General features: G+C 35.7%; 1 long non-coding RNA gene across 2 annotated transcripts; it reads right to left on the bottom strand.

Moving 5' to 3' along the window:
* Positions 1-47140: 47140 nt before the first annotated feature.
* LOC141584424 (uncharacterized) lies at positions 47141-97345 on the bottom strand. Of its 2 annotated transcripts, none has more exons than XR_012517482.1 (3): positions 97230-97345; positions 68504-68655; positions 47141-48042 (listed from the first exon to the last, which is right to left on the bottom strand). It is a non-coding gene; the product is annotated as an uncharacterized LOC141584424 (long non-coding RNA). The 2 variants fall into 2 exon arrangements; XR_012517483.1 differs by lacking the exon at positions 97230-97345 and adding an exon at positions 76370-76545.
* Positions 97346-144179: the final 46834 nt, after the last annotated feature.

Here is a 144179-nt window from a genome sequence, read left to right as displayed (position 1 = left end):
CACCCACAAGATATGTTATTTTCTAAAATGCAAATACAACCCTAAGCTGGAACGTCGAAAATAATACAAATGCACCCCCAAGCTCTATTATTTTCAATAATACAAATACAACCCTTAGCTATATCACAGAAAATAATACAAATCCACCCCCAATGTGTGTTATTTTCAAAAATAGAAATAAAAACCTTAGCTTTGACTCGGAAAATAATACAAAAACACCCCCAAGCTGTGTTATTTTCAAAAATACAAATACAACCCTTAGCTGTATCTCGGAATTTAATACAAATACACCTCGAAGATGTGTTATTTTCAAAAATAGAAATACAACCCTTAGCTGTATCTTGGAAAATAATACAGATACACCCCCAAGCTCTGTTATTTTCCAAAATGAATATACAAGCCACAGCTGTATCTCGGAAAATAATACAAATACACCACCAAGCTGTGTTATTTTCAAAAATATAAATACAGCCCTTAGCTGTATCTTGGAAAATAATACAAATACACTTCCAAGCTGTGTTATTTTCAAAAATACAAATACAACCCATAGTTCTATCATGGAAAATACTACAAATACACCCACAAGCTGTGTTATTTCCAAACATACAAATACAAACCTGAGCTGTATCTCGGAAAATAATACAAATACACCCCTAAGCTGTGTTATTTTCAAAAATACAAATACAACCCATAGAAAAATCTCGGAAAATAATAAAATTCACCCACAAGCTGTGTTATTTTCAAAAATACAAATACAACCCTTAGCTGTATCTCGGAAAATAATACAAATACACCCCCAAGCTGTGTTATTTTCAAAAATACAAATACAACCCTTGGCTTTATTTCAGCAAATAATACAAATACACCCTCAAGCTGTGTTATTTTCCAAAATACCAATACAACCCTGAGCTGTATCGCGGAAAATAATACAAATACACCCCCAAGCTGTGTTATTTTCAAAAATACAAATACTACCCTTAGCTTTATTTCAGAAAATAATACAAATACACCTTCAAGCTGTGTTATTTTCTAAAATACCAATACAACCCTGAGCTGTATACCGGAAAATAATACAAATACACCCCCAAGCTCTGTTATTTTCAAAAATACAAATAAAACCCATAGCTGTATCTTGGAAAATAATACAAACACAACGCGAAGCTCTGTTATTTTCAAAAATACAAATACAATCCTTAGCTGTATCTCGGATAGTAATAGAAATACACCCCGAAGCTGTGTTATTTTCAAAAATACAAATACAACCAATAGATGTGTCTCGGAAAATAATACAAATACACCCCCAAGCTGTGTTATTTTCAAAAATACAAATAAAACCCTGAGCTGTATCTCGGATAATAATAGAAATACACCCCCAAGCTGTGTTATTTTCAAAAATACAAATACAACCCTTAGCTTTATTTCAGAAAATAATACAAATACACCCTGAAGCTGTGCTATTTTCTAAAATACCAAAACAACACTGAGCTGTATCGCGGAAAGTATTACAAATACACACCCAAGCTGTGTTATTTTCAAAAATACAAATACAATCCTCAGCTGTATCTCGGAAAATAATACAAATACACCCACAAGCTGTGTTATTTTCAAAAATACAATTACAATCCTTAGCTGTATCTCGGAAAATAATACAAATACAACCCCAATCTGTGTTATTTTCAAAAATACAAATACAATCCTGAGCTGTAACTCGGAAAATAATGCAAATACATCCCCAAGCTGGGTTATTTTCAAAAATACAAATACAACACTGAGCTGTATCTCAGAAAATAACACAAAATACCTCCAAGCTGTGTTATTTTTAAAAATACAAATACAACCCTTAGCTGTATCTCGGAAAATAATACAAATTCACCCCCAAGCTGTGTTATTTTCAAAAATACAAATACAACCCTTAGCTGTATCTCGGAAAATAATACAAATACAGCCCCAAGCTGTGTTATTTTCAATAATAGAAATACAACCCTTAGCTGTATCTCGGAAAATAATACAAATACACACCCAAGCTGTGTTATTTTCAAAAATAGAAATACAAACCTTAGCTGTATCTCGGAAAATAATACAAAAACACCCCCAAGCTGTGTTATTTTCAAAAATCCAAACACAACCCTTAGCTGTATCTCGGAAAATAATACAAATACACCCCCAAGATGTGTTATTCTCAAAAATACAAATAAAGCCCTTAGCTGTATCTTGGAAAATAATACAAATACACCCCCAAAATCGTTTATTTTAAAAAATTCAAATACCACCCTTAACTGTATCTTGGAAAATAATACAGATACACCCACAAGCTCTGTTATTTTCAAAAATACAAATAAAACCCACAGCTGTATCTCGTAAAATAATACAAATACACCACCTAGCTGTGTTATTTTCAAAAATACAAATAGAGCCCTTAGCTGTTTCTTGGAAAATAATACAAATACACCCCCAAACTCTTTTATTTTCAAAAATTCAAATACAACCCTTAGCAGTATCTCGGAAAATAATAAAAATACAACCCCAAGCTGTGTTATTTTCCAAAATACAAATAAAACCCTTAGCTGTATCTCGGAAAATAATACAAATACACCCCCAAGCTGTGTTATTTACCAAAATACAAATACAACCCTAAGCTGTATCTCAGAAAATAAAAAAAATACACCCCCAAGCTGGGTTATTTTCCAAAATACAAATACAACCCTGAGCTGTATCTTGAAATATTACAAATACACCCCCAAGGTGTGTTATTTTCAAAAATACAAATAGAACTATGAGCTGTATCTTGGAAAATAATACAAATACACCCCCAAGCTGTGTTATTTTCAAAAATACAAATACAACCCACAGCTGTATCTCGGAAAATAATACAAATACACCACAAATCTGTGTTATTTTCAAAAATACAAATACAACCCATAGCTGTATCTCGGAAAATCATAGAAGTACACCCCCAAATTGCGTAATTTTCAAATACAACCCTTAGCTGTGCCTCCGAAAATAATACAAATAAACCCACAACCTGTGTTATTTTCAAAAATAAAATACAACCCATAGCAGTATCTCAAAAAATAATACAAATACACCCCAAAGCTGTGTTATTTCCAAAAATACAAATACAACCGTTAGCTGTATCTCGGAAAATAATACAATTACACCCCCAAGCTGTGTTATTTTCAAAAATACAAATAAAATCCTTTGCTGTATCTCGGAAAATGATACAAATACACCAACAATCTGTGTTATTTTCAAAAATACAAATACAACCCTGAGCTGTGACTCGGAAAATAATACAAAAACACCCCCAAGCTGTGTTATTTTCAAAAATACAAATACAACCCTTAGCTGTATCTCGGAAAATAATACAAATTCACCCTGAAGCTGTGTTATTTTCAAAAATACAAAAACAACACTTAGCTCTATCTCGGAAAATAATACAAATACACCCCCAAACTCTGTTATTTTCAATAATACAAATACAACCCTTAGCTGTATCTCGGAAAATAATACAAATACACTCCCTATCTGTGTTATTTTCAAAAATAGAAATACAACCCTTAGCTGTATCTCAGAAAATAATAAAAATACACCCCAAGCTGTGTTATTTTCCAAAATACAAATACAACCCTGAGCTGTATCTCGAAAACAATACAAATACACCCCCAAGGTGTGTTATTTTCAAAAATACAAATACAACCCTGAGCTGTATCTCGGAAAATAATACAAATACACCCCCAAGCTGTGTTATTTTCAAAAATACAAATACAACCCATAGCAGAATCTCGGAAAATAATACAAATACACGCCAAAGCTGTGCTATTTTCAAAAATACAAATACAACCCTTAGCTGTATCTCGGAAAATAATAAAAATACAACCCTAAGCTGTGTTATTTTCCAAAATACAAATAAAACCCTTAGCTGTATCTCGGAAAATAATACAAATACACCCCCAAGCTGTGTTATTTACCAAAATACAAATACAACCCTAAGCTGTATCTCAGAAAATAAAAAAAATACACCCCCAAGCTGTGTTATTTTCAAAAATTCAAATACAATCCTTTGCTGTATCTCGGAAAATGATACAATTACACCCCCAATCTGTGTTATTTTCAAAAATACAAATACAACCCTGAGCTGTAACTCGGAAAATAATACAAAAACACCCCCAAGCTGTGTTATTTTAAAAAATACATATACAACCCTTAGCTGTATCTCGGAAAATAATACAAATTCACCCTCAAGCTGTGTTATTTTCAAAAATACAAATACAACCCTTAGCTGTATCTCAGAAAATAATACAAATACACCCCCAAACTCTGTTATTTTCAATAATACAAATACAACCCTTAGCTGTATCTCGGAAAATAATACAAATACACCAGCAATCTGTGTTATTTTCAAAAATAGAAATACAGCCCTTAGCTGTTTCTTGGAAAATAATAGGAAAACTCCAACAAACTCGTTTATTTTCAAAAATTCAAATACAACCCTTAGCAGTATCTCGGAAAATAATAAAAATACACCCCCAAGCTGTGTTATTTTCAAAAATACAAATACAACCCTTAGCTGTATATCGGAAAATAATACAAATACACCCCCAATCTGTGTTATTTTCAAAAATAGAAATACAAACCTTAGCTGTATCTCGGAAAATAATAAAAATACACCCCAAGCTGTGTTATTTTCCAAAATACAAATACAACCCTGAGCTGTATCTCGAAAACAATACAAATACACCCCCAAGGTGTGTTATTTTCAAAAATACAAATACAACCCTGAGCTGTATCTCGGAAAATAATACAAATACACCCCCAAGATGTGTTATTTTCAAAAATACAAATACAACCCATAGCAGAATCTCGGAAAATAATACAAATACACGCCAAAGCTGTTCTATTTTCAAAAATACAAATACAACCCTTAGCTGTATCTCGGAAAATAATACATATACACCCCCAAGCTGTGTTATTTTCAAAAATACAAATACAACCCATGGCAGAATCTCGGAAAATAATAAAAATACACGCCCAAGCTGTGTTATTTTCAAAAATACAAATACAACCCATAGCTGTATCTCGGAAAATAATACAAGTACAACCCCAAGTTGCGTAATTTTCAAATACAACCCTTAGCTGTACCTCCGAAAATAATACAAATAAACTCACAACCTGTGTTATTTTCAAAAATAAAATACAACCCATAGCAGTATCTCAGAAAATAATACAAATACACCCCAAAGCTGTGTTTTTTTCAAAAATACAAATACAACCGTTAGCTGTATCTCGGAAAATAATACAAATACACCTCCAAGCTGTGTTATTTTCAGAAATACAAATACAATCCTTTGCTGTATCTTTTAAAATGATACAAATACACCCCAAAGCTGTGTTATTTTCAAAAATACAAATACAACCGTTAGCTGTATCTCGGAAAGTAATACAAATACAGACCAAGCTGTGTTATTTTCAAAAATACAAATACAATCCTTAGCTCTATCTCGGAAAATAAAACAAATACACCCCGAATCTGTGTTATTTTCAAAAATACAAATACAACCCTTAGCTGTATCTCGGAAAATAATACAAATTCACCCTCAAGCTGTGTTATTTTCAAAAATACAAATACAACCCTTAGCTGTATCTCGGAAAATAATACAAATACACCCCCAAGCTCTGTTATTTTCAATAATACAAATACAACCCTTAGTTGTATCTCGGAAAATAATACAAATACACCCCCAATCTGAGTTATTTTCAAAAATAGAAATACACACCTTAGCTGTATCTCGGAACATAATACAAAAACACCCCCAAGCTGTGTTATTTTCAAAAATACAAATACAACCCTTAGCTGTATCTCGTAAAATAATACAAATACACTCCCAAGATGTTTTATTTTCAAAAATTCAGATACAACCCTTGACTGTGTCTTGGAAAATAATACGGATACACCCACAACCTCTGTTATTTTGAAAAATACAAATAAAACCCACAGCTGTATCTCTGAAAATAATACAAATACTCCACAAAGCTGTGTTATTTTCAAAAATACAAATACAGCCCTTAGCTGTATCTTGCTAAATAATACAAATACACCCCCAAACTCGTTTATTTTCAAAAATTCAAATACAACCCATAGCTGTATATCGGGAAATAATAGAAATACACACCCAAGCTGTGTTATTTTCAAAAATACAAATACAAACCTGAGCGGTATCTCGAAAATAATACAAATACACCTCCAAGGTGTGTTATTTTCAAAAATACAAATACAACCCTGAGCTGTGTCTCGGAAAATAATACAAATACACCCACAAGCTCTGTTATTTTCAAAAATACAAATACAACCCATAGCAGTATCTCAGAAAATAATACAAATACACCCGAAAGCTGTGTTATTTTCAAAAATACAAATACAACCGTTAGCTGTGTCTCCGAAAATAATACAAATACACCCCCACACTGTGTTATTTTCAAAAATACAAATACAACTCTTAGCTGTATCTCGGAAAATAATACAAATACTCCCCCAAACTGTGTTATTTTCAAAAATACAAATACAACCCTGAGCTGAAACTCGGAAAATAATACAAAAACACCCCCAAGTTGTGTTATTTTCAAAAATACAAATACAACCCTTAGCTGTATCTCGGAAAATAATACAAATTCACCTTCAAGCTGTGTTATTTTCAAAAATACAAATTCAACCCTTAGCTGTATCTCGGAAAATAATACAAATACACCCCCAAACTCTGTTATTTTCAATAATACAAATACAACCCTTAGCTGTATCTCGGAAAATAATACAAATACACCCACAATGTGTGTTATTTTCAAAAATAGAAATAATCCTTAGCTGTATCTCGGAAAATAATACAAATACACCACCAAGCTGTGTTATTTTCAAAAATATAAATACAACCCTTAGCTGTATCTCGGATAATAATACAAATACACCCCCAAGATGTGTTATTTTCAAAAATACAAATAAAACCCTTCACTGTATCTTGGAAAATAATACGGATACACCCACAAGCTCTGTTATTTTCAAAAATACAAATAAAACCCACAGCTGTATCTCGTAAAATAATACAAATACACCACCAAGCTGTGTTATTTTCAAAAATAGAAATACAGCCCTTAGCTGTTTCTTGGAAAATAATAGGAAAACTCCACCAAACTCGTTTATTTTCAAAAATTCAAATACAACCCTTAGCAGTATCTCGGAAAATAATAAAAATACACCCCCAAGCTGTGTTATTTTCAAAAATACAAATACAACCCCTAGCTGTATCTCGGAAAATAATACAAATAAACCCCCTAGCTGTGTTATTTACCAAAATACCAATACAACCCTGAGCTGTATCTCAGAAAATAATACAAATACACCCCCAAGCTGTGTTATTTTTAAAAATACAAATAAAACCCATAGCTGTATCTTAGAAAATAATACAAATACACGCCCAAGCTGTGTTATTTTCAAAAATACAAATACAACCCTGAGCTGTATCTCGGATAATAATAGAAATACACCACGAAGCTGTGTTATTTTCAAAATACAAATACAACCCATAGCTGTATCTCTGAAAATAATATAAATACACGCCCAAGCTGTGTTATTTGCAAAAATACAAATAAAACCCTGACTGTATCTCGGAAAATAATACAAAAACACCCCCAAGCTGTGTTATATTCAAAAATACAAATACAACCCTGAGATGTAACTCGGAAAATAATACAAATACACCCCCAAGCTGTGTTATTTTCAAAAATACAAATACAACCCTGAGCTGTATCTCGGAAAATAATACAAAAACACCCCCAAGTTGTGTTATTTTCAAAAATACAAATACAACACTTAGCTGTATCTCGGAAAATAATAGAAATACACCCCCAACCTGTGTTATTTTCAAAAATAAAATCAACCCTTAGCTGTATCTCGGAAAATAAAACAAATACACCCCCAAGCTGTGTTATTTTCAAAAATACAAATACAACCCTTAGCTGTGTCTCAGAAAATAATACAAATACACCCCCAAGCTGTGTTATTTTCAAAAATACAAATAAAACCCACAGCTGTATCTCGTAAAATAATTCAAGTACACCACCAAGCTGTGTTATTTTCAAAAATACACATACAGTCGTTAGCTTTTTCTAGGAAAATAATACAAATACACCCCCAAACTCGTTTATTTTCAATAATTCAAATACAACCCTTAGCAGTATCTTGGAAAATAATAAAAATACACCCCCAAGCTGTGTTATTTTCCAAAATGCAAATATAACCCTTTGCTGTATCTAGGAAAATAATACGTATACACCCCCAAGCTGTGTTATTTTCAAAAATACAAATACAACCCTTAGCTGTATCTCGGAAAATAATACAAATTCACTCACAAGCTCTGTTATTTTGAAAAATACAAATAAAACCCATAGCTTTATCTCAGAAAATAATACAAATACACACCCAAGCTCTGTTATTTTCAAAAATAAAAATACAGCCTTAGCTTTATCTTGGAAAATAATACAAATACACCCCCAATCTGTGTTATTTTCAAAAATAGAAATAAAAACCTTAGCTGTATCTCGGAAAATAATACAAAAACACCCCCAAGCTGTGTTATTTTCAAAAATACAAATACAACCCTTAGAGGTATCTTAGAAAATAATAAAAATACAGCCCCAAGATGGGTTATTTTCAAAAATAAAAACACAACCCTTAACTGTATCTTGGAAAATAATACAGATACACCCACAAGCTCTGATATTTTCAAAAATACAAATAAAACCCACAGCTGTATCTCGTAAAATAATACAAATACACCACCAAGCTGTGTTATTTTCAAAAATACACATACAGCCGTTAGCTGTTTCTAGGAAAATAATACAAATACACCCCCAAACTCGTTTATTTTCAAAAATTCAAATACAACCCTTAATAGAATCTCGGAAAATAATAAAAATACACCCCCAAACTGTGTTATTTTCCAAAATCCAAATACAACCCTTAGCTGTATCTAGGAAAATAATACAAATACACCCCCAAGCTGTGTTATTTTCAAAAATAGAAATACACACCTTAGCTGTATCTCGGAAAATAATACAAAAACACCCCCAAGCTGTGTTATTTTCAAAAATACAAATACAACCCTTTGCTGTATCTAGGAAAATAATACGTATACAGGCCCAAGCTGTGTTATTTTCAAAAATACAAATACAACCCTTAGCTGTATCTCGGAAAATAATACAAATACACCTTTAAGCTGTGTTATTTTCAAAAATTAAAAAATAACCCTTAGCTGTATCTCGGAAAATAATACAAATACACCCCCAATCTGTGTTATTTTCAAAAATAGAAATACAAACCTTAGCTGTATCTCGGAAAATAATACAAAAACACCCCCAAGCTGTGTTATTTTCAAAAATACAAATACAACCCTTAGATGTATCTTGGAAAATAATAAAAATACACCCCCAAGATGGGTTATTTTCAAAAATTAAAATACAACCCTTAACTGTATCTTGGAAAATAATACAGATACACTCACAAGCTCTGATATTTTCAAAAATACAAATAAAACCCACAGCTGTATCTCGTAAAATAATACAAATACACCACCAAGCTGTGTTATTGTCAAAAATACACATAGAGCCGTTAGTTCTTTCCAGGAAAATAATACAAATACACCCCCAAACTCGTTTATTTTCAAAAATTCAAATACAACCCTCAGCTGTATCTCGGAAAATAATACAAATACACCCCCAAGCTGTGTTATTTTCTAAAATACAAACACAATCCTTAACTGTATCTCAGAAAATAATACAAATATACCCCGAAGCTGTGTTATTTTCAAAAATACATATACAACCCTGAGCTGTAACTTGGAAAATAATACAAATACACACCCAGGCTGTGTTATTTTCAAAAATACAAATACAACCCTGAGGTTTATCTCGGAAAATAATACAAAAACAGCCCCAAGCTATTTTTTTTTCAAAAATACAAATACAACCCTTAGCTGTATCTCGGAAAATAATACAAATACACCCAAAAGCTCTGTTATTTTCAATAATACAAATACAACCCTGAGCTGTATCTCGAATAATAATAGAAATACACCACGAAACTGTGTTATTTTCAAAATACAAATACAACCCATAGCTGTATCTCGGAAAATAATATAAATACACGCCCAAGCTGTGTTATTTTCAAAAATACAAATGCAACCCTTAACTGTATCTTGGAAAATAATACGGATATACCCACAAGCTCTGTTATTTTGAAAAATACAAACAAAACCCACAGCTGTATCTCTGAAAATAATACAAATACACCACCAAGCTGTGTTATTTTCAAAAAAAAATACAGCCCTTAGCTGTATCTTGGAAAATAATACAAATACACCCCCAAACACGTTTATTTTCAAAAATTCAAATATAACCCTTAGCTGTATATCAGAAAATAATAAAAATACATCCCAAGCTGTGTTATTTTCCAAAATACAAATACAACCCTGAGCTGTATCTCGAAAATAATACAAATACACCCCCAAGGTGTGTTATTTTCAAAAATACAAATACAACCATGAGCTGTATCTCGGAAAATAATAAAAATAAACCCCCAAGCTGTGTTATTTTCAAAAATAAAAATAAAACCCATAGCAGAATCTCGGAAAATAATACAAATACACGCCCAAGCTGTGTTATTTTCAAAAATACAAATAAAAACCATAGCTGTATCTCGGAAAATAATAGAAATACACCCCCAAGCTGTGTTATTTTCAAAAATACAAATACAAACCTTAGCTTTATCTCGGAAAATAATACAAATACACCCCAAAGCTCTGTTATTTTCAATAATACAAATACAACCATGAGCTGTATCTCGGAAGATAATACAAATACACCCCCAAGCTGTGTAATTTTCAAAAATACAAATACAACCCTGACCTGTATCTCGGAATATAATACAAATACACCCCCAAGCTGTGTTATTTTCAAAAATACATATACAACCCATAGCAGTATCTCGGAAAATAATACAAATACACCCCCAAACTCGTTTATTTTCAAAAATTCAAATAAAACCCTTAATAGTATCTCGGAAAATAATAAAAATACACCCCCAAACTGTGTTATTTTCCAAAATGCAAATACAACCCTTAGCTGTATCTAGGAAAATAATACAAATACACCCCCAAGCTGTGTTATTTTCAAAAATAGAAATACACACCTTAGCTGTATCTCGGAAAATAATACAAAAACACCCCCAAGCGGTGTTATTTTCAAAAATACAAATACAACCCTTTGCTGTATCTAGGAAAATAATACGTATACAGGCCCAAGCTGTGTTATTTTCAAAAATACAAATACAACCCTTAGCTGTATCTCGGAAAATAATACAAATACACCCCTAAGCTGTGTTATTTTCAAAAATTAAAAAATAACCCTTAGCTGTATCTCGGAAAATAATACAAATACACCCCCAATCTATGTTATTTTCAAAAATAGAAATACAAACTTTAGCTGTATCTCGGAAGATAATACAAAAACACCCCCAAGCTGTGTTATTTTCAAAAATACAAATACAACCCTTAGATGTATCTTGGAAAATAATAAAAATACACCCCCAAGATGGGTTATTTTCAAAAATTAAAATACAACCCTTAACTGTATCTTGGAAAATAATACAGATACACTCACAAGATCTGATATTTTCAAAAATACAAATAAAACCCACAGCTGTATCTCGTAAAATAATACAAATACACCACCAAGCTGTGTTATTTTCAAAAATACACATACAGCCGTTAGTTCTTTCTAGGAAAATAATACAAATACACCCCCAAACTCGTTTATTTTCAAAAATTCAAATACAACCCTCAGCTGTATCTCGGAAAATAATACAAATACACCCCCAAGCTGTGTTATTTTCTAAAATACAAACACAATCCTTAACTGTATCTCAGAAAATAATACAAATATACCCCGAAGCTGTGTTATTTTCAAAAATACATATACAACCCTGAGCTGTAACTTGGAAAATAATACAAATACACACCCAGGCTGTGTTATTTTCAAAAATACAAATACAACCCTGAGGTTTATCTCGGAAAATAATACAAAAACAGCCCCAAGCTATGTTTTTTTTCAAAAATACAAATACAACCCTTAGCTGTATCTCGGAAAATAATACAAATACACCCAAAAGCTCTGTTATTTTCAATAATACAAATACAACCCTGAGCTGTATCTCGAATAATAATAGAAATACACCACGAAACTGTGTTATTTTCAAAATACAAATACAACCCATAGCTGTATCTCGGAAAATAATATAAATACACGCCCAAGCTGTGTTATTTTCAAAAATACAAATGCAACCCTTAACTGTATCTTGGAAAATAATACGGATATACCCACAAGCTCTGTTATTTTGAAAAATACAAACAAAACCCACAGCTGTATCTCTGAAAATAATACAAATACACCACCAAGCTGTGTTATTTTCAAAAAAAAATACAGCCCTTAGCTGTATCTTGGAAAATAATACAAATACACCCCCAAAAACGTTTATTTTCAAAAATTCAAATATAACCCTTAGCTGTATATCAGAAAATAATAAAAATACATCCCAAGCTGTGTTATTTTCCAAAATACAAATACAACCCTGAGCTGTATCTCGAAAATAATACAAATACACCCCCAAGGTGTGTTATTTTCAAAAATACAAATACAACCATGAGCTGTATCTCGGAAAATAATAAAAATAAACCCCCAAGCTGTGTTATTTTCAAAAATAAAAATACAACCCATAGCAGAATCTCGGAAAATAATACAAATACACGCCCAAGCTGTGTTATTTTCAAAAATACAAATAAAAACCATAGCTGTATCTCGGAAAATAATAGAAATACACCCCCAAGCTGTGTTATTTTCAAAAATACAAATACAAACCTTAGCTTTATCTCGGAAAATAATACAAATACACCCCAAAGCTCTGTTATTTTCAATAATACAAATACAACCATGAGCTGTATCTCGGAAGATAATACAAATACACCCCCAAGCTGTGTAATTTTCAAAAATACAAATACAACCCTGACCTGTATCTCGGAATATAATACAAATACACCCCCAAGCTGTGTTATTTTCAAAAATACATATACAACCCATAGCAGTATCTCGGAAAATAATACAAATACACCCCCAAACTCGTTTATTTTCAAAAATTCAAATAAAACCCTTAATAGTATCTCGGAAAATAATAAAAATACACCCCCAAACTGTGTTATTTTCCAAAATGCAAATACAACCCTTAGCTGTATCTAGGAAAATAATACAAATACACCCCCAAGCTGTGTTATTTTCAAAAATAGAAATACACACCTTAGCTGTATCTCGGAAAATAATACAAAAACACCCCCAAGCGGTGTTATTTTCAAAAATACAAATACAACCCTTTGCTGTATCTAGGAAAATAATACGTATACAGGCCCAAGCTGTGTTATTTTCAAAAATACAAATACAACCCTTAGCTGTATCTCGGAAAATAATACAAATACACCCCTAAGCTGTGTTATTTTCAAAAATTAAAAAATAACCCTTAGCTGTATCTCGGAAAATAATACAAATACACCCCCAATCTGTGTTATTTTCAAAAATAGAAATACAAACTTTAGCTGTATCTCGGAAGATAATACAAAAACACCCCCAAGCTGTGTTATTTTCAAAAATACAAATACAACCCTTAGATGTATCTTGGAAAATAATGAAAATACACCCCCAAGATGGGTTATTTTCAAAAATTAAAATACAACCCTTAACTGTATCTTGGAAAATAATACAGATACACTCACAAGATCTGATATTTTCAAAAATACAAATAAAACCCACAGCTGTATCTCGTAAAATAATACAAATACACCACCAAGCTGTGTTATTTTCAAAAATACACATACAGCCGTTAGTTCTTTCTAGGAAAATAATACAAATACACCCCCAAACTCGTTTATTTTCAAAAATTCAAATACAACCCTCAGCTGTATCTCGGAAAATAATACAAATACACCCCCAAGCTGTGTTATTTTCTAAAATACAAACACAATCCTTAACTGTATCTCAGAAAATAATACAAATATACCCCGAAGCTGTGTTATTTTCAAAAATACATATACAACCCTGAGCTGTAACTTGGAAAATAATACAAATACACACCCAGGCTGTGTTATTTTCAAAAATACAAATACAACCCTGAGGTTTATCTCGGAAAATAATACAAAAACAGCCCCAAGCTATGTTTTTTTTCAAAAATACAAATACAACCCTTAGCTGTATCTCGGAAAATAATACAAATACACCCAAAAGCTCTGTTATTTTCAATAATACAAATACAACCCTGAGCTGTATCTCGAATAATAATAGAAATACACCACGAAACTGTGTTATTTTCAAAATACAAATACAACCCATAGCTGTATCTCGGAAAATAATATAAATACACGCCCAAGCTGTGTTATTTTCAAAAATACAAATGCAACCCTTAACTGTATCTTGGAAAATAATACGGATATACCCACAAGCTCTGTTATTTTGAAAAATACAAACAAAACCCACAGCTGTATCTCTGAAAATAATACAAATACACCACCAAGCTGTGTTATTTTCAAAAAAAAATACAGCCCTTAGCTGTATCTTGGAAAATAATACAAATACACCCCCAAACACGTTTATTTTCAAAAATTCAAATATAACCCTTAGCTGTATATCAGAAAATAATAAAAATACATCCCAAGCTGTGTTATTTTCCAAAATACAAATACAACCCTGAGCTGTATCTCGAAAATAATACAAATACACCCCCAAGGTGTGTTATTTTCAAAAATACAAATACAACCATGAGCTGTATCTCGGAAAATAATAAAAATAAACCCCCAAGCTGTGTTATTTTCAAAAATAAAAATAAAACCCATAGCAGAATCTCGGAAAATAATACAAATACACGCCCAAGCTGTGTTATTTTCAAAAATACAAATAAAAACCATAGCTGTATCTCGGAAAATAATAGAAATACACCCCCAAGCTGTGTTATTTTCAAAAATACAAATACAAACCTTAGCTTTATCTCGGAAAATAATACAAATACACCCCAAAGCTCTGTTATTTTCAATAATACAAATACAACCATGAGCTGTATCTCGGAAGATAATACAAATACACCCCCAAGCTGTGTAATTTTCAAAAATACAAATACAACCCTGACCTGTATCTCGGAATATAATACAAATACACCCCCAAGCTGTGTTATTTTCAAAAATACATATACAACCCATAGCAGTATCTCGGAAAATAATACAAATACACCCCCAAACTCGTTTATTTTCAAAAATTCAAATAAAACCCTTAATAGTATCTCGGAAAATAATAAAAATACACCCCCAAACTGTGTTATTTTCCAAAATGCAAATACAACCCTTAGCTGTATCTAGGAAAATAATACAAATACACCCCCAAGCTGTGTTATTTTCAAAAATAGAAATACACACCTTAGCTGTATCTCGGAAAATAATACAAAAACACCCCCAAGCGGTGTTATTTTCAAAAATACAAATACAACCCTTTGCTGTATCTAGGAAAATAATACGTATACAGGCCCAAGCTGTGTTATTTTCAAAAATACAAATACAACCCTTAGCTGTATCTCGGAAAATAATACAAATACACCCCTAAGCTGTGTTATTTTCAAAAATTAAAAAATAACCCTTAGCTGTATCTCGGAAAATAATACAAATACACCCCCAATCTGTGTTATTTTCAAAAATAGAAATACAAACTTTAGCTGTATCTCGGAAGATAATACAAAAACACCCCCAAGCTGTGTTATTTTCAAAAATACAAATACAACCCTTAGATGTATCTTGGAAAATAATAAAAATACACCCCCAAGATGGGTTATTTTCAAAAATTAAAATACAACCCTTAACTGTATCTTGGAAAATAATACAGATACACTCACAAGATCTGATATTTTCAAAAATACAAATAAAACCCACAGCTGTATCTCGTAAAATAATACAAATACACCACCAAGCTGTGTTATTTTCAAAAATACACATACAGCCGTTAGTTCTTTCTAGGAAAATAATACAAATACACCCCCAAACTCGTTTATTTTCAAAAATTCAAATACAACCCTCAGCTGTATCTCGGAAAATAATACAAATACACCCCCAAGCTGTGTTATTTTCTAAAATACAAACACAATCCTTAACTGTATCTCAGAAAATAATACAAATATACCCCGAAGCTGTGTTATTTTCAAAAATACATATACAACCCTGAGCTGTAACTTGGAAAATAATACAAATACACACCCAGGCTGTGTTATTTTCAAAAATACAAATACAACCCTGAGGTTTATCTCGGAAAATAATACAAAAACAGCCCCAAGCTATGTTTTTTTTCAAAAATACAAATACAACCCTTAGCTGTATCTCGGAAAATAATACAAATACACCCAAAAGCTCTGTTATTTTCAATAATACAAATACAACCCTGAGCTGTATCTCGAATAATAATAGAAATACACCACGAAACTGTGTTATTTTCAAAATACAAATACAACCCATAGCTGTATCTCGGAAAATAATATAAATACACGCCCAAGCTGTGTTATTTTCAAAAATACAAATGCAACCCTTAACTGTATCTTGGAAAATAATACGGATATACCCACAAGCTCTGTTATTTTGAAAAATACAAACAAAACCCACAGCTGTATCTCTGAAAATAATACAAATACACCACCAAGCTGTGTTATTTTCAAAAAAAAATACAGCCCTTAGCTGTATCTTGGAAAATAATACAAATACACCCCCAAAAACGTTTATTTTCAAAAATTCAAATATAACCCTTAGCTGTATATCAGAAAATAATAAAAATACATCCCAAGCTGTGTTATTTTCCAAAATACAAATACAACCCTGAGCTGTATCTCGAAAATAATACAAATACACCCCCAAGGTGTGTTATTTTCAAAAATACAAATACAACCATGAGCTGTATCTCGGAAAATAATAAAAATAAACCCCCAAGCTGTGTTATTTTCAAAAATAAAAATACAACCCATAGCAGAATCTCGGAAAATAATACAAATACACGCCCAAGCTGTGTTATTTTCAAAAATACAAATAAAAACCATAGCTGTATCTCGGAAAATAATAGAAATACACCCCCAAGCTGTGTTATTTTCAAAAATACAAATACAAACCTTAGCTTTATCTCGGAAAATAATACAAATACACCCCAAAGCTCTGTTATTTTCAATAATACAAATACAACCATGAGCTGTATCTCGGAAGATAATACAAATACACCCCCAAGCTGTGTAATTTTCAAAAATACAAATACAACCCTGACCTGTATCTCGGAATATAATACAAATACACCCCCAAGCTGTGTTATTTTCAAAAATACATATACAACCCATAGCAGTATCTCGGAAAATAATACAAATACACCCCAAAGCGGTGTTATTTTCAAAAATACAAATACAACAGTTAGCTGTATCTCGGAAAATAATACAAATACACCCCCAAGCTGTGTTATTTTCAAAAATACAAATACAATCCTTTGCTGTATCTCGGAAAATAATAAAAATACACCCCCAGTCTGTGTTATTTTCAAAAATACAAATACAAACATGAACTGTAACTCGGAAAATAACACAAAAACACCCCCAAGCTGTGTTATTTTCAAAAATACAAATACAACCCTTAGCTGTGTCTCGGAAAATAATACAAATACACCAACAATCTGTGTTATTTTCAAAAATACAAATACAGCCCTTAGCTGTATCTTGGAAAATAATACAAATACACCCCCAAACTCGTTTATTTTCAAAAATTCAAAAACAACCCTTAGCTGTATCTCGAAAAATAATAAAAATACACCCCCAAGTTGTGTTATTTTTCAAACTACAAATACAACCCTGAGCTGTATCTCGAAAATAATACAAATACACGCCCAAGCTGGGTTATTTTCAAAAATACAAATACAACCCATAGCTGTATCTCGGAAAATAATAGAAATACACACCCAAGCTGTGTTATTTTCAAAAATACAAATACAACCCTGAACTGTATCTCGGAAAATAATACAAATTCACCCCCAAGCTGTGTTACTTTCAAAAATACAAATACAACCCATAGCAGTATCTCGGAAACTAATACAAATACACCCCAAAGCTGTGTTATTATTTTCAAAAATAAAAATACAACCGTTAGCTGTATCTCGGAAAATAATAAAAATACACCCCCAAGCTGTGTTATTTTCAAAAATACAAATACAACCATGAACTGTAACTCGGAAAATAACACAAAAACACCCCCAAGCTGTGTTATTTTCAAAAATACAAATACAACCTTTAGCTGTATCTCGGAAAATAATACAAATTCACCCTCAATCTGTGTTATTTTCAAAAATAGAAATACACACCTTAGCTGTATCTCGGAAAATAATACAAAAACACCCCCAAGCTGTGTTATTTTCAAAAATACAAATACAACCCTTAGCTGTGTCTCGGAAAATAATACATATACACGCCCAAGCTGTGTTTTTTTCAAAAATAGAAATACAAACCTTAGCTGTATCTCAGAAAATAATACAAAAACACGCCCAAGCTATGTTATTTTCAAAAATACAAATACAACCCTTAGCTGTATCTCGGAAAATAATACAAATACACCCCCAAGACGTGTTATTTTCAAAAATACAAATACAACCCTTAACTGTATCTTGGAAAATAATACAAATACACCCTTAAACTCGTTTATTTTCAAAAATTCAAAAACAACCCTTAGCAGTATCTCAGAAAATAATAAAAATACACTCCCAAGCTGTGTTATTTTCCAAAATACAAATACAACCCTGAGCTGTATCTCGAAAATAATACAAATACACCCCCAAGGTGTGTTATTTTCAAAAATACAAATACAACCATGAGCTTTATCTCGTAAAATAATACAAATACTCCCAAAAGATGTGTTATTTTCAAAAATACATATACAACCCATAGCAGAATCTCGGAAAATAATACAAATACACCCCCAAGCTGTGTTATTTTCAAAAATACAAATACAACCCTTAGCTGTATCTCGGAAAATAATACACATACACCCCCAAGCTCTATTATTTTCAATAATACAAATACAACCCTTAGCTGTACTTCCGAAAATAATACAAATACACCCCCAACCTGTGTTATTTTCAAAAGTAAAATACAACCCTTAGCTGTATCTCGGAAAATAATACAAATACACCCCCATGCTGTGTTATTTTCAAAAATACAAATACAACCCTTAACTGTGTCTCGGAAAATAATATAAATACACACCCAGGCTGTGTTATTTTCAAAAATACAAATACAACCGTTAGTTGTATCTCAGAAAATAATAGAAATACACCCCCAACCTGTGTTATTTTCAAAAGTACAAATACAACCCATAGCTGTATCTTTGAAAATAATACAAATACACCCCCAAACTGTGTTATTTTCAAAAATACAAATACAATCCTTAGCTGTAACTCGGAAAATAATACAACTACACCCCCAAGCTGTGTTATTTTCAAAAATACAAATACAACCCTGAGTTGTAACTCGGAAAATAATACAAATACACCCCCAAGCTGTGTTATTTTCAAAAATACAAATACAACCGTGAGCTGTATCTCAGAAAATAATACAAAAACACACCCAAGCTGTGTTATTTTCAAAAATACTTATACAACCCTGAGCTGTACTCGCAAAATAATACAAATACACCCCCAAGCGCTGTTATTTTCAAAAATACAAATACAACCCTGAGGTGTATCTCGGAAAATAATACAAAAACAACCCCAAGCTGTGTTATTTTCAAAAATACAAATACAACCCTTAGCTGTATCTTGGAAAATAATACAAATACACACCGAAGCTCTGTTATTTTCAATAATACAAATACAACCCTGAGCTGTATCTCTATAAATAATACAAATACACCACCAAGCTGTGTTATTTTCAAAAATACAAATAAAACCCATAGCATTATCTCGGAAAATAATACAAATACACCCTAAAGCTGTGTTATTTTCAAAAATACAAATAAAACCCATAGCTGTATCTTGGAAAATAATACAAATACACCCCCAAGGTTGTTATTTTCAAAAATACAAATACAACACGGAGCTTTATCTCGGATAATAATAGAAATACACCCCCAAGCTGTGTTATTTTCAAAATCCAAATACAACCCATAGCTGTATCTCGGACAATAATACAAATACACCCCCAAGCTGTGTTATTTTCAAAAATACAAATACAACCCTTAGCTGTATCTCGGAAAATAATACGAAAACACCCCCAAGCTCTGTTATTTTCAAAAATACAAATACAACCCTTAGCTGTATCTCGGAAAATAATACAAATACACCCCCAAGATGTGTTATTTTCAAAAATACAAATACAACCCTTAGCTGTATCACGGAAAATAATACAAATACACCCCCAAGCTGTGTTATTTTCAAAAATACAAATACAACCCTTAGCTTTATTTCAGAAAATAATACAAATACACCCTGAAGCTGTGTTATTTTCTAAAATACCAAAACAACCCTGAGCTGTATCGCGGAAAGTAATACAAATACACACCCAAGCTGTGTTATTTTCAAAAATACAAATACAACCCTTAGCTGTATCTCGGAAAATAATACAAATACAGCCCCAAGCTGTGTTATTTTCAATAATAGAAATACAACCCTTAGCTGTATCTCGGAAAATAATACAAATACACACCCAAGCTGTGTTATTTTCAAAAATAGAAATACAAACCTTAGCTGTATCTCGGAAAATAATACAAAAACACCCCCAAGCTGTGTTATTTTCAAAAATCCAAATACAACCCTTAGCTGTATCTCGGAAAATAATACAAATACACCCCCAAGATGTGTTATTCTCAAAAATACAAATAAAGCCCTTAGCTGTATCTTGGAAAATAAAACAAATACAATCCCAAAATCGTTTATTTTAAAAAATTCAAATACCACCCTTAACTGTATCTTGGAAAATAATACAGATACACCCACAAGCTCTGTTATTTTCAAAAATACAAATAAAACCCACAGCTGTATCTCGTAAAATAATACAAATACACTACCTAGCTGTGTTATTTTCAAAAATACACATAGAGCCCTTAGCTGTTTCTTGGAAAATAATACAAATACACCCCCAAACTCTTTTATTTTCAAAAATTCAAATACAACCCTTAGCAGTATATCGGAAAATAATAAAAATACACCCCCAAGCTGTGTTATTTTCCAAAATACAAATACAACCGTTAGTTGTATCTCGGAAAATAATAGAAATACACCCCCAACCTGTGTTATTTTCAAAAGTACAAATACAACCCATAGCTGTATCTTCGAAAATAATACAAATACACCCACAAACTGTGTTATTTTCAAAAATACAAATACAATCCTTAGCTGTAACTCGGAAAATAATACAAATACACCCCCAAGCTGTGTTATTTTCAAAAATACAAATACAACCCTGAGTTGTAACTCGGAAAATAATACAAATACACCCCCAAGCTGTGTTATTTTCAAAAATACAAATACAACCGTGAGCTGTATCTCAGAAAATAATACAAAAACACACCCAAGCTGTGTTATTTTCAAAAATACTTATACAACCCTGAGCTGTACTCGCAAAATAATACAAATACACCCCCAAGCTCTGTTATTTTCAAAAATACAAATACATCCCTGAGGTGTATCTCGGAAAATAATACAAAAACAACCCCAAGCTGTGTTATTTTCAAAAATACAAATACAACCCTTAGCTGTATCTTGGAAACTAATACAAATACACACCGAAGCTCTGTTATTTTCAATAATACAAATACAACCCTGAGCTGTATCTCGGATAATAATAGAAATACACCCCCAAGCTGTGTTATTTTCAAAATCCAAATACAACCCATAGCTGTATCTCGGACAATAATACAAATACACCCCCAAGCTGTGTTATTTTCAAAAATACAAATACAACCCTTAGCTGTATCTCGGAAAATAATACGAAAAAACCCCCAAGCTCTGTTATTTTCAAAAATACAAATAAAACCCTTAGCTGTATCTCGGAAAATAATACAAATACACCCCCAAGATGTGTTATTTTCAAAAATACAAATACAACCCTTAGCTGTATCACGGAAAATAATACAAATACACCCCCAAGCTGTGTTATTTTCAAAAATACAAATACAACCCTTAGCTTTATTTCAGAAAATAATACAAATACACCCTGAAGCTGTGTTATTTTCTAAAATACCAAAACAACCCTGAGCTGTATCCCGGAAAGTAATACAAATACACACCCAATCTGTGTTATTTTCAAAAATACAAATACAACCCTTAGCTGTATCTCGGAAAATAATACAAATACAGCCCCAAGCTGTGTTATTTTCAATAATAGAAATACAACCCTTAGCTGTATCTCGGAAAATAATACAAATACACACCCAAGCTGTGTTATTTTCAAAAATAGAAATACAAACCTTAGCTGTATCTCGGAAAATAATACAAAGACACCCCCAAGCTGTGTTATTTTCAAAAATCCAAATACAACCCTTAGCTGTATCTCGGAAAATAATACAAATACACCCCCAAGATGTGTTATTCTCAAAAATACAAATAAAGCCCTTAGCTGTATCTTGGAAAATAATACAAATACAATCCCAAAATCGTTTATTTTAAAAAATTCAAATACCACCCTTAACTGTATCTTGGAAAATAATACAGATACACCCACAAGCTCTGTTATTTTCAAAAATACAAATAAAACCCACAGCTGTATCTCGTAAAATAATACAAATACACTACCTAGCTGTGTTATTTTCAAAAATACAAATAGAGCCCTTAGCTGTTTCTTGGAAAATAATACAAATACACCCCCAAACTCTTTTATTTTCAAAAATTCAAATACAACCCTTAGCAGTATCTCGGAAAATAATAAAAATACACCCCCAAGCTGTGTTATTTTCCAAAATACAAATACAACCCTTAGCTGTATCTCGGAAAATAATACAAATACACCCCCAAGCTGTGTTATTTACCAAAATACAAATACAACCCTAAGCTGTATCTCGGAAAATAAAAAAAAATACACCCCCAAGCTGTGTTATTTTCAAAAATTCAAATACAATCCTTTGCTGTATCTCGGAAAATGATACAATTACACAACCAATCTGTGTTATTTTCAAAAATACAAATACAACCCTGAGCTGTAACTTGGAAAATAATACAAAAACACCCCCAAGCTGTGTTATTTTAAAAAATACATATACAACCCTTAGCTGTATCTCGGAAAATAATACAAATTCACCCTCAAACTGTGTTATTTTCAAAAATACAAATACAACACTTAGCTGTATCTCAGAAAATAATACAAATACACCCCCAAACTCTGTTATTTTCAATAATACAAATACAACCCTTAGCTGTATCTCGGAAAATAATGCAAATACACCAGCAATCTGTGTTATTTTCAAAAATAGAAATACACACCTTAGCTGTATCTCGGAAAATAATACAAAAACTCCCCCAAGCTGTGTTATTTCCAAAAATACAAATACAACCCTTAGCTGTATCTCGGAAAATAATACAAATACACCCCCAAGATGTGTTATTTTCAAAAATACAAATACAACCCTTAACTGTATCTTGGAAAATAATACGGATACACCCACGAGCTCTGTTATTTTGAAAAATACAAATAAAACCCACAGCTGTATTTCTGAAAATAATACAAATACACCACCAAGCTGTGTTATTTTCAAAAATAAAAATACAGCCCTTAGCTGTATCTTGGAAAATAATACAAATACACCCCCAAACTCGTTTATTTTCAAAAATTCAAATACAACCCTTTGCTGTATCTCGGAAAATAATAAAAATACACCCCCAAGCTGGGTTATTTTCCAAAATACAAATACAACCCTGAGCTGTATCTCGAAATATTACAAATACACCCCCAAGGTGTGTTATTTTCAAAAATACAAATAGAACTATGAGCTGTATCTTGGAAAATAATACAAATACACCCCCAAGCTCTGTTATTTTCAAAAATACAAATACAACCCATAGCAGAATCTCGGAAAATATTACAAATACACGCCCAAGCTGTGTTATTTTCAAAAATACAAATACAACCCATAGCTGTATCTCGGAAAATCATAGAAGTACACCCCCAAATTGCGTAATTTTCAAATACAACCCTTAGCTGTGCCTCCGAAAATAATACAAATAAACCCACAACCTGTGTTATTTTCAAAAATAAAATACAACCCATAGCAGTATCTCAGAAAATAATACAAATACACCCCAAAGCTGTGTTATTTCCAAAAATACAAATACAACCGTTAGCTGTATCTCGGAAAATAATACAATTACACCCCCAAGCTGTGTTATTTTCAAAAATAAAAATACAATCCTTTGCTGTATCTCGGAAAATGATAAAAATACACCAACAATCGGTGTTATTTTCAAAAATACAAATACAACCCTGAGCTGTGACTCGGAAAATAATACAAAAACAACCCCAAGCTGTGTTATTTTCAAAAATACAAATACAACCCTTAGCTTTATCTCGGAAAATAATACAAATTCACCCTGAAGCTGTGTTATTTTCAAAAATACAAATACAACACTTAGCTCTATCTCGGAAAATAATACAAATACACCCCCAAACTCTGTTATTTTCAATAATACAAATACAACCCTTAGCTGTATCTCGGAAAATAATACAAATACACCCCCAATCTGTGTTATTTTCAAAAATAGAAATAAAAACCTTAGCTGTATCTCGGAAAATAATAAAAATACACCCCCAAGCTCTGTTATTTTCAATAATACAAATACAACACATAGCTGTATCTTAGAAAATAATACAAATACACGCCCAAGCTGTGTTATTTTCAAAAATACAAATACAACCCTTAGCTGTATCTCGCATAATAATAGAAATACACAACGAAGCTGTGTTATTTTCAAAATACAAATACAACCCATAGCTGTATCACAGAAAATAATATAAATACACGCCCAAGCTGTGTTATTTTCAAAAATACAAATACAATCCTGAGCTGTATCTCCGAAAATAATACAAAAACACCCCTAAGCTGTGTTATATTCAAAAATACAAATACAACCCTGAGATGTAACTCGGAAAATAATACAAATACACCCACAAGCTGTGTTATTTTCAAAAATACAAATACAACCCTGAGCTGTATCTCGGAAAATAATACAAGAACACCCCCAAGCTGTGTTATTTTCAAAAACACAAATACAACCCTTAGCTGTCTCTCGGAAAATAATACAAATTCACCCTCAAGCTGTGTTATTTTCAAAAATACAAATACAACCCTTAGCTGTATCTCGGAAAATAATACAAATACACCCCCAAGCTCTGTTATTTTCAGTAATACAAATACAACCCATAGCTGTGTCTCGGAAAATAATACAAATACACCCCAAATCTGTGTTATTTTCAAAAATACAAATACAACCGTTAGCTGTATTTCGGAAAATAATACAAATACACCCGAAGCTGTGTTATTTTCCAAAATACAAATACAACCCAGAGCTGTATCTCGAAAATAATACAAATACACCTCCAAGGTGTGTTATTTTCAAAAATACAAATACAACCATGAGCTGTATCTCGGAAAATAATACAAATACACACCCAAGCTGTGTTATTTTCAAAAATACAAATACAACCCATAGCAGAATCTCGGAAAATAATACAAATACACGCCCAAGCTGTGTTATTTTCAAAAATACAAATACAAACCCTAGCTGTATCTCGGAAAGTAATATAAATACACCTCCAAGCTGTGTTATTTTCAAAAATACAAATACAACCCTTTGCTGTATCTAGGAAAATAATACGTATACACCCCCAAGCTGTGTTATTTTCAAAAATACAAATACAACCTTTACTGTGTCTCGGAAAATAATACAAATACGCCCCCAAGCTGTGTTATTTTCAAAAATTCAAATATAACCCTTAGCTGTATCTCGGAAAATAATACATATACACCCCCAATCTGTGTTATTTTCAAAAATAGAAATACACACCTTAGCTGTATCTCGGAAAATAATACAAAAACACCCCCAAGATGTGTTATTTTCAAAAATACAAATACAACCCTTAGCTGTATCTCGGAAAATAATACAAATTCACCCACAATCTCAGTTATTTTGAAAAATACACATAAAACCCACAGCTGTATCTCTGAAAATAATACAAATACACCCCCAAGCTCTGTTATTTTCAAAAATAAAAATACAGCCCTTAGCTTTGTCTTGGAAAATAATACAAATACACCCACAATCTGTGTTATTTTCAAAAATAGAAATACAAACCTTAGCTGTATCTCGGAAAATAATACAAAAACACCCCCAAGCTGTGTTATTTTCAAAAATACAAATACAACCCTTAGCTGTAACTTGGAAAATAATACAAATACAACCCCAAGATGGGTTATTTTCAAAAATAAAAGTACAACCCTTAACTGTATCTTGGAAAATAATACAGATACACCCACAAGCTCTGTTATTTTCAAAAATACAAATAAAACCCACAGCTGTATCTCGTAAAATAATACAAATACACAACCAAGCTGTGTTATTTTCAAAATACAAATACAGCCGTTAGCTGTTTCTTGGAAAATAATACAAATATACCCCCAAACTCGTTTATTTTCAAAAATTCAAATACAACCCTTAGCAGTATCTCGGAAAATAATAAAAATACACCCCCAATCTGTGTTATTTTCCAAAATACAAATACAACCCTGAGCTGTATTTCGGAAAATAATACAAATAAACCCCAAAGCTGTGTTATTTTCAAAAATACAAATAAAAACCATAGCTGTATCTTAGAAAAAAATACAAATAAATGCCCAAGCTGTGTTATTTTCAAAAATAAAAATACTACCCTGAGCTGTATCTCGGATAATAATAGAAATACACCACGAAACAGAGTTATTTTCAAAATACAAATACAACCCATAGCTGTATCTCGGAAAATAATATAAATACACGCCCAAGCTGTGTTATTTTCAAAAATACAAATACAACCCTTAACTGTATCTTGGAAAATAATACGGATACACCCACAAGCTCTGTTATTTTGAAAAATACTAACAAAACCCACAGCTGTATCTCTGAAAATAATACAAATACACCACCAAGCTGTGTTATTTTCAAAAATAAAAATACAGCCCTTAGCTGTATCTTGGAAAATAATACAAATACACCCCCAAACTCGTTTATTTTCAAAAATTCAAATACAACCCTTAGCTGTATCTCGGAAAATAATAAAAATACATCCCAAGCTGTGTTGTTTTCCAAAATACAAATACAACCCTGAGCTGTATCTCGAAAATAATACAAACACACCCCCAAGGTGTGTTATTTTCAAAAATACAAATACAACCCATAGCTGTATCTCGGAAAATAATAGAAATACACCCCCAAGCTGTGTTATTTTCCAAACTACAAATACAACCCTGAGCTGTATCTCGAAAATAATACAAATACACGCCCAAGCTGGGTTATTTTCAAAAATACAAATACAACCCATAGCTGTATCTCGGAAAATAATACAAATACACCCCCAAGCTGTGTTATTTTCAAAAATACAAATACAACCCTGAGCTGTATCTCGGAAAATAATACAAATTCACCCCCAAGCTGTGTTACTTTCAAAAATACAAATACAACCCATAGCAGTATCTCAGAAAATAATACAAATACACCCCAAAACTGTGTTATTTTCAAAAATAAAAATACAACCGTTAGGTGTATCTCGGAAAATAATAAAAATACACCCCCAAGCTGTGTTATTTTCAAAAATACAAATACATCCATGAACTGTAACTCGGAAAATAACACAAAAACACCCCCAAGCTGTGTTATTTTCAAAAATACAAATACTACCCTTAGCTGTATCTCGGAAAATAATACAAATTCACCCTCAAGCTGTGTTATTTTCAAAAATAGAAATACACACCTTAGCTTTATCTCGGAAAATAATACAAAAACACCCCCAAGCTGTGTTATTTTCAAAAATACAAATACAACCCTTAGCTGTGTCTCGGAAAATAATACAAATACACCCCCAAGATGTGTTATTTTCAAAAATACAAATACAACCCTTAACTCTATCTTGGAAAATAATACGGATACACCCACAAGCTCTGTTATTTTCAAAAATACAAAAAAAACCCTCGGCTGTATCTCGGAAAATAATACAAATACACCACCAATCTGTGTTATTTTCAAAAATACAAATACAGCCCTTAGCTGTATCTTGGAAAATAATGCAAATACACCCTTAAACTCGTTTATTTTCAAAAATTCAAAAACAACCCTTAGCAGTATCTCAGAAAATAATAAAAATACACCCCCAAGCTGTGTTATTTTCCAAAATACAAATACAACCCTGAGCTGTATCTCGAAAATAATACAAATACACCCCCAAGGTGTGTAATTTTCAAAAATACAAATACAACCATGAGCTGTATCTCGGAAAATAATACAAATACTCCCACAAGATGTGTTATTTTCAAAAATACATATACAACCCATAGCAGAATCTCGGAAAATAATACAAATACACGCCCAAGCTGTGTTATTTTCAAAAATACAAATACAACCCATAGCTGTATCTCGGAATATAATAGAAATACACCCCCATGCTCTATTATTTTCAATAATACAAATACAACCCTTAGCTGTACTTTCGAAAATAATACAAATTCACCCCCAACCTGTGTTATTTTCAAAAATAAAATACAACCCTTAGCTATATCTCGGAAAATAATACAAATACACACCCATGCTGTGTTATTTTCAAAAATACAAATACAACCCTTAACTGTGTCTCGGAAAATAATATAAATACACACCCAGGCTGTGTTATTTTCAAAAATACAAATACAGCCGTTAGTTGTATCTCGGAAAATAATAGAAATACACCCCCAACCTGTGTTATTTTCAAAAATACAAATACAACCCATAGCTGTATCTTCGAAAATAATACAAATACACCCCCAAACTGTGTTATTTTCAAAAATACAAATACAATCCTTAGCTGTATCTTGGAAAATAATACAAATACACTCCCAAGCTGTGTTATTTTCAAAAATACAAATACAGCCGTTAGCTGTATCTTGGAAAATAATACAAATACACCCCCAAACTCGTTTATTTTCAAAAATTCAAAAACAACTCTGAGCTGTATCTCGGAAAATAATACAAATACACGCCCAAGCTGTGTTATTTTCAAAAATACAAATACAAACCATAGCTGTATCTCGGAAAATAATAGAAATACACCCCCAAGCTGTGTTATTTTCAAAAATACAAATACAACCGTTAGCTTTATCTCGGAAAATAATACTAATACACCCCAAAGCTCTGTTATTTTCAATAATACAAATACAACCCTGAGCTGTATCTCGGAAGATAATACAAATACACCCCCAAGCTGGGTAATTTTCAAAAATACAAATACAACCCTGAGCTGTATCTCGGAAAATAATACAAATACACGCACAAGCTGTGTTATTTTCAAAAATACAAATACAACCCATAGCAGTATCTCGGAAAATAATACAAATACACCCCAAACCTGTGTTATTTTCAAAAATAAAAATACAACCGTTAGGTGTATCTCGGAAAATAATAAAAATACACCCCCAAGCTGTGTTATTTTCAAAAATACAAATACAACCCATAGCAGTATCTCGGAAAATAATACAAAAACACCCCCAAGCTGTGTTATTTTCAAAAATACAAATACAACCCTTAGCTGTATCTCGGAAAATAATACAAATACACCCCCAAGCTGTGTAATTTTCAAAAATACAAATACAACCCTGAGCTGTATCTTAGAAAATAATACAAAAACACACCCAAGCTGTGTTATTTTCAAAAATACAAATACAACACTTAGCTCTATCTCGGAAAATTATACAAATACAACCCGAAGCTCTATTATTTTCAGAAATACAAATACAACGCTTAGCTGTACTTCCGAAAATAATACAAATACAACCCCAACCTGTGTTATTTTCAAAAATAAAATACAACCCTTAGCTGTATCTCGGAAAATAATACTAATACACCCCCATGCTGTGCGATTTTCAAAAATACAAATACAAGCTTTAGCTGTGTCTCGGAAAATAATACAAATACACCCCCAGGCTGTGTCATTTTCAAAAATACAAATACAACCGTTAGTTGTATCTCGGAAAGTAATAGAAATACACTCCCAAGCTGTGTTATTTTCAAAAATACAAATACAACCCATAGCTGTATCTTTGAAAATAATACAAATACACCCCCAAGCTGTGTTATTTTCAAAAATACAAATACAACACTGAGCTGTATCTCGGAAAATAATACAAATACACCCCCAAGCTGTGTTAATTAAAAAAATACAAATACAACCCTTAGCTGTATCTCGTAAAATAATACATACACACCCCAAAACTGCGTTATTTTCAAAAATACAAATATAACCCTTAGCTCTATCGCGGAAAATAATACAAATACACCCCCAAGCTGTGTTATTTTCAAAAATACAAATACAACCCTTAGCTTTATTTCAGAAAATAATACAAATACACATTCAAGCTGTGTTATTTTCTAAAATACCAATACAACCCTGAGCTGTATCCCGGAAAATAATACAAATACACCCCCAAGCTGTGTTATTTTCAAAAATACAAATAAAAACCATAGCTGTATCTTGGAAAATAATACAAACACAACCCGAAGCTCTGTTATTTTCAAAAATACAAATACAACCCTGAGCTGTATCTCGGATAATAATAGAAATACACCCCCAAGCTGTGTTATTTTCAAAAATACAAATAAAACCAATAGACGTATCTCGGAAAATAATACAAATACACCCCCAAGCTGTGTTATTTTCAAAAATACAAATAGAATCCTTAGCTGTATCTCGGAAAAAAATACAAATACACCCCCAAACTGTGTTATTTTCAAAAATACAGATAAAACCCTGAGCTGTATCTCAGATAATAATAGAAATACACCCCGAAGCTGTGTTATTTTCAAAAATACAAATACAATCCTCAGCTGTATCTCAGAAAATAATACAAATACACACCCAAGCTGTGTTATTTTCAAAAATACTAATACAATCCTTAGATGTATCTCGGAAAATAATACAAATATACCCCAAAGCTGTGTTATTTTCAAAAATACTTATACAACCCTGAGCTGTACTCAGAAAATAATACAAATACACCCCCAAACTGTGTTATTTTCAAAAATACAAATACAACCCTGAGGTGTACCTCGGAAAAAAATACAAAAACAACCCCAAGCTGTGTTATTTTCAAAAATACAAATACAACCCTTAGCTGTATCTTGGAAAATCATACAAATACACCCCGAAGCTCTGTTATTTTCAATAATACAAATACAACCCTGAGCTGTATCTCGGAAAATAATACAAATACACCACCAAGCTGTGTTATTTTCAAAAATACAAATAAAACCCATAGCAGTATCTCGGAAAATAATACAAATACACCCTAAAGCTGTGTTATTTTCAAAAATACAAATAAAACCCATAGCTGTATCTTGGAAAATAATACAAATACACCCGCAAAGTTGTTATTTTCAAAAATACAAATACAACCCGGAGCTTTATCTCGGATAATAATAGAAATACACCCCCAAGCTGTGTTATTTTCAAAATCCAAATACAACCCATAGCTGTATCTCGGACAATAATACAAATACACCCCCAAGCTGTGTTATTTTCAAAAATACAAATACAACCCTTAGCTGTATCTCAGAAAATAATACAAATACACCCCCAAGATGTGTTATTTTCAAAAATACAAATACAACCCTTAGCTGTGTCACGGAAAATAATACAAATACACCCCCAAGCTGTGTTATTTTCAAAAATACAAATACAATCCTCAGCTGTATCTCGTTAAATAATACAAATACACCCCCAAGCTGTGTTATTTTCAAAAATACAATTACAATCCTTAGCTGTATCTCGGAAAATAATACAAATACACCCCCAATTTGTGTTATTTTCAAAAATACAAATACAATCCTGAGCTGTAAATCGGAAAATAAAGCAAATACATCCCCAAGCTGGGTTATTTTCAAAAATACAAATACAACCCTGAGCTGTATCTCAGAAAATAACACAAAATACCCCCAAGCTGTGTTATTTTTAAAAATACAAATACAACCCTTAGCTGTATCTCGGAAAATAATACAAATTCACCCCCAAGCTGTGTTATTTTCAAAAATACAAATACAAACCTTAGCTGTATCTCGGAAAATAATACAAATGCACCTCCGAGCTGTGTTATTTTCAAAAATACAAATATAACCCTTACCTGTATATTGGAAAATAATACAAATACACCCCCAAGCTCTGTTATTTTCAATAATACAAATACAACCCTTAGGTGTATCTCGGAAAATAATACAAATACACACCCAATCTGTGTTATTTTCAAATATAGAAATACAAACCTTAGCTGTATCTCGGAAAATAATACAAAAACACCCCCAAGCTGTGTTATTTTCAAAAATACAAATACAACCCTTGGCTGTATCCTGGAAAATACACAAATACACCCTCAAGATGTGTTATTTTCAAAAATACAATTACAACCCTTAGCTGTATCTTGGAAAATAATACAGATACACACCCAAGCTCTGTTATTTTCAAAAATACAAATACAACCCAGAGCTGTTCCTCGGAAAATAATACAGATACACCACCAAGATGTGTTATTTTCAAAAATACAAATAAAGCCCTTAGCTGTATCTTGGAAAATAATACAAATACACCCCCAGGCTCCTTTATTTTCAAAAATACAAATACAACCCTTACCTGTATCTCGGAAAATAATACAAGTACACCCACAGGATATGTTATTTTCAAAAATGCAAATACAACACTTAGCTGTGTCTTTGAAAATAATACCAATACACCGAAAATCTGTGTTATTTTCAAAAATACAAATACAACCCTGAGTTGTAACTCAGAAAATAATACAAATACAACCCCAAGCTGTGTTATTTTCAAAAAATACAAATACAACCCTGAGCTGTATCTCAGAAAATAATTCAAAAACACCCCCAAGCGGTGTTATTTTCAAAAATACAAATACAACCCTTAGCTTTATCTCGGGAAATTATACAAATACACAGCCAAGCCCTATTATTTTCAATAATACAAATACAACCCTTAGCTGTACCTCCGAAAATAATACAAATACACCACCAACCTGTGTTATTTTCAAAAATAAAATACAACCTTTAGCTGTATCTCGGAAAATAATACAAATACACACACATGCTGTGTTATTTTCAAAAATACAAATACAACACATAGCTGTGTCTCGTAAAATAATACAAATACACCCCCAAGCTGTGTTATTTTCCAAAATACAAATACAAAGCTTAGCTGTATCTGGAAAAATAATACAGGTACACGCCCAAGCTGTGTTATTTTCAAAAATACAAATACAACCCAAGCTGTATCTTGGAAAATAATATAAATACAACCCCAAGCTCTGTTATTTTAAAAAATACAAATAAAACCCATAGCTGTATCTTGGAAAATAATACAAATACACCCCCAAGCTTTGTTATTTTCAAAAATACAAATACAACCCTGAGCTGTATCTCGGATAATAATAGAAATACACCCCCAAGCTGGGTTATTTTTAAAAATACAAATACAACCCTGAGCTGTATCTCGGAAAATAATACAAATACACCCCCAAGCTCTGTTATTTTAAAAAATACATATACAACCCTGAGCTGTATCTCGGATAATAATAGAAATACACACCCAAGCTGTGTTATTTTCAAAAATACAAATACAACCCTCAGCTGTATCTCGGAAAATAATACAAATACACACCACAGCTGTGTCATTTTCAAAAATAAAAAAACAACCGATAGCTGTATCTCCGAAAATAATACAAGTACACCCACAAGATATGTTATTTTCAAAAATTCAAATACAACCCTTAGCTGTGTTTTTGAGAATAATACAAATACACCCCAAAGCTGTGTTATTTTCAAAAACACAAATACAACCCTTAGCTGTATCTCGGAAAATAAAACACATACACCCCCAAGCTCTATTATTTTCAATAATACAAATACAACCCTTAGCTATACTTTCGAAAATAATACAAATACACCCCCAACCTGTGTTATTTTCAAAAATAAAATACAACCCTTTGCTATATCTCGGAAAATAATACAAATACACACCCGTGCTGTGTTATTTTCAAAAATACAAATACAACCCTTAACTGTGTCTCGGAAAATAATATAAATACACACCCAGGCTGTGTTATTTTCAAAAATACAAATACAACCGTTAGTTGTATCTCGGAAAATAATAGAAATACACCCCCAACCTGTGTTATTTTCAAAAATACAAATACAACCCATAGCTGTATCTTCGAAAATAATACAAATACACCCCCAAACTGTGTTATTTTCAAAAATACAAATACAATCCTTAGCAGTATCTTGGAAAATAATACAAATACACCCCCAAGCTGTGTTATTTTCAAAAATACAAATACAACCCTGAGCTGTATCTTAGAAAATAATACAAAAACACACCCAAGCTGTGTTATTTTCAAAAATACAAATACAACACTTAGCTCTATCTCGGAAAATTATACAAATACAACCCGAAGCTCTATTATTTTCAGAAATACAAATACAACGCTTAGCTGTACTTCCGAAAATAATACAAATACAACCCCAACCTGTGTTATTTTCAAAAATAAAATACAACCCTTAGCTGTATCTCGGAAAATAATACAAATACACCCCCATGCTGTGCGATTTTCAAAAATACAAATACAAGCTTTAGCTGTGTCTCGGAAAATAATACAAATACACCCCCAGGCTGTGTTATTTTCAAAAATACAAATACAACCGTTAGTTGTATCTCGGAAAATAATAGAAATACACTCCCAAGCTGTGTTATTTTCAAAAATACAAATACAACCCATAGCTGTAACTTTGAAAATAATACAAATACACCCCCAAGCTGTGTTATTTTCAAAAATACAAATACAACACTGAGCTGTATCTCGGAAAATAATACAAATACACCCCCAAGCTGTGTTAATTAAAAAAATACAAATACAACCCTTAGCTGTATCTCGTAAAATAATACATACACACCCCAAAACTGCGTTATTTTCAAAAATACAAATATAACCCTTAGCTCTATCGCGGAAAATAATACAAATACACCCCCAAGCTGTGTTATTTTCAAAAATACAAATACAACCCTTAGCTTTATTTCAGAAAATAATACAAATACACATTCAAGCTGTGTTATTTTCTAAAATACCAATACAACCCTGAGCTGTATCCCGGAAAATAATACAAATACACCCCCAAGCTGTGTTATTTTCAAAAATACAAATAAAAACCATAGCTGTATCTTGGAAAATAATACAAACACAACCCGAAGCTCTATTATTTTCAAAAATACAAATACAACCCTGAGCTGTATCTCGGATAATAATAGAAATACACCCCCAAGCTGTGTTATTTTCAAAAATACAAATAAAACCAATAGACGTATCTCGGAAAATAATACAAATACACCCCCAAGCTGTGTTATTTTCAAAAATACAAATAGAATCCTTAGCTGTATCTCGGAAAAAAATACAAATACACCCCAAAACTGTGTTAATTTCAAAAATACAGATAAAACCCTGAGCTTTATCTCAGATAATAATAGAAATACACCCCGAAGCTGTGTTATTTTCAAAAATACAAATACAATCCTCAGCTGTATCTCAGAAAATAATACAAATACACACCCAAGCTGTGTTATTTTCAAAAATACAAATACAATCCTTAGATGTATCTCGGAAAATAATACAAATATACCCCAAAGCTGTGTTATTTTCAAAAATACTTATACAACCCTGAGCTGTACTCAGAAAATAATACAAATACACCCCCAAGCTGTGTTATTTTCAAAAATACAAATACAACCCTGAGGTGTACCTCGGAAAATAATACAAAAACAACCCCAAGCGGTGTTATTTTCAAAAATACAAATACAACCCTTAGCTGTATCTTGGAAAATAATACAAATACACCCCGAAGCTCTGTTATTTTCAATAATACAAATACAACCCTGAGCTGTATCTCGGAAAATAATACAAATACACCACCAAGCTGTGTTATTTTCAAAAATACAAATAAAACCCATAGCAGTATCTCGGAAAATAATACAAATACACACTAAAGCTGTGTTATTTTCAAAAATACAAATAAAACCCATAGCTGTATCTTGGAAAATAATACAAATACACCCGCAAAGTTGTTATTTTCAAAAATACAAATACAACCCGGAGCTTTATCTCGGATAATAATAGAAATACACCCCCAAGCTGTGTTATTTTCAAAATCCAAATACAACCCATAGCTGTATCTCGGACAATAATACAAATACACCCCCAAGCTGTGTTATTTTCAAAAACACAAATACAATCCTTAGCTGTATCTCGGAAAATAATACGAAAACACCCCCAAGCTGTGTTATTTTCAAAAATACAAATACAACCCTTAGCTGTATCTCAGAAAATAATACAAATACACCCCCAAGATGTGTTATTTTCAAAAATACAAATACAACCCTTAGCTGTGTCGCGGAAAATAATACAAATACACCCCCAAGCTGTGTTATTTTCAAAAATACAAATACAACCCTTAGCTTTATTTCAGAAAATAATACAAATACACCCTCAAGCTGTGTTATTTTCTAAAATACCAAAACAACACTGAGCTGTATCGCGGAAAGTAATACAAATACACACCCAAGCTGTGTTATTTTCAAAAATACAAATACAATCCTCAGCTGTATCTCGTTAAATAATACAAATACACCCCCAAGCTGTGTTATTTTCAAAAATACAATTACAATCCTTAGCTGTATCTCGGAAAATAATACAAATACACACCCAATTTGTGTTATTTTCAAAAATACAAATACAATCCTGAGCTGTAAATCGGAAAATAATGCAAATACATCCCCAAGCTGGGTTATTTTCAAAAATACAAATACAACCCTGAGCTGTATCTCAGAAAATAACACAAAATACCCCCAAGCTGTGTTATTTTTAAAAATACAAATACAACCCTTAGCTGTATCTCGGAAAATAATACAAATTCACCCCCAAGCTGTGTTATTTTCAAAAATACAAATACAACCCTTAGCTGTATCTCGGAAAATAATACAAATGCACCTCCGAGCTGTGTTATTTTCAAAAATACAAATATAACCCTTACCTGTATATCGGAAAATAATACAAATACACCCCCAAGCTCTGTTATTTTCAATAATACAAATACAACCCTTAGGTGTATCTCGGAAAATAATACAAATACACACCCAATCTGTGTTATTTTCAAATATAGAAATACAAACCTTAGCTGTATCTCGGAAAATAATACAAAAACACCCCCAAGCTGTGTTATTTTCAAAAATACAAATACAACCCTTGGCTGTATCCTGGAAAATACACAAATACACCCGCAAGATGTGTTATTTTCAAAAATACAATTACAACCCTTAGCTGTAACTTGGAAAATAATACAGATACACACCCAAGCTCTGTTATTTTCAAAAATACAAATACAACCCAGAGCTGTTCCTCGGAAAATAATACAGATACACCACCAAGCTGTGTTATTTTCAAAAATACAAATAAAGCCCTTAGCTGTATCTTGGAAAATAATACAAATACACCCCCAGGCTCCTTTATTTTCAAAAATACAAATACAACCCTTACCTGTATCTCGGAAAATAATACAAGTACACCCACAGGATATGTTATTTTCAAAAATGCAAATACAACACTTAGCTGTGTCTTTGAAAATAATACCAATACACCGAAAATCTGTGTTATTTTCAAAAATACAAATACAACCCTGAGTTGTAACTCAGAAAATAATACAAATACAACCCCAAGCTGTGTTATTTTCAAAAAATACAAATACAACCCTGAGCTGTATCTCAGAAAATAATTCAAAAACACCCCCAAGCGGTGTTATTTTCAAAAATACAAATACAACCCTTAGCTTTATCTCGGGAAATTATACAAATACACAGCTAAGCTCTATTATTTTCAATAATACAAATACAACCCTTAGCTGTACCTCCGAAAATAATACAAATACACCACCAACCTGTGTTATTTTCAAAAATAAAATACAACCTTTAGCTGTATCTCGGAAAATAATACAAATACACCCACATGCTGTGTTATTTTCAAAAATACAAATACAACACATAGCTGTGTCTCGTAAAATAATACAAATACAACCCCAAGCTGTGTTATTTTCCAAAATACAAATACAAAGCTTAGCTGTATCTGGAAAAATAATACAGGTACACGCCCAAGCTGTGTTATTTTCAAAAATACAAATACAACCCAAGCTGTATCTTGGAAAATAATATAAATACAACCCCAAGCTCTGTTATTTTAAAAAATACAAATAAAACCCATAGCTGTATCTTGGAAAATAATACAAATACACCCCCAAGCTTTGTTATTTTCAAAAATACAAATACAACCCTGAGCTGTATCTCGGATAATAATAGAAATACACCCCCAAGCTGGGTTATTTTTAAAAATACAAATACAACCCTGAGCTGTATCTCGGAAAATAATACAAATACACCCCCAAGCTCTGTTATTTTAAAAAATACATATACAACCCTGAGCTGTATCTCGGATAATAATAGAAATACACACCCAAGCTGTGTTATTTTCAAAAATACAAATACAACCCTCAGCTGTATCTCGGAAAATAATACAAATACACACCACAGCAGTGTCATTTTCAAAAATAAAAAAACAACCGATAGCTGTATCTCCGAAAATAATACAAGTACACCCACAAGATATGTTATTTTCAAAAATTCAAATACAACCCTTAGCTGTGTCTTTGAGAATAATACAAATACACCCCAAAGCTGTGTTATTTTCAAAAATACAAATACAACCCTTAGCTGTATCTCGGAAATTAATACAAATACACACAAAAGCTGTGTCATTTTCAAAAATACAAATACAACCCTTAGATGTGTCTCGGAAAATAATACAAATACACACCCAAGCTGTGTTATTTTCAAAAATAGAATTACAACAGTTAGCTGTATCTCGGAAAATAATACAAACACACCCCCAAGTTGTGTTATTTTCAAAATCACAAATACAGCCCTTAGCTGTATCTCGGAAAATAATACAAATACACTACCAAGCTCGGTTATTTAAAAGAATACAAATACAACCCATAGCTGTATGTCGAAAAATAATACAAATACTAGCCCAAGCTGTGTTATTTTCAAAAATACATATACAACCCTGACCTGTATCTCGGAAAATAATACAAATACACCCCCAAGATATGTTATTTTCAAAAATACAAATACAACCCTTAGCTGTATCTCGGAAAATAATACAGATACACCCCCAAGGTCTGTTATTTTCAAAAATACTAATACAATCCTTAGCTGTATCTCGGAAAATAATACAAATATACACCCCAGCTGTGTTATTTTCAAAAATACATATACAACCCTGAGCTTTAACTCGGAAAATAATACAAATACACACCCAAGCTGTGTTATTTTCAAAAATACAAATACAACTCTTAGCTGTATCTCGGAAAACAATACAAATACACCCCAAGCTGTGTTATTTTCCAAAATACATATAAAACTCTGAGCTGTATCTCGGATAATAATAGAAATACACCCAAAAGCTGTGTTATTTTCAAAAATACAAATACAACCTATAGCTGTATCTCGGAAAATAATACAAACACACCCCCAAGGTGTGTTATTTTCAAAAATACAAATACAACCCTTTGCTGTATATCGAAAAATAATACAAATACACCCCCAAGCTGTGTTATTTTCCAAAATACAAATACAACCCTGAGCTGTATCTCGGAAAATAAAACAAATACACCCCCAAGCTGTGTTGTTTTCAAAAATACAAATATAACCCTTAGCTGTATCTCGGAAAATAAAACAAATACACCCCCAAACTGTGTTATTTTCAAAAATACAAATATAACCGATAGCTGTATCTTGGAAAATAATACAAGTACACCCACAAGATATGTTAGTTTCAAAAATGCAAATACAACCTTTGGCTGTAACTTGGAAAATAATACAAATACACCCCCGAGCTGTGTTATTTTCCAAAATACAAATACAACCCTTAGCTGTATCTCGGAAAATAATACAAATGCACCTCCGAGCTGTGTTATTTTCAAAAATACAAATACAACCCTTAGCTGTATCTCGAAAAATAATACAAATACAACCCCAAGCTCTGTTATTTTCAATAATACAAATAAAACCCTTAGGTGTATCTCAGAAAATAATACAAATAAACCCCAATCTGTGTTATTTTCAAAAATAGAAATACAAACCTTAGCTGTACCTCGGAAAATAATACATAAGCACCCCCAAGCTGCGTTATTTTCAAAAATACAAATACAACCCTTAGCTGTATCCTGGAAAATAATACAAATACACCCCCAAGATGTGTTATTTTCAAAATTACAATTACAAACCATAGCTGTATCTTGGAAAATAATACAAATACACGCCCAAGCTGTGATATTTTCAAAAATACAAATACAACCGTGAGCTGTTTCTCGGATAATAATAGAAATACACCCCCAAGCTGTGTTATTTTCAAAAATACAAATACAACCCGGAGCTTTATCTCGGATAATAATAGAAATACACCCCCAAGCTGTGTTGTTTTCAAAAACACAAATACAACCCTCAGCTGTATCTCGGAAAATAATACAAATACACCCCAAAGCTGTGTAATTTTCAAAAATACAAAAACAACCGATAGCTGTATCTTGGAAAATAATACAAGTACACCCACAAGATATGTTATTTTCAAAAATGCAAATACAACCCTCAGCTGTATCTCGGAAAATGATACAAATACACCCCCAAGCTGTGTTATTTTCAAAAATACAAATATATTCCTTAGCTGTATCTTGGAAAATTATACATATATACCCCCATGCTGTGTTATTTTCAAAAATACGTATACAACCCTGATCTGTAACTGGGAAAATAATACAAATACACCCGAAAGCTCTGTTATTTTCAATAATACAAATACAACCCTTAGCAGTATCTCGGAAAATAATACAAATACACCCCCAAGCAGTGTTATTTTCAAAAATACAAATACAAACCTGAGCTTTATCGCGGAAAATAATACAAATACACCCCCAAGATGTGTTATTTTCAAGAATACAAATACAACCCTTAGCTGTATCTTGGAAAATAATACAGATACACCCCCAAGGTCTGTTATTTTCAAAAATACAAATACAATAATCAGCTGTATCTCGGAAAATAATACAAATATACACCCCAGCTGTGTTATTTTCAAAAGTACATATACAACCCTGAGCTTTAACTCGGAAAATAATACAAATACACCCCTAAGCTGTGTTATTTTCAAAAACACAAATACAACCCTTAGCTGTATCTTGGAAAATAAAACAAAACACACGAAAGCTGTGTTATTTTCAAAAATACAAATACAACCCTTACCTGTATCTTTGAAAATAATACAAATACAACCCCAAGCTCTGTTATTTTCAAAAATAAAAATACAACCCTTAGCAGTATCTTAGAAAATGATACAAATACACCCCCAAGCTGTGTTATTTTCAAAAATACAAATAGAACCCTTAGCTCTATCTTGGAAAATAATACAAAACACCCACAAGCTGTGTTATTTTCACAAATACAAATAGAAACCTTAGCTGTATCTTTGAAAATAACATAGATACACACCCAAGATGTGTCATTGTCAAAAATACAAATACAACGCTTAGCTTTATCTTGGAAAATAATACCAATACACACACAAGCTGTGTTATTGTCAAAAATACAAATACAACCCTTAGCTGTATCTTGGAATATAATACAAATACACCTGCAAGCTGTGTTATTTTCAAAAATACAAATACAACCCTTAGTTGTATCTTGGAAAATATTACAAATACACCTTCAAGCTGTGTTATTTTCAAAAATACAAATACATCCCTTAGCTGTATCTTGGAAAATAATACATATACACGCCCAACTGTGTTATTTTCAAAAATACAACACTAACCTGTATCTTGGAAAATAATACATATACACCAAAAAGCTGTGTTATTTTCAAAAATACCAATAAAACCCTTAGCTCTACCTTGGGAAATAATACAAATACACACCCAATCTTTGTTATTTTCAAAAATACAAATACAACTCTTAGCTGTATCTTGGAAAATAATACAAATACACCCCCAAGTTTTGTTATTTTAAAAAATACAAATACAACCTTTAGCTGTATTTTGAAAATAATTCAAATACAACCCCAAGATGTGTTATTGTCAAAAATACAAATACAACCCTTAGCTGTATATTTGAAAATAATTCAAATACACACTAAAGCTGTGTTATTGTCAAAAATACAAATAGAACTCTTTGCTGTTTCTTTGAAAATAACACAAAAACACCCACAAGCTGTGTTACTGTCAAAAATACAAATACAACGATTTGCTGTATCTTGGAAAATAGTACCATACACCCCCAAGCTGTGTTATTTTCAAAAATACAAATAGAACTCTTAGCTGTATCTTTGAAAATAACATAAATACACCCCCAAGCTGTGTTATTGTCAAAAATACAAATACAACGCTTAGCTTTATCTCGGAAAATAATACAAATACACCCCCAAGCTGTTTTATTGTCAAAAATACAAATACAACCCTTAGCTGTATCTTTGAAAATAATACAAATACACCCCCAAGCTGTGTTATTGTCAAAAATACAAATAGAATTCTTAGCTGTATATTTGAAAATAACACAAAAACACACACAAGCTGAGTTATTGTCAAAAATACAAATGCAACACTTAGCTGTATCTTTGAATGAAATACAAATACACACACAATCTGTGTTATTGTCAAAAATACAAATACAACCCTTAGATGTATCTTGGAAAATAATACAATACACCCCCACGCTGTGTTATTTTCAAAAATACAAATAGAACCTTTAGCTGTATCTTTGAAAATAACATAAATACACCCCCAAACTGTGTTATTGTCAAAAATACAAATACAACCCTTAGCTGTATCTTGGAAAATAATACAATTACACCCCCAAGCTGTGTTATTGTCAAAAATACAAATACAACCATTAGCTGTATCTTGGAAAATCATACAAATACACACCCAAGCTCTGTTGTTTTCAAAAATACAAATAAAAACCTTAGCTCTATCTTGAAAATAATACAAACACACCCCCAAGCTGTGTTATTGTCAAAAATACAAATACAACAATTAGCTGTATCTTGGAAAATCATACACATACACCCGCAAGCTGTGTTGTTTCCAAAAATACAAATACAACCCTTAGCAGTATCTTGGAAAATAATACAAATACACCCCCAAGCTGTGTTACTGACGAAAATACAAATACAACCCTTAGAACTATCTTGGAAAATAATACAAATACACCCCCAATCTGTGTTATTTTCATAAACACAAATACAACCCTTAGCTGTATCTTGGAAAATAAAACAAAACACACGAAAGCTGCATTATTTTCAAAAATACAAATACATCCCTTAGCTGTATCTTGGAAGATAATACAAATACACCCCCAAGCTGTGTTATTTTCAAAAATACAAATACAACCCTTAGCAGTATCTTGGAAAATGATACAAATACATCCCCAAGCTGTGTTATTTTCAAAAATACAAATACAACCCTTAGCTGTATCTTGGAAAATAATACAAAACACCCACACAAGCTTTGTTATTTTCAAAAATACAAATAGAACCCTTAGCTGTATCTTTGAAAATAACATAAATACACCACCAAGCTGTGTTATTGTCAAAAGTACAAATACAACGCTTAGCTTTATCTTGGAAAATAATACCAATACACACCCAAGCTGTGTTATTGTCAAAAATACAAATACAACCCTTAACTGTATCTTGGAATATAATACAAATACACCCGCAAGCTGTGTTATTTTCAAAAATACAAATACATCCCTTAGCTGTATCTTGGAAAATATTACAAATACACCTCCAAGCTGTGTTATTTTCAAAAATACAAATACATCCCTTAGCTGTATCTTGGAAAATAATACATATACACGCCCATCTGTGTTATTTTCAAAAATACAACACTTACCTGTATCTTGGAAAATAATACATATACACCCAAAAGCTGTGTTATTTTCAAAAATACAAATACAACCCTTAGCTGTATCTTGGAATATAATATAGAAACACCCACAAGCTGTGTTGTTGTCAAAAATGCAAATAAAACCCTTAGCTGTATCCTGGAAAATAATACATTACACCCCCAAGCTGTGTTATTTTCAAAAATACAAATAGAACCCTTAGCTGTATCTTTGAAAATAACATAAATACACCCCCAATCTGTGTTACTGTCAAAAATACAAATACAACCCTTAGCTGTATCTTGGAAAATAATACAAATACAGCACCAAGCTGTGTTATTGTCAAAAATACAAATACACCATTAGCTGTATCTTGGAAAATAATACAAATACACACCCAGGCTGTGTTATTTTCAAAAATACAAATACAAACCTTAGGTGTGTCTTTGAAAATAACACAAATACGCCCCCAAGCTGTGTTATTTTCAAAAATACAAATACAACCCTTAGCTGTATCTTGGAAAATAATACAAATACACCCCCAAGCTGTGTTATTGACGAAAATACAAATACAACCCTTAGAAGTATCTTGGAAAATAATACAAATACACCCCAAATCTGTGTTATTTTCAAAAGTACAAATACAACCCTTAGCTGTATCTTGGAAAATAATACAATACACCCCCAAGCTGTGTTATTTTCAAAAACACAAATAGAACCCTTAGCTGTATCTTTGAAAATAACATAAATAGACACCCAACCTGTGTTATGGTCAAAAATACAAATATATCGCTTAGCTTTATCTTTGAAAATAATACAAATATACCACCAAGCTGTGTTATTGTCAAAAATACAAATACAACCCTTAGCTGGATCTTGGAAAATAATACAAATACACCCCCAAGCTGTGTTATTTTCAAAAATACAAATACAACCCGTAGCTGTATCTTGGAAAATAACACAAATACACCCCCAAGCTGTGTTATTTTAAAAAATACAAATAAAACTCTTAGCTATATCTTGGAAAATAATACAAATACATCCCCAATCTGTGTTATTTTCAGAAATACAAATATAATCCTTAGCCGTATCTTTGAAAATGATAAAAATACTCCCCCAAGCTGTGTTATTTTCAAAAATAAAAATAAAACTTTTCGCTGTATCTAGAAAAATGATACAAATACACCCACAAGCTGTGTTATTTTCAGAAATACAAATACGACCCTTAGCTGTATCTTGTAAAATAATACAAATACACCCCCAAGGTGTGGGATTTTCCAAAATACCAATACAACCCTTAGCTGTATCTTGGAAAATAATACAAATACATCCCCAAGCTGTTTTATTTTCAAAAATACCAATATATCCCTTAGCTGTATCTTGGAAAATAATACAAATACACCCCCAAGCTGTGTTATTTTCAAACATACAATACAACCCTTAGCTGTATCTTGGAAAATAATACAAATACACCCCCAAGTTGTGTTATTATAAAAAATACAAATACAACACTTAGCTGTATTTTGAAAATAATTCAAATACAACCCGAAGCTGAGTTATAGTCAAAAATAAAAATACAACCCTTAGCTGTATCTTGGAAAATAATACAAATACACCCCTAAGCTGTGTTATTCTCAATAATACAAATACATCGCTTAGCTGTATCTTGGAAAATAATACAAATACACCCCCAATCTGTGTTATTTTCAAAAAGACAAATAAAACCCTTAGCTGAATCTTGAAGAATAGTACAAATACACCCCCAAGCTGTGTTATTGTCAAAAATACAAATACAACCCTTAGCTGTATCTTGGAAAATAATGCAAATACTCCCGCATGCTGTGTTATTCTCAAAAATACAAATACAACCCTTAGCTGTATATTGGAAAATAATACAAATACACTCCCAAGCTGTGTTATTGTCAAAAATACAAATACAACCTTTAGCTGTATGTTGGAAAATAATACAAATACACCCACAAGCTGTGTTATTTTCAAAAATACAAATAAAACCCTTAGCTGTTTCTTGGAAAATAATACAAATACACCCCCAAATTGTGTTATTTTCAAAAATACAAATACAACCCTTAGCTGTATCTTGGAACATAATACAAAAAACACCCACAAGCTGTGTTGTTGTCAAAAATGCAAATACAACCCTTAGCTGTATCTTGGAATATAATACAAAAACACCCCCAAGCTGTGTTATTTTCAAAAATACAAATACCACCCTTAGCTCTATCTTGGAAAATAATGCAAATACACCCCCAAGCTCTGTTATTTTCAAAAATACAAATAAAACACTTAGCTGCAACTTGGAAAAAAATACAAATACACCCCCAAGCTGTGTTATTTTCAAAAAGACAAAAACAACCCTTAGCTCTATCTTGGGCAACAATACAAATACACCCACAAGCTGTGTTATTTTCAAAAATACAAATCCAACCCTTAGTTGTATCTTTGAAAATAATACAAATACACCCCCAAGCTGTGTTATTTTTAAAAATACAAATCCAACCCTTAGCTGTACCTTGGAAAATAATACAAATACACCCCCAAACTGTGTTATTTTCAAAAATACAAATACAACTCTCTGTTGTATTTTTCAAAATAATACAAATACACCCCCAAGCTGTGTTATTTTCAAAAATACAAATACAGCTCTTAGTTTTATTTTGAATATAATACAAATGCACCCCCAAGTTGTGTTATTTTCAAAAATACAAATACGACTCTTAGTTGTTTTTTTGAATATAATACAAATAAACCCCCAAGCTGTGATATTTTCAAAAATACAAATACTAAATCACTTAATTCGGGGACCGTTTTACCTGTTTATTCTGAACAACTTGTCTAGCATTCAAAACACGGACAGTTTTAGCTGTGTATTTTCAAAAAGTTGTCTCTACATGCTATAGCTCTTGAAGTCAAAACGAGTGATCTGTGTCCCTTTGAGTTCAGCATTGTTTTCGTAAGAAAGGATTAAGTTCTATTTGAATTCTGGAAAACTGCTTCTCATCCTGTCAATCAACTGTCAGTTTTGTGTGTTAACTTCCAGGAGAGGTAATAGAATCAATCCAAAATCAAAGGTGTATTCAACTCCAGATTGACAAGTCAAATCAAGAAAGCAGGCACTGAGTCAGAAGAGGTATCTTTTCCCAGTAGGCCTTAAGGCCCACATAAATCCCTGTGAAGGAATCGGGAAAGAGACAGAAAGGGACTCGCCTAAGGCTTGTCACTTGAAAGGGCCTGGCAGACTGACTGGCAGAGGGCTTGAAATCAAATCCAAATCTTCGGACGTGTAATTCCACAGGGTGCACCGCCTCCCCCAGGCCCAATGTGACACTTCAATGGCTTACGGAGAGCTTGAAGTGATGGATGTCAACATGAAGATACATTGGATTCCATCGGACCTGTCTTTGGCTCATTGTCTCTAAGGAGAATGTGCCTGGTTCAAATTCTCACTTTGCTTCTCACCTGAGAGATGTGGCCTCAGTGGTCAATGGGAAATGAGCTGATTTCAGTCACCACCCTCTCACTCATCATCAAGAAAATTTCCTTCAACCATACATGTATAGTGTTTTCAGGAGTGCTGGGCTTCATCCACAATTCTGAGTAACATGCTAAAAGAGGAAAAAAGATTTGCTGCTCAGGAATGGAGACAGAAACACAGACACACAGACCCTCAGACAGACACACACACACACACACACACACACACAGTGACACAAAAAACACCCAAACACAGGCCGCACACACCACTTCTCGTGTTCAGCAAAATACTTAGTGTTTTGAGGTGGGCTTTGAACCAGTCCATGCTCCAAAAAAACACACGCCTTTCTCTATTTCAGCCGTCTATTCTCGTAGGAAATGTGAATAATTCTTTCAGACACGGCTCATGATGACAGTGACCACTCTCATTTCACCCTCAGAGGCAGACAAAAGGACTGCAAAGGACTCAGGTGTCGTCCCTGCTGACTGAAGAGGACTGCCATTTCCCCTCGAACCCAAAGTCACAGAAAAAGTAGCTTTCTCTTTGAAGAGCACGCCACTTTTAAAAATACACAGCAGTATTCTGAAAAACTTGTCTAGCATTCAAAGTACGGACAGTTTTAGCTGTGTATTTTCAAAAAGTTGTCTCTACCTGCCATAGCTCATGAAGTCAAAACTAGTGATCTCTGTCCCCTTGAATTGAGCATTCTTTTATTAAGAAAGGATTAAGTTCAATTTGAATTCTGGAAAACTGCTTCTCATCTTGTCAATCAGCTGTCAGTTTTGTGTGTTAATTTCTAGGAGAGGTAATAGAGTCAATCCAAAACCAAAGTTGTATTCAGTCCAGATTGACAAATCAAATCAAGAAAGTAGGCACTAAGCCGGAAGAGGGATCTTTTTTTAGTGGGCCTTAAGGCCCACATAAATCCCTGTGAAAGAATTTGGAATCAGAGACAGAAATGGCCTCTTCTAAGGCTTGTCGCTTGAAAGTTCCTGGCAGACTCACTGGCAGAGGGCTGGAAATCAAATCCAAATCTTCGGACGTGTAATTCCGCAGTGTGCACCGCCTCCCCCAGACCCAATGTGACACTTCAATGGCTTAACGAGAGCTTGATGTGATTGATGTCATCATGAAAAGACATTAGATTCCATCGGACCTGTCTTTGGCTCATTGTCTCTAAGGAGAATGTGCCTGGTTCAAATTCTCACTTTGCTTCTCACCTGAGAGATGTGGCCTCAGTGGTCAGTGTGAAATGAGCTGGTTTCAGTGACCACCCTCTCACTCATCATCCCATTTCCCCTCAAAGCCAAAGTCACAGCAAATGTAGCTTTCTCTTTGAAGAGCACACAACTTTTTCAAAATACAGAGCTAAAGCGGGGACCGTTTTAGCTGTGTATTCTGAAAATCTTGTCTAGCATTCAAAGCACGGACAGTTTTAGCTCTGTATTTTCACAAAGTTGTCTCTACCTCCCGTAGCTCATGCAGTCAAAACGAGTGATCTCTGTCCCCTTGAGTTGAGCATTCTTTGAGTAAGTAAAGATCACGTTCTATTTTAATTCTAGAAAACTGCTTATCATCTTTTCCATGCACTGTCAATTTTGTGTGTCAATTTCCAGTTCAGGTAATAAAATTAGTTCAAAACCGTAGGTTTATGAAAGTTCCGATTGATAAATTTACTCAACAATCCAGGCGCTGAGCTTGAAATGTGGTTAGACAAAATTCTGACTAGAATAACCAGCTTAGAGAAGAACATAAACGACTTAATGGAGCTGAAAAACACAGCAGGAGAACTTCACAAAGCACACGCCAATTTTAGTAGTTTAATCAATTAAGTGGAAGGAGGAATATCAGAAATTGAAGATCAACTCTATGAAATAAAATGAGAAGGCCACATTAGAGGGAAAAAAAGAGTGAACAAAAATGAATAAAGACTACAAGACCTATGGGATTATGTGAAGCAACCAAATCTATGCACGATCGACGTACCTGAATGTGACAGGGAGAATGAATCCGAGCTGGAAAACACACTTCAGAATATTACCCAAGAGAACTTCCCTAACCTCGCAAGGCAAGCTGACATTCAAATTCTGGAAATACAGAGAACACCACAAAGATATTTCTCAAAAAGTGCAACCCCAAGGCACATAATCATCAGACTGACCGGGGTTGAAATGAAGGAAAAAAAATGTTAAGGGCAGCTAGAAAGAGAAAGGTTGGGTCATCAACAAACGGAAGCCCATTAGACTTACAGTGGATCTCTCAGCAGAAACCCTACAGGCCGGAAGAGAGTGGGGGTCAATATTCAACACCCTTAAAGAAAAGAACTTTCAACACAGAATTTCATATCCAGTCAAACTAAGCTTCATAAGTGAAGGAGAAATAAAATCCTTTACAGACAAGCGACTGCTGAGAGATTTTATCACCACCAGACCTGCCTTACAAGAGTTCCTGAAAGACGCACTAAACACGGAAAGGAACAACCACTACCAGCCACTACAAAAACGTATCAAAAGGTAAAGACCGAGGACATAACGAATAAACTGCATCGACTAACGGGCAAAACCACCAACCAGTGACAAAATGGCAGGATAAAATTGGCACGTATCAATATTAATGTTACATATAAATGGTCTAAATGCACCCATTGAAAGACACAGACAAACTGGATAAAAAGTCAAGATCCTTTGTTGTTCTGTATTCAGGAGACCCATCTCATGTGCAAATACACACATGGACTCAAAATAAAGGGATGGAAGAAGATTTACCAAGCAAATGGAGAGCAAAAAGAAGCAGGGGTTGCAATCCTGGTCTGATAAAATGGACTTTCAACCAACAAAGATCAAAAGAGACAAGGTCTTTTACATAACGGTAAAAGGATCAATGCAAGAAGAGCTAAGTATCCTAAATATGTATGCACCCAATACAGAAGCACCCAGATACGTAAAGCATATCACTCCTTCTAAAACTCTTTGAAACAATACAAAAAGAAGGAATACTCCCTTTTTTTAAATTGCATTTTAGGTTTTGGGGTACATGTGAAGAACATGCAAGATTGTTGCATAGCTACAATATGGCAGTGTGATTTGCTGCCTTCTTCCCCTTCACCTGTATCTGGCATTTCTCCCCATGCTATCTCTCCCCAACTACCCACCCCCTGCTGTCCCTCCCCTGTTTCTCCCCGACAGACCCCAGTGCGTAGTGCTCCCCTCCCTGTGTCCATGTGTTCTCACTGTTCAACACCCGCCTATGCGTGAGAACATGCGGTGTTTTCAAAGACCCACAGAGAGACTTAGACTCCCAAACAATAATAGTGGGAGACTAACATTCCACTGTCACTATTTGACAGATCAACAAGACAGAAAATCAACAAGGATATCCGGGACTTGAACGCAGATCTGGACCAAGTGGACCTAACAGACATCTACAGAAATCTCCACCCCAAATCCACAGAATATATATTCCTCTCAGCACTGCATGATACCTAGTCTAAAACTGACCACATAATTGGAAGTAAGTCGCTCCTCAGCAAATGCAAAAGAACGAAAATCCTAACAATCTCTCAGAACACTGTGAAATCAAATTAGAACTCAGGATTAAGAAAGTCACTCAAAACGACACGAGTACGTGGAACCGGGACAATTTGCTCCAGAACAGCAACAGGATAAACAATGAAATGAAGGCAGAAATAAAGATGTTCTTCGAAACCAATGAGAACAAAGACACGACATACCAAAATTTCTGAGACACATTTAAAGCAGTGACTACGAGAAAAATTATAGCAATAAATGCCCACATTGGAAGTGAGGAAAGATGTAAAATCGTCACCCTATCATCAAAATGGAAAGAGCTAGAGACGCAAGATCAAAAAAAGTTCAAAACCTAGCAGAAGACAGGAAGTAACTAAGATGAGAGCAGAAGTGGAGATAGAGGCAAAGAAAAACTCTTCAAGAAATCGGTAAATCAAGCAGCTGGTTTTTTGAAAAGGTCAACAAAATAGACAAGATAGCCATACTAATGACATAGAAAAGAGAGAAGACTCAAATGGATGCAATACAAAATGATAAAAAGGGTATCACCACCAATTCCAAAGAAATACAAACTACCATCAGAGATTACTACAAACAACTCTATGCATATAAACCAGTAAATCTGGAAGAAATGGATAAACTCCTGGACACTTACACCTTCCCAAGACTAAATCAAGAAGGAGTTAATCCCTTAATAGACCAACAATAAGGACTGACGTTGAGGCAGTAATTAATAGCCTACCAACCAAGATATTCCAGGCCCAGATGGATTTACAGCAGAATTCTACCAGATGTACAAAGAGGAGTTCATATCACTCCTTCTAAAACGCTTCGAAACAATACAAAAAGAAGGAATACTCCCTAACATATTTTACGAGACCATCATCATCCTCAGACAAAACCTGGCAGACATACAACTAAAAGAAAAAAATTCAGGCCAATAGCCATGATGAACATTGATGCAAAAATCTTCAATAAAATACTGGCAAACTGAATCCAACAGCACATCAAGACGCTTATCCATCACAATCAAGTAGGCTTCACCGCGGGGATGCAAGCCTGGTTCAGCATACATAAATCTATAAATGTAATCCATCACATAAACAAAGAAAAAAAAAAAAACACATCATCTCAAAGGATGCAGAGAAGGCCTTCAACAAACTTCTACAGCCCTTGATGCTAAAAAAAAAAATAAATAAATAAAAATAAAAAAATAAAAAAAAATTTTAAAAAAAACTCTCAATAAACTAGGTATCAATGGAACACATTTCAAAATTAAAAAAAGCTATTTATGACAAACCCACAGCCAACATCTAACTTAATGAGCAAAAACTGGAAGCATTCCCTTTGAAAACTGGCACTAGACAAAGGTGCTCTATCTCACCCTTTCTATTCAACATAGTATTGGAAGTTCTAGCTAGAGCAATCAGGCAAGAAAACGTCATAAAGGGTATTCGATTAGGAAAAAAAGAAGTTAAATTGTCTCTATTTGCAGATGACATGATTGTATATTTAGAAGATCCCATTGTCTCGGCCCAAAATCTCCTTAAGCTGCTAAGCAACTTCAGCAAAGTCTCACAATACAAAATCGATGTGCAAAAATCACAAGCATTCCTATACACCAGTAAAAGACAGAGAGCCAAATAATGAGTAAATTCCCATTTACGATTGCCACAAAGAAAATAAAATGCCTAGGAATACAACTAGCAAAGGCTGTGAAGGACCTCTTCAAGGAGGATTACAAACCACTACTCAAGGAAATAAGGGAGGACACAAACAGATGGAAAAACATTCCATGCTTATGGTCAGGAAAAATCGGTATGGTTAAAATGGCCCTGCTTTCCAAAGTAATTTATAGATTCAGTGCTATCCCCATCAATCTACCACTGACCTTCTTCACAGAACTAGGAAAAAAAAAAAAAAAAAACAAAAAAAAAACACTTTAAACTTCATATATAACCAAAAAAAAGAGCCCATAAAACGACAATCATAAGCAAAATAAACAAAGCTGGAAGCATCACGCTACCTGACTTCAAACCATTCTCAAAGCTACAGTAATCAAAACAGCATGGTACTGGTACCAAAAATGAGATATAGAGCAATGGAACAGAACCAAGACCTCAGAAGTAATGCCACACATCTACAACCATCTAATCTTTGACAAACTTGACAAAAACAAGCAATGGGGAAAGGATTCCATGTTTAATGGTGTTGGGAAAACTGGCTAGCCATGTGCAGAAAAATGAAACTGGACCCCTTCCTTACACCTAATACAAAAATTAACTCCAGTTAGATTAAAGATTTAAACATAAGACCTAACATCATAAAAACCCTAGAAGAAAGCCTAAGCAAAGCCACTCAGGACATAGGCACAGGCAAGGACTTCATGACTAAGACATCAGAAGTACTGGCAACAAAAGCCAAAATAGACAAATGGGATCTAATTAAACTGAAGCGTTTCTGCATAGCAAAAGAAACAATCACTAGGGTGAACTGGCAACCAACAGAATGGGAAAGGAATTTTGCAACCTACCCATCTGACAAAGGACTGCTATCCAGAATCTACAAAGAACTAAAACAGGTTTACAAGAAAAAACGAACCTATTCAAAAGTGGACAAAGGATATAAACAGACACCTTTCAAAAGAAGACATAGATGAGACTAATAAATACCTGAAAAAATGCTTATCATCTCTGGTCATTAGAGAAATGCAAATCAAAACTACACTGAGATACCATTTCAGGCCAGTTAGAATGGTGATCATTAAAAAATCTGGAGACAACAGATCCTGGAGAGGATGTGGAGAAATAGGAACACTTTTACACTGTTGGTGGGAGTGTAAATTCGTTCAACCATTGTAGAAAACAGTATGGCGATTCCTTAAGGATCTAGAAATCGAAATTCATTTTGACCCAGCAATCCCATTATTGAGTATATGCCCAAAGGATTATAAATCATTCTATTATAAATACCCATGCACACATATGTTCATGGATGAATCTGGAAACCATCATTCTCAGCAAACTGACACAAGAACAGAAAACCAAACACCCCATGTTCTCACTCACAGGTGAGTGATGAACAATAAGCACACATGGGCACAGGAGGGGAACATCACACACTGGGTTCTGTTGGGGGGTGCAGAGTTAGGGGAGGGACAGCAGGGAGTGGGGAGGCTGGGTAGGCATAACATTGGGAGAAATGCCAGATGTGGGTGATGGGGGGATGGGGGCAGCAAACCACCATGGCACGTGTGCACCTTTACAACAATCCTGCAAGATCTGTACGTGTATCCCAGAACTTAAAGTACAATAAAATTAATAAATAAATAAAATAGGGATCAATGCAGAGCAAAAAAGACTTGTTTTCAAAGGTAAAGCACAATTTTTATAGAAAAGATAGAAACCAAACACTGATTTGGCACATAATTCAGACATGTTATTGATCGATAAATATCTGAAAAATCAGGTACAAAAAAGTGAGTTACAGGGAACATTAAAATCTGAAAATTAGTGTGCATTTAGCAATAGGACAGTACCACAGGGGCAAAGGAATCTCAAAGGCCCCCTATAATCTAACATAAGCTAGCTGAGTTCATCTTGTTCTCAAATTGGACCTTCGACTCCAGCTTATGTGGCCCACTTCCCTACACTCTGAATACAGCTTGCTCATTCATACGTCTTTGCCTTTGGTGACACCTTTTGATGTTCATGGAAAAATCCTCTAATTCCTAAATCATATGCCTCCGTTAAAATCCCTCCCTAGATACACCTTTTCCTCACAGTGTTCCCTAGATGACAATACTATTCTTGCAGAATTGAGAGAGGTCTCACTTAGATAAGATCAAGAAACAGTCCCGGACCTGCCACGTTCTCACACAAATATGTATTACCATGAAATGACTCTCTCACTGTACCACACTTGTTTATTGTGCCCTGCCAAATTAGATCATAAACTATTCTGGAGGAAGAATGGTGTCCATTGTTCTCTTTGTTCCAAATCACCTGGTTGAATAAGAGGTTAATAAATGGTCATATACTTGCTATTTTAGACCTAAAAAAATTCTTCCTAAAAAAAACAAAGTACTTAAAACAATTACTACAAAAGCAAGAGAAGAGGTTAATCTTCCTAATGTCTTTAATTTCAGTGGCCTAGGTAATGACTACTCTCTTCAAGTTTAAGTGCAATTCTTCGGAAGAGGTCGGAGGAAAGACGAGTGAGGAGAATGCAATTTTTTAATGTTCTAAGTACTACTCAAGAAGCAAAGAAGCAGATGTCCTTCGTTTCCATACAGACCAGAAATATGTGATGTAATAGGCTTCACACAGACTGAGAGAAAATTTGTTTATACGTGGGGAAGAATTTTTCACTGCACAGCTAACCACTGAAGCAAGCTTCTTAAAGGAAATTTCAAAAACCACGTAGACAACGATGTCTTTCCATTCGTTGGAACATTTTACTACTATAGGAACAATCGCTTTCTTGACTCTCCTCCCCCTGCCCTAGATCCATCATGAACAAGTGTCTTTGGAAATATCTTACATTTAGAAAGTTGGATAGTCTTACTGGAGTGAAAGAAATCGTTCTTACCATTTTTATTCACAAATAACATAAAAATGTAACAATGATTGCAAGTAGGTACTGAAGAAATAGAGATTACACTGCAGGTTTATAGAAGACACAAAGTCAAAGCAAAAGCAAGCAAAATGTCATCAAATGGAGAAGAAATTGTTCAGCCTTTCTCTTTTCTTGATCTGTACTCTGAAGCTGGCATAAACCCTCATGTTTATTAGAAATGTCCTCAGCAGGGAATCTTGAAGTAGGGATGTGTATCCTAGTCACTAATGGGATTATTTAATCTCCCTGAACCTCTGTTTTTCCGCCATTCATAAGATGAGAATGAGAATACTTATCTACCTATATAGGTGCGACCAGATGCTGTCATGAATATGAACATATTTGCTAAAGTAAAGTGAGCTATTACTGAAATGTATGATTATTATGGGAAATTTGGTGGGGAAAGTAGAATATGATTAGAATAGTATTTTACTCTATTATTATTATTTTACCACAGCACAATTGCCGATTTTCCGTTTAATACTTGTTGAGTACCAGGTTTCCAGGGTAGAGAAATAAACAAAACAAATACTCCTGCAGTGACTGAAGGAAAGCAAACTCTTGTCAAATACATGTTTGTGCCTCAGTACAATACAGCTAACATTTCCTGAGTGCCGGCTAGACAACAAGTGCATGAATATTTTCATATAAACACTCAGAGCTCAATCTTTTTGCTTAAACTATTTTCTGACATGGAAAGAGCCCAGGTTTTCTTTTAAAAAGATAGAAAATTTAGAATGCTCAGTAAAAGTTATGACATCAAATTAATAGAAATTGACTCAGTTTTTACAACTTAAATTTTACGGTGCTTGAACTAAATCAATATCGATTGAATTCTTTTGAGAAAACTTCAACCCTTACTAGTGTTGCTTCCCTCAGGTTGATTCAACAGAACTTTAATCCACCCAAATCATATGTGCTGCGCCTGGATGTGCCTCTGGAGAGCATCGAACTCTCCCTGTACATGAACAGCTTTTCACTCAACTTTTAAATCCCACTTCAATATCATAGAATTTTAGAATTACAAAAGGACCTTAGAGGTTAAAATCTTCCACTCATTCTAGGAGTCTTACAAAATATTCATGGACAATTTTGCCCTGTCTAAAAGCTAGACTCCCTTCTATTATGTAAACATCTAAAAAAAAAAAAAAGGCATCATAGTCTTTCATTAGGTAGCCCAAACGATTATATCATTGGTAAAATATTAAGACAAAGTCCGTATTTCTGGAACACATTTAATGCCTGAATTTTGGAAAAAAAAAAGTCATTATTGTCCTCCATCAAAATTAGGTAGAACTGGAAAATTTTTTACATTATTAGCTGGACATAATGTATTTTTAGACCCTCAGAATAAAATACGTACATACTTGCTTTTTAACGCCTGAAATTATCATTAATGTTAGTAGTCTCCTCATCTCTTACATTATGTTAATACAGTATTTACTAATTAATTTACTCAAATATTTTACATTCTTAGTATGTGTCGTGTAGATTACCAGTCCATGAAAAAGATCAAAATTCAATTCTTTATCGTAATTTTTATGTGTTACACAGGGGTGACTCTCTTGCCTCTTCTGTAGCATCTCAGAGGCAATTCTCCACGCCCAACAATCTTCCCTCTCCTTCCATATGTTACCCCAGACATATTTGGGGTTCATAAGTGGAGGACCACAACCCCTGGGCTACCTAAAATAAGCCCCTTACATGCACAGAAACGTTGGCCTGCAGGTTCGGTAGAATGTCCTTCTACCAGAGGACCCTGGATTCCAAAGGTGTTAAGCCATCTCCTGATGCACCTGGTAGAATTCTTTGCTGGCACTACAATTGTCTTTGGCTCTGACCTTCCTGAGCAGGGGTTCCTAACTCCCCAGGCCGTGGACTGAGACTGGTCTGCTGCCTGCTAGGAACTGGGCTGTACAGCAGGAGGTCAGTGGCAGGCAAGTGAGCATTACCACCTGAGACCTGCCTCCTGTTACATCAGCCAGCATTAGATTCTGACAGGAGCGTAAACTCTGTCGTCAACTGCACATGTGAGGGATCTAGCTTGTGCACTCCATATGAGAATCTAACTATTGCCTGATGATCTGAAGTGGATCAGTTTCATCCAAAAACCATCCCAACTGGTTTTTTGGGGTAAAGCTGCCCAAGACGGAAACCAGTCTCTGTTGTCAAAAAGATTAGGGACAGCTCTTCCCAAGGATGGGACTTCCCAGTTGTGTTAGTCCATTTTGTATTGCTGTAAAGGAATATCTGAGACTGGGTAACTTATTCAGAAAAGAGGTTTCTTTGGCTCACAGTTCTGCGGGCAATACAAGCATGGCACCACCACCTGCTCAACTAGTGGTCAGACCTCTGGGAGCTTTTACTCGTGGTGGAAGGCAAAGGGGAAGCTGGTGTTTCACATTGCAAGAGAAGAGGGAGGTCCCAGACTCTTAACCAGCTAAACTAATAGAGCAATAAATCACTCATTTCCCTGGGGAGGGCATCAAGTCATTCATGAGAGATCTGCTCCCATAACACAAACACCTCCCGCCAGACCCCACCTCCAACACTGGGTGAATCACGTGTCATCATGAGAGTCAGAAAAGACAAAACATCCAAACAATATCCCCAGTTCTCACACCTGTGCAGTGCCTCCAATCAGGGTCATACATAAAGCTGCTGGTGCTGTCATTCGGCCTCTGAAGTTTTTGTTGCACGTGGGTGTGTGCATATGCATATCAGTGGTAACTCCTCAAAGCAAGCCTGGGACTTATCGTCATTTAAGTTTGCATCATGGCCATACTCTTTACATTCCAGTTCCTGGAAGAAAATCCCATGAAACTAAAAACAACAAAGCTGGCCTCCATAGCCACCTCCCTTGTGGGAAATGAGTCATCTAAAATTCACAGGGAGGCATGTTTGGCATGGGATATAGAAATGATCCTTTTTAATGTAGTGCTTTTGGTAGAAAGAATACCCACACTTGGGACAAGCATATTATACGCCATGAAAAACATACAACTTTGTGGTTCATATAACCTCCTCTGAGATGGAAGTCAACATGTATTTTTGATTTTAACCTTCAGACTCAGTACACAAACCCTGTCCAACTCAACTAGACTCCGTCATGCTGGGTGTTGGACAGAAATTACCGATGAGCTTAGTAAAAACAAACCAAGCTAAAGCAGACAACCAAAACTCCTCTGGAAAACATTTTTTTTCAAGTTCTTAAAGGCATTTTTATAGGCGCTATTTCTTATGCTCTGAAGAAATTTATTTTATATAATCATTTAAGAGATTAAATAACTAGTATAATGAATAGAAAATTACTTTCCAATTATTTGGTTACATTTCTGTACAAGGTCAAATGTAATTCACGGGAAAACGGAATCTGTCCAAATAAACCAAAGAATGACACAAATAAAAACTGTCCGAGAATTCTGAATTATTTCTGGAGAAACTGTTATGCCATTGTGTCACTATAACCACTGTTAGCATGAGTGGCAGAGAACGTATTTCCAAGGCAGTTTTAGTGGCAAAATAAGATCTGAACACAATTGCCTTAAATAACTTAAAATAATCACAAATTCCATAATTAGGAATCTACTTATGGATCAAGGCAGACGAGAGGCAGGAGTAGGTGGCAGCTCCAGTCAGAGCAGCATGTGGAGGCTTCCACTGTGAATTTTTGCTCCAGATTGACTCCAAGAACAAACCAGCAATACTGAGATGACTGACAGACCCTCTGAAGGAAACAGACTCTTTCCTCAGGACCCCAGAGACACCCCAAATACTATGAGAGACCCAGCTGTGGAAGTGGAAAACGTCCCCAATGGAGAAGCTGAAGCTGAAAGAAGGAAACCCTCTGGCAAGTTTCCGAGCCTGATTCGTCATTCACCTGGAAACAGACTCAGGGATGCTGCAGGGGGCATCGTGGGAGTGAGACTGGCCCTTCAGGTTTCCTGGGAGCTGGGTGAGGCCTGTGACTGCCAGCTTTCCCCCACTTCCCTGACAACCTGCAAGATCCAGCAGAGGCAGCCATAATCCTAGGTACACAATGCCAGTGACCTGGGAGTCTCATCCCCACCCACCACAGCAACCACAGCAAGACCTGCCCAAGGAGAGTCTGAACTCACACACACCTGGCCCTGCCCTGCATGACGGTCCTTCCCTACCTACCCTGGTAGGGAAAGACAAAGGGCATATAATCTTGGGAGAGAAACCCACCAATGGTTTCTCTCCACAATACCACAGCTGATGCTTTCTGGGATGTGCCACCTCCTGGCAGGAGGCCAATCAGCACAAACATAGACCTCTCAATCAACAAAGTTAAGAACCCTCATGGGTTTGCTGCACCCTACACCACCTCCTCCGGAACAGGCACTGGTATCCACAACTGAGAGATCCATAGATGGTTCACATCACAGGACTCTGTGCAAACGATCCCCAGTACCAGCCCAGAACCAGATAGACTCACTGGGTGGCTGGATCCAGAAGAGACAACAATCACTGCAGTCAGCTCACAGGAAGCCACATCCACAGGAGAACAGGGAGAACACTACACCACGGGAACACCCCATGGGACAAAAAATATCAGAACAGCCTTCAGCCCTAGACTTTGCCTCTAACACAGCCTAGCCCAATGAGAAAGAACCAGAAAACCAACCCTGGTAATATGGCAAAACAAGGCGTGTCAACACCCCACAAAAATCACACTAGTTCACCAGCAATGGATTCAACCCAAGAAGACATCCCTGATTCCCCTGAAAAAGAATTCAGGAGGTTAGTTAAGCTACTCAGGGAGGGTCCAGAGAAAGGCAAAGCCCTGTGGGGGTGGGGAAAAAAATCCAAAAAATGATACTAGAAGTGAATGGAGAAATATTAAAGGAAACAGACAGCTTCAAGGAAAAAAAAAAAAATCCAAAATTCAGGAAAATTTGTTCATACTTTTAGAAATGTAAAATGCTCTGGAAAGTCTCAGCCATAGAATTGAACAAGTGGAAGAGAGAAATTCAGAGCTCAAAGATAAGGACTTTGAATTAACCCAACCCAACAAAGACAAAGAAAAAAGAATAAGAAATTATGAACAAAGCCTCCACAAATTATGGGATTATGTTAAATGACTAAACCTAAGAATAATTGGTATTCCTGAGAAAGAAGAAAATTCTGAAAGTTTGGAAAGCATATTTAGGGAAATAACTGAGGAAAACTTCCCTGGCCCAGATAGAGACCTAGGCATGTAAATACAAGAAGCATGAAGAAGACATGGGAAATTCATCACAGAAAGGTCTTTGCCTAGGCATATTGCCATCAAATTATCCAAAGTTAAGAGGAAAGAAAGACTCTTAAGAGCTGTGAGACAGAAGCACCAGGTAACCTGTAAAACCAAAGTCACCCGATTAAAAGCAGATTTACCTGCATAAACCCTACAAGCTAGAAGGGATTGGTGTCCTATCTTCAGCCTCCTCAAACAAAACAGTTAGCGGCCAAGAATTTTGCATCCAGTGAAACTAAGCATTATTTAAGAAGGAAAGATACAGTCATTTTCAGACAAACACACACTGACAGAATTGACCATTACCAAACCACCACTACAAGAACCGCTATAAAAGGAGCTCTAAATCTTGAAACAAAATCCTGGAATCACACGCAAACAGAATCTCTTTAACGCATAAATCACACAAAACCAATAAAACAAAATTACAAGGTAAAAAGCGAAAACAAAACAACACAGACTATGCAGGCAACAAAGAGCATGATGACTGCAATGATACCTCACATTTCAATACTAACATCGAATGTAAATGGCCCAAATGCTCCACTTAAAAGATGCGGAACTGCAAAATGGGTAAGAACTCACCAACCAACCATCTGCTGCCTTCAGGAGTCTTGCCTGACACATGAGGACTCACAGAAACTTAAAGTAAAAGGCTGGAAAAAGGCATTTCATACAAAAGAACACCAAACTGAGCAGGGATAATTGTTCTTAGATCAGACAAAACAAATTTTAAAGCAACAGCAGTTAAAACAGACAAAGAGAGATAGTACATAATGGTAAAAGGCCTTGTCCAACAGGAAAATACCACGATCCTAAACATATATGCGGCTAACACTGGAGTTCCCAAATTTATAAAACAATTACGAACGGTCCTAAGAAATAAGGTAGACAGCAACACCATAAGAGCGGGGGACTTCAATACTCCACTGACAGCACTAGACAGGTCATCAAGACAGAAAGTCAAGAAAGATACAATGGATTTAAACTATACCTTGGAATAAATAGACTTAACAGATATATACAGAACGCTTCATCCAACAACCACAGAATACACATTCTGTTCAACAATACATGGAACTTTCTCCAGTATAGACCATATGATAGGCCATAAAACGACCCTCAGGAAGTTTCAGACAACTGAAATTATATCAAGCACTCTATCATACCAACAGTGGAATCAAACTGGAAATAAACTCAAAGAGGAACCTTCAACACCACACAAATACATGGAAATTAAATAACCTGCTCCTGAAAGAGCACTGGGTCCCAAAGCAAATTGAGATAGAAATGTAAAAATTTGTCAAACTCAATGACATATTTAAATTACACAACCTATCAAAACCTCTGAGCTACAACTAAGGAGGTGCTAAGAGAAAACTGCATAGCCCTTAACACCTACGTCAAAAAGTCTGAAAGAGCACAAACAGACAATCTAAGGTCGTGCCTCAAGGAATGAGAGGAAAAACATAAACCAAACCCAAACCCAAACCCAGAAGAAAGGAAATAGCCAGCACCAGACTAAATGTAATAGAAACAAACGAACAAAAATACAAAAGATAAATGAAACAAAAAGCTGGTTCTTTGAAAAGATAAATAAAGCTGGTAGACCATTAGCAGAATTACCCAAGAGAAGAGAGAAACATCCCAATAACCTCACTGAGAAGCACAACGGAAGATATCACAACTCACACCACTGAAATACTAAAGATCACTCAAGGCTATTACGAACACCTTGACAGAAATAAACTAGAAAAGCTAGAAGAGATGGATGAATTCCTGGAAAAATACAGCCCTCTTAGCTTCAATCAGAAAGAATTAGATGCCCCAAACAAACTAATAACAAGTAGCAAGACTGAAATGGTAATTTAAAAATTACCAACAATAAAAAGTTCAGAAGCAGATGGAATCACCACAGAATGCTACCAGATATTCAAAGAAGAATTGGCAGCAATCCTTTTGACACTATTCCACAAGACAGAGAAAGAAGGAACCCTCCTTAGTCCGTTCTATGAAGCCAGCATCACCCTATTACCAAAGCCAGGAAAGGAGACAACTAAAAAGAAAACTACAGAGCAATGTCCTTGATAAAGATACATGCTAAAATTCTTAATAAAATACTTGCTAAGCAAATCAAACAACATATCAAACAGATAATCTACCATGATCAAGTGACTCATACCAGGGATGCAGGGATGGGGTAACATAAGCATGTCAATAAATGTGCTGTACCACATTAACAGAATTAAAGACAAATATTACATGATCATCTCAATAGATGCAGAAAAAGCATTTAACAAAATCCAGCATCATTTTCTGATTAAAACCTTCAGCAAAATCGGTACACAAGGGACATACCTTAATGTAATAAAGGCCATCTATGCCATACCCACAGCCAACAGAATACTGAATGGGGAAAAGTTGAAAGCATTCCTCCTGAGAATGGAAACAAGACACGGATGGCCACTCTCACCATTCCTCTTCCACATAGTACTGGAAATCCTAGCCAGGGCAATCAGACAAGTGAAAGAAATAAAGGGCATCCAAACAGATAAAGAGGAAGTCAAACTGTCTCTGTTTGCTAACAATATGATCATCTACCTTGAAAACCCAAAGGACTCCCCAAGAAAGCTCACAGAACTGATAAAATAATTTAGCAGATTTCCCAATACGAGATTAATGTACACAAATCAGCTCTTCTATACACCAACAGTGACAAAATGGAGAACCAAATCAAGAACTCAAACCCTTTCACCATTGCCGCCAAAAAAGAAAAAAAAAAAGAAAAAAAAAATACTTAGGAATATATCTAACAAAAGGGTGGACAGACCTCTAGTAGGAAAACTACATAACACGGATGAAAGAAAACATAGATGACACAAAGAAATGAAAACACATCACATGGCCCTGGATGGGTAGAATCAATATTGTAAAAATGAGCATACTGCAATGTACAAATACATGCAATGTATAAACACGATGCAATTCCCATCAAAATTTTACCATCATTCTTCACAGAGTTAGAAAAATAGTTCTAAGGCCGGGCGTGGTGGCTCATGCCTGTAATCCGAGCATTTTGGAGGCCAAGGCGGGTGGATCACCTGAGGTCGGGAGTTCAAGAAAAGCAGTTCTAAAATTCATATGGAAACAAACAAGAGCCAACATAGCCAAAGCACGACTAAGTAAAAGGAACAAATCTGGAGCATCACACTTCCTGATTTCAAACTATAAGGCCATGGTCACCAAAACAGCATGGTACTGGTATAAAAACAGGCACATAGATCAATGGGAACAGAATAGAAAATCCAGAAATAAAACCAAATACTTACAGCCAACTGATCTTCAGTAAAGCAAGCAAAAACATCAAGTGGAGAAAGGACACCCTTTTCAACAAATGGTGCTGAGATAACTGGCCAGCCACATGTAGGAGAATAAAGCTGAATCCTCATCTCTCACCTTATACAAAAATCAACTCAGGACAGATTAAAGACTTAAACCTAAAACCTGAAACTATAAAAATTCCAGAAGATAACACTGGAAGAACCCTTTTAGGCATTGGCTTAGGCAAAGATTTTATGACTAACAACCCAAAAGCAATTGCAATATAAACAAAGATAAATAGCTGAGAGATAACTAAAGAGCTTTTGCATGGCAAAAATAACAGTCAGCAGAATAAACAGTTAACTCACAGAGTGAGAGAAAATGTTCACAATATATACTTCTGACAAAGGACTCATATCCAGAATCTACAACAAACTCAAACAAATCAGTAAGAAAAAATCAATCAACCCCATCCAAAAGTGGGCTAAGACATGAATAGACAATTCTCCAAAGAAGACATACAAATGGCTAGCAAATAATTTAATAAATGCTCAACATCACTAATGATGTGGGAAATGTAAATCAAAACAACAATGCAATACCACCTTACTCCTGCAAGAATGGTCATAATCAAAGAATGTAAAAACAACAACAACAACAACAACAACAGTAGATGTTGGCATGGTTGTGGCAATTAGGGAACACTTCTACACTGCTAGAAGAAATATAAACTAGTACGGCCACTACGGAAAACAGGGCGGAGTTCCTTAAAGAACTAAAAGTAGAATTACCATTTTATCAAGCAATACCACTACTGGATATCTACTCAGGAAAAAAGTCATTATTTGAGAAAAGATACTTGCACATGCATGTTTATAGCAACACAATTCACAACTGCAAAATCATGGGACCAACCCAAATACCCATCAATATATGAGTGGATAAAGAAACTGGCATACATATACATGATGGAATACTACTCAGCCAAAAAAGGAATAAATTAGCAGCATTTGCCATAACCTAGATGAGATTGGTGACTTATTCTAAGTGAAGCGACTCGAGAATGGAAAACCAAATATTGTATGTTCTCACTGATATGCGGGAACTAAGCTATGAGAACACAAAGGCTTAAGAATGACACAGTGGACTTCGATGACTTGGTGGAGGGGGGGAGGCACAAGGGACAAAAGCAACAAATACAATGCCGTGTATACTGCTCAGGCGATGGGTGCACTAGGATCTCACACATTACTAAAGAATTTACTCATGTAAGCAAATACCAGCTGCACCCCAATAACTTGTGGAAAATAAAATAAAATAACAAAGAATCTTTCTATGAAGTATTTGTTATGCACTAGGCATGGTTCTAAGAGGTTTACATATATTGATTTATTTAATATTCTCACCAACCACCCTCAGGGGACACTATTGTCAACCTCATTTTACAGATGAGGGAATGAGACGTAGAAAAGTTAAATTGCTTACTCAATGTTACACATAATATGTGGCAAAGACAAGATTTAAAGTAATTAATAATGTGACCGTATTTTAGGGGAAAGTTCAATTGACTTGAGGAAATAAATGTGAAATGCATCAGCATTTTCTTTGTGTTTCAGCAGATAATGCATTGTGCCTCACTGCCACTGATGAACCACGTAGGAAGCTAGGCGAGAACAAAGCCGTGATTAACCAGCAGTCTGCTGGTCAGGAGAAGGGTGAGAAGGTGCCAGTGGGGTCCTACCCATTCTCTATGAGCTTATCTAGGACTCTCCAATCTCTCTACTTTCTCATTCTGCCTAATACAAAATACATTACAAAACCTGTCTTCCTGAGACTAAAATAATTCACCCATGCTTGGTGTCCAGGGCCCACGTTAATCATGTCTGAAACTTGGTTTAACAAATGCACAATGAATCATCATCGCTTTCATCTCTTTAAACTATGACAGACAGTCATTAAAACATACCTAACTTGACTTCAAGATGCGCAGGGTAGAGAATCAGAGGGTTGGATGGGCATGGGGAGCTGGGTGCAGGCTCAGTCTCATCTGGCCTTCACTTGCCTTCCTCTAAGCCAGATTGCCTGAGGGGAGGAGCAGTGTAACATCTGCTTCCAGTGATGAAAATCCACCCTACCAACAGAATGGCCATACATTGAGAATAGGGAAGTACTGAGTTCTGAAACTCAGTACTTCATGAGTGAAGACTCATCCCAAACTCCTTCGATGTAAGTTTACTATCTATCTGTGGATGTTATCAGACTACATAATCTTGTAAATTTATTTAGACCATCTTTCAGTTATTTTGAGTGAGTTATGCTTTTTCAATTAGTTGATGGTTGTTTTTTTAAAACTGGGAAGAAATGCAGATAACTGTTTTCTCACCATAAACTGAGCACATATGATGCTTCAAGCCATATAAATGTTTCATGGGTTTTGTGAACTGTACTGGTAGGAAGAGAATTCTGACATGCCACCTCATAATTCTTTGTGTAAAATCAACATGACAACAGCTTGAAATTGAAATCTAAGTTCAAACCTGATTAATAGTTTCATAAAATCTACAGTGGTAGTAAGTGATTGCAGGAAGGAAAAAAATTATCTGGGTAGTTTTCAGCCATACTGATGTGTACAATGAATCTAGGGGTGATTAAATGTTAAGTGCATCAACAAATGAGCTAATATGTAAGTGGAATGTTGATAAATTATTGATCGATGGCCTAAATAGTACATACGACTTAGTTATATCACTGACTATCTAGATGATTCTGCTTTCCTGAATTGGTTTTTCTAGCTCCATTCTTTCCAAATCATCAGGAATGCTTGATTTACTACCTGGCTAACCAGGAGCTCACAGGTATCTTCTCATCCTTGAGCCAAGGGCCTTCACTCATCACTGTTTCTTTCCTTGATTATTACTTGCAAGTGATAAATGTACTTGCTTTTCATCATCTCTTCTTCCAATACATGCCCCATGATGAGAAGGACTCAGCCTGGCTTGTTATTCCCATAAGGACAAAGGCCAACTAAAAATAAGAAGCTCGACTCTACGTAAAGGACTGAATTGTGCCCCACACTAAATTTGCATGTGGAAGTCCTACCCTCCAGTGTGACTTTATTGGAAGAGAGGGCCTTTAAAGAGTTAATTAAGGTTAGATGAGATGACAAGGATTGGGCTTCAGTGTGATAAGACTGGTGTTCTTCTAAGAGGAGAAAGAGACACAAGAGATCTCTCTCCCTGTGCATGGGGAAAAGGCCACATGGGAGGGAGTGAAAAGGTAACTGTCTCCAAGATAGGAAGAGCAGTCTCACCAAAAGCCAACCCCACTGGCACCTTCGTCTTAGACTTTCGGCCTCAAGAACAGTGAGGAAATAAATATCTGTTGTTTAACTTACCCAATCTGTAGTATTTTGTTAGAAGCCTATAATTACTAACTGACTCATATATTCTCCATGTTAAAAATAAGAAAAGAAGCACCTTTTGCTTAGGGCGTTTATTTTAGAAAGCTTGTACATCTTTGTCATATTGAAATGTATGTAAATATTCTTAAAAGATAACTTAGTCTCATTAATTTTAAGACCCAAAGATGCTGTTCTGAAAGCCTGGGAATCATCACTTTGAAAATTATCAAGGAAGATAACACCTCCATTTCTCAGGTTCAGTAGGAGGCTGGGAGGGTATGTTCCGCAGGTATCTTACTCCAAGTTGCAAGACAACCTCCTTTTATAAAGACATAAGAAGTTTATTTTTTTCTTTGGAAAAGCCAATTGTCTAACAGAGACGGTTACCCCAATTGCTAAGAACGTTTAAAATGAAAGGTGTGTGACAAATGGGACTGTAAAGTCCCCTTGAGGACAAGTTATTGCTTACCTTGAGAATTTGTATGTTAAAGGTTGTATCTGCTTTTTATATAAAAAGGTGAGAGTTGGTTTTTTTTTTTTTTTTTTTTTTTTTTTTTTTTTTTCTGTCTTTGCAACTGCTGAGCTGATTTCCTGAGAAGTGCATCTCACTTTGGTTTCATGCTAAAAGAAATAAAGGTTATTCAATTAGAAAAAGAGGAAGTCAAATTGTCTCTATTTGCAGATGACATGATGGTATATTTAAAAGACCCCATTGTCTCAGCCCAAATCTCCTTAAGTTGATAAGCAACTTCAGCAAAGTCTCAGGATACAAAAACAATGTGCAAAAATTATGAGCATTCCTGTACATCAGCAACAGACACACAGAGAGCCAAATCATGAGTGACCTCCCATTCACAGTTGCTACAAAGAGAATAAAATACCTAGAAATACAACTAACAAAACATGTGAAGGACCTCTTCCAAAAGAAGGACAAACCACTGCTTAAGAAAATAAGAGAGGACAGAAACAGATATAAAAACATTTCATACGCATGGTCAGGAGGAATCGATATTGTGAAAATGACCATACTGCCCAAAATAATTTACATATTCAATGCTATCCCCATAAGCTACCAATGACTTTCTTCACAGAATTGGAAAATAAACACCTTAAGCTTTATACGGAACCAAAAGAGAACCTACATAGCCAAGACAATCCTAAGCACACAATTATGGAGACATCATACTACCTGACTTCAAACTGTACTACAAGACCACAGTAATAAAAACACCGTGGTACTGGTACCAATGTAGACCATACGGGACAGAACAGAGGCCTCGAAAGTAACACCACACAGCTACAACTGTCTGATCTTTGACAAACCTGACAAAAACAAGCCATGGGGAAAGGATACCCTAGGTAACAAATGGTGTTGGAAAACTGGCTAGCCACATGCAGAAAGCTGAAACTGGATCCCTTCCTTGCACCTTATATAAAAATCAACTCCGGATGGATTCAAGATTTAAAGATAAGACCTAACACCGTAAAAAACCTAGGCAGTACCATTCTGGACATAAGCATAGGCAAGGACTTCATGACTAAAACAGCAAAAGCAATGGCAACAGAAGCCAAAACAGACAAATGAGATCTAAACTTAAGAACTTCTGCACAGCAAAAGAAATTAGCATTAGAGTGAACTGGCAACCAAAAGAATGGGCAAAAAATTTTGTGACAGAGATGAAGAGACACTTTTCAAAAGAAGACATTCATGCAGCCAACAAACATGAAAAAAAAAAAGCTCATCATCACTGATAACTAGAGAAATGCATATCAAAACCACTTTGAGGTACCATCTCATGCCAATTAGAATGGCAATCATTAAAAAATCTGGAGACAACAGATGTTGGAGACAATGTGGAGAAACAGGAATGCTTTTACACTGCTGTTGAGAGTGTAAATTGTGCAACCATTGTGGAAGACAGTGTGGTGATTCCTTCAGGATCTAGAAATAGAAATATTGTTGGACCCAGGAATCCCATTATTAGATATGTACCCAAGGGATTATAACACTTTCAATTATAAAGACACGTGTACACATATGTTTATTGTGGCACTGTTTACCATAGCAAGGACTCTGAACTAACCCAAATGCCCATCATAGATAGACTGGACAAGGAAAATATGTCACACATACACCATGGAATACTGTGCAGCCATAAAAAATAACTTCATGTCCTTTGCTGGAACATGGATGAAGCTGAAAACCATCATTCTCAGCAAACTGACACAAGAACAGAAAACCCAACATTGCATGTTCTCACTCATAAGTGGGTGCTGAATAATGAGAACACACAGACACAGGTAGGGGAACATCACACACTGGGGCCCAGGGGCTGAGGGGCTAGGGGAGGAATAGCAGGGTGTGGGCGAATTGGGGAGGGATAGCATTAGGAGAAATACCTAATGTAGATGACGGGGCAATGGATGAAGTAACAACCACCATGGCATGTGTATACCTATTGAACAAGCCTACATGATCTCCACATGTATTGCAGAACTTAAAACATAATATTTTTTTCTAAAATATAAGTGGATGGTGAACAATGAGACCACATGGACACAGGGAGGGGAACATCACACACTGGGGCTTGTGGGTGGTGGGGGAGGGGTGGGGAGGAACAGGCAGGGGTGGGGGGATTGGGAAGGGATAACACGAGAAATACCTAGTGTAGTTGATGGGAGGATCAGATGCAGCAAAGCACCAAGACGTGTGGATACCTATGTAACAAAATACACGTTCTGCACATGTACCCCGGAAATTAAAGTGTAATAATAGTATTTCTTTCTCTTCTACCTTCGTGGAGAAGTTTTCTTGGTTGGGGGGAGATTTCGTTTTCAATTATGTGTCTCTAACACCTCCCAGTCTCAGTGAGAATGTTAAACATATATACATATATACATATATATGCATATGTATATGTATATATATATATATATATATATATGTATATAAACATCTTCTAAATTAATACTTTATCTCTTCATCTGTATTAGTCCAATTTGCTTTGCTGTAATAAAGGGATACCTGAGGCTGGGTAATTTATAGGGAAATAAGGGTGATTAGACTCATGTTTGTGCAGACTGTCCAAGAAGCATGGCACCAGCATCTGCTTCTTGTGAGACCTCAGGGAGCTTACAACCATGGCAGAAGGCAAAGGGGAGCTGGCATCTAACATAGTGAGAGAGGAAGCAAGAGAGAGACGGGGGCAGTATCACACTTTAACAACCAGATCTCAGTGAGTGAAGAGAGCAGGAATTCAGCCATTACTGTGAGGAGGGAACCAAGCCATTCAGGAAGGATCTGCCCGATGAGCCAACACCTCCCTCCCAGCAGGCCCTACCTCCAACACTGGGGATCACATTTCAACATGAGACTTGAAGGGCCCAAACATTCAAACGATATCACCATCTCTGTTACTACTGTATCTACACAGGTAATGAGGGGTTCTGTTAGACTTCATTACATCTTAATTCTGCTGCCCATATCAGATAAACAATGGTAGGCTGGTAATGAGGAATCAGAAGTAGAGGCCAAAAGTGGTTTTACTCAGATGGCCATAGCATCATTTTAAATGTTTGGAAAAATTAGTTTTCTTGGGTTAGTGCACTGATTAGTGGAAAATGCCCTGTGCTTGCAGTTGGAAGAATGTGGATCTGAACTCCGTTCCACCACTGACTCTCTCTGTGAGTCTTACCAGTCTCCTAATTTCACCCTGAAGCCCAATCTCCTCATCTGAAAACATCTCTTGTTTCTTCTAGGGTCACTGAGAGACCAGATGAAATATTACAGGTGTGCTTTGCGTGATGAACACTTGTACCCTAGTGTTTTCTTAGTATTCACTAACCTTGCCATCTAAAGGGACTGACATTTACCAGCTAGTTTCCAAAGGGGCTTACTCCTAAAGGAAAGGAGAACTGATCTTTCCATTTCCAGTTCATCTGTCCATTCTTCTACTCCTTTAAACTTCTTCATAAAGACTTTCTTGCCTTTCAGCATTATATTCTATCTTTAATAACATAGGACATGGTGCTCACAGTTTTGCACATTTAATTTGTTCTGCATTGGGGGTTATGGTTCCTAAGGGAGATGCCCTATCAAGTTACCCTGTCTTTTCAGCTCAAGAATTCAAGGTGTTTATAAACTGAGGAAATACAATGACTTCAAGTGGAAAATAAAATGAAGAATAACTGCATACTACAAGATAGCAGTGCAATTTAGAGCTAGAACAGGCCTAGTGTGTTCTAAATCTAGCATAAACACATTTTATGTTATAAATATGGATTTTAAGTAAAAAACCAAGCTTTCTGTTGTGATTTATTTATTTAGGTTTCTCTCTAATTTGGTTGAGGTCTCTCTTTAAAGGAGGCCAGAAGCCAGCCCATCTCCAGGAGAGCCCTGGCCAGGAGGAAAGGAAGGCTCTGGGGTGTCATTCAGGTAAGGCACAAGGAGGAGGCAACACCAAAACACAGGAACAGAAGAAATCTCTAACTTACACATCGTGGAGAAGGTCGGGGAGCGTCTGGAGCCCGAGGGGCAGTCTGAAGGCCGTGAGGAACCAGAGAGCAGAGGGAGGGCCTGAAGCTTTCTTCTCGGGCTTTCCCGTGAGGGTGTGGCTTTGCTGATTTAAGAGAACACGTGGAGCTGGGCTTATTTACAGGGCTCTGGTGTCGACCATTAGGTTTTATCATGACCAGCAGCTGTGTGATGGGTGGGTTCTGACTCAGCGGGATGGGCCGCATCATGACCACTCAGGGAGGGGGAGGGTTACCCAGATCGGAGGGGATACAGTGAGACTGGGCTTCAGACAACTTAGGTCAGGTCTGAAAATGGATGCTGAGGCAGCAACTATTAAACACATTTATGGCAGCTTTCCCCGAAACCTGGCTTTTAAATCATTTATATTACACATGAACAAAAACTAAACTGAAAATATTTGGAAGTAACCCCTTTGGTTTGCACTAATAAGCGGGAATCAAGTTTCTAGGTTGTCCTGTTTTAAGTCAAATGACAATGTTATTTAAGTTCTCCTATTCGTAGGTTCTCCTATTATAAGTAAAATGACAATGTCATTTCATCTTAAAGCTAAGATATGAAAATAGAGAGGGAAATATGTAGCCCTTTACCTGAGGTGTCAAAGTGTTTCTGTTCATAAAGGCCGTTTTAAGTTTTAGTTTCAGATTGATCTTGTTACTTTAGTGCAGTCTAGGTGAAAATATTCTTTTGAGGCTGTAAGACACATGTTCCCATTTGGAAAAAAGATATTTCATTGACCATATATGTTTCTACTATGACTGTCGAGTGTTTCTTTTATCTAGAGGTTTATATTGCTAAAGAAGTTGCCTATGGTTACAGTTTGCAGCCAACAAGTTACCCTGAATTAGCACAGGTGGCTCTTGCTATAGGAATGCTGTGGCGTGAGGCTTAACCATAGTTCTCATATTGTGGTTCCCGAACCAGCAGCATCAGTTGTGTCTGAGAACTTATTATAAATGCAGATTCTCAGACCCCACCCAGACCTACTGAATAAGAGACTCTGAGTGGAAACCAGCAATCTGTGGCCCAACATGCCCTACAGGTGATTCTGGACTGCACTAGAGAGCCATCAATTTAATGTTACAGAAACCCCTTTAGGGTTTCTGTAGCACATTGCTTCAGTAATATAAATGTTGACTTTATTTTACTTAATGGCATATGTGATATAAATGGTATATTAATGTCATATAAATGACTATAAATGGTAGCACATTACTTAAATAATATAAATGGTCAACATTTTAAAATTCTTTTAGCTGGTACTGAAAACCACCATCCTGTTTAACAAGGGTTCAGCCTAACAACAGTGGTGGTCATCACAATTCACAGTTTTGGCCAGTTGGTCCTGTTCATAGACACAGTCAGTGATTCACCCAGAGGACTCACAATGAGTTGCAAACACATCCCTTCTGCAGAGCTCAGACCGGGATGCCTTTTGAGGTGCTAACTGGCAAAATAAGTTAAATGTCGTTGCGATTTACCCTGCCCTCATCTTCACCCTCATTCTGGGTCTTTGCTTTCCTTGAAACAGTCGCTTTCTCTGTGACCTTATTTATCCTCTCTCACTGTGTGCCCTTCCTCAAACTTGCAGAGAATCCACAAGATTCAGTAATCACCTTCTGAAGGTAGTTTCAGAACTGACTGCTCTCTTAGCTATATCTCTATCTTAGTAAACACAGTCACTTACATGTCCTCCTGTTAACATCAGCACAAATAAATAAAACTGAATGTGTGCCTCACATCAGCTTCCTATCTGAGCGTCCACATTTTTGTCAGTGGGAGGTTGCACAGATCTACAAGTTACCCTGATTCCCCTTTCTCCTTTGCTGGCTTGACCCTGGAATGAGCTATAGATTTTCATAATATATATCATATTTATCCATTTCTCCATTACTGTATTTAGAATGTAAACACCGGAAATGGGAAACTGTTTTCCAAAAGGCCTTCTTCTGTCCCTTTCTTATTCCCTCCCTCTCTTTCTTCCCTTTCTCTTAAATCCGTCCTTTTTTCCTTCTCTCCTCCTTTCTTTCCTCCCCTTCCTTCCACAAACAGATGGCAAAAGAAATGATTTAGCTCCTCTCCTTCTAGGTGTCCCACTGACTAAGAGCAGCCTTTGCATTCTTGAGCCTCAAAGTTCTCCACGTTCTGCTGACAATCTACTTCTTTCATCTCCCCTCCATCCACTTCCCGTATTGACTCTTATTGTGTCTCAAACTCAGACACACCGAAAAGCCTGATTGAAAGAGATATTTGAGACCAAATCCTAGGGTTTCTGACACAGTAGTTTCATGGTAAATCCCAAGATTTAACATTTCTGAAAAGTTTTCATGTGCTACAGATAGAATGTTGGTATCTCCCACAAATTCATATGTCCAAGTCCTAACCCCACAGTGTGTCTGTATTTAGAGATGGGGTCTCTAAGGAAGTCAGTCAAGTTAAATGAAGTCATAGGGTTGGGCCCTGGCCTGATGAGATTAGTGTCCTTATAAAATAAGGTGTTCTTATAAAATAAAACACCAGAAAAAGGAAAGGAAAGGAAAGGAGAAAGGAAAGGAAAGGAAAGAAGAAAGAAAATGAAAGGAAAGGAAAGGAAAGCAAAATCAGATGTGGGTGTAATGCACACTAGCATGAGCAGGGGTGCGGTGTTGGTGGCGGATAAGATAATCAGGGAAGCCTTCTCTGTGAATGTGATAGAAGTGAGGGATGAGCCCTGGGAACTAATTTGAAGTTTCTTCAAATGGTTGCAAGTAGATTTACCGTATGACTCAGTGATTCCATTGCTAGCTATATGCCCCAAAGACCTGAAAACAGGTGTTCAAACAAAAACTTGTATGCTCTTTAAATGTGTCAAGATCATAAATATGCAGGAAAGTCTTGGAAACAGTGTCAGGAAAACTGGATCAGAATGAAAAAACATATTTTACTCCCAAGCGGGGCAAGAGGTAAAAGGTAAATGAGTTTGTGAACTGAATTATCATGTAGGAACCATGCTGATTTCTTGATCTAGGGGTTATGCGGTGGTAACCTAGGAGAGTTTCCACACTTTGGATAAAATATACCGGAGTATTTTGTGGGATGTTGTAAATCTGGCACAGCAATAACTGGTGGGGACTCTAAGAAAAGAAACAGGTTATATTTTGCACTGCTACTGGAAGTTTCCTAGAAGTATGACATTATTAAAAAGTAAATTACTTTTTAAAACAACCATATCAATACTATGCCAGAAAAGCAGAGACGTCACCAAAATCCACTACAGAGGCTACTCTTCATCCAAAGCTGTGAACCCTTATAAAAGCCTCAATGTCAACCAACTCCACTTAGTAGATATTATTATACTTACTAGTATTAGAGGCTGCTGTGTGGACACATTAGTTTTACTGCACAGTGTGGATATTAGTGTTAGGGCATAGTGTACATATTATATTGGTGTTGTAGAACAGTGCAGATATTACATTAACATCAGGGAACCATACGGATAGTATTACATTAGCATTAGAAGCAACAGTGTGGATGTCAGATTAGCGTTAGAATATTATATTGGTGTGGATATTATGTTGGTGTTAGGGTACGGTATGGATATCATAGTAATGTTAGGGCACGGTGTGATTATTATATTAGAGGCCACTGTGAGAACATATCTTAGCAGCCACTGTGTCTGGATATTGACAATGATATCAGGATGCAGTCGTAATGATGGGATTTGGGGATTTCATTTTTCTAGATGAATTTCTTCCTTTGCTGAGTACTCTAAAGACTCTCTTCTCTGCACTCAGGGCCGTGGAAAGGAAGCTTTTTACTCACCAATGAACAAGACTTAGTTGACACCACCGTCGTGCTGCCCCGAGGAAGTCTTCGGGCACCTCAGAGGGAAGTTGGTCAGGGGTGGGTTCGTGCGCCCTCTGGTGGCACCAGAGCTCAGCACAGATACTCTTGCTCAGTTTCTCAGCAGACGTGCACCCCCGCCTGGCTGTCCTGAAATACCTATAAAATTCAATATTGAGTTTACTCAATGTAATAATTTTAGAAATTCAAACCAAAATGAAGCCCACTGTAGCCATTCCTTCCCAAAGACGGTGATGGAAGACTTTGGAAGCCATGTAGAATCAAATGAATATATACACAAATTAAGAAAAACAAAAACCTACTCAAAATAGTCCAGAGACTGTAATTTTAAATGCAAAACTATAAAAAATCTAAAAGAAAATCTATATGACGTTGAGTTTGGTGTTGACTTGTAACACAAAACATCAAATGCCAATTCATGAAAATATTGATAATGGACTTCATAAAACTAAGTATTCTACTGTGCAAAACTGTATGCAGAGAACAAAAAGAAAAGAGAGATGCGAGAAGATAATGACAAAACACATACGTGATTTTAAAACTGGGTAAATATCTGAACAGATACCTAACCGAAGCAAATATACTGATAGCAGGCAGGACATGGTGGCTCATGCCTGTCACCCCACATCTTTCGAAGGCTTAGACGGGTAAATATTCTGAGGTCAGAGTTCCAGACCAGCCTGGCCAACATGGCGAAACCCGTCTCTACTAAAAATACAAAAAATTAGCCACGTGTGCTGGTGGGCACCTGTAATCCCAGCTGCTTGGGAGGCTGAAGCAGGAGAATCGCTTAAACATGGGAGGTGGAGGGTGCAATGAGCCAGTATCGTGTCATTGCACTCCAACCTGGGTTACAGAGCAAGAAAGACTCCATCTCAAAAATATATATATGTATATGTATGTATGTATATATATATATATATATATATATATATATATACATATACTGTTAACAACACATCTCATACATGTTGATATGTTTATACGAGGGGAAACTAGTTCGGGTCTACACAGGAAATCTGCATTTTCCTCCCAATTTCGGTGTGATTCTAAAACTAATTTAAAATAAAACCTTTATTTAAAAATTGTAATTTTTAAAAATATCTCCTTACTTATTTGTACTAATAAGAAGCAGTAATTGACACTAACTACTCCTACTTTTCAAAACAAGGGCATTCATGATGCTGCAAAGTAATTGATGCAAACATATGTAATTTCAAAGAAATGCCTATTTTACAAGATTTATGTTAAAATAACACATCCATGTAAACATATTTATCATATATTTTTTCTTGTGGTGTGGTTCACTTTCTAGGAAATCTGGTCACCTTAGAACCAAGGAAAGACTTCAGATTTTGGACACTATTTCAATTTACAGCAGGACGTTTTCAAAAGTATAACTTAAAAAAAATTAAAATAGCAATTGATAGTGACTGAATCACTTATTATAATGAATGCCTGTCTTTGTTTTGTTTCCCAGCATTCCTTTTAGCTACAATACAACAAAAGCAAATATTTGCCACTGGAAAAAAATATTCAAAGAAAGACTGTAAAGGGAATTTGTGAGCACAATTATTCAATGTTTCATGATGATGCTTTCTAATACTGAAAAGTTAAAAGGGTTACTCAAAGTTATCCCCCCAAAGATGCTTTGAAGTAATCGATGAAACTAGAGAAACAAAAGTGGCAGGACAATCAATGCGACTTTAGATGTCACTGTGTCTCGTGAGAAAAAGTAATTTACCTTTAGAGGATTGCTAAGAATGACTGGAAACCCAGACTCTGGAATGCATCTAAATTTAGTTGTCAATATCACTAGCAATGAAGGTGATAAAAAGGGATCTGTGTTTTATTTCTGTAATACAATACCAATGCAGTATTTAACGCTCCAAGGAAAATAAGTTATACCTGAAATACAGTTGACAATATCAGAATCAAAATAAGCTTCCTGACCAGGCACGGTGGCTCATGACTATAATCCCAACACTTTGAGGGGCCAAAGCAGGTGGATAATCTGAGGTAGGGAGATCGAGACCCGCCTGACAAACACGGAGAAACCCCATCTCTACTAAAAATACAAAAATTACCCAGGCTTGGTGGTGCATGCCTGTAATCCCAGCTACTGGGGAGGATGCGGCAAGACAATCGCTTAAACCAGGGAGGAGGTGGGTGTGCTGGGCCAAGATCACACCATTCCTCTGCCCTACTGTATGTGTAAAAATGCAAATTCACTGAACCAGACTAAATTGTATTCAGTGGAAGGCTGATCAAAAAATTCAAAAGAATGTAACTTTTGTTTTATCTACTTCTTACCTAGAACCACCCCCCACCCCGCCTTCCTACCTCCAGTTGTTCCACCTCACTGAACCGAATGACTTTACATCTTGCACATATTGATTGGTGTCTCATGTCTCTCTAAAATATATAAAAGCAAGCTCTACCCTGACCACCTTGGGCCCATGTTGTCAGGACCTCCTGAGGCTGTGTCATGGGTATGTCCATAACCTTGGCAAAATAAGCTTTCTACTTGACTGAGACCTGACTCAGATATTTAGGGATCACAATCCACAATCACCATGGTGTGACATTTGACTACAGCATTCAGTACAGAGATGAGCTATACAGGTATGGTATGTAGCCTGAAAGCAAGAAGCTATACCATATCACTTACACCATCCAGGTTTTACAAGGACACTTGATGGTGTGTGCACAAAGATGAAATCACTAAGGACACATTTCTTAGAAAGTATCCACATTGTTAGGAGACGCTTGAGTGTATTTTAAATGGTTAAAGCCTAGGAGGAAAAAAAAAAAAAAAAAAAAAAAAAAAAAGCAACTGAACTCCTGTTATGGTTTAATAACAAAGCTTAATAGAGTTAACATATTTCACCTAATCTAAGATGCTAATAATTAACACACATTATTTTATGCAACATCACAAATAGGCTGCCAATTAAACCAACTTTCTGAATGACAACAAAAATGTAAACTTTCTTCTATTAATGCCAGGAAAGTAAAATGAATATGAATCATGGTTTTGACATGTTAAAGCAAAAAAGGGGAAAGCTGTTAGCCTGAGGTCTTCCCTAAGCAAACGAAACCGAACTTCGAGGCATGCGAACTGACTTAAAAACGTTAACCAACCAACCAGTCAATGACAAAATACCCAGCTGCCAGCTGGCTGTATGACTATTGACGCTGAGGGAACCATCCCCACAACCGGCGGTCGCCCAACTGGAGCCAATGAGAAACCTCACTCAGCAGCCACCGCTGAGAGCTGGAAGACCCAAGCCCTGTTTCTCACTCTGGTGCTTCAGGCACGATTCAAGCATCATTCCTTCCTTCAAATTTGCCTAAAATTCTTCTAACCCCTAAATTCTAACTTTTAACCGTAACCCTTATCCCTAATCCTCACCCTAAACTCTAACGATACGTTAGTTTCTACGTTTGCACTGATATGTCAGTGTTGATTATTAAAACTTGCACTGCAGCCACCGGGCCTCGGGCGGGGAGAACCTAGGTGCGAAGGATTCAGAGGAGCTTTCGGTGTCCAGTTTTCCATACCGAGATCTTACCAGTCTCTGACCCTAAGCATTGAAGGGCTGCGAACAGGAAGGAATTTACTCACTGTAGACGTGGCCCAGAGTTGTAGCGAGGCTATGCCCACTAGGCCTGTGCCATGGAGCATGCAGCTCCACACTCACGGTTCCCAACAGACATATACTGAGAAGACTGCAACCCCGCAGACCGGCAGGATGCCGCGTGATGCACGCCAGGGCCTGGATGCCACACCACGCAAGCCGGCGCTGGGACGATGCACCACATGCCCCTAACCCCAACCCACCCCTAATCCCTAACCCCTAACCCTAACCCTGAGCCTAACCACGTTAAGTATAGGTTGCAATGAGCACAGATTGTGCTAATGCTCTCCACCTTTGGCAACAGAGCTACACTCTGTCTCAAAAAGGAAAAATACAAAAAAATAGCTAGGCATGGTAGTAGGAGACTAATCTCAACTACTTTAGGGGGCTGAGGCAGGGGACTTTTTTGAACCCAGGTAATGAAGGTTACAGTGAACTGAGATCGCCCCACTACACTCGAACCTGGACAACAGTGCAAGACTTCATCTGCAAAGGAAAATAGAGACACAGTTAAACACACACTGCACTAATAAGACATGCAAACAGACATCAGGCACATAACAAGATGATCAGTATCATTACCATTACGACCATCTACACCGAAACCACAATGGCATATACCTTTGACACACACTAGAAAGGCTATAATCTAAAGAAATGTAAAATAACAAGTGTTAGCAAGGTCTGAGAGAAATGACCATCCTTAAATACCGTATGGGGAATATAAAATAGTGCAGCCTTTTTTGTTTAAACATGTATGTTACTGCGATTTAGGTTTTGGGGTACATTTGAAGAATATTCAAGATTGTCGCATAGGTACATACTTGGCAATGTGGTTTGCTGCCTTTCTCCCTATCGCCTATATCTGGCATTTGTCCCCATGATATCCCTCCCCAACTCCCACTACATGCCCTCCACAGACCCCAGTGTGTGATGCTCACCTCCCTTTGTCCATGTGTTCTCACTGTTTAACACCCGCCTATGAGTGAGAACATGCAGTGTTTGATTTTCTGTTCCTCTGTCAGTTTGCCGAGATTGATGCTTTCCAGGTTCATCCGTGTCCGTACAAAGGACACGAACTCGTCGTTTTCTATGTATATGTGCCACATTTTCCCTGTCCAGTCTATCATCGTTGGGCATTTGGGTTGGTTCCAAGTCTTTGCTATTGTAAACCATGCTGCAATGAACATTCGTGTGCACGTGTCCTTGTAATAGAACCATTTATAATCCTTTGGATATATACTCAGTAATGGGATTGCTAGGTCAAATGGAATTTCTATTTCTAGGTCCTTGAGGAATTGGCACACTGTCTTCCACAATGGTTGAACTAATTTGCACTCCCACCAACAGTGTAAAAGTGTTCCTATTTCTCCACATCCTCTCCAGCATCTGTCGTCTCTAGATTTTTTAACGATGGCCATTCTAACTGGCGTGAGATGGTATCTCAATGTAGTGTTGATTTGCATTTCTCTACTGCAGCCTATTTTTAACACAGTTTGCTGATTCCTCAAAAAGTTAAAAATACGCCGGGCATGATAGCTAATGCCTATAATCACAGCACACTGGGAGACAGAGACAGGTGGATTACATGAGCCCGGGAGTTAAAAGCTAGCCAGGATGACACAGCAAAACCCAACCTCTACTAGAAATACAAAAATTAACCAGGCATGGTGGCACACACCTGTAGTCCCAGCTACATGGGAGGCTGAGACAGGAGGATTGCGTGAGCCCAGAATGTGGAGGCTGCAGTAAGCTGAGATTGCATCACTGCACTGCAGCCTAGGAGACAGCACAAGACCTCATCTCAAAATGGAAAGGCCAAACATGGTGACTCACACCTGTAATCCCAGCACTTTGAGGGGTGGAGGCAGAAGGATCTCTTGAAGTCAGCAGTTAAAAACCACCTTGGCCAGCATGGCAAAACCCGGTCTCTACTAAAAATATGAAAATTATCCGGGTGTGGTGGTATGCACCTGTAATCCCAGCTACTTTGGAGGCTGAGGCAGGAGAATTGCTTGAACCCAAGAGACTGAGGTTCCAGTGAGCTAATATCAGGCCACTGCACTCCAGCCTGGCCAACAGAGAGGCAAGATCGCACCAAAAAAAAAAAAAAAAAAAAAAAGAAAGAAAGAAAAAGAAAGAAAAGAAAAGAAAACCATAATGCCTGGGACTGGAGGAGTGTAGTGGCTCACGCCTATAATCCAGCACTTTGGCAGACTGAGACGAGCATGTACCTCAGGTTGGGAGTTTGAGACCAGCCTTACCAACATAGAGAAACCTCGTCTCTACTGAAAATACAAAAATTAACTGGGCGTGGTGGTGCTCACCTGAGGAATCACTTGAACTTGGGAGGTGGAAGTTGCAGTAAGCCGATTGTGCTACTACACTCCAGGCCTGGGTGTCAGAGCGAGACTCCATCTCCAAAAGAAAAAAAAATACAAAAACTTAGCTGGGCATGTTAACAGGAGCCTGTAATCTCAGCTACTCGAAAGGTGAGACACAAGAGTCATGTGAACCCAAGAGTGGGAGGTTGCAGTGAGCCGAGATCGCACCACTGCACTTTAGCCTGGGTAAAAGTGCAAGACTCCATCTCAAATTAAAAAAAGAAAGTGAAAAGACAGCACACAGTGCATTATATATCTAACAACAGTCTGTTAACCACAGTGTATAATTTGTCTGACTCAACAACAAAAGCAACCAAATTACAAAATCTAAAAACAGCTGAACACACACTTCAACAATATGACATGCAAATGGAAAACAAGCACATAACAGGATGATCAATATAACTCTCATTATGGCAATCTACATGGAAACCACAATGATAAACTCCTTTAACACACACTCAAAAGGCTATAATCCAAATAAATAGAAAATAACAAGTGTTAGCAAGGTCAGAGAGAAATCACCATACTTAAATACCACATGTGAATATAAAATGGTGCAGCCTATTTTTAACATAGTTTCGTATTTACTCACAAGTGAAAAATAGTCTGGGCACAATAGCTGATGCCTGCAACCAGAGCACATTGGGAGGCCGAGACAGGTAAATCACGTTGAGTCCAGCAGTTGACGATAACCCAGGACGACTTAGCAAAACCCCATCTCAACTAAAAATACAAAAATTAGCCAGGCATGGTGGCACACACCTGTAGTCACAGCTACTGGAGAGGCTGACACAGGAGGATTGCTTGAGCCCAGAATGTGGAGGTTGCAGTAAGCCGAGATTACACCACTGCACTCCAGCCTGGGAGACAGCACAAGACCCCGTCTCAAAAAAGAAAGGCTGGGCATGGCAGCTCATGCCTGTAATCCCAGCATTTTGGGAGGCCGAAGCAGAAAGATCGCTTGAGGTCAGGAGTTCGATACCAGCTTGCCCAACATGGTGAAACCCCGGTACCTGTAATCTCAGTTACTTGGGAGGCTGAGGCACAAGAATTGCTTGAACCCAGGAGGCAGAGGTTCCAGTGAGTAGTTGTCAGGCCACTGCACTCCAGCCCGGCAGACAGAGCAAGACCTATCTCAAAATAAAAAAGAAAGAAAACCAAAATACCTAGGAGTGGCAGGTGCAGTGGCTCACGCCTGTAATCCCAGCACTATGGGGAGTTGAGGCAAGCAAATCAACTGAGGTTGAGAGTTTGAGACCAGCCTGACCATTGTGGAGAAACAACATCTCTATAAAAAATACAAAAAATTTGCCGGGCGTGGTGGCACAGGTCTGTAATCCCAGCTAGTCAGAAGGCTCAGGGAGAAGAATCGCATGAACCCTGGAGGTGGAAGTTGCAGTGAGCCGATATTGCACTAATGCACTCCTGCCCGGGTGACACAGCAACAGTAATACACCATCTCAAAAATCAATAAATAAATACAGAAAATTGGCTGGGCATGGTACTGGGAGTATGTAATGTCAGCTACTTGGCAGGCTGAGGCAGGAGAATCATCTGAAACCAGGAGGTAGAGGTTGCCATGAGCCGAGATCACACTACTGCACTCCAGCCAGGGAAACAGAGCTAGACTCTGTCCATCTCATGAAAAAAAAAAAAAAAAAAAAGATAGGGGGAACACAACCCACAGAAAGGAAGAAAATATTTGTGCATTACATGTCTAACAGTCTGTTAGCCACGATGTGTTATTTGTATAAATCAACAACAAAAACAACCAAATTACTAAATGGAGAAACAGCTGAACCCACACTCCGCCAATAAAACACTGAAATGTAAAACAGGCACATAAGAGATGGGTAATATCATTATCATTAGGGCCATCTTAACTGTATGACATACTCAATGTCATACACAATGACATACACACGCTTTGCCAAAAATACATGTTGATGGAAAACAAGCACATAAAAAGATGATCACTATCATGACTATGGCCATCTAAACTGAAACTATGACATACTCCCTCACACACACTAGAAAGGATATAATCCAACAAATGTTAATTAACAAGTGTTGGCAAGGTGAGAGAGAAACCACAATCTTTAAATACTGTACAGGGAACAAAATCGGTGCATCCTGTGTTTCACATAGTTCGGTAATTCCTCAAAAAGAAAAAAAAAACTAGCTGGGCACGTCAGTTGATGCCTGTAATCCCAGCACAAGGGGAAGCTGAGGCAGGTGCATTGCGTGACTCCAGGAGTTCAAGACCAGCAAGGATGACAAAGCAAAACCACCTCTCTACTGGAAATACAAAAATTAGCCAGTTCATAGTGGCACACACCTTCAGTCCAGCTTGGGTGCCAGCATAAGATCCTGTCTCAAAAAAGAAAGCATGGCCATGGTGGTTCATGCCTGTAATCCCAGCACAAGGGGAAGCTGATGCAGGTGCATCATGTGACTCCAGGAGTTCAAGACCAGCAAGGACGACATAGCAAAACCACCTCTCTACTGAAAATGCCCAAATTAGCCAGTTCATGGTGACACACACCTGTAATCCCAGCACTTTGGTAGGCTGAGACGGACAAATCATTTAACATTCGGAGTTCAAGACCAGCTTGGCCAATATGGCCACTCAGACCCTGGATTCTACCTCTGCAGCCCACCTGCACCTGAACCCTCCTCCCCACATCGGTAAAAGCCTGGAACTCTCAGAACAGCAGACCTCACCAGCCATGGAACTTGATAGTCCTCAAGTTCCTGAGGATGGAGCTGCTGAGCCGGGCCCTCAAGTCCTTCTGCCTCATTTGCTCTCCTGGGATTGGAGGGGAGAGAGAGATGAAGACACGGCTGGTCCAGAATTATCCGCTGCACCCTGACAGTCACCCTGCAGAAAATCCCACTGATCTCACCAAGTGTGTCCCAAAGCTGCCTGCCTCTCCGCATCTCTGACCCTCAGTCCTGATCCATCCACCGTTATCCTGTGTCTGGACTCCTGCAGGAGCTGACCCAGGAGCGTTTCCCCAGGGAGGCAGCTTCTGATGCCCAGAGAACAGAGGCTGCCCCTGAGCCCACCTGTGGATGGCACTATCAGAAAGGCTACCTGGAGGTGAGTAATGCCTGAGCTACATCTTTTTTTCTTCCTTTCACATTTTTGGTGGGGTTTGGGGAGGGGGGAGATCTCACTATGTTGCTCTGGCTGGCCTCAAGCTCTTGAGCTCAAGTGATCCTCTGCCCTAGGCCTCCTAAAGTGCTGGGATTACAGCCTGAGCTACACATAAAATGACCAGGAGGTGGACACCAGGAAGGCAGAGGATGGGGCTGGGAAGAGGGAGGGGAGGCTTTGAGACAGGGAACAGCATGACTCAGAGGACACAGTGCGGCCAGAGGAGTGTGTGGGAAGGGTCACTTGGCACTTTCGGGTCAGGCAGGAATTTGGGGTCTCCTGTGCTTCACTGGGTGAGGGGGGCATCATCAGAAGGCAGCTGCCTGGAGAAGAATTTTTATTTTTTGAGATGGAGTCTTGCTCTTACCAGGCTGGAGTGTAGTGATGCAATCTCAGCTCACTGCAACCTCCGCCTCCTGTGTTCAAGCGGTTCTCCTGCCTGAGATTCTGGAGTAGCTGAGATGATAGGTGCCTGCCACCATGCTTAGATAATCTTTGTAGTTTTTAATAGAAATAGCATTTTGCCATGTTGGCCAGGCTGCTTTTGAACTCCTGATCTCAGGTGATCCGCCTGCCTCCACCTCCCAAAGTGCTGGGATTACAGGTGTGAGCCACCATGCCTGAAGGAGGCCACGCAGGAGGCTGGAGAAACAGTCCAAGTGACAGATGGACATTGGGACAGCTGGGCATAGAGAGGAAATAAACTCCTTCCCTTCATGCCCCTTGCCTCCCTCCCTCTCTCCCACCTTTCTTTCCTTTCTTCCCTACTCCTTTCTTCTGCTCTCCCACCCTTTCTTTCTTCCCTTTTTTCCTTTCCTCCCTCCCCCCTCTCTTCCTTCTCTCCCTCATTCCTTCTCTTCCTCCTTCAACTCTTTCCTTCCCTCCATCTGTCCTCCCCTTTCCTATGTGTCCTTGCCTCCCTCCTCTTCACTCCTCCCCTCCTCTCCTTTCTCCCCTCCCTCCTTTCTTCCCTTCATCTCTCCCTCCCTTCTCTCCACCCTCCTATCTCCTGTAGTTCTCAAACACTGATCCAGCACCTTCTGCATGAGGAGCACTAACTAGATACTGAGTCTGCCACAGGGAGTGGCCCGTGCTGCTGTGGAGCTTCCAGTCTAAGGAGAGCGAGGCCATCGGCCCCTGCCAGGAGCCTCCTGCAGGGCCCTTTAGGAAGTGCGAAGTGCTGGGGAAAAGCAAAAACAAACCCAGGACAGGCCAAGGAAGGGAGCTGCTGGGAGGAGAGGGATGGGCGGGCCATGTCCTTGCTGGATGGTGGTGAGGGAGGCAGCCCTGACTGCAGGGGGTGCTGGAGGGGACAATGGTCTTCTGGAAGGAGGGTGGTCCAGGTGGAGGGAACAGCTAAAGCAGATGCCTGGAGGGATGTGTGAACATCAGGCAGGTGTGAGGATGGGGAAGAATGGTAGGTGGAAAACGGAGGGAGACTGGTGGAAGGTGAGGCTGGAGGCAATGAGGCAGCCCAGGGTGAGCCTGGTGGGCCACTCTGGGGCCTTTGGCTCAGATCGAGAAAAATGGGGCCGCTGTGGGTCTGAGCAGAGGAGGGTGCAATGGATTCAGCTCACACAGGTCTCCTGTGGCTGGAAGGGCAGAGAGGCTGGGACAGAAGTAGGGAGTGAGCCAGGGCCTTGCTTCTGGATGCATTTTCAAGGTGATGCCAAGCAAATCTTCTGACTAACGGAGTGCAGGAGAAAAAGGCATTGATCTGACCCAGGGCCCGGGGCCTGAACACTAGAGAGAGGAGTCCCCATCCATTGCGATGGGGAAGGAGCGGGGCAGATCTGCACAATGGGCAACTCACAGAGACAAGAACAAAGACAGACCCACCGGCTCCCACTCAGCTCTCCCCTCCCCATCGCCCATGCCAGGGCCTGTGTCTCCCTCCCTACTGCCTGCCTGGTCCATCCCTTTCCCAAAAGCCAAACCTAACAGCGATTCCTCTTCTTGGTGATGAAGAAATTCAGAAGGAGGAGGCTCAGGAAGACAGCGATGGCAGTGAGGGAGGAGGGCACAGAGGGCACAGAATGTCAGGAGATCCCAAGGAGCCCAGCTGCCAGAGGTGTGTGAACCACAGCAACTGCATCTTGAATAGGAGATGGGTAAAAGGAGGCTGAGACCTACTGGGCTGCCTTCCCAGGCAGTGAAGGCATTCTAAGTCACAGGATGACATAGGAGGTCAGCACAAGATACAGGTCACAGAGACATTGTCGATAAAACAGGCTGCAGTAAAGAAGCCAATCCAAAACCCATCAAAACCATGATGGCCAGGAGAGTGACCTCTGGTCGTCCTCACTGCCACATTGCCACCAGTGCCTTGACAGTTTATAAATGCCATGGCAACATCAGAAAGTTGCCCTGTATGATCTATAAAAGGGGAGTCATGAATAATCTACCCCCCCTATTCAGCATGTCATGAAGAAATAACCCTAAAGATGGGCACCAGTGCCCTCTGGGCTGCTCTATGGAGTAACCATTCTATCTTTACTTTCCTAAAAAACTTGCTTGTCTAGGAAAGCATAAACTTGCTCTGTGGCTCACACCTGTAACCCCAGCACTTTGGGAGGCTGAGGGAGGCGGATCACCTGACGTGAAGAGTTTGAGAGCAGCCTGGCCAACATGGTGAAACCCCATCTCTACTAAAAATATAAAAATTAGCCAGGTGTGGTGGCAAGTACCTGTGATCCCAGCTACTTAGGAGACTGAAGCAGAAAAATCACTTGAACCCCAGAGGAGTAGGTTGTAGTGAGCCAAGATCACACCACTGCCCTCTATCTAGCCTGGGCAACAGAGTGAGACTCCATCTGAAAAACAAACAAACAAAAAAAACACCAACCAAACAAAAAAAAAATGTGTTTTCACTTTATGTACTCACCCCGAGTTGTTTCTTGCACGAGATTCAAGAACCCTCCCTTGGGGTCTGGATCGGGTCCCCTTTCCTGTAACACAGCTGCAGATCCTGCAGGGGGTCAGACTTGGGTCCTAAGATGCAGTCGGGGAATGTCATAATGGCAGCCACCAGGTCTCAGGGATCTGGGCTCATGGGGGTCTGCTGGGTCAGGAGGCACCTGCTGAATATGGGGTTCTTCAATGTCAGGGAGGGGAATGGTCCACTTACACGATGGGGAGAGGATTATATTCAAGACAGAACATGCACGCACATGGCGGACTATGAGATGTTCCTGGCCACAACAGTGAAATTGGGACCTCTGGAATCAGGACCAGGTTCAAATCCTGACTCTGACGCTTGTGAGTGTGGCCTTGGGGCAAGCCACCTCCCTAATGTGCAATTCTCTTGTCTGCACAATGGGAACAGAGTTGTCTTTATTTTGCATGTTTGCTTATTACATTTAATTATTTCCCTAATCTTCATTTTACCCTCATGAGGGTTGTCAGACTTAGCAAAGCATCATGCAGATGCACAGTTACCTTCGAAGACAAAGAGTAAATAAGGTTTTAGTTTAAGTCTCGTGCATTATTTGAGACATACACGAAGAGTCCAAAACTCACACTTCACTGGATGTCCTGTGTTTTCTCTGGCAACCCAGCTCCCCACCGACATGGTGCTTTTGGGATAGTTCTCTCCCGCTCTCAGCTTTGGTTTCTATATCTGGAAAATGTGGAAGTGGGAGGTAGAATAAATGATTTTTAAGTTGCTGTGACTTTCTGAGAGTCCTTCACATGTTACTTGAGCCCATTCTCTTGCCAAGCCCAAGCCCCACCCCAACTCCAGTCTGCATGCCTCAGTTTCCCCTCTCAGTCCTTAGGAATACTGTTTTTTTTAAAAAAACTGGAGTCTCGCTTTGTTACCCAGGCTAAAGGGCAGTGTCACGATCTTGGCTCACTGCAACCTCTGCTTCCCAACCAATGCTGTCTCAGCCTCCCGAGTAGCTGGGAATATAGGCGTGAATCATTATGCCTGGCTAATTTTTATATTTTTAGTATAAAAATTAGGGTTTCACCATATAGGGTTTCACCATGTTGCCAGGCTGGTCTCGAACTACTGGCCTCAAGTGAACTACCCGTTTCAGCCTCCCTAAGTACTGGGATTACAGGTTTGACCCACCCCACCCAGCTCAAAGACAATGGAACACTACTTTCTAATCTTGAGTCAGTTTCACTTATGCAGCAATGGCGCCAGCTGGTGGCTCCATGGAGAAGTGCCCTGAGGGTAAACTGCCCACAGCAGGGATCGGAAAAACACTCAAAGGAATCTGACAGAAGATTAGCATCTCTGGGAGAAAAAAAATGGTTCAATAAACTGTAGCAACCCCAGTATCCACACCTCCTTCACCAGGATCTCATGGTGATGTTAGGAGCTGTCTACCAAGAGGCAGGAAAAATGCACAGGGAAAGTGACACAGTGCATTATCTGCAGGTATCTTGGTCTTCTCTGATTTTTTTTTTTTTTTTTTTTTTTTTTGAGGTGGAGTCTTGCAATGTCCCTCAGGCTGGAGTGCAGTGGTGTAATCTCATCTAACTGCAACTTACACCTCCCGGGTTCAACTGATTCTCCTGCCTTAGCCTCCTTAGTAGCTGGGATTACAGGGGCCTGCCACACCATGCCTGGCTAATTTTTGTATTTTCAGTAGAGATGAGGTTTTGCCATGTTGTCCAGGCTGGTCTTGAACTCCTGACATCAAGTGATCCACCTGCCTCAGACTCCTAAAGTGCTGAAATTACAGGCATGAGCCACCACAGACAGCCTGGTCTCCTCTGATTTTAGCAATGATGGTGTCGACCTGATCAATTGCCCTGAATTTTCCCTTGTTCTTCCTGTCTGTCTCTTTCTTCCTAATGAAGCCAGGTATGCACTACACATCAAGCACTGTCTGAGTGCCTTCTATTGCATTTGCTAAGCACCTAATGTTTGCAAGGCCCTAGAATACAAGGTGAAGGAATTAGAAAAAAGTCCTGGCCCCTAGTCCTGCCAAAAACAATCATATGTATGCGCATTTGATTTTTTAAAAAGTATTCAATTATAATCAAAATGCCACTAACATTTTCACAAGGTCAGGCGCAGTGGCTCACACCTGTAATCTCAGCACTTTGAGAGGCCAAGATGGGTGTATCATTTGAGGTCAGGAGTTGGAGGCCAGCCTGGCTGACGTGGTGAAACCTGGTGTCTACTAAAAATACAAAAATGAGCCAAACCCAGTGGCACACGCCTATAATCCCAGCTCCTCAGGGGGCCGAGACTGGAGAACTGTTTGAAACCAAGAGGCGGAGGTTGCAGTGAACTGAGATTGTACCACTGCACTCCAGCCTAGGTGATGTAGCCAGACTGTCTCAAGAAAATAAAACATTTTTTACTATTTTTAGAAAGAGTGTCTTGCTCTGTCTCAGAGCTGGAATTCAGTGGCGTGATCACAGTTCACTGAAACCTTGAACTGCTGGGCTCAAGGGATCCTCCTGCCTCAGCCTCCCAAGTAGTTAGTACTATAGGTGCACACTATAACCAACATGCCCAGTTAATATAAATTTTTTTTTGTAAAGATAGGATCTCTCTGGTTGGTATGTTACTCAGACTAGCCTTGATCTCCTGGCATCCAGTGATCCTCCCACCTCAGCCTCCATATGCCATTATACCTTAATGGTACCTAGCCAGGGCTTAGTACTTAAATGTACTTAGTATTTAAATGTACTTAGCCAGAATCACATATACCTGTGATCCCAGTACTTTGGGAAGCCGAGGTAGGATGATCACCTGAGGCCAGGAGCTTGAGAGCACCTGCCCAACATACTGAAACCACATCTCTACTAAAAATACAAAAAAAATTATCTAGGTGTGGTAGTGCCTGTAATCCCAGCTACTAGGGAGGCTGAGGCACATGAATTGCTTGAACGTTGGAGGTGGAGGTTGCAGTGAGCTGAGATCACACCATTGCATCAGCCTGGCCAACAGAGGGAGACTCTGTCTCAAACAAACATCTAGCCAGGGCTCTGGAAACCATGGCATATAGTATCTACACAGGAGACATAGAGATCCCACCATCTGTTTTTTTTTTTTTTTTTTTTTTTTTTCTTTTGAGACGGAGTTTCGCTCTTGTTACCCAGGCTGGAGTGCAATGGCTCTGTCTCGGCTCACCGCAACCTCCGCCTCCTGGGTTCAGGCAATTCTCCTGCCTCAGCCTCCTCAGTAGCTGGGATTACAGGCATGTGCCACCATGCCCAGCTAATTTTTTGTATTTTTAGTAGAGACAGGGTTTCACCATGTTTTCCAGGATGGTCTCGATCTCTCAACCTCGTGATCCACCCGCCTCGGCCTCCCAAAGTGCTGGGATTACAGGCTTGAGCCACTGCGCCCGGCTCACCATCTGTTTTTATACAGCTCATGAGCTGCCCAAGAATGTTTATTGGTTTTATATTTTTAAATACTTGAAAAAAATCAGACTGGGCACAGTGGCTCACACCTGCAATCCCAGCACTTTGGGAGGCTGAAGTGGGAGGATCACCTGAGATCAGGAGTTGGAGACCAGCCTGGCTAACATGGTGAAACCCCATCTCTACTAAAATACAAAGATTAGCCAGGCCTGGTGGCACACACCTGTAATCCCAGACTATAGTGCAGTGGTTCAGTCTTGGCTCACTGCAATCTCTGCCTCCTGGGTTCAAGTAGTTCTCCTGCCTCAGCCTCCCAAGTAGCTAGGACTACAGGTGTGTACCACCATGCCCACCTTTTTTTTTTTTTTTGTATTATTAGTAGAGATGGAGTTTCACCATGTTGGGGAGGATGGTCTCGATCTCCTGACCTCATGATCTGCCCACCACAGCCTCCCAAAGTCATGGGATTACAGGCATGAGCCCCAGCTTTTTTTTTTTTTTTTTTTGAGAGAGGGTCTCGCTCTGTGGAGGTGCAGGCTGTGCTGAGTTCTGACTGTACTACTGCACCCAGGCTGGAGTGCAGAAGTGACATAACGGCTCACTGCAGCCTCCACCTTCCCTGGATTCAAACGATCCTCCCCCTTCAGCCTCGTGAGTAGCTGGCTACAAGAACATGCCAACATGCCTGGCTAATTTTTTTGTGTTTTTTTTTTTGTAGAGACTGGGTCCCTCTATGTTATGCACGCTGGTCTCAAACACCTGGCTTCAAGCAGTCCCCCTGCCTTAGCTTCCCAAAGTCCGGAAGTCTGGATATTACAGCGGTGAGCCACTGTACTCAGTCTGTATTATCCTTACAAATGAATATTTTTTTTTTCTTTTTTGAAGACAGGGTCTCAGTCTGTCATCCAGGCTCACTGCATCCAGGTGCAATTGTGGCTGACTGCAGCCTCCAACTCTCAGGCTCAAGCAGTCCTCCTGCTTCAGCCTCCCAGTAGCTGGGACCACAGGTGCACCACCATGTAAGACTAACTTATTTTTTGTAGAGATGGGCTTTCACCCTCCTGCCTGGGCTGATCTCAAACAGCTGGACTCAAATGATCCTCCAGCCTCAGCCTCCCAAAGTGCTGGGATTACAGATGAGAGCTGCCAAACCCAACCTGTTTTATTGCTTATAGTAGTTACCTGTATTAGAAGACATTCCAAGCCGGGCGCAGTGGCTCAAGCCTGTAATCCCAGCACTTTGGGAGGCTGAGGCGGGTGGATCACGAGGTCAAGAGATCGAGACCATTCTGGTCAGCATGGTGAAACCCCGTCTCTACTAAAAAATACAAAAAATTAGCTGGGCATGGTGGCACATGCCTGTAATCCCAGCTACTCAGGAGGCTGAGGCAGGAGAATTGCCTGAACCCAGGAGGCAGAGGTTGCGGTGAGCCGAGATCGCGCCATTGCACTCCAGCCTTGGTAAACAAGAGTGAAAACTCTGTCTCAAAAACAAGCAAACAAACAAACAACAAAAAAAAAGACATTCCATTGTGTTCAAGCCCCTGGCTGACCAAAAACTCCACGGCCATCACTCTGAGCCTGCTTATAGAGAAGACTAGTAGGGGTTGCATTGCCTTTTCTTTTTTCTTTTGAGATGGAGTCTTCTCTGGCCCCAGGCTTAAGTGCAGTGGCGTGATCTAAGCTCACTGCTAGCTCCATCTTCGGGGTTCAAGTGATTCTCCTGCCTCGGTCTCCCAATTAGCTGGGATTGCAGGCACATGCAACCATACCCGGTTCATTTTTGTATTTTTAGTAGAGCCAAGGTTTTGCCATGTTAGCCAGGCTGATCTTGAACTCCTGACCTCAAGTGATGTGCCTACCTCAGCCTCCCAAAGTGCTAGGATTACAGGCATGCACCCCCATGCGTGGCAGAAGGATCGGATTTTCTCATTTTATTTTTTAGATGGAGTCTCACTCTGTCACCCAGGCTGGAGTACAATGGTGTGGTCTCGGCTCACTGCAACCTCCACCTCCCGGGATTCTCAGGCCTCAGCCTCTTGAGTAGCTGGGACTACAGGCATGTGCCACCACACCTGGCTAATTTCTGTATTTTTAGTAGAGATGGGGTTTCTATGTTGGCCGTGATGGCCTCGAACTCCTGACCTCTGGTGATCTTCTCACCTCCACCTTCTAAAGTGCTGAGATTACAGGTGTAAACCACCGTGCTGAGCCATGGGTTTTCTTGAACCAAGGCATATTCCTTGTCATGTTTAACAAAATTGTGCCCCAGCCTTGTACTTTCCTTGATTCATCCTCCTTTGAATAGCAAACCTCTCAAAACCTGTAAGGAACATGGAAGAGCCACTAGCCAGGTGGGCTGGGGTCCCAAGCAGTTGCCACCGCCTTTCCCAGGATGTACACGGGGTCTCATGTACCTGTCCTGTTATCTCCTAGGTCAGCTCGTCGACACCGTCTGGGTGAAAAAAGGAGACCAGACCTTGTTTTCTTCCATGTTCAAAGCCAGTATCACCATCCACAACATTGCTGTCAGTGCGTGCCTGACCCACCAGTAGCCTGGAAATATTTAGACCTGGTTTATTAACCACACACCTGCCAGACCCAACCCAGCCAAAACACTAAATCGACCGAACGCAGTGACCCACACCTGTAATCCCATCACTTTGGGAGGCCGAGGCCGGTGGATCTCCTGAGGTCAGGAGTTTGAGATCAGCCTGGCCAACATGGTGAAATCCCATCTCTACTGAAAATATAAAAATGAGCCAGGTGTGGGGGTGCACACCTGTAATCCCAGCTACTTGGGAGGCTGAGGTGGGAGAATCACTTGAACACAGGAGGTGGAGTTGCAGTGAGCTGAGATTGAACCACCGCACTCCAGCCCGGGCAGAGCATGACACTCCATCTCAAAAAACAACAGTAATGAGGCTGGGCCTGGTGGCTCACGCCTGTAACCCCAGCACTTTGGGAAGCCAAGGCGGTGGATCACGAGGTCAAGAGATTGGGACCATCCTGGTCAACATGGTGAAACCCCGTCTCTACTAAAAAATATAAAAAAATAGCTGGGCATGGTGGCACATGCCTGTAATCCCAGCTACTCAGGAGGCTGAGGCAGGACAATTGCCTGAACCCAGGAGGCGGACGTTGCGGTGAGCCGAGATCGTGCCATTGCACTCCAGCCTGGGTAACAAGAGCGAAACTCCGTCTAAAAAAAAAGACGACAACAACAACAACAACAACAACAGTAACAACAACAAAAACACAAACTCAAACTCCAGCCCTTTTTTTTTTTCCTTTTTTTTTTTTTTAAGAGATAGATAGGGACTTCCTGTGTTGTTCAGGCTACAGTGCAGTGGTATAATCATAGCCCACTGCAGCCTCTTACTCCCAGGATCAAACAGTCCTCCCACCTTAGCCTCCTGAGTAGCTGGGATTACAGGTGAATGCTACCATGCCCAACTAATATTTGTGTGTGTGTGTGTGTGTGTGTGTGTGTGGAGATGGGGTCTCACCATGTTGGCCAGGCTGGCCTCAAACTCTGAGCTTCAAGTGGTCCTCCCATCTCAACCTTCCAAAGTCCTGGGATTACAGGTATGAGCCTCTGCTCCTGGCCAAAACCTAATTACACATTCGTGAATGACAGAGAGCATGAGCTTCTGTGTCCTTTAACAATGAAATGCAAAACCCATCGGTATGCTGCATCCAGACCCATCTCACATGCTGGGATACACAAAGACTCCACATAAATGGATGGAGAAAGATTTACCAACCAACTTGAGAGCAAAAATAAGTTAATTAATAAAAAGCAGGAGTTGCAATTCTCGCCTCTGATACAATAAACTTTAAAGCAACAAAGATCAAAAGAGGCAAAGAAGGACATTACATAATGGTCAAAGGATCAATGCAACGAGAAGAGCTAACGATCCTAAATATATACGCACCCAATACAGGAAATCCCAGATTACGTAAGACTTATAAAGAGACAGACTCCCACACAATAATAGGGGGAGACTTCAACATCAATATTAGACAGATCAACGAGACAGAAAATTAACAAGGATATCCAGGACTTGAACTCACATCCGGAACAAGTAAACTTAATAAACATTTATAGAACTCTCCATTTTAAATACACAAAATATACACTCTTATCAGTACCACATCATACCTACTTACAGGTTTAAATGAATTATAGGTTGGCTGCTTGTTTGTTACTTTCTTTCCTCATTTTTTTCCTGTCTCCATTATTAAGCAAAACTACTGGCATAAAAGACGTTTTCAATACCCGTTTTCAGACTGCATTCTAGCCTGGGCAATAAAGCAACACTCCCGTTCTCTCTCCCTCTTCCTCTTTCTTCCTCTCCTTCATTCTTTTTAATTATTCTTTTTTCTTTCTTTCTTTCCTTTTTTTTCCTTAAAAACAACAACGGCCGGACACGGTGGCTCAAGCCTGTAATCCCAGCACTTTGGGAGGCCGAGGCGGGTGGATCACGAGGTCAAGAGATCGAGACCATCCTGGTCAACATGGTGAAATCCCGTCTCTACTAAAAATACAAAAAATTAGCTGGGCATGGTGGTGCGTGCCTGTAATCCCAGCTACTCAGGAGGCTGAGGCAGGACAATTGCCTGAACCCAGGAGGCGGACGTTGCGGTGAGCCGAGATCGTGCCATTGCACTCCAGCCTGGGTAACAAGAGCGAAACTCAGTCTCAAAAACAACAACAACAACAACAACAACAACAACAACAACAACAACAATGAAATGGATTATTCGTTGGATATAACTTTGCTGGGGATGCTGTAACAAAGCGCCACAAATTAAGTGGCTTAGAATAAGACAAATTTGTTGTCTCAGGCCAGATGCCGTGGCTCATGTCTGTAATCCCTGTACTTTGGGAGCATTAGTGAGAGGATAACTTCAGGTCAGGAGTTCAATACCAGCCAGGGCAACAGGATGAAACCCCACCTGTACTAAAAACAATACAGCCGGGAGTGGTGGCTCACACCTGTAATCCTAGAACTTTGGGAGGCTGAGGTTGGCAGATCAAGAGGTCATGAGTTTGAGACCAGCATAGCCAACATGGTGAAACCCCATCTCTACTAAAAATATAAAAATAAGCTGGCTGTGGGGGTGCACGCCTGCAATCCTAGCTACTCAGGAGGCTGAGGCAGGAGAACTGCTTGAACCCAGAGGTGGAGGATGCAGTGAGCTGAGATTGCACCACTGCACTCCAGACTGGAGGAAAGAGCAAGAATCCATCTCGGGAAAAAAAAAAAAAAGCCAGGTATGGTTGCATGTACCTGTGTTCCCAAGCTACTCAGGAGGCTGAGGTTGGAGGATTGCTTGAGTCAGGGAGGATGAGGCTGCAGTGAGCTGAGATCACACCACTTCACTCCAGCCTGGGTGACAGAACAAGACCCTGTCTCAAAGAAAAAATATTTAATTATTTCTTTTTCTTTCACAGGCAACAAATTTTTCTTTTAGTAAGGACAACAGTTACGCCTCCAAGATGTGTTATTTTCAAAAATACAAATACAACCCTTAGATGTATCTTGGAAAATAATACAAATACAACCCCAAGCTGCGTTATTTTCAAAAATACAAATACGACCCTTAGCTGTATCTAGGAAAATAATACAAATACACCCCCAAGCTGCGTTATTTCCAAAAATACAAATACAAACCTTAGATGTATGTCGGAAAATAATACAAATACACCCCCAAGCTGCGTTATTTTCAAAAATAAAAAAACAACCCTTAGATGTATCTTGAAAAATAATACAAATACACCCACAAGATGCGTTATTTTCAAAAATACAAATACAACCCTTAGCTGTATATTGGAAAATAATACAAATACACCCCCAAGCTGTGTTATTTTCAAAAATATAAATACAACTCTGAGCTGTATATCGGAAAATAATACAAAAACACCCCCAAGCTGTGTTATTTTCAAAAATACAAAGACAACCCTTAGCTGTACCTCGGAAAATAATACAAATACACCCCCAAGCTGCATTATTTTCAAAAATACAAATACAACCCTAGCGATATCTCAGAAAATAATACAAATACACCCCCAAGCTGAGTTACTTTCAAAAATAAAAATACAACCTTCAGTGGTATTTCGGAAAATAATACAAATACACCCCCAAGCTGCGTTATTTTCAAAAATACAAATACAACCCTTAGCTGTATGTTGGAAAATAATACAAATACACCCACAAGCTGCGTTATTTTCAAAAATGCAAGTACAACTTTAGCTGTATCTCAGAAAGTAATACATATACACCCCCAAGCTGTAATATTTTCAAAAATACAAATAAAACGCTTAGCTGTATCTCAGAAAATAATACAAATACACCCCCAAGCTGTGTTATTTTCAAAAATACAAATAGAACCCACAGCTGTATATCGGAAAATAATAAAAATACACCCCAAAGCTGTGTTATTTTCAAAAATACAAATAAAACCCTTAGCTGTATCTCGGAAAATAATACAAATACACCCCCAAATTGTGTTATTTTCAAAAATAAAAATACAGCACTTAGCTGAATCTCGGAAAACAATACAAATACACACACACGCTGTGTTATTTTCAAAAATACAAATACAGCCCTTAGCTGTATCTCGGAAAATAATACAAATACACCCCGAAGCTGTGTTATTTTCAAAAATACAAATACAACCCTTAGCTGTATCTCGGAAAATAATACAAATACAGCCCCAAGCTGCGTTATTTTCAAAAATAAAAATACAACACTTAGATGTATCTCGGAAAACAATACAAATAACGCCCGAAGATGTGTTATTTTCAAAAATACAAATACAACCCTTAGCTGTATCTTGGAAAATAATACAAGTACACACACAAGCTGTGTTATTTTCAAAAATGCAAATACAACCCTTAGCTGTATCTCAGAAAATAATAAAAATACACACCCCAGCTGTGTTATTTTCAAAAATACAAATACAACCCTTAGCTGTATCTCGGAAAATAATAAAAATACAATCCAAAGTTGTGTTATTTTCAAAAACACAAATACAACCCTTAGCTGTATTTGGAAAACAATACAAATAGAGCCCCAAGCTGTGTTATTTTCAAAAACACAAATACAACCCTTATCTGTATTTCGGAAAATAATACAAATACACCCCCAAGTTGTGTTATTTTCAAAAATAAAAATACAGCCCTTAGCTGTATCTCAGAAAACAATACAAATACACCCCCAAGCAGTGTTATTTTCAAAAATACAAATACAGCCCTTAGCTGTATATCGGAAAATAATACAAATACACCCCGAAGCTGTGTTATTTTCAAAAAAACAAATACAACCCTTACCTCTATCTCGGAAAATAATCCAAATACAGCCCCAAGCTGCGTTATTTCCAAAAATACAAATACAACCCTTAGACGTATCTCAAAAAACAATACAAATAACGCCCCAAGATGTGTTATTTTCAAAAATACAAATACAACCCTTAGCTGTATCTTGGAAAATAATACAAGTACACACACAAGCTGTGTTATTTTCAAAAATGCAAATACAACCCTTAGCTGTATCTAAGAAAATAATAAAAATACACCTCCAAGCTGTGATATTTTCAAAAATACAAATACAACCCTTAGCTGTATCTCGGAAAATTATACAAATACAATCCAAACTTGTGTTATTTTCAAAAACAAAAATACAACCCTTAGCTGTATCTCGGAAAATAATAAAAATACACCTCCAAGCTGTGATATTTTCAAAAATACAAATACAACCCTTAGCTGTATCTCGGAAAATAATAAAAATACACCTCCAAGCTGTGATATTTTCAAAAATACAAATACAACCCTTAGCTGTATCTCGGAAAATAATACAAATAAAATCCAAAGTTGTGTTATTTTCAAAAACAAAAATACAACCCTTAGCTGTATCTCGGAAAATAAGACAAATACAGCCCCAAGCTGTGTTATTTTCAAAAATACAAATACAACACTTATATGTATTTCGGAAAATAATACAAATACACCCCCAAGTTCTGTTATTTTCAAAAATAAAAATACAGCCCTTAGCTGTATCTCAGAAAACAATACAAATACACCCCCAAGCAGTGTTATTTTCAAAAATACAAATACAGCCCTTAGCTGTACATCGGAAAATAATACAAATACACCCCGAAGCTGTGTTATTTTCAAAAATACAAATACAACCCTTACCTCTATCTCGGAAAATAATCCAAATACAGCCCCAAGCTGCGTTATTTTCAAAAATACAAATACAACACTTAGATGTATCTCTGAAAATAATACAAATAAAGCCCCAAGCTGTGTTATTTTTAAAAATACAAATACAACCCTTAGCTGTATCTCGGATAATATTACAAATACAACCCCAAGCTGTGTTATTTTCAAAAATACAAATACAACCCTTAGCTGTATGTTGGAAAATAATATAAATACACACCCAAGCTGTGTTATTATCAAAAATACAAATACAACACTTAGCTGTATCTCGGAAAATAACACAAATACATGCCGAAGCTGTGTTATTTTCCAAAATACAAATACAACCCTGAGCTGTATCTCGGAAAATAATAAAAATACACACCCAACATGTGTTATTTTCAAAAATACAAATAAAACCCTTAGCTGTATCTCGGAAAATAATACAAATACAGCCCCAAGCTGCGTTATTTTCAAAAATACATATACAACCCTTAGATGTATCTAGGAAAATAATACAAATAACCCCAAAGATGCGTTATTTTCAAAAATACAAATACAACCCTTAGCTGTATCTCAGAAAATAATACAAATACACCCCCAAGTTGTGTTATTTTCAAAAATACAAACACAAACCTTAGCTGTATCTCGGATAATAATACAAAAACACCCCTAAGCTGTGTTATTGGCAAAAATACAAATACAACCCATAGCTGTATCTCGGAAAATACCACAAATACATCCCAAAGCTGTATTATTTTCAAAAATACAAATACAACCCTTAGCTGTATCTCGGAAAATAATACAAATACAACCCCAAGTTGTGTTATTTTCAAAAATACAAATACAGCCCTTTGCTGTATCTCGGAAAACAATACAAATTCACCACCAAGCTGTTTTATTTTCAAAAATACATATACAAACCTTAGCTGTATCTCGGAAAATAATACAAATACAGCCCAAAGCTGTGTAATTTTCAAAAATACAAAAACAACCCTGAGCTGTATATCGGAAAATAATACAAAAACACCCCCCAGCTGTGTTATTTTCAAAAATACAAATACAACCCGTAGCTGTAAGTTGGAAAATAATACAAATGCACCCACAAGCTGTGCTACTTTCAAAAATACAAATACAACCCATAGCTGTATCTTGGAAAATAATACAAGTACACCCACAAGCTGCGTTATTTTAAAAAATGAAAGTAAATCCCTTAGCTGTATCTCGGAAAATAATACAAATACACCCTCAAGCTGTAATATATTCAAAAATAAAAATAAAACCATTAGCTGTATCTCAGAAAATAATACAAATACACCCGCAACCTGTGTTATTTTCAAAAAAACAAATAGAACCCACAGCTGTATCTCGGAAAATAATACAAATACACCCCAAAGCTGTGTTATTTTCAAAAATACAAATAAAACCCTTAGCTGTATCTCGGAAAAAAATACAAATACACCCCCAAGCCGTGTTATTTTCAAAAATACAAATAAAACCCTTAGCTGTATCTCGGAAAATAATACAAATACACCCCCAAGTTGTGTTATTTTCAAAAATAAAAATACAGAACGTAGCAGCATCTCAGAAAACAATACAAATACACCCCCACGCTGTGTTATTTTCAAAAATACAAATACAGCCCTTAGCTGTATCTCGGAAAATAATACAAATACACCGCGAAGCTGTGTTATTTTCAAAAATACAAATACAACCCTTTGATGTATCTCGGAAAACAATACAAATAACGCCTCAAGATGTGTTATTTTCAAAAACACAAATACAACCCTTAGCTGTATCTCGGAAAATCATACAAACACACCCCCAGGCTGTGTTATTTGCAAAAATACAAATACAACCAATAGTTGTATCTCGGAAAATAATAAATATACACCAACAAGATGCATTATTTTCAAAAATAGAAATAAAACCCTTAACTGTATGTCAGAAAATAATACAAATACACCCCCAAGGTGTGTTATTTTCCACAGTACAGATACAACCCTTAGCTGTATCTCGGAAAATAATAAAAATACACCCCAAAGCTGTGTTATTTTCAAAAAAACAAATACAACTCTTAGCTGTATCTCGGAAAATAACACAAACACACCCCCAAGTTGTGTTATTTTGAAAAATACAAATACAGCCTTTAGCTGTATATGGGAAAACAATACAAATTCACCCCCAAGCTGTGTTATTTTCAAAAATACGAATACAACTCTTTGCTGTATCTCGGAAAATAACACAAATACATGCCGAAGCAGTGTTATTTTCAAAAATACAAATACAACCCTGAGCTGTATCTCAGAAAATAATACAAATACACCCTCAAGCTGTGTTATTTTCAAAAATACAAATACAACCCATAGCTGTATCATGGAAAATAATACAAATACACTCACCAGCTGTGTTATTTTCAAAAATACAAACACAACCCTGAGCTGTATCTCGGAAAATGATACAAACACACCCCCAAGCTGTGTTATTTTCAAAAATACAAATACAACCCATAGCTGTATCTCGGAAAATAATACAAATACACCCCCAAGCTGTGTCATTTTCAAAAACACAAATACAACCCTTAGCTGTATCTCGCAAAATAATACAAATACACAGCCAAGCTGTCTTATTTTCAAAAATAAATATACAAACCTGAGCTGTAGCTCGAAAATAATACAAATACACCTCCAAGCTGTTTTATTTTCAAAAATACAAACACAACCCATAGCTGTATCTTGGAAAATAATACAAGTACATCCACAAGATGTGTTATTTTCAAAAATGCAAATACAATCCTTAGCTGTATCTCGGAAAATAATACAAATACACTCCCAAGCTGTGTTATTTTCAAAAATACAAATAAAAACCTTAGCTGTATCTTGGAAAATAATACAAATACACTCCCAAGCTGTGTTATTTTCAAAAATACAAATACAAACCGTAGCTGTATCTGGGAAATTAATACAAATACACAGCCAAGCTGTGTTATTTTCCAAAATACAAATACAAACCTTAGCTGTATCTGGGAAAATAATACAAGTACACCCACAAGCTGTGTTATTTTCAAAAATACAAATACAAAACTTAGCTGTATCTGGGAAAATAATACAAATACACCCACAAGCTGTGTTATTTTCAAAGATAGAAATACAACGCTTAGCTGTATCTCGGAAAATAATAGAAATACAACCCCAAGCTGTGTTATTTTCAAAAATACAAATATAAACCTTAGCTGTATCTCGGAAAATAATATGAACATACCCCCATGCAGTGTGGTTTTTAAAAATACAAATACAAACCTTAGCTGTATCTCGGAAAATAATACAAATACACCCCCAATCTGTGTCATTTTCAAAAATACAAATACAACCCTTATCTGTATCTCGGAAAATAATACAAATACTCACCCAAGCTGCGTTATTTTCAAAAATACAAATACAACCCTGAGCTGTATCTCAGAAAATAATACAAATACACCCCCAAGCTGCGTTATTTTCAAAAATACAAATACAACCCTGAGCTGTATCTCAGAAAATAATACAAATACACCCCCTAGCTGTGTTATTTTCAAAAATACAAATACAACCCATAGCTGTATCTTGGAAAATAATACAAATACACACACAAGCTGTGTTATTTTCAAAAATACAAATAAAACCCTGAGATGTATCTCGGAATATGATAAAAATACCCCCCAAGCTGTGTTATTTTCAAAAATACAAATAAAACCCATAGCTGTATCTCAGAAAATAACAAAATACACCCACAAGCTGTGTTATTTTCAAAAATACAAATACAACCCTTAGCTGTATTTCGGAAAATAATACAAACACACCCATAAGCTCTGTTATTTTCAAAAATACAAATACAACCCTTAGCTGTATCTCGGAAAATAATACAAATACACCCCTAAGCTGTGTTATTTTCAAAAATACAAATAAAACCTTAGCTGTATCTCGGAAAATAATATAAATACACCACCATGCTGTGTTACTTTCAAAAATACAAATACAAACCTTAGCTGTATCTTGGAAAATAATACAAATACACACCCAAGCTCGGTTATTTTAAAAAATACAAATACAAACCATAGCTGTACCTCGGAAAATAATACAAAAACACCCCCAAGCTGTGTTATTTTCAAAAATACAAATCCAACCCTTAGCTGTATCTCGGAAAATAATACAAATACACCCCCAAGCTGTGTAATTTTCAAAAACACAAATAAAACGCTTAGCTGAATCTCGGAAAATAATACAAAAACACCCCCAAGCTCTGTTATTTTCCAAAATACAAACACAAAGCTTAGCTGTATCTGGGAATTTAATACAAATACACACCCAAGCTGTGTTATTTTCAAAAATACAAATACAGACCTTAGCTGTATCTGGGAAAATAATACAAATACACCCCCAAGCCGTGTTATTTTCAAAAATACAAATACAACCTTGAGCTCTATCTCGGAAAATAATACAACACCCCCAAGCTGTGTTATTTTCCAAAATACAAATACAAACCTTAGCTGTACCTGGGAAAATAATACAAATACACCGGCTAGCTGTGTTATTTTCAAAACTACAAATACAAACACCAGCTGTATATGGGAAAATAATAAAAATACACCCACAAGCTGTGTTATTTTCAAAAATACAAATAGAAACCATAGCTGTATCTCGGAAAATATTACAAATACACCCCCTAGCTGTGTTATTTTCAAAAATACAAATACAAACCTTAGCTGTATCTGGGAAAATAATACAAATACACCCCTAAGCTGTGTTATTTTCCAAAATACAAATACAAACCTTAGATGTATCTCGGAAAATAATACAAATACACCCCCAAGCTCTGTTATTTTCAAAAATACAAATACAACCTTGTGCTTTATCTCGGAAAATAATACAAAAACACCACCAACCCGTGTTATTTTCAAAAATACAAAAGAACTGTTAGCTGTATCTCGGAAAATAATACAAATACACCCCCAAGCTGTGTTATTTTCAAAAACACAAATACAACCCTTAGCTGTATCTCGGAAAATAATACAAATACACACCCAAGCTGTAATATTTTCCAAAATACAAATACAACCCTTAGCTATATCTCGGAAAATAATACAAATACACCCCCAAGCTGTGTTATTTTCAAAAACACAAATACAACCCTCAGCTGTATCTCGCAAAATAATACAAATACACAGCAAAGCTGTCTTATTTTCAAAAATAAAAATACAACCCTGAGCTGTAGCTCGAAAATAATACAAATACACCCCCAAGCTGTATTATTTTCAAAAATACAAACACAACCCATAGCTCTATCTTGGAAAATAATACAAGTACATCCACAAGATGTGTTATTTTCAAAAATGCAAATATAATCCTTAGCTGTATCTCGGAAAATAATACAAATACGCCACCAAGCTGTGTTATTTTCAAAAATACAAATAAAAACCTTAGCTATATCTTGGAAAATAATACAAATACACTCCCAAGCTGTGTTATTTTCAAAAATACAAACACAGACCTTAGCTGTATCTGGGAAAATAATACAAATACACACCCAAGCTGGGTTATTTTCCAAAATACAAATACAAACCTTAGCTGTATCTGGGAAAATAATACAAGTACACCCCCAAGCTGTGTTATTTTCAAAAATACAAATACAAAACTTAGCTGTATCTGGGAAAATAATACAAATACACCCACAAGCTGTGTTATTTTCAAGATAGAAATACAACGCTTAGCTGTATCTTGGAAAATAATAGAAATACAACCCCAAGCTGTGTTATTTTCAAAAATACAAATATAAACCTTAGCTGTATCTCGGAAAATAATATGAACACACCCCCATGCAGTGTCGTTTTTAAAAATACAAATACAAACCTTAGCTGTATATCGGAAAATAATACAAATACACCCCCAAGCTGTGTCATTTTCAAAAATACAAATACAACCCTTATCTGTATCTCGGAAAATAATACAAATACACACCAAGCTGCCTTATTTTCAAAAATACAAATACAACCCTCAGCTGTATCTCAGAAAATAATACAAATACACCCCCAAGCTGTGTTATTTTTAAAAATAAAAATACAACCCATAGCTGTATCTTGGAAAATAATACAAATACACTCACAACCTGTGTTATTTTCAAAAATACAAATAAAACCCTGAGCTGTGTCTCGGAAAATGATACAAATACACCCCCAAGCTGTGTTGTTTTCAAAAATACAAATAAAAACCGTAGCTGCATCTGGGAAAATAATACAAGTACACCCCCAAGCCGTGTTATTTTCAAAAATACAAATACAAACCTTAGCTGTATCTGGGAAAATAATACAAATACACACCCAAGCTGTGTTATTTTCAAAAATACAATACAACCCTTAGCTGTATCTCGGAAAATAATACAAATACACCCACATGTTGTGTTATTTTCAAAAATAAAAAAACAGCCCTTAGCTGTATCTCGGAAAACAATACAAATACACCCCCATGCTGTGTTATTTTCCAAAACACAAATACAAAGCTTAGCTGTATCTGGGAAAATAATACAAATACACCCCCAAGCTGTGTTATTTTCAAAAATACAATGAAAACCTTAGCTGTATCTCGGAAAATAGTACAAATACACCCCCTAGCTGCGTTATTTTCAAAAATACACATGAAACCCTTAGCGGTATCTCGGAAATAAAACCAATACACACCCAAGCTGTGTTATTTTCAAAAATACAAATACAACCCATACCTGTAAGTTGGAAAACTATACAAATACACTCACAAGCTGTGTTATTTTCAAAAATACAAATACAAACCATAGCTGTATCTCGGAAAATAATACAAATACACCACTAAGCTGTGTTATTTTCAAAAATACAAATACAACCCTTAGCTGTATCTCGGAAAATAATACAAATACACCACCAAGCTGTGTTATTTTCAAAAATACAAATACAAACCTCAGCTGTATCTCGGAAAATAATACAAACACACGCCCATGCTGTATTATTTTCAAAAATACAAATACAACCGTTAGCTGTATCTCGGAGAATAATACAAATACACCCTCAAGCTGTGTTATTTTCAAAAATACAGATACAACACATCGCTGTATCTCCGAAAATAATACAAATACACTCCCAAGCTGTGTTATTTTTAAAAATACAAATACAACCCTTAGCTGTATGTCGAAAAATAATACAAATACACCCCCATTTTGGGTTATTTTCAAAAATACAAATACAGCCCTTTGCTGTATATCAGAAAATAATACAAATACACCACCAAGCTGAGTTATTTTCAAATATACAAATAAAACCCTTAGCTGTAACTCCGAAAATAATACAAATACACCCCCAAGCTGCGTTATTTTCGAAAATACAAATACAACCCTTAGCTGTATCTCCAAAAAAAATACAAATATAACACCAAGCTGCATTATTTTCAAAAATACAAATACAAACCTTAGCTACATCTCAGAAAATAATACAAATACACCTACAAGCTGCGTTATTTTCAAAAATGCAAATACAACCCTAAGCTGTATCTCGGAAAATAATACAAATACACCCCCAAGCTGTGTTATTTTCATAAATACAAATACAAGCCTGACATGCATCTCGGAAAATAAGACAAAAAAACCCCAAAGCTGCGATATTTTCAAAAATACAAATACAACACTTAGCTGTATCTCGGAAAATAATACAAATACACCACCAGGCTGCGTTATTTTCAAAAATACAAATAAAGCCCTTAACTGTATGTCGGAAAATAATACAAATACACACCCAAGCTGAGTTATTTTCCAAAATACAAATACAACCCTTAGCTCTATCTCGGAAAATAATACAAACACACCCCCAAGCTGTGTTATTTTCAAAAATACAAATACAACACTTAGCTGTATCTCGGAAAATAATACAAATACACACCCAAGATGGGTTATTTTCAAAAATACAAATACAACCCTTAGCTGTATCTCGGAAAATGATACAAATACACCCCCATTTTGTGTTATTTTCAAAATACAAATACAGCCCTTAGACGTATCTCGGAAAATAATACAAAAACAACCCCAAGCTGCGTTATTTTCAAAAATACAAATAAAACCCTTAGCTGTATCTCGGAAAATAATACAAATAAACACCCAAGCTGTGTTATTTTCAAAAACACAAATACAACACTTAGCTGTATCTCGGAAAATAAAACAAATACACCCCCAAGCTCTGTTATTTTCAAAAATACAAATACAACCCTTTGCTGTATCTCGGAAAATAATACAAATACACCCCCATTTTGTGTTATTTTCAAAACTACAAATACAGCCCTTAGCTGTATCTCGGAAAATAATACAAAAAAAACCCTAAGCTGCGTTATTTTCAAAAATACCAATAAAACCCTTAGCTGTTTCTCGGAAAATAATAAAAATACACCCCCAAGCTGTGTTATTTTCAAAAATACAAATACAACCCTGACATGTATCTCGGAAAATAATACAAATACAACCGCAAGCTGTGTTATTTTCAAAAATACAAATACAACCCTGACATGTATCTCGGAAAATAATACAAAAACACCCCCAAGCTGTGTTATTTTCAAAAATACAAATGGAACCCTTAGCTGTATCTCGGAAAATAATACAATCACACCACCAAGCTGCTTTATTTTCAAAAATACAAATACAACCCTTAACTGTATGTCGGAAAATAATACAAATACACACCCAAGCTGTGTTATTTTCCAAAATACAAATACAACCCTTAGCTGTATCTCGGAAAATAATACAAATACACCCCCAAGCTGTGTTATTTTCAAAAATACAAATACAACCATGAGCTGTATCTCAGAAAATAATACAAATACACCCGCAAGCTGTGTTATTTTCAAAAATACAAATACAACCCTTAGCTGTATCTCGGAAAATAATACAAATACACCCCCATGTTGTGTTATTTTCAAAGATAAAAATACAGCCCTTAGCTGTATCTCGGAAAATAATACATATACAACCCCATGCTCTGTTATTTTCCAAAACACAAATACAAACCCTAGCAGTATCTGGGAAAATAATACAAATACACCCCCAAGCTGTGTTATTTTCAAAAATACAATAAAAACCTTAGCTGTATCTCGGAAACTAGTACAAATACACACCCAAGCTGCGTTATTTTCAAAAATACGAATACAAACCTTAGACGTATCTCAGAAAATTATACAAATAAACCCCCAAGCTGCGTTATTTTCAAAAATACAAATAAAATCCTTAGCTGTATCTCGGCAAATAATACAAATACACACCCAAGCTGTGTCATTTTAAAAAATACAGATACAACCCAAAACTGTATCTTGGAAAATAATACAAATACACTCACAAGCTGTGTTATTTTCAAAAATATAATACAACGCTGAGCTGTATCTCGGAAAATGATACAAATACACCCCCAAGCTGTGTTATTTTCAAAAACACAAATAAAACCCATAGCTGTATCGGAAAATAATACAAATACACACTCAAGCTGTGTTATTTTCAAAAATACAAATACAACCCTGATCTGTATCTCAGAAAATAATACAAATACCCCACCAAGCAGTGTTATATTCAAAAATACAAATACAACCCTGAGCTGTATCTCGGAAAATAATACAAAAACACCCCCAAATTGTGTTATTTCCTAAAATACAAATACAACAGATATCTGTATCTCGGAAAATAATACAAATACTCCACCAAGCTGTGTTATTTTCAAAAACACAAAAACAAACCTTAGCTGTATCTGGGAAAATAATACAAATACACCCCCAAGCTGTGTTATTTTCAAAAACACAAATAAAACCCATAGCTGTATCTCGGAAAATAATACCAATACACACTCAATCTGTGTTACTTTCAAAAATACAAATACAACCCTGATCTGTATCTCAGAAAATAATACAAATACCCCACCAAGCAGTGTTATTTTCAAAAATACAAATACAACCCTGAGCTGCATCTCGGAAAATAATACAAAAACACCCCCAAGTTGTGTTATTTCCTAAAATACAAATACAACAGATATCTGTATCTGGGAAAATAATACAAATACACCCCCAAGCTTTGTTATTTTCCAAAATACAAATACAAAACTCAGCTGTATCTGGGAAATAATACAAGTACACCCCCAAGCTGTGTTATTTTCAAAAATACAAATACAAACCTTAGCTGTATCTGGGAAAATAATACAAATACACACCCAAGCTGTGTTATTTTCAAAAATACAAATACAACCCTTAGCTGTATATCGGAAAATAATACAAATACTTCCCCAAGCTGTGTTATTTTCAAAAATACAAACACAACACTTAGCTTTATCTCGGAAAATAATACAAATACACCCCCAAGCTGTGTTATTTTCAAAAATACAAATACAACCCTTAGCTCTATCTCGCAAAATAATACAAATACACCGCCAAGCTGTGTTATTTTGAAAAATACAAATAAAACCCTGAGCTGTATCTCGGAAAATAATACAAATACACGCCCAAGCTGTATTATTTTCAAAAATACAAATACAACCCATAGCTGTATCTTGGAAAATAATACAAGTACACCCACAAGATGTGTTATTTTCAAAAATGCAAACACAATCCTTAGCTGTATCTCGGAAAATAATAAAAATACACCCCCAAACTGTGTTGTTTTCAAAAATATATATACAACCCTTAGCTGTATCTCCGAAAATAATACAAATACACCCCAAAGCTGTGTTCTTTTCAAAAATACAAATACACACCTTAGCTGTATCTGGGAAAATAATACAAATACACACACAAGCTGTGTTATTTTACAAAATACAAATACAAACCTTAGCTTTATCTGGGAAAATAATACAAGTACACCCCCAAGCTGTGTTATTTTCAAAAATACAAATACAACCCTGAGCTGTATCTCAAAAAATAATAAAAATACACCCCCAAACTCTGTTATTTTAAAAAATACAAATACAACCCACAGCTGTATCTTGGAAAATAATACAAATACACTCAGAAGCTGCGTTATTTTCAAAAATACAAATACAACCCTGAGCTGTATCTCGGAAACTGATACAAATACACCCCCAATCTGTCTTATTTTCAAAAATACAAATACAACCCATAGCTGTATCTCGGAAAATAATACAAATACACCCCCAAGCTCTGTTATTTTCAAATATACAAATACAACCATTAACTGTATACCGGAAAATAATACACATACACCCCCAAGCTGTGTTATTTTCAAAAATACACATACAACCCTGATCTGTATCTCAGAAAATAATACAAAAACACCCCCAAGCTGTGTTATTTTCTAAAATACAAATACAACCCTTAGCTGTATCTCGGAAAATAATACAAATACACCCCCAAGCTGTGTTATTTTCAAAGATTGAAATACAAACCTTAGCTGTATCTCGGAAAATAATACAAATACACACCCAAGCTGTGTTATTTTCAAAAATACAAATACAACCCTGAGCTGTATCTCCGAAAATAATACAAATACACACTCACGCTGTGTTATTTTCAAATATACAAATAAAACCCTGAGCTCTATCTCAGAAAATAATACAAATGCACCTCCAAGCTGTGTTATTTCCAAAAATAGATATACAAACCTTAGCTGTATCTGGGAAAATAATACAAATACACCACCAAGCTGTGTTATTTTCAAAAATACAAATAAAAGCCTTAGCTGTATCTGGGAAAATAATACAAATACAACCCCAAGCTGTGTTATTTTCAAAAATACAAATACAACCCTCAGCTGTATCTGAAAAAATAATACACAAACACCCCCAAACTGTGTTATTTTCAAAATACAAATACAACTCTGATCTGTATCTCGGAAAATAATATAAAAACACCACCAAGCTGGGTTATTTTCTAAAATACAAATACAACCCTTTGCTGTATCTCGGAAATTAATACAAATACACCCCCAACCTGCGTTATTTTCAAAAATACAAATACGACCCTTAGCTGTATCTCAGAAAATAATACAAATACAAACACAAGCTGTATTATTTTCAAAAATACAAATAAAAACCATAGCTGTATCTCGGAAAATAATACAAATACTCCACTAAGCTGTGTTATTTTCAAAAATACAAATACAACCCTTAGCTGTATCTCGGAAAATAATACAAATACACCACCAAGCTGTGTTATTTTCAAAAATACAAAAACAAACCTTAGCTGTATCTCGGAAAATAATACAAATACACGCCCATGCTGTATTATTTTCAAAAATACAAATACAACCGTTAGCTGTATCTCGGAAAATAATACAAATACACCCTCAAGCTGTGTTATTTTCAAAAATACAGATACAACACATAGCTGTATCTCCGAAAATAATACAAATACACTCCCAAGCTGTGTTATTTTTAAAAATACAAATACAACCCTTAGCTGTATCTCGGAAAATAATACAAATACACCCCCATTTTGGGTTATTTTCAAAAATACAAATACAGCCCTTAGCTGTATATCAGAAAATAATACAAATACACCACCAAGCTGAGTTATTTTCAAATATACAAATACAACCCTTAGCTGTAACTCCGAAAATAATACAAATACACCCCCAGGCTGTGTTATTTTCAAAAATACAAATACAACCCTTAGCTGTATCTCCAAAAATAATACAAATATACCACCAAGCTGTGATATTTTCCAAAACACAAATACAACCCTTAGCTCTATCTGGGAAAATAATACAAACACACCCCCATGCTGTGTTATTTTCAAAAACACAAATACAACCCTGTCCTGTATTTCGGAAAATAATACAAAAACACCCCCAAGCTGCGTTATTTTCAAAAATACAAATACAACCGTTAGCTGTATCTCGGAAAATAATACAAATACACACCCAAGCTGTGTTATTTTCCAAAATACAAATACAACCCTTAGCTGTATCTCGGAAAATAATATAAATTCACCCCCAAGCTGTGCTATTTTCAAAAATACAAATACAACCATTAGCTGTATCTCGGAAAATAATACAAATACACCCCCATTTTGTGTTATTTTCAAAAATACAAATACAGCCCTTAGCTGTATCTCAGAAAATAATACAAATACACACCCATGCTGTGTTATTTTCCAAAACACCAATACAAACCTTAGCTGTATCTGGGAAAATAAAACAAATACACCCACAAGCTGTGTTCTTTTCAAAAGTACAATAAAAACCTTTGCTGTATCTCGGAAAATAGTACAAAACACCCCCAAGCTGCATTAATTTCAAAAACACGAATACAAACCTTAGACGTATCTCGGAAAATAATACAAATAAACCCCCAAGCTGCGTTATTTTCAAAAATACAAATACAACCCTTAGCTGTATCTCAGGAAATAATACAAATATACACCCAATCTGTGTTATTTTCAAAAATACAAACACAACCCATAGCTGTATCTTGGAAAATAATACAAATACGCACACAAGCTGTGTTATTTTCAAAAATAAAAATACAACCCTGAGCTGTATCTCGGAAAATAATACAAATACACCCCCAAGCTGTGTTATTTTCAAAAATACAATAAAACCCATAGCTGTATCTCGGAAAATAATACAAATAAACCCCCAAGCTCTGTTATTTTCAAAAATACAAATACAACCCATAGCTGTATCTCGAAAAATAATACAAAAACACAACCAAGCAGTTTTATTTTCAAAAATACAAATACAACCCTGAGCTGTATCTCAAAAAATAATACAAAAACACACCCAAGCTGTGTTATTTTCTAAAATACAAATACAACCCTTAGCTGTATCTCGGAAAATAATACAAATGCACGCCCAAGCTGCGTTATTTTCGAAAATACAAATAAAACCCTTAGCTGTGTCTCGGAAAATAATACAAATACACCGCCAAGCTGTGTTATTTTCAAAAACACAAAAACAAACTTTAGCTGTATCTGGGAAAATAATACAAATACACCCCCAAGCTTTGTTATTTTCCAAAATACAAATAAAAAACTTAGGTGTATCTGGGAAAATAATACAAGTACGCCCCCAAACTGTGTTATTTTCAAAAATACAAATACAAACCTTAGCTGTATCTCGGAAAATAATACAAATACACAACCAAGCTGTGTTATTTTCAAAAATACAAATACAACCCTCAGCTGTATATCGGAAAATAATACAAATACACCCCCAAGCTGTGTTATTTTCAAAAATACAAACACAACACTTAGCTGTATCTCGGAAAATAATACAAATACACCCCCAAGCTGTGTTATTTTCAAAAATACAAATACAACCCTTAGCTGTATCTCGGAAAATAATACAAATACACCCCAATTTTGTGTTATTTTCAAAAATACAAATACAACCTTTAGCTGTATCTCGGAAAATAATACTAATACAACCCCATTTTGTGTTATTTTCAAAAATACAAATACAATACTTAGCTGTATCTCAGAAAATAATACAAATACAACCCCATGCTGTGTTATTTTCAAATATACAAATACAACCCTTAGCTCTATCTCCGAAAATAATACAAATACACTCCCAAGCTGCGATATTTTCCAAAATACAAATAAAACCCATAGCTGTATCTACGAAAATAATACAAATATACTCCCAAGCTGCGTTATTTTCAAAAATACAAATACAAACCTTAGCTGTATCTCGGAAAATAATACAAATACACCCACAAGCTGCGTTATTTTCAAAAATACAAATACAACCCTTAGCTGTATCTTGGAAAATAATACAAATACACCACCAAGCTGTGTTATTTTCAAAAATACAAATACAACCCTGTCCTGTATCTCGGAAAATAATACAAAAACACCCCCAAGCTGCGTTATTTTCAAAAATACAAATACAACCGTTAGCTGTATCTCGGAAAATAATACAAATACACACCCAAGCTGTGTTATTTTCCAAAATACAAATACAACCCTTAGCTGTATCTCGGAAAATAATATAAATTCACCCCCAAGCTGTGCTATTTTCAAAAATACAAATACAACACTTAGCTGTATCTCGGAAAATAATACAAATACACCCCCAAGCTGTGTTATTTTCAAAAATACAAATAAACCCTTAGCTGTATCTCGGAAAATAATACAAATACACCCCCATGTTGTGTTATTTTCAAAAATACAAATATAGCCCTTAGCTGTATCTCGGAAAATAAAAAAAATACACCACCATGCTGTGTTATTTTCCAAAACACAAATACAAACCTTAGCTGTATCTGGGAAAATAATACAAATAAACCCCCAAGCTGTGTTATTTTCAAAAATACAATAAAAACCTTAGCTGTATCTCGGAAAATAGTACAAATACACCCCGACGCTGCGTTATTTTCAAAAATACGAATACAAACCTTAGACGTATCTCGGAAAATAATACAAATACACACCCAAGCTGTGTTATTTACAAAAATACAAATACAACCCTTAGCTGTTTCTCCGAAAAAATACAAATCCACACCCAAGCGGCGTTATTTTCAAAAATACAAATACAAACCTTAGCTGTATCTCGTAAAATAATACAAATACAGCCACAAGCTGCGTTATTTTCAAAAATGCAAATACAACCCTTAGCTGTATCCCCGAAAATAATACAAATACACCCCCAACCTGTGCTATTTTCAAAAATACAAATACAAGCCTGACCTGTATCTCGGAAAATAATACAAAAACACCCCCAAGCTGCGTTATTTTAAAAAATACAAATACAACCCTTAGCTGTATCTCGGAAAATAATACAAATACACCACCAAGCTGCTTTATTTTCAAAAATACAAATAAAACCCTTAACTGTATGTCGGAAAATAATACAAATTCACACCCAAGCTGTGTTGTTTTCCGAAATAAAAATACAACCCTTAGCTGTGTCTCAGAAAATAATACAAATACACCCCCAAGCTGTGTTATTTTCCAAAATACAAATACAGCCCTTAGCTGTATCTGGGATAATCATACAAATACACACCCAAGCTGTGTTATTTTCAAATATACAAATAAAACCCTTAGCTGTATCTCCGAAAATAATACAAATACACCCCCTAGCTGCGTTTTTTTCAAAAATACAAATACAACCCTTAGCTGTATCTCCGAAAATAATACAAATATACTCCCAAGCGGCGTTATTTTCAAAAATACAAATACAACCCTTAGCTGTATTTCGGAAAATAATACAAATACACTCACAAGCTGTGTTATTTTCAAAAATACAAATACAACCCTAACCTGTATCTCGGAAAAAAATACAAAAACACCCCCAAGCTGTGTTATTTTCAAAAATACAAATACAACCCCTAGCTGTATCTCCGAAAATAATACAAATACACCACCAAGCTGCGTGATTTTCAGAAATACAAATACAACCCTTAATTGTATGTCGGAAAATAATACAAATACACACCAAAGCTGTTTTATTTTCCATAATACAAAAAAACCCTCAGCTGTATCTCGGAAAATAATACAAATACACACCCAAGCTGCGTTATTTTCAAAAATACAAATGCAACCCTTAGCTGTTTCTCTGAAAATAATACAAATACACACCCAAGCGGCGTTATTTTCAAAAATACAAATACAAACCTTAGCTGTATCTCGTAAAATAATACAAATACACCCACAAGCTGCGTTATTTTCAAAAATGCAAATACAACACTTAGCTGTATCTCCGAAAATAATACAAATACACCCCGAACCTGTGCTATTTTCAAAAATACAAACAGAAGCCTGACCTGTATCTCGGAAAATAACACAAAAACACCCCCAAGCTGCGTTATTTTAAAAAATACAAATACAACCCTTAGCTGTATCTCGGAAAATAATACAAACACACCACCAAGCTGCTTTATTTTCAAAAATACAAATAAAACCCTTAACTGTATGTCGGAAAATAATACAAATTCACACCCAAGCTGTGTTGTTTTCCGAAATAAAAATACAACCCTGAGCTGTGTCTCAGAAAATAATACAAATACACCCCCAAGCTGTGTTATTTTCCAAAATACAAATACAGCCCTTAGCTGTATCTGGGATAATCATACAAATACACACCCAAGCTGTGTTATTTTCAAATATACAAATAAAACCCTTAGCTGTATCTCCGAAAATAATACAAATACACCCCCTAGCTGCGTTTTTTTCAAAAATACAAATACAACACTTAGCTGTATTTCCGAAAATAATACAAATATACTCACAAGCTGCGTTATTTTCAAAAATACAAATACAACCCTTAGCTGTATCTCGGAAAATAATAAAAATACACCGCCAAGCTGTGTTATTTTCAAAAACACAAATACAACACTTAGCTGTATCTCGGAAAATAATACAAATGCACACCCAAGCTGTGTTATTTCCAAAAATACAAATACAACCCTTATCTGTATCTCGGAAAATAATACAAATACACCCCTAAGTTGTATTATTTTCAAAAATACAAATAAAGTCCTTAGCTGTATCTCGGAAAATAACACAAATACACCCCCAAGCTGTGTTATTTTATAAAAAAACAAATACAAACCTGAGCTCTATCTGGGAAAATAATACAAATATACCCCCAAGCTGTGTTATTTTCAAAAATACGAATACAAACCTTAGCTATATCTCAGAAAATAGTACCAATACACCCCCAGGCGGCGTTATTTTCAAAAATACAAATACAACCCTTAGCTGTATCACGGAAAATAATACAAATACACACCCAAGCAGCGTTATTTTCAAAAATACAAATACAACCCGGAGCTGTATCACAAAAAATAATACAAATACACCCCCAAGCTGTGTCATTTTCAAAAATACAAATACAACGCTGAGCTGTATGTTGGAAAATAATACAAATACACCCCCAAGTTGTGTTATTTTCCAAAATACAAATACAAACCTTAGCTGTATCTGGGATAATAATACAAATACACCCCAAAGCTGTGTTATTTTCAAAAATACAAATGCAAACCTTAGCTGTATCTGGGAAAATAATACAAATACACCCCCAAGCTGTGTTATTTTAAAAAATACAATTACAACCCTTATCTGTATCTCGGAAAATAATACAAATACACCCCCAAGCTTTGTTATTTACCAAAATACAAATACAACCCTTAATAGATCTCGTAAAGTAATACAAATACACCCCCAAGCTGTGTTATTTTCAAAAACGCAAATTCAACCCTTAGCTCTATCTCGCAAAATAACACAAATACACCGCCAAGCTGTGTTATTTTCAAAAATACAAATACAAACCTGAGCTGTATCTCGGACAGTAATACAAATACACCCCAAGCTGTATTATTTACAAAAATACAAATACAACCCATAGCTGTATCTTGGAAAATAATACAAGTACACCCACAGGATGCGTTATTTTCAAAAATGCAAATACAACCCTAAGCTCTATCTCGGAAAATAATACAAATACACCCACAAGCTCCGTTATTTTCTAAAATACAAATGAAACGCTTAGCTGTATCTCGGAAAATAATACAAATACACCCCCAAGCTGTGTTATTTTCAAAAACACAAATACAAACGTTAGCTGTATCTGGGAAAATAATACAAATACACCCCCAAGCTGTGTTATTTTCCAAAATACAAATACCAAACTTAGCTGTATCTGGGAAAATAATACAAGTACACACCCAAGCTGTGTTATTTTCAAAAATACAAATACAAACCTTAGCTGTATCTGGGAAAATAATACAAATACATAACCAAGCTGTGTTATTTTCAAAAATATAAATACAGAATTAGACGTATCTCGGAAAATAATACAAAAACAACCCGAAGCTGCGTTATTTTCAATAATACAAATAAAACCCTTAGATGTTTCTCGGAAAATAATACAAATAAACACCCAAGCTATGTTATTTTCAAAAATACAAATACAACACTTAGCTGTAACTCGGAAAATAAAACAAATACACGCCCAAGCTGTGTTATTTTCAAAAATACAAATACAACTCTTAGCTGTATCTCGGAAAATAATACAAATACACCCCCATTTTTTGTTATTTTCAAAACTACAAATACAGCCCTTAGCTGTATCTCAGAAAATAATACAAATACACCCCCAAGCTGTGTTATTTTCAAAAATACAAACACAACACTTAGCTGTATGTCGGAAAATAATACAAATACACACCCAAGCTGTTTTATTTAATTAATACAAAAAAAACCCTCAGCTGTATCTCGGAAAATAATACAAATACACCCCCAAGATGTGTTATTTTCAAAAACACAAATACAACACTTAGCTGTATCTCGGAAAATAATACAAATACACACCCAAGCTGTGTTATTTCCAAAAATACAAATACAACCCTTATCTGTATCTCGGAAAATAATACAAATACACCCCTAAGTTGTATTATTTTCAAAAATACAAATAAAGTCCTTAGCTTTATCTCGGAAAATAATACAAATACACCCCCAAGCTGTGTTATTTTATAAAAAAAACAAATACAAACCTGAGCTCTACCTGGGAAAATAACACAAATATACCCCCCAAGCTGTGTTATTTTCAAAAATACGAATACAAACCTTAGCTATATCTCAGAAAATAGTACAAATACACCCCCAGGCGGCGTTATTTTCAAAAATACAAATACAACCCTTAGCTGTATCTCGGAAAATAATACAAATACACACCCGAGCAGCGTTATTTTCAAAAATACAAATACAACCCGGAGCTGTATCACAAAAAATAATACAAATACAACCCCAAGCTGTGTCACTTTCAAAAATACAAATACAACGCTGAGCTGTATGTCGGAAAATAATACAAATACACCCCCAAGCTGTGTTATTTTTCAAAATACAAATACAAACCTAAGCTGTATCTGGGATAATAATACAAATACACCCCAAAGCTGTGTTATTGTCAAAAATACAAATGCAAACCTTAGCTGTATCTGGGAAAATAATACAAATACACCCCCAAGCTGTGTTATTTTGAAAAATACAATTACAACCCTTATCTGTATCTCGGAAAATAATACAAATACAACCCCAAGCTGTGTTATTTACCAAAATACAAATACAACCCTTAATAGATCTCGTAAAGTAATACAAATACACCCCCAGGCTGTGTTATTTTCAAAAACGCAAATACAACCCTTAGCTATATCTCGCAAAATAACACAAATACACCGCCAAGCTGTGTTATTTTCAAAAATACAAATACAAACCTGAGCTGTATCTCGGAAAGTAATACAAATACACCCCCAAGCTGTATTATTTACAAAAATACAAATACAACCCATAGCTGTATCTTGGAAAATAATACAAGTACCCCCACAAGATACGTTATTTTCAAAAATGCAAATACAACCCTAAGCTCTATCTCGGAAAATAATACAAATACACCCACAAGCTCCGTTATTTTCAAAAATACAAATGAAACGCTTAGCTGTATCTCGGAAAATAATACAAAAACACCCCCAAGCTGTGCTATTTTCAAAAACACAAATACAAACCTTAGCTGTATCTGGGAAAATAATACAAATACATCCCCAAGCTGTGTTATTTTCAAAATACAAATACCAAACTTAGCTGTTTCTGGGAAAATAATACAAGTACGCCCCCAAGCTGTGTTATTTTCAAAAATACAAATACAAACCTTAGCTGTATCTGGGAAAATAATACAAATACACAACCAAGCTGTGTTATTTTCAAAAATATAAATACAGCCCTTAGACGTATCTCGGAAAATAATACAAAAACAACCCCAAGCTGCGTTATTTTCAAAAATACAAATAAAACCCTTAGCTGTTTCTCGGAAAATAATACAAATAAACACCCAAGCTGTGTTATTTTCAAAAATACAAATACAACACTTAGTTGTATCTCGGAAAAGAAAACAAATACACCCCCAAGCTGTGTTATTTTCAAAACTACAAATACAGCCCTTAGCTGTATCTCAGAAAATAATAAAAATACACCCCCAAGCTGTGTTATTTTCAAATACACAAATACAACCCTTAGCTGTATCTCCGAAAATAATAAAAATACACCCCCAAGCTGCGTTATTTTCAAAAATACAAATAAAACCCTTAGATGTATCTCGGAAAATAATACAAATACAACCCCAAGCTGTGTTATTTTCAAAAATACAAATACAACCCTGACATGTATCTCTGAAAATAATACAAAAACACCCCAAAGCTGTGTTATTTTCAAAAATAGAAATAGAAACCTTGGCTGTATCTCGGAAAATAGTACAAATACACACCCAAGCTGTGTTATTTTCAAAAATACAAATACAACCCTGACCCGTATCTCGGAAAATAATACAAATACATCCCCAAGTTGTGTTATTTTCAAAAATACAAATAAAAACCTTAGCTTTATCTCGGAAAATAATACAAATACACCACCAAGCTGTGTTATTTTCAAAAATACATATACGAACCTTAGCTGTATCTTGGAAAATAATACAAGCACACCGCCAAGCTGTGTTATTTTCCAAAATACATATACAAACATTAGCTGTATCTCGGAAAATAATACAAACACACCCCCAAGCTGTGTTATTTTCAAAAATACAAATACAACCCTTAGCTGTATCTCAGAAAATAATATAAATTTCCCCCCCAGCTGTGATATTTTTCAAAATACAAATACAACCCTTAGCTGTATATCAGAAAATAATACAAATACACCCCCAAGCTGCGTTATTTTCAAAAATACAAATGCAACCTTTAGCTGTATCTCGGAAAATAATACAAATACACCCCCAAGCTGTGTTATTTTTAAAAATACAAATACAACCCTTAGCTGTATCTCGGAAAATAATACAAATACACCCCCATTTTGTGTTATTTTCAAAAATACAAATACAGCCGTTAGCTGTATCTCAGAAAATAATACAAATACACCCCCAAGCTGTGTTATTTTCAAATATACAAATAAAACCTTTAGCTGTATCACCGAAAATAATACAAATACACCCCCTAGCTGCGTTATTTTCAAAAATACAAATACAACCCTTAGCTGTATCTCCGAAAATAATACAAATATACCCCGAAGCTGCGATATTTTCAAAAATACAAATTCAACCCTTAGCTGTATCTCGGAAAATAATACAAGTACACTCCGAAGCTGTGTTATTTTCAAAAATACAAATACAACCCTAACCTGCATCTCTGAAAATAATACAAATACAACACCAAGCTGCGTGATTTTCAAAAATACAAATACAACCCTTAACTGTATTTCGGAAAATAATACAAATACACCCCAAGGCTGTTTTATTTTCCAAAATACAAATAAAACCCTTAGCTGTATCTCGGAAAATAATACAAACACACCCCCAAGCTGTATTATTTTCTAAAATACAAATACATCCCATAGCTGTATCTTGGAAATAATACAAGTACACCCACAAGCTGTGTTATTTTCAAAAATGAAAATACAACCCTTAGCTGTATCTCGGAAAATAATACAAATACAAGACAAAGCTGTGTTATTTTCAAAAATACAAATACAAACCTTAGCTCTATCTCGGAAAATAATACAAATACACTCCCAAGCTGTGTTATTTTCAAAAATACAAATACAAACCTTAGCTGTATCTGGGAAAATAATACAAATACACCCACAAGCTGTGTTATTTTCCAAAATACAAATACAAACCTTAACTGTATCTTGGAAAATAATACAAGTACACCACCAAGCTGTGTTATTTTCAAAAATACAAATACAAACCGTAGCTGTATCTGGGAAAATAATACAAATACACACCCAAGCTGTGTTATTTTCAAAAATACAAATACAACCCATAGCTGTATCTTAAAAAATAATACAAATACACCGCCAAGCTGTGTTATTTTCAAAAATACAAATAAATACCTGAGCTGTCTCTGGGAAAATAATACAAATACAGCCCCCAGCTGTGTTATTTTCAAAAATACAAATACAACCCTAAACTGTATCTCCGAAAATAATTCAAATACACCACCAAGCTGTGTTATTTTCAAAAATACAAATACAACTCTTAGCTGTATCTCGGAAAATAACAAAAATACACCCCAAAGTTGTCTTATTTTCCAAAATAAAAATACAACCCCGAGCTCTATCTCGGAAAATAATACAAAAACACCCCCAAGCTGTGTTATTTTCCAACATACAAATACAACCCTTAGCTGTATCTGGGAAAATAATACAAGTACACCCCAAAGCTGTGTTATTTACAAAAATACAAATACAACTCTTAGCTGTATCTCGGAAAATAATACAAATACACCCCCAAGCTGTGTTATTTTCCAAAATACAAATACAACCCTTAGCTCTATCTCGGAAAATAATACAAAAACACCCCCAAGCTGTGTTATTTTCCAAAATACAAATACAAACCTTAGCTGTAGCTGGGAAAATAATACAAATACACCCCCAAGCTGTGTTATTTTCAAAATTACAAATACAAACCTTAGGTTTATCTGTGAAAATAATACAAATAAACCCCCAAGCTGTGTTATTTTCAAAAATACAAATAAAAATTTTAGCTGTATCTTGAAAAATAACACAAATACACCCTCAAGCTGTGTTATTTTCAAAAATACAAATACAACCCTTAGCTGTATCTGGGAAAATAATACAAATACCCCTCCACAAGCTGTGTTATTTTCCAAAATACAAATACAAACCTTAGCTGTATCTCGGAAAATAATACAAATACACCCCCAAGCTGTGTTATTTTCAAAAATACAAATACAACAAATAGCTGTATCTTGGAAAATAATACAAATACACTCACAGGTTGTGTTATTTTCAAAAATAGAAATAGAACCCTGAGCTGTATCTCCAAAAAGCAATACAAATACACCCCCAAGCTGTGTTATTTTCAAAAATACAAACACAAACGTTAGCTGTATCTTGGAAAATAATACAAATACACCCCCATGCTGTGTTATTTTCAAAAATACAAATACAAACCTTAGTTGTATCTGGGAAAATAATACAAATACCAACCCCCCCAAGTTGTTTCATTTTCCAAAATACAAATACAAACCTTAGCTGTATCTCAGAAAATAATACAAATACACCACCAAGCTGTATTATTTTCTAACATACAAATACAACCCATAGCTGAATCTTGGAAATAATACAAGTACACCCACAGGATGTGTTATTTCCAAAAATGCAAATACTACCCTTAGCTGTATCTCGGAAAATAATACAAATACACGACCAAGCTGTGTTATTTTCAAAAATACAAATACAAACCTTAGCTGTATCTCGGAAAATAATACAAATACACTCCCAAGCTGTGTTATTTTCAAAAATACAAATACAAACGTTAGCTGTATCTTGGAAAATAATACAAATACACCCCCATGCTGTGTTATTTTCAAAAATACAAATACAAACCTTAGCTGTATCTGGGAAAATAATACAAATACCAACCCCCCCAAGTTGTTTCATTTTCCAAAATACAAATACAAACCTTAGCTGTATCTCAGAAAATAATACAAATACACCACCAAGCTGTATTATTTTCTAACATACAAATACAACCCATAGCTGAATCTTGGAAATAATACAAGTACACCCACAGGATGTGTTATTTTCAAAAATGCAAATACAACCCTTAGCTGTATCTCGGTAAATAATACAAATACACGACCAAGCTGTGTTATTTTCAAAAATACAAATACAAACCTTAGCTGTATCTCGGAAAATAATACAAATACACTCCCAAGCTGTGTTATTTTCAAAAATACAAATACAAACCTTAGCTGTATCTGGGAAAATAATACAAATACACCCCCAAGCTGTGCTATTTTCAAAAATACAAATACAACCTTGTGCTGTATCTCGGAAAATAATACAAAAACACACACAAGCTGTGTTATTTTCAAAAATACAAATACAACCCTTAGCTGTATCTTGGAAAATAATACAAATACACCCCCAAGCTGTGTTATTTCACATAATACAAATACAAACCTTGGCTGTATCTGGGAAAATCATACAAATACACACCCAAGCTGTGTTATTTTCAAAAATACAAATACAAACCTTAGCTGTATCTGGGAAAATAATACAAATACACCCCCAAGCTGTGTTATTTTCAAAAATAAAAATACAAACCTTAGCTGTATCTTGGAAAATAATGCAAGTACACCACCAAGCTGTGTTATTTACAAAAATACAAATACAACTCTTAGCTGTATCTCGGAAAATAATACAAATACACCCCCAAGCTGTGTTATTTTCCAAAATACAAATACAACCCTTAGCTCTATCTCGGAAAATAATACAAAAACACCCCCAAGCTGTGTTATTTTCCAAAATACAAATACAAACCTTAGCTGTAGCTGGGAAAATAATACAAATACACCCCCAAGCTGTGTTATTTTCAAAATTACAAATACAAACCTTAGGTGTATCTGTGAAAATAATACAAATAAACCCCCAAGCTGTGTTATTTTCAAAAATACAAATAAAAACTTTAGCTGTATCTTGGAAAATAATACAAATACACCCCCAAGCTGTGTTATTTTCAAAAATACAAATACAACCCTTAGCTGTATCTGGGAAAATAATACAAATACCCCTCCACAAGCTGTGTTATTTTCCAAAATACAAATACAAACCTTAGCTGTATCTCGGAAAATAATACAAATACACCCCCAAGCTGTGTTATTTTCAAAAATACAAATACAACAAATAGCTGTATCTTGGAAAATAATACAAATACACTCACAGGTTGTGTTATTTTCAAAAATAGAAATAGAACCCTGAGCTGTATCTCCAAAAAGTAATACAAATTCACCCTCAAGCTGTGTTATTTTCAAAAACCCAAATTCAACCCTTAGCTGTATCTCGCAAAATAATACAAATACAACGCCAACTGTGTTACTTTCAAAAATACAAATACAACCCTTAGCTCTATCTCGAAAAATAATACTAATACACCCCCAAGCTGTATTATTTTCTAAAATACAAATACAACCCATAGCTGCATCTTGGAAATAATACAAGTACACCCACAAGATGTGTTATTTTCAAAAATGCACATATAACCCTTAGCTGTATCTCGGAAAATAATACAAATACACGACCAAGCTGTGTTATTTTCAAAAATACAAATACAAACATTAGCTGTATCTTGGAAAAAAATAAAAATACACTCCCAAGCTGTGTTATTTTCAAAAATACAAATACAAACCTTAGCTGTATCTGGGAAAATAATACAAATACACCCCCAAGCTGTGTTATTTTCAAAAATACAAATACAAACCTTAGCTGTATCTGGGAAAATACTACAAATACACCCCCAAGCTGTGTTATTTTCAAAAATACAAACACAAACGTTAGCTGTATCTTGGAAAATAATACAAATACACCCCCAAGCTGTGTTATTTTCAAAAATACAAATACAACCCTGTGCTGTATCTCTTAAAATAATACAAAAACACCCCCAAGCTGTGTTATTTTCAAAAATACAAATACAACCCTTAGCTGTATCTCGGAAAATAATACAAATACACCCCCAAGCTCTGTTATTTTCAATAATACAAATACAACCCTTAGCTGTATCTCGGAAAATAATAAAAATACACCCCCAATCTGTGTTATTTTCAAAAATAGGAATACAAACAGTAGCTGTATCTGGGAAAATAATACAAATACAACCCCAAGCTGTGTTATTTTCAAAAATAAAAATACAAACCTTAGCTGTATCTCTGAAAATAATACAAATACACCCCAAAGATGTGTTATTTTCAAAAATACAAATGCAACCGTTAGCTATGTCTCGGAAAATAATACAAAAACACCCCAAGCTGTGTTATTTTCAAAAACACAAATTTAACGCTTAGCTGTATCTCGCAAAATAATACCAATACACCCCCAAGCTGTGTTATTTTCAAAAATACAAATACAAACCTTAGCTGTATCTGGGAAAATAATACAAATACACCACCAAGCTGCGCTATTTTAAAAAATACCAATACAACTCTTTACTGTATGTCGGAAAATAATACAAATACACCCCCAATCTGTGTTATTTTCAAAAATACAAATACAACCCTTAGCTGTATCTGGGAAAATAACCCAAATACCTCCCCCACCCAAGCTGTGTTATTTTCAAAAATACAAATACAACACTCAGCTGTATATCGGAAAATAATACAAATACACCAACAAGCTGTGTTATTTTTAAAAATACAAATACAACCTTAGCTGTATCTCAGAAAATAATACAAATACACACCCAAGTTTTGTGATTTTCAAAAATACAAATACAACCCATAGCTGTATCTTGGAAATAATACAAGTACACCCACAAGATGTGTTATTTTCAAAAATGCAAATACAATCCTTTGCTGTGTCTCTTAAAATAATACATATACACCCCCAAGCTGTGTTATATTCAAAAATACAAATGCAAACCTTAGCTGTATCTGGCAAAATAATACAAATACATTCCAAGCTGTGTTATTTTCCAAAATACAAATACAAACCTTAGCTGTATCTGGGAATATAATACAAATACACCCCCAAGCTGTGTTATTTTCAAAAATAAAAATACAAACCTTAGCTGTTTCTCTGAAAATAATACAAATACACCCCAAAACTGTGTTATTTTCAAAAATACAAATGCAACCCTTAGCTATATCTCGGAAAATAGTACAAATACACCCCATGCTGTGTTATTTTCAAAAACACAAATTTAACCCTTAGCTGTATCTCGCAAAATAATACAAATACACCACTAAGCTGTGTTTTTTTTCAAAAATACAAATACAACCCTTAGCTGTATCTCTGATACTAATACAAATACACCCCCAAGCTGTATTTTTTCTAAAATACGAATAAACCCATAGCTGTATATTGGAAATAATACAAGTATACACACAAGATGTGTTATTTTCAAAAATGCAAATACAACCCTTAGCTGTATCTCGGAAAATAATACAAATACACGACCAAGCTGTGTTATTTTCAAAAATACAAATACAAACCTTAGCTGTATCCGGGAAAATAATACAAATACACCCCCAAGCTGTGTTATTTTCCAAAATACAAATACAAATCTTAGCTGTATCTTGGAAAATAATACAAGTACACCCCCAAGCTGTGTTATTTTCCTAAATACAAATACAAACCTTAGCTGTATCTGGGAAAATAATACAAATACACACACAAGCTGTGTTATTTTCAAAAATAGAAATACAACCCATAGCTGTATCTTGGAAAATAATACAAATAGAGCGCCAAGCTGTGTTATTTTCAAAAATACAAATACAAACCTTAGCTGTATCTGGGAAAATAATACAAATACACCCCCAAGCTGTGTTATTTTCAAAAATACAAATACAACCCTGAACTTTATCTCCGAAAATAATTCAAATACACCCATAAGCTGTGTTATTTTCCAAAATACAAATAAAACTCTTAGCTGTATCTCGGAAAATAATACAAATACACCCCCAAGTTGTGTTATTTTCCAAAATACATATACAACCCTTAGCTCTATCTCGGAAAATAATACAAATACCCCCACCCCCAACCTCTGTTATTTTCCAAAATACAATTATAATCCTTAGCTGTAGCTCGGAAAATAATACAAATACACCCTCAAGCTGTGTTATTTTCAAAAATACAAATACAACCCAAAGCTGTATCTTGGAAAATAATACAAATACTCACAAGTTGTGTTATTTTCAAAAATAGAAATAGAAACCTGAGCTGTATCTCGGAAAATGATACAAATACACCCCCAAGCTGTGTTATTTTCAAAAATACAAATACAACCCATAGCTTTATCTCGGAAATAATACAAATACACATCCAAGCTGTGCTATTTTCAAAAATACAAATTCAACGATTAGCTGTATCTAAGAAAATAATACAAATACACTCCCAAGGTGTATTATTTTCTAAAATACAAGTAAACCCATAGCTGTATCTTGGAAATAACACAAGTACACCCACAAGATGTGTTATTTTCAAAAATGCAAATACATCCCTTAGCTGTATCTCGGAAAATAATAAAAATACAGGACAAAGTTGTGTTATTTTCAAAAATACAAATACAAACCTTAGCTGTATCTCGGAAAATAATACAAATACACTCCCAAGCTGTGTTATTTTCAAAAATACAAATACAAACCTTAGCTGTATCTGGGAAAATAATACAAATACACCCCCAAGCTGTGTTATTTTCCAAAATACAAATACAAACCTTAGCTGTATCTTGGAAAATAATACAAGTACACCCCCAAACTGTTTTATTTTCAAAAATACAAATACAAACCTTAGCTGTATCTGGGAAAACAATACAAATACACACCCTAGCTGTGTTATTTTCAAAAATACAATTACAACCCATAGCTGTATCTTGGAAAATAATACAAATACACCGCCAAGCTGTGTTAGTTTCAAAAATACAAATACAAACCTTAGCTGTATCTGGGAAAACGACACAAATACACCCTCAAGCTGTGTTATTTTCAAAAATACAAATACAACTCTGAACTGTATATCCGAAAATAATTCAAACACACCCCCAAGCTGTGTTATTTTCAAAAATACATATACAACTCTGAACTGTATATCCGAAAATAATTCAAACACACCCCCAAGCTGTGTTATTTTCAAAATACAAATAAAAAAGGTAGCTGTATCTTGGAAAATCATACAAATACACCCCAAAGCTGTGTTATTTTCAAAAATACAAATACAAAACTTAGTTGTATCTGGGAAAATAATACAAATACCCCCCCACCCCCAAGCTGTGTTATTTTCCAAAATACAAATATAAACCTTAGCTGTATAAATTCACCCTCAAGCTGCGTTACTTTCAAAAATACAAATAAAAACCTTAGCTGTATCTGGGAAAATAATACAAACACACCCCAAGCTGTGTTATTTTCAAAAACCCAAATTCAACCCTTAGATGTATCTCGCAAAATAATACAAATACACCGCCAAGCTGTGTTACTTTCAAAAATACAAATACAACCCTTTGCTGTATCTCGAAAAATAATACAAATACACCCCCAAGCTGTATTATTTTCTAAAATACAAATACAACCCATAGGTGCATCTTGGAAATAATACAAGTACACCCACAAGATGTGTTATTTTCAAAAATGCAAATACAACCCTTAGCTGTATCTCGGAAAATAATACAAATACACGACCAAGCTGTGTTATTTTCAAAAATACAAATACAAACGTTAGCTGTATCTTGGAAAAAAATAAAAATACACTACCAAGCTGTGTTATTTTCAAAAATACAAATACAAACCTTAGCTGTATCTGGGAAAATAATACAAATACACCCCCAAGCTGTGTTATTTTCAAAAATACAAATACAAACCTTAGCTCTATCTGTGAAAATAATACAAATACACCCCCAAGCTGTGTTATTTTCAAAAATACAAATACAAACGTTATCTGTATCTTGGAAAATAATACAAATACACCCCCAAGCTGTGTTATTTTCAAAAATACAAATACAAACCTTAGCTATATCTGGGAAAATAATACAAATAGAAACCCTCCCAAGTTGTTTTATTTTCCAAAATACAAATACAACCCTTAGTTGTATCTCGGAAAATAATACAAATACACGACCAAGCTGTGTTATTTTCAAAAATACAAATACAAACCTTAGCTGTATCTGGGAAAATAATACAAATACACCCCCAAGCTGTGCTATTTTCTTTTTTTTTGAAGTTTCATTTTTTTTTTTCTTTTTTTTTTTTTATTGCATTTTAGGTTTGGGGGTACATGTGATGAACATGCAAGATTGTTGCATAGGTACACACATGGCAGTGTGCTTTGCTGCCTTCCGTCCCCTCACCTGTATCTGTCATTTCTCCCCATGCTATCTCTTCCCACCTCCCCACCCCCCACCCCTCCCCCATTTCCCCCCAACAGACCCCAGTGTGTAGTGCTCCCCTCCCTGTGTCCATGTGTTCTCATTGTTCAACACCCGCCTATGAGCGAGAATATACGGTGTTTGATTTTCTGCTCTTGTGTCAGTTTGCTGAGAATGATGGTTTCCAGGTTCATCCATGTCCCTATAAAGGACGTGAACTCATCGTTTTTGATGGCTGCATAATATTCCATGGTGTATATGTACCACATTTTCCCTATCCAGTCTATCATCGTTGGGCATTTGGGTTGGTTCCAGGTCTTTGCTATTGTAAACAGTGCTGCAATGAACATTCGTGTGCACGTGTCCTTGTAGTAGAATGATTTATAATCCTTTGGATATATACCCAGTAATGGGATTGCTGGGTCAAATGGGCAAGGACTTCATGACCAAAACGCCAAAAGCAATGGCAACAAAAGCCAAAATAGACAAATGGGACCTAATCAAACTCCACAGCTTCTGCACGGCAAAAGAAACAGTCAGTAGAGTGAATCGGCAACCAACAGAATGGGAAAAAATTTTTGCAGTCTACCCATCTGACAAGGGGCTGATATCCAGAATTTACAAAGAACTAAAGCAGATCTACAAGAAAAAAACAAACAAGCCCATTCAAAAATGGGCAAAGGATATGAACAGATACTTTACAAAAGAAGACATACAGGAGGCCAACAAACATATGAAAAAATGCTCATCATCAATGGTCATCAGAGAAATGCAAATCAAAACCACACTGAGATACCATCTCACACCAGTTAGAATGGCAATCATTAAAAAATCGGGAAACAACAGATGCTGGAGAGGATGTGGAGAAATAGGAACACTTTTACACTGTTGGTGGGAATGTAAATTAATTCAACCATTGTGGAAGACAGTGTGGCGATTCCTCAAGGACCTAAAAATAGAAAGCTGTGCTATTTTCAAAAATACAAATATAACCTTGTGCTGTATCTCGGAAAATAATAAAAAAACACCCCCAAGCTATGTTATTTTCAAAAATACGAATACAACACTTAGCTGTATCTTGGAAAATAATACAAATACACCCCCAAGCTGTGTTATTTTACATAATACAAATACAAACCTTAGCTGTATCTGGGAAAATCATACAAATACACACCCAAGCTGTGTTATTTTCAAAAATACAAATACAAACCATAGCTCTATCTGGGAAAATAATACAAATACACCCCCAAGCTGTGTTATTTTCAAAAATACAAATACAACCCTGAACTGTATCTCCGAAAATAATTCGAATACATCATTAAGCTGTGTTATTTTCCAAAATACAAATAAAACTCTTAGCTTTATCTCGGAAAATAATACAAATACACTCCCAAGTTGTGTTATATTCCAAAATACAAATACAACCCTTAGCTCTATCTCGGAAAATAATACAAAAACACCCCCAAGTGGTGTTATTTTCCAAAATGCAAATACAACCCTTAGCTCTATCTCGGAAAATAATACAAATACACCCACCCCCAACCTCTGTTATTTTCCAAAATACAATTATAATCCTTAGCTGTAGCTCGGAAAATAATACAAATACACTCTCAAGCTGTGTTATTTTCAAAAATACAAATACAACCCAAAGCTGTATCTTGGAAAATAATACAAATACACACAAGTTGTGTTATTTTCAGAAATAGAAATAGAACCCTGAGCTGTATCTCAGAAAATGATACAAATACACCCCCAAGCTGTGTTATTTTCAAAAATACAAATACAACCCATAGCTGTATCTCGGAAATAATACAAATACACATCCAAGCTGTGTTATTTTCAAAAATACAAATTCAACGCTTAGCTGTATCTAAGAAAATAATACAAATACACTCCCAAGCTGTATTATTTTCTAAAATACAAGTAAACCCATAGCTGTATCTTGGAAATAACACAAGTACACCCACAAGATGTGTTATTTTCAAAAATGCAAATACATCCCTTAGCTGTATCTCGGAAAATAATAAAAATACAGGACAAACTTGTGTTATTTTCAAAAATACAAATACAAACCTTAGCTGTATCTCGGAAAATAATACAAATACACTCCCAAGCTGTGTTATTTTCAAAAATACAAATACAAACCTTAGCTGTATCTGGGAAAATAATACAAATACACCCCCAAGCTGTGTTATTTTCCAAAATACAAATACAAACCTTAGCTGTATCTTGGAAAATAATACAAGTACACCCACAAACTGTGTTATTTTCAAAAATACAAATACAAACCTTAGCTGTATCTGGGAAAATAATACAAATACACACCCGAGCTGTGTTATTTTCAAAAATACAATTAAAACCCATAGCTGTATCTTGGAAAATAATACAAATACACCGCCAAGCTGTGTTATTTTCAAAAATACAAATACAAACCTTAGCTGTATCTGGGAAAATGATACAAATACACCCCCAAGCTGTGTTATTTTCAAAAATACAAATACAACTCTGAAGTGTATATCCGAAAATAATTCAAACACACCCCCAAGCTGTGTTATTTTCAAAAATACAAATACAACTCTGAACTGTATATCCGAAAATAATTCAAACACACCCCCAAGCTGTGTTATTTTCAAAATACAAATAAAAACGTTAGCTATATCTTGGAAAATCATACAAATACACCCCAAAGCTGTGTTATTTTCAAAAATACAAATACAACCCATAGCTGTATCTAGGAAAATAATACAAATACACCGCCAAGCTGTGTTATTTTCAAAAATACAAATACAAACCTTAGCTGTATCTGGGAAAATGATACAAATACACCCCCAACCTGTGTTATTTTCAAAAATACAAATACAACTCTGAACTGTATATCCGAAAATAATTCAAACACACCACCAAGCTGTGTTATTTTCAAAAATACAAATACAACTCTTAGCTGTATCTGGGAAAATAATACAAACACACCCGAAGCTGTGTTATTTTCAAAATACAAATACAAACCTTAGCTGTATCTTGGAAAATAATACAAATACACCGCCAAGCTGTGTTACTTTCAAAAATACAAATACAACCCTTTGCTGTATCTCGAAAAATAATACAAATACACCCCCAAGGTGTATTATTTTCTAAAATACAAATACAACCCATAGGTGCATCTTGGAAATAATACAAGTACACCCACAAGATGTGTTATTTTCAAAAATGCAAATACAACCCTTAGCTGTATCTCGGAAAATAATAAAAATACAGGACAAAGTTGTGTTATTTTCAAAAATACAAATACAAACCTTAGCTGTATCTCGGAAAATAATACAAATACACTCCCAAGCTGTGTTATTTTCAAAATACAAATACAAACCTTAGCTGTATCTGGGAAAATAATACAAATACACCCCCAAGCTGTGTTATTTTCCAAAATACAAATACAAACCTTAGCTGTATCTTGGAAAATAATACAAGTACACCCACAAACTGTGTTATTTTCAAAAATACAAATACAAACCTTAGCTGTACCTGGGAAAATAATACAAATACACACCCTAGCTGTGTTATTTTCAAAAATACAATTACAACCCATAGCTGTATCTTGGAAAATAATACAAATACACCGCCAAGCTGTGTTAGTTTCAAAAATACAAATACAAACCTTAGCTGTATCTGGGAAAACGACACAAATACACCCTCAAGCTGTGTTATTTTCAAAAATACAAATACAACTCTGAACTGTATATCCGAAAATAATTCAAACACACCCCCAAGCTGTGTTATTTTCAAAAATACATATACAACTCTGAACTGTATATCCGAAAATAATTCAAACACACCCCCAAGCTGTGTTATTTTCAAAATACAAATAAAAAAGGTAGCTGTATCTTGGAAAATCATACAAATACACCCCAAAGCTGTGTTATTTTCAAAAATACAAATACAAAACTTAGTTGTATCTGGGAAAATAATACAAATACCCCCCCACCCCCAAGCTGTGTTATTTTCCAAAATACAAATATAAACCTTAGCTGTATAAATTCACCCTCAAGCTGCGTTACTTTCAAAAATACAAATAAAAACCTTAGCTGTATCTGGGAAAATAATACAAACACACCCCAAGCTGTGTTATTTTCAAAAACCCAAATTCAACCCTTAGATGTATCTCGCAAAATAATACAAATACACCGCCAAGCTGTGTTACTTTCAAAAATACAAATACAACCCTTTGCTGTATCTCGAAAAATAATACAAATACACCCCCAAGCTGTATTATTTTCTAAAATACAAATACAACCCATAGGTGCATCTTGGAAATAATACAAGTACACCCACAAGATGTGTTATTTTCAAAAATGCAAATACAACCCTTAGCTGTATCTCGGAAAATAATACAAATACACGACCAAGCTGTGTTATTTTCAAAAATACAAATACAAACGTTAGCTGTATCTTGGAAAAAAATAAAAATACACTACCAAGCTGTGTTATTTTCAAAAATACAAATACAAACCTTAGCTGTATCTGGGAAAATAATACAAATACACCCCCAAGCTGTGTTATTTTCAAAAATACAAATACAAACCTTAGCTCTATCTGTGAAAATAATACAAATACACCCCCAAGCTGTGTTATTTTCAAAAATACAAATACAAACGTTATCTGTATCTTGGAAAATAATACAAATACACCCCCAAGCTGTGTTATTTTCAAAAATACAAATACAAACCTTAGCTATATCTGGGAAAATAATACAAATAGAAACCCTCCCAAGTTGTTTTATTTTCCAAAATACAAATACAACCCTTAGTTGTATCTCGGAAAATAATACAAATACACGACCAAGCTGTGTTATTTTCAAAAATACAAATACAAACCTTAGCTGTATCTGGGAAAATAATACAAATACACCCCCAAGCTGTGCTATTTTCTTTTTTTTTGAAGTTTCATTTTTTTTTTTCTTTTTTTTTTTTTATTGCATTTTAGGTTTGGGGGTACATGTGATGAACATGCAAGATTGTTGCATAGGTACACACATGGCAGTGTGCTTTGCTGCCTTCCGTCCCCTCACCTGTATCTGTCATTTCTCCCCATGCTATCTCTTCCCACCTCCCCACCCCCCACCCCTCCCCCATTTCCCCCCAACAGACCCCAGTGTGTAGTGCTCCCCTCCCTGTGTCCATGTGTTCTCATTGTTCAACACCCGCCTATGAGCGAGAATATACGGTGTTTGATTTTCTGCTCTTGTGTCAGTTTGCTGAGAATGATGGTTTCCAGGTTCATCCATGTCCCTATAAAGGACGTGAACTCATCGTTTTTGATGGCTGCATAATATTCCATGGTGTATATGTACCACATTTTCCCTATCCAGTCTATCATCGTTGGGCATTTGGGTTGGTTCCAGGTCTTTGCTATTGTAAACAGTGCTGCAATGAACATTCGTGTGCACGTGTCCTTGTAGTAGAATGATTTATAATCCTTTGGATATATACCCAGTAATGGGATTGCTGGGTCAAATGGGCAAGGACTTCATGACCAAAACGCCAAAAGCAATGGCAACAAAAGCCAAAATAGACAAATGGGACCTAATCAAACTCCACAGCTTCTGCACGGCAAAAGAAACAGTCAGTAGAGTGAATCGGCAACCAACAGAATGGGAAAAAATTTTTGCAGTCTACCCATCTGACAAGGGGCTGATATCCAGAATTTACAAAGAACTAAAGCAGATCTACAAGAAAAAAACAAACAAGCCCATTCAAAAATGGGCAAAGGATATGAACAGATACTTTACAAAAGAAGACATACAGGAGGCCAACAAACATATGAAAAAATGCTCATCATCAATGGTCATCAGAGAAATGCAAATCAAAACCACACTGAGATACCATCTCACACCAGTTAGAATGGCAATCATTAAAAAATCGGGAAACAACAGATGCTGGAGAGGATGTGGAGAAATAGGAACACTTTTACACTGTTGGTGGGAATGTAAATTAATTCAACCATTGTGGAAGACAGTGTGGCGATTCCTCAAGGACCTAAAAATAGAAAGCTGTGCTATTTTCAAAAATACAAATATAACCTTGTGCTGTATCTCGGAAAATAATTAAAAAACACCCCCAAGCTATGTTATTTTCAAAAATACGAATACAACACTTAGCTGTATCTTGGAAAATAATACAAATACACCCCCAAGCTGTGTTATTTTACATAATACAAATACAAACCTTAGCTGTATCTGGGAAAATCATACAAATACACACCCAAGCTGTGTTATTTTCAAAAATACAAATACAAACCATAGCTCTATCTGGGAAAATAATACAAATACACCCCCAAGCTGTGTTATTTTCAAAAATACAAATACAACCCTGAACTGTATCTCCGAAAATAATTCAAATACATCATTAAGCTGTGTTATTTTCCAAAATACAAATAAAACTCTTAGCTTTATCTCGGAAAATAATACAAATACACTCCCAAGTTGTGTTATATTCCAAAATACAAATACAACCCTTAGCTCTATCTCGGAAAATAATACAAAAACACCCCCAAGTGGTGTTATTTTCCAAAATGCAAATACAACCCTTAGCTCTATCTCGGAAAATAATACAAATACACCCACCCCCAACCTCTGTTATTTTCCAAAATACAATTATAATCCTTAGCTGTAGCTCGGAAAATAATACAAATACACTCTCAAGCTGTGTTATTTTCAAAAATACAAATACAACCCAAAGCTGTATCTTGGAAAATAATACAAATACACACAAGTTGTGTTATTTTCAGAAATAGAAATAGAACCCTGAGCTGTATCTCAGAAAATGATACAAATACACCCCCAAGCTGTGTTATTTTCAAAAATACAAATACAACCCATAGCTGTATCTCGGAAATAATACAAATACACATCCAAGCTGTGTTATTTTCAAAAATACAAATTCAACGCTTAGCTGTATCTAAGAAAATAATACAAATACACTCCCAAGCTGTATTATTTTCTAAAATACAAGTAAACCCATAGCTGTATCTTGGAAATAACACAAGTACACCCACAAGATGTGTTATTTTCAAAAATGCAAATACATCCCTTAGCTGTATCTCGGAAAATAATAAAAATACAGGACAAACTTGTGTTATTTTCAAAAATACAAATACAAACCTTAGCTGTATCTCGGAAAATAATACAAATACACTCCCAAGCTGTGTTATTTTCAAAAATACAAATACAAACCTTAGCTGTATCTGGGAAAATAATACAAATACACCCCCAAGCTGTGTTATTTTCCAAAATACAAATACAAACCTTAGCTGTATCTTGGAAAATAATACAAGTACACCCACAAACTGTGTTATTTTCAAAAATACAAATACAAACCTTAGCTGTATCTGGGAAAATAATACAAATACACACCCGAGCTGTGTTATTTTCAAAAATACAATTAAAACCCATAGCTGTATCTTGGAAAATAATACAAATACACCGCCAAGCTGTGTTATTTTCAAAAATACAAATACAAACCTTAGCTGTATCTGGGAAAATGATACAAATACACCCCCAAGCTGTGTTATTTTCAAAAATACAAATACAACTCTGAAGTGTATATCCGAAAATAATTCAAACACACCCCCAAGCTGTGTTATTTTCAAAAATACAAATACAACTCTGAACTGTATATCCGAAAATAATTCAAACACACCCCCAAGCTGTGTTATTTTCAAAATACAAATAAAAACGTTAGCTGTATCTTGGAAAATCATACAAATACACCCCAAAGCTGTGTTATTTTCAAAAATACAAATACAACCCTGGGCTGTATCTCTGAATACAATAAAAATGCAACGCCAAGCTGTGTTATTATCAAAAATACAAATAAAACCCTGAGCTGTATCTCGGAAAATAATACAAATACACCACCAAGCTGTGATATTTTCAAAAATACAGATACAACCCTTAGCTCTATCTCAGAAAATAGTACAAATACACCCCCGAGGTGCGTGATTTTCAAAAATACAAATACAAACCTTAGCTGTATCTCGGAAAATAATACAAATACACCCCCAAGTTGCGTTATTTTCAAAAATACAAATACAACACTCACCTGTATCTCGTAAAATAATACAAATACACCCCCAAGCTGTGTTATTTTCAAAAATAGAAATAAAACCCTTAGCTGTATCTCAGAAAATAATATAAATAAACCCCCAAGCTGTGTTATTTTAGAAAATACAAATAAAAACCTTAGCTGTATCTGGGAAAATAATACAAGTAAACCACCAAGCTGTGTTGTTTTCAAAAATACAAATACAAACCTTATCTGCATCTGTGAAAATAATACAAATACACACCCAAGCTGTGTTATTTTCAAAAATACAAATAAAACCCTTAGTTCTATCTCGGAAATTAATACAAAAAAAACCCCAAGCTGTGTTCTTTTCAAAAATTCAAATAAAACCCTTAGCTGTATCTCGGAAAATAATACAAATACACCACCAAGCTGTGTTATTTTCAGAAATACAAATACAACATTAGCTGTATTTCGGAAAATAATACCAATACACCCCCAAGCTGCGTTATTTTCAAAAATACAAATACATCCCTTAGCTGTATCTCAGAAAATAATACAAATACACCACCAAGCTGCGTTATTTTCAAAAATACAAATACAACCCTTTACTGTATGTCAGAAAATAATACAAATACACACCCAAGATGTGTTATTTTCCGAAATACAAATACAACCCTTAGCTCTATCTAGGAAAATAACACAAATACACCACCAAGCTGTGTTATTTTCAAAATTACAAATACAAACCTAAGCTGTATCTGGGAAATTAATACAAGTACACCCCCAAGCTGTCTTATTTTCAAAAATAGAAATACAAACTTTAGCTGTATCTGGGAAAATAATACAAATACTCCCCCAAGCTGTTTTATTTTCAAAAATACATATACAAACCTGAACTGCGTCTCCGAAAATAATTCAAATTCACCCCCAACCTGTGTTATTTTCAAAAATACAAATAAAACCCTGAGCTGTATCTCGGAAAATAATACAAATACACCCCCAATCTGTGTTATTTTCAAAAAACTAATACAACCCTTAGCTGTATCTCGGAAAACAATACAAATACACCCCCAAGCTGTGTTATTTTCCAAAATTCAAATACAAACCTTAGCTGCATCTCGGAAAATAATACAAATACACCCCCAAGCTGCGTTATTTTCAAAAATACAAATACAACCCTTAGCTGTATCTCGGAAAATAATACAAAAACATCCCCAAGCTGTGTTATTTTCCAAAATACAAATACAATCCTTAGCTGTATCTCGGAAAATAATACAAATACACCCCCAAGTTGTGTGATTTTCAAAAATACAAATACAAACCTTAGCTGTATCTCTGAAAATAATACAAATACACCCCCAAGCTGTGTTATGTTCCAAAACACATTACAAAACTTAGCTGTATCTGGGAAATTATACAAATACACCCCCAAGCTGTGTTACTTTCGAAAATACAAATAAAAACTTTAGCTGTATCTCGGAAAATAGTACAAATACACCACCAAGCTGCGTTACTTTCAAAAATAGAAATACAAACCTTATCGGTATCTCGGAAAATAATACAAATACAACCCCAAGCTGCGTTATTTTCAAAAATAAAAAAACAACCCTTAGCTGTATCTCGGAAAATAATACAAATATACCCACAAGCTGTGTTATTTTCAAAAATACAAATACAACACTTAGCTGTTTCTTGGAAAATAATACAAAAACACCCCCAAGCTGTGTTATTTTCTAAAACACAAATACAACCCTTAGCTGTATCTCAGAAAATAATAGAAATACCCCCCCAAGCTGTTTTATTTTCCAAAATACAAATACAAACCTTAGCTGTATCTCGGAAAATAATACAAATACACCCCCAAGCTGTGTAAATTTCAAAAATACATATACAAACCTTAGTAGTATCTCGGAAAATAATACAAATACACCACCAAGCTGTGTTATTTTCCCAAATAAAAATACAAACCTTAGCTGTATCTGGGAAAATAATAAAAATACACCACCAAGCTGTGTTATTTTCAAAAATAAAAATACAAACCTTAGCTGTATCTCTGAAAATAATACAAAAACACCCCAAAGCTGTGTTATTTTCAAAAATACAAATGCAACGCTTAGCTATATCTCGGAAAATAATACAAATACACCCCAAGCTGTGTTATTTTCAAAAACACAAATTTAACCATTAGCTGTATCTCGCAAAATAATACAAATACACCACCAAGCTGTGTTATTTTCAAAAATACAAATACAACCCATAGATGTATCTAGCAAAATAATACAAATACAAACCCAAGCTGTATTATTTTCTAAAATACAAATACAACCCATAGCTGTATCTTGGAAATAATACAAGTACACCCACAAGATGTGTTATTTTCAAAAATGCAAATACATCCCTTAGCTGTATCACGGAAAATAATACAAATACACGACCAAGCTGTGTAATTTTCAAAAATACAAATACAAACCTTAGCTGTATCTCGGAAAATAATACAAATACACTCCCAAGCTGTGTTATTTTCAAAAATACAAATACATATCTTAGCTGTATCTGGGAAAATAATACAAATACACACCCAAGCTGTGTTATTTTCCAATATACGAATACAAACCTTAGCTGTATCTCGGAAAATAATACAATTACACACCCATGCTGTGTTATTTTCAAAAATACAAATACAAACCTTAGCTGTATCTGGGAAAATAATACAAATACACCCCCAAGCTGTGTTATTTTCAAAAATACAAATACAAACCTTAGCTGTATCTGGGAAAATAATACAAATACACACCCAAGATGTGTTATTTTCAAAAATTCAAATGCAACACTTAGCTGTATCTCGGAAAATAATATAAATTTCCCCCCCAGCTGGGTTATTTTCAAAAATACAAATACAACACTTAGCTGTATCTCGGAAAATAATACAAATATACCCCCAAGCTGCGTTACATTCAAAAATACAAATACAAACCTTACCTGTATCTCGGAAAATAGTACAAATACACCCCCAAGCTGCGTTATTTTCAAAAATACAAATACAACCCTTAGGTGTATCTCGGAAAATAATACAAATACACCCCGTAGCTGTGTTATTTTCAAAAATACAAACACAACACTTAGCTGTATCTCGGTAAATAATACAAATACACCCCGAAGCTGTGTTACTTTGAAAAATACAAATAGAGCCCTTAGCTGTATCTCGGAAAATAATACAAATACACCCCCAAGTTGTGTTATTTTCGAAAATACAAATACAACCCTTAGCTGTATCTCGGAAAATAATACAAATACACCCCCAAGCTGTGTTATTTTCCAAAACAGGAATACAAACCTTAGCTGTATCGGGGAAAATAATACAAATACACCCCCAAGCTGTGTTATTTTCAAAAATAAAAATAAAAACCTTAGCTGTATCTCGGAAAATAGTACAAATAAACCCCCAAGCTGCGTTATTTTCAAAAATACAAATACAACCATTAACTGTATGTCGGAAAATAATACAAATACACCCCCAGCTGTGTTATTTTCCAAAATACAAATACAATCCTTAGCTGTATCTCGGAAAATAATACAAATCCGCCCCCAAGCTGTGTTATTTTCAAAAATACAAATACAACACTTAGCTGTATCTCGGAAAATAATACAAATACACCCCCAAGTTGTGTAATTTTCAAAAATACAAATACAACCCTTAGCTGTATCTCGGAAAATAATAAAAATAAAGCCCCAAGATGTGTTATTTTCAAAAATACAAATAGAGCCTTTAGCTGTGTCTCGGAAAATAATACAAATACACCACCTAGCAGTGTTATTTTCCAAAACACAAATACAAACCTTAGCTGTATCTGGGAAAATAATACAAATACACACCCAAGCTGTGTTATTTTCAAAAATACAAATACAACCCATAGCTGTATCTTGGAAAATAATACAAATACACTCACAAGCTGTGTTATTTTCAAAAATACAAATACAACCCTGAGCTGTATCTCCGAAAATGATACAAATACACACCCAAGCTGTGTTATTTTCAAAGATAGAAATACAACCCTTCGCTGTATCTCGGAAAATAATACAAAAACACTCACAAGCTGTGTTATTTTCAAAAATACAAGTACAACCTTAGCTGTATCTCGGAAAATAATACAAATACACCCCCAAGTTATGTTATTTTCAAAAATGCAAATACAACCCTTAGCTGTATCTTTGAAAATAATACAAATACACCCAAAAGCTGTGTTATTTTCAAAAATACAAATACAAACCTTAGCTGTGTCTCGGAAAACAATACAAATACACCCCCAAGCTGTGTTATTTTCAAAAATAGAAATACAATCGTTAGCTGTATCTAGGAAAATAATACAAATACGCCCCCAATTTGTGTAATTTTCAAAAATACAATAACAACCCTTAGCTGTATCTCGGAAAATAATACAAATACACCCCCAAGCTCTGTTATTTTCAAAAATAAAAATACAACCCTTAGCTGTATCTCGAAAAATAATACATATACACCCCCAAGCTGTGTTATTTTCAAAAATACATATAGAGCCCTTAGCTGTATATCGGAAAATAATACAAATACACCCACAAGCTCGGTTATTTTCAAAAATACAAATACAACCCTTAGCTGTATCTCGGAAAATAATAAAAATACACCCCTAAGCTGTGTTAAATTCAAAAATACAAATACAACCCTGAGCTGTATCTCGGAAAATAATACAAATACACCCACAAGCTGTGTTATTTTCAAAAATACAAATAAAACCCTTAGCTGTATCTCAAAATAATACAAATACACCCCCAAGTTGTGTTATTTTCAAAAATACAAATACAGCCCTTATATGTATATCGGAAAATAATACAAATACACCCCCAAGCTGTGTTATTTTCCAAAATACAAATACAAAACTTATCTGTATCTGGGAAAATAATACAAATACACCCCCAAGCTGTGTTATTTTCAAAAATACAAATACAATCCTTAGCTGTATCTCGGAAAATAATACAAATACACCCCAAAACTGCGTTATTTTCAAAAATACAAATAAAAACCTTAGCTGTATCTCGGAAAATAATAAAAATACACCCCCAGCTGCGTTATTTTCAAAAATACAAATACAACCCTGAGCTGT

The sequence above is a fragment of the Saimiri boliviensis genome, chromosome 4, assembly GCF_048565385.1.
Source record: "Saimiri boliviensis isolate mSaiBol1 chromosome 4, mSaiBol1.pri, whole genome shotgun sequence".
NCBI lineage: Eukaryota > Metazoa > Chordata > Mammalia > Primates > Cebidae > Saimiri > Saimiri boliviensis.
This window is presented reverse-complemented; position numbering and strand designations above follow the sequence as displayed.